This window comes from Sus scrofa, chromosome 5 (genome assembly GCF_054392235.1).
Source record: "Sus scrofa isolate SSC_HxYL_T2T_F1_AM1 chromosome 5, Sscrofa_HxYL_maternal_Yorkshire_Landrace_v2.0, whole genome shotgun sequence".
Taxonomy (NCBI): domain Eukaryota; kingdom Metazoa; phylum Chordata; class Mammalia; order Artiodactyla; family Suidae; genus Sus; species Sus scrofa.
The window spans coordinates 70,328,937-70,466,673 of NC_139387.1; the positions used below are offsets into that span (position 1 = coordinate 70,328,937).

Below are 137,737 nucleotides of genomic sequence, written 5' to 3' on the forward strand. Positions count from 1 at the left end.
TAATTTTATGGAATTGCTTCTTTTCATCATCCCCCCCACCCCCAAAAATGGTGCCTCCAAAACATACACCCCTGGGAGCACAGGGCTAGGGCCCCTCTTAGGCTTTGGAAGGAACTGGTGCAATGAGAGGCTGTGAAGATGAAGCTTCATTAACTCCATGATTAACTCACTTCTGCTCAGATTCGATATCCTCAGCTACTCCAGAGCAATTGATTTCTTGTGGGTGGGGGCTCTTAAACCACTGAAATCCAAGGTTAGTGCACCCACAGTTTGAAGCCTGATGCTCCCACAGTGGTGCATCAGTGTGCATGAGCTTTGGTGAGGCTTAGTCCTGCCTGCAGACCAGCCTAAGCTCACTGGAAACACAACGAAGTGTGTTCTTCCCTTTAACATCAAAAATTTGTGAGTAAGAGTTCCCGCTGTGGCACAGTCAGTTAAGAACCTGACTGGAGGGGCTCAAGTCTCTGCAGAGGCGTGGGTTCGATGCCAAGCCTGCTGCGGTGGGTTAAAAGATCTGGCATTGCCACAGCTGTGGCTCAGATTCCATCCCTGGCTCCAGGAACTTCTATATGCCGTGGCTGTGGCCACACACACACAAAGTCTCTGAACAGAATCTCTTTCATGCCTCCTCTTTACCTCCCAGTTACCGCAACCAGAGTGCCTGAAATTTTCAGCTCATTTCTTTTGCGGCCGTTATTCTCCTAAACTAGATTTTGAGGAGAATGGCTCTGTTTTTCCACAAGGCAAATGTCCAGCGAATGACTGAATGGCACTGTTGTAGTCATTTAAAAGAAATTATCTCAAGTAAGAAGGAATATTTTTGAGGATATTATTTCACTGCTATTTTCATTTCAAAGGCACAAAATCTCAGCGATTTAAAAGGCAAATTTGAGTTTCAAGAACAAGCAGCTTATCACCAACAAATGTTTAACAACGAACACTGCAAATCTCTTTCTCAAAAGATACAGGAGACAAACCATAACATACTAACAGGTGGAAACGGTGAGACCTCTTTTTCAGTCTTGATCATACTGACAGTGGAGACAGGATATTTATACATGACTTATCATTTGGCTGCTTTCCAAGTAAAACCACACAAGATTATAAGAGGAAGAAAAACTTGCTATTAAAAGAGTAGTGAAACCTTGTGAATATGACATGAGGCGGGAGAGAAGGTGCAGAAAGAGTTCTTCTGCTTTGGGAAAAAAAAAACCAGCTTAATTAGTCTTTGACTTTGTAGGAGTCCTCTCGAGCTGATCTGCTTTAGTTAGTTCAGCGCAATAGTTAGAATTGTGAATTGAGGCGTTTCCGTTGTGGCTCAGCAGAAATGAATCCAACTAGTATCCAAGAGGATGCAGGTTTGGTCCCTGGCTTTGCTCAGTAAGTCGCGGATCTGGCATTGCTGTGAGCTGTGGTGTAGGTCACAGGAGCAGCTAGGATCCCAAGTTACTGTGGCTAGCAAATGTAGGCCAGCAACTGCAGGCCAGCAACTGCAGATCCGATTCAACCCCTAATCTGGGAAATTCCACAGCCTCGGGTGCAGCCCTAAAAAGCAAAAAAAAAAAATAAAAAATAAAAAAAAATAAAGAACTGTGAACTGACATTTTGGATAATGGTGTTCTTTGACTTCCTTGTCTATCTTTTTTGAAATACTACGGATTTTTACTTTTTGGTTACTCCCACTCTTACGCTTTGTATTTTCAATGCCAGAATTTACCTCTTTTTTATATTCTGTATCCACTCACAATATACTGTCTCTATACTTATACGTATTTTTATATATATAATGATTTTTTTCATTACAGCTTGCTTATAGTGTTCTGTCAATTTTCTACTGTACAGTAAGTCAGAAAGAGAAAGACAAATACGATATATCACTTATATCTGGAATCTAATATATGGCACAAATGAACCTTTCCACAGAAAAGAAACTCATGGACCTGGAGAACAGACACGTGGTTGCCAAGGGGGAGGGGAAGGGAGTGGGATGGATTGGGAACTTGGGGTTAATAGATACAGACTATTGCCTTTGGAATGGATAAGCAATGAGATCCTGCTGTGTAGCACTGGGAGCTATATATGGTCACTTATGATGGAGCATGATAATGTGAGAAAAAAGAATCTATACCTGGATGCGTATCAATAGTTATTTTTCGTGCTTTTGTCTTCTCACCTCTATGCCAGGGGTAGGAGGTTAACACATTAACATATTGCAGTGTTAGAGTGTTCTGAATTGGATTAAATACTTATATTTACAAGCCTGTAGTGCATTTTCATTTTTTCAGTGTAACTCATTCGCACCTCTTCATTAAGCTTGAAGAGCTCCCATCAGTGATCTTATAGGCAAGTCTAATATTGATGAACTCCCTTAACTGTTGTTTGTTTTGGAAAGTCTTTGGGGGGTTCTTTTTTTAAGGGCATATGGAAGTTCCTGGGGTAGGGGTCAAATTGGAGCTAGAGCTGCCAACACACACCACAGCCACAGCAACTCAGGATCCGAGCCGCATCTGAGACTGTGGCCACAATTTGCAGCCACACTGGATCCTTAACCCACTGAGCAAGGCCAGGCATCAAATTTCAATCCTCAGGGAGGCTATGTTGGTTCTTAACCTGCTGAGCCACAACAGGAACTCCTGTTTGTGGAAGTCTTTTGTCTTGACTTCATTTCTGAAACACAACTTTTCAGGGTAAAGTATTCCTGGTTGGCAATTGTTTTCTTTTAGCATTTTGAATATATCATCCCATTCCCTCCTGGACTTCAAAGTATCTTCTAAGAAACCCACTGCTAGTCTTAAGGGAATCTCCTTTAATGTGAGAATTTACTTTTCTCTTGCTGCTTTTAAAATTCTCTCTTTGTCTTGGTTTTAGACAACACGTCTTGGAGAAGATCACTTTCAGTTAAACTTTGGGGGTAACCTGACCTATTAGCTCTGTGAACCCGGATGTCCAAATCTCCCATCAGATTTGGGAATTATCAGCCATAATTTCTTTAAATTCAATCTCAGCCCCTTTCTCGCTCTCTTCCCCTTCTGGGACTCCAACAGTGTATAGGTTGTTTCTGTGAATTGTCTCCCAGAGTTCACACAGGCTTCCTTGACTCTTTTTCATTCTTTTTTTCTTTTTCTGTCCTCTGACTACATAATTTCAGTGGTCCTGTCTTCTACTTCACAGATTCTTTCCATCTCAAAATCCTTAATTTAATCACAGGTTCAATCCCCAAACCAGTACAGTGGCTTAAAGCACTGCCAGAGCTGTGGTATAGGTCAGAGCTGCGGCTTGGATTCAGTCTCGGGCCCAGGAACTTGCATGTGCTATGGGTGCAGCCTTTAAAAAAAAAAAAGAAAGATAGAAAAGGAAAGGAAAATGCAATAAATTGCGTATGCAGCAGTACTCTACAAACAGAAGGCAGAATGAGTGATCTAGTAGTCAGTTCTAAGAATTTCTCCTGTAAAATACTAGTCAAATATAACTTACCTTTTGATGAAAGACAACACACAAAAACAATGAAAATAATACAGGAACAAATAGACATATTTACTGAAGAGATAGAAATCATAAAAAAAGACCAAATGGAAATTAGATTAAATTAATGAAATGACAAAATGCAATAGGGAGTTCCCACAGTGGCCCGGTGGGATAAGAGTCTGAGAGCAGCACAGGTCACCTCAGAGGCATGGGTTCAATCCTCAGACCATTGCAGTGGGTTATAGTACCTGGTGCTGCTGTATCTGTGGTGTAGGTCACAGCTGTGACTTGGATTCAGTCTCTGGCCAGGGACCTTCCATATGCCATGGGTATAGCCGTTAAAAGAAAAGAAAAATGCAATGAAGAGCATGCACAGCAGTACTCTACAAATGGAAGACAGAATGAGTGATCTAGAGGTCAAGAATTTTGAAATAAACAAGAAAAAAAAAAAGATGAAAAAGAGGATTAAAAAACCTATGTGATCTGTGGGGCACTGCCAAAAGAAAAACTGTTACAGTAATGTTATATGTCCTTTACATTTCAATAAAAATAAGAAAAATTAGTGATAAAATGATCAGGACTTGTCCTGTTGATAGCAAGGATGAGATAAGCAATTTGTGTAAAATTGATTCCTATTCCAAGCACTGTGATGACAGCCGTCTTGTTTTTTCAAAGAGGCCTGTAAAAGAATGTGAAAGTAGACCAACTGGTTTATATGAAAATAAATGGAGGAAGAGGAGACCCAGGGACACTAATGTTGAAAAAGAGAACCCAGGCACAGGAGGGCTTACACTTTCTAATCACTGAAGCCCAGAGTATCAGGTGCACACTGCCACGTCCTAAAACAGGACTAACCGGGTAATTAACTTGTAAACTTTCGTCCCGCCATGTCCCAGGGAACCATAATTTCTTCCCAGGTGAAAACATTCTGTCTGTATCGGTCATGGTGGTCTTGAGGGCAACAAGTTCTCTGCGATGAGAGGGAAGGAAAGACAGACTTCAGGCCTGTTCAGGACCATCAGGAGCCCGAGAGCTTTACGAGGCTTTCACTCACCAAGGAGAAATGGAAGGAGAGGAAAGCCACCCTACAAAGCCAAATATCTTGTCCCCTGCTGCTCACCTAACCCTTTTTTCATTTACCTGAGAATTTGTCATCTTTATAATCCCAATTCTGTACCTGCCTGAGTTTTGTTCTCTGTTAGAGACGTCTTTGTTTCTTTGCAGGCACAACCTGTTGGCTACTTGACACTGAAGACCTATGTCTCCAGTTTTTAAAAATTCATCTTTTCTTGGGCCCGTGGGGAGGTAGAACTAACCTAGAAACAGCAAGTTTGGCTGATCCCACCAGCTGAGCTGAACCAGCCATTCAGTCCAATTATTGCTGGGGTGGAAAAAAAGAAAGCCTTGTATTTTTTTTTCAATATGGCTTTTCTGTATCAGTTTTAGGGGTAGAATGAAACCTGACGTCAGAAACCCTTATATCTCATATAAGGAGATAAATTTAAGATTCAGCATCTAATTGGTGTTTGAACTTCAGAAAGTTTCCTTTTCTATAGTATCTGATGGCACGGAAGATGTTAAAGAGGGTTTCTATTGGCTCGGAAGGTGGCAATGTCAGAGGATGGGTCTATATAATCCCCTTCCTGCATAAGAGACTCCATTAAGGGCCTGGAGGATTCTTTGTGTGGTTTGAGGAAACTGAGGCTCTTGCCCAAAGACAAGAGGGTCGGCACGACCATGAACATGCAGTGCTCTCTCCAAGGACTGGTTTTTCTCCTCCTCGGTGTCTTGTCGAGTGCTCAAGGTAAGCATCCTCAAGATCAGCTGAGATACTGGATTAGCCATAAGATTCTGGAGGGAAGGATCCCTGTGTTGTAAAGACCACACCTCTCTATGGACCATAGGTTTTGACCAAATGTGATCCTTAGATACAGTGAATGTTGATTTTTCCCCTCATGGGGCTTTGTTTTTCAAGTTAAGCAGTAAGATGTTGCAGAGAGATAAATTTTATTCTCCAATTGACCGGTGTCAGTGTTTTCGCCCTTCCCGGTCAACACCTAACAGCTCAGAAAATGATCACTTCCCGGTTTTCCTATCATGGATTGTGGCTGAGGAACCTGTTCAGGCTGAGTTTCTGATTTACCCTTCCTGCACTCCATACTGTGTGCTCTCCATGGGTATTTTGGTTATTTCTGGTCCTAGCTTATGGATCGTGTGTGTGTGTGTGTGTGTATGCTTTAAGTATGTATATGTGTGTGTGTGCATGTATATGTATTATTTCAAGACTGGTGTGGGGGGGGAGAATGTATGAAGGCTAAAAGTGTAAAAAAATATATCTGTCCGGCGGACGTCAATCTTTTAGATAGGAGTCCATAGAACTGACACCCTCAGACTGGTAGATTAAGCCACACTGCTGGATTTGGTGTTGGTGGTGGTAATGAGAATGATGATATGTGTGAATGTACATTTGATGAGGGCAGATATGGAAACTTTCCTTTCTGCAAGGAAAGCACTCCCTGCATAATCTATAATCACACCCCCTGGATAACCTGGCCCCTGCAGTCTAAGCCTGGCTGCTTTGGCAGAGCTCCTCACCTCTCCATCCCTTCCTTATCCCATGTTCCCTCCCTATCTCAAGCCTCCCCAGTCAGAAATCTCTGTCTCTCTTCTTCAGGAAATTCTGTTCCTCCCAACAGGAGCAAGAAGTTCTACTCCTCACTCCCGTGTTAAATTTCTTCAAACTTCCAATTCCTTGGGTGTAGGCCATATTATAATGATGGCTATCCTTTTTCAGGCTGTGCAGGCTCTTATGGATAGAGGTGGATTCTCAAGATGAAATATAACATTGGTGCTCTGATTAAATTTGGGGCTCTCTAGCCATGAGAGAAGTGAAGAAATTTCTCCTTAGGCTGAGAATAAAGCTCACCTCCTCCCTCAAGCATAACGTTTCCTCAGAGAGAACTTTTGGCAGGATCCTGTCATTAAAGCACTAATTTACATACTAAGGCATTCAGTTCACATGAGTTTGCCTTATCAACTTGGCAATTTCAACCTTGGTATGATGGTTCCAAAGAGCATTAAATATTTCCTGAGCCTGGCACATGTTATAGAGTCTCTACAGTAGGTCAGGATCTGCCAGCTCCCTTTAGTTTTCTTCTAAAGAATTTGCTTTAAATCTCAGAGTCTGCACGCACACACTCACTCACTCTCTCTCTCAGCTGAATCATAAAGTTCCTGTACACCATTTTATATCCACTTTCAAAATTAAAAATGTATTCAAAATTTCTTTTTGCCCTGTTAAGATATCTTCTATGTCATTTGTATGGTTGCCCCTATTTCAGCCATACTGTTATTGAATCATAATTTATCTAATCCTTTTTCCTTACATTAATGTTTTCAATTACAATGCTGTGATAAAAATTTTATGAACATCAGCATTAATCTAATAGAAAAGCCACTATTATTTTTTCAAGTTAACCATTCTAAAAGGACTCTCTTTACATATATTCCCTAGTTGTCCATCAGAATAGTTTCAATAGCTTTCATTCTCAGCAACATTAACTGAATTTAAAGTGTTATTATTTTCTTTATAATCTCGTCTTAAGTGCATGATATCATGTTTTTATTCTAATAGACCATATATAAAAAATGTTACCTTATTTCTTATATTGCAATCTCAAGATAACTTTCATAACCACTTTTATTTTTTCCTCTGGAATGTTTTAAATTTTCTTATTTATTTTAGGAAGTCTCTATAAAAGAATATCATTAGTGCTTTTCTTACATGATTTTTAAAAATAATTCCCTCATTTTTTAATGTTTTTAAGGTCATGCGTCTGAAGGGGGGCTCATATGATCAAATCTACAATGTTTACTTTTATGATTTTGGCTTTTAATGCAATGTTGCAAATGCCATTATTCATCCCCAAATAACTTTTACTCCTGTTTTATTTTCTGCAAATAATTTTATAGTTCCACTAAAGACTATGTAAAACATTACTGAATCTGAATTTATTTTACCCTGTGTGATGGTGTGATACATTACCAGATAGAAATTACATTTTAGATATGTGATACCTCAGTTCCATCACAAAACGAAAATGCATTGTTTCATGATTTCATGGGTATGACACCAAAAGAACAGGCAACAAAGCAAAAATAGACACATGCAAATATATCGAACTGAAAAGCTTCTGCAGAGCAAAGGACACATCAATAGAGTGAAAAGGCAACCTGCAACAAGTCATGTAAACAGTTTATTTCCAAAATATATAAGGAGATCCTTCAACCCAAGATTAAAAAAGAAAAAAACAAAACACTTTGATAACCCAATTAAAAATTTGGCCAAGGACTTGAACAGACATTTCTCTAAAGAACACATACAAGTGGCCAACAGGTATATGCAAACTACTGCCTTTGAAATGGATTAGCAATGAGATCCTGCTGCGTAGCACTGGGAACTATGTCTAGTCGCTTATGATGGAGCATGATAATGTGAGAAAAAGGAATGTATACATGTATGTGTAACTAGGTCACCATGCAGTAGAGTAGAAAAAATAATCGTGTTGGGGAAATGACAATAAAAAAAATCTTTTTAAATAATAAAAAAAGAAAAGATGTTTGACATTGCTAATCATCAGGGAAATATGAATCAAAACCACAGTCAGCTCTTACCTCACGCCTGTCAGAATGGCTTAGATTCAAAGCCAGTATTGGCAAGGTCGTGGAGAAATTGGCACTCTTCTGACTATTTATCCCCATTAAGTGTGTAAATTGCATCTCAGTAAAATTATTACCAAAGACCTGTATGACTTATAGTGCTGTCTCTTTTCATTCTTGATATGTTAACTTCATTTTTCTCTCATTTCCGTATTGCTCAGTGTTTATCAATTTTCAATGAGCCACGTTTGAAAGATTTTCCTCTATTTTCCCTATCTTATGCTTACTTTCTTTTTCACTAATTTGTGTTTTCTTTATTAATATCAACTCTCTATGTCCTCTAGGCTTTATTCTCTCATCTCCTAGTTTCTTAAACGGAAGCTTACAATTTTTCATTTTCAGTCTTCCCTCTTTTCTAAGTCTAGGGTATAAATTTCCCTTAGGCACTACTTCAGCTTCACTAGAAGAATTTAGTTTTATACCACACCTTTATTATCATTCTTTACAATATTTTCTAATTTTTAAATTTATTCCAGATTGAGGTACTGTTTTAGAAGGATGTTTCTTAACTTTTCCAAATAGCGATGGCTGCCCTATATTTACTTATTAATTATTATTTTTATTCCACTGTGGTCAGAGTAAATACTCTGTATGAATTCATTTCTCTGAAAGTTTTTATCATATGCTCATTATTATTATTTTTTGGTCTTTTGTCTTTTTACGGCCACAACCACGGCATATGCAGGTTCGCAGGCTCGGGGTCGAATTGGAGCTATAGCTGCGAGCCTATGCCACAGCCACAGCAATGCCAGATCTGAGCTGCATTTGCGACCTACACCACAGCTCACAACAATGCTGGATCCTTAACCCACTGAGCGAGGCCAGGGATCAAACCCGCATCCTCATGGATCCTAGTCACGTTCGTTAACCACTGAGCCACGACGGGAGCTGCCTATGGTCATTTTTGCTAGGTGCTCCCAGTGCATTTACAATAATGTGAATTCTTTCGCTGTTGGGTGCACTGTTCTACATATGCTGTATTGTTTTATATCTCCTTCATTCTTCCTTCTTTTCTATATGCTTTGTCAGCATGCTATCGGATGTGTTAAAGTTCCCCATTTTAATAGTGATTTTTGTCTATTTCTTCTTTTCACTCTCCCAAGTATATTTCAAAGCTATGATTTGTTTTTCCTTATCTTCTTTTTACCGCCACACCCGCTGCATAGGGAAGGTCCCAGGCTAGGGGTTGAATTAGAGCTGCAGCTGCAGGCATACACCACAGTCATGGCAACATGGGATCCAAGGTGCATCTGTGACCTCCACCACAGCTTGCACCAATGCCAGATCCTTAACCCAGTGAGTGAGGCCAGGGACCGAACCCACATCCTCATCCTCGTGGAGACAACCTCAGGTCCTTAACCCACTGAGCCACAATGGGAACTCCTCAAAGCTATGTTCTGATGTCTTTCTTGGATTTTGATATCTATAATGTTTTTAGTAAGATTTATCCCATTATAATCATGAAAATTCTCTCGTTAACTCAATTGGGGTATCTTGCCTTAAAGTATATTTTCTGTGACATTGACACAGTTTTCTAAAGATTAGTGTTTACATAGTACATACATTGTCTTCCATCATTTTACTTTCAAACTTTCTTTATCCTCATATAGGCACTGAGTGTCTTGCAAGGAGTATTTAGGTGAATTTTGTTGCTTTATCTACATGGGCTTTTATTTGAAGTATCTAATCCACTTCCTGTAAATGCAATACTGATACTGTTGGGCTAGTATCTACACTTTACTTTTAATTGACCCATCTGCATTATGTTCTTTTTTTCTCTTCTTCTGCATATTCTCTTGTATTAAACAAGCTGTTATTATTCCAGATTTTCCCTTTTTTCTTTGATTTTCATCAGCTTTACTAGGTGTGGGACTTTTCACTCCCTTCCATCCATTTTTAAAAATGCTCAATCATTTTATCTTCAAACAGTACTTCTGCTGCTCTGTCTCTGTTTAGCCTTTTTTTTTTCCTCCACACCCATGGCATATGGAAGTTCCCAGACCAGGGATCAAATCTGAGCCACAGCTCCAACCTGTACCACAGCTGTGGCAACACTAGATACTTAACCCACTGTACCTAGCCAGGGATTGAAGCTGCACCTCCATAGCAACCAGAGCTGCTGCAGTTGGATCCTAAACCCAGTGTGCCATGGTGGGAACTCCTGTCTCTGTTTGTCTTCTCCTCTTCCTTATCTTTCTTCTCTTTCTCACCTCTCATTTGTAGGATACCGCTAAGTCATTCATGCTGTGTTGATTTATGTAAAAGAATATTCATTCAATTCTTCAATTCAATTCTTAATTCTATTCATTTGATCCTTCATTCTAGACATTTATTTTCAGTGGGCAATTGTTCCTTTCATATATTTTATGTATTTACAATTCTTTGTTAATTTTTTTCATCTTTTCACCTGTTTATTCTCTGCTTCCCTCTTTTTTCCTAAATACAAATTGATCATAGTTAAAATCTTTATCTGCCAAATCCAGCATCTCTATGATGTGTGCCTCTGCTTTCTCTTATCTACTTTTTCTCGCTTTGTTCATTTGCCATGCCATCAGCCCTTCAAATGCCATGGAATTTTTATTGAATGCTAGAAATTATGTATGAAAAAAGGAAATTCCAGATACATTTTCCCCCTCCCCTCTTTGGCCACACCAACAGCATGTGGAAGTTCCTGGGACAGGGATTGAATGTGTGCCACAGCAGCAACCTGAGCTGCCACAGTGACAATGCTGGATCCTTAACCTGTTGCACCCCAAGGGAATGCCCTCCACACATATTTTCTAACACCTGAAAGGATTCACCTTTTGTTCTGCTAGGCAGGTGGGAGAAAGGTTGCAGATCACCCAAATATCTATATACAACCTAGAACAGAGTTGTGACCAGTCTGGATTGCAGTTTCGGTAACACTCCATGTACCTTCCATTCTTCTGTTTCTACGCCATGGGCTTTCAGGGCTTTGAATTGACAGTTTGGAAGTTTTGGTAGCTCAGCACTCAAGAGAATGAGGGAATATCTACTCTACTTTCCAAAATTTTTACATCGTTCTTTGTCCTCCTGCCCTTCACAGCTTGTATACTGGGCAAATATTTGAGGAGACAACTTGTTATGTGAGAGTGGCTTTCAAGTCTCCTATTTTGTCGCTTCAGCACCAGGTAACCCTCAAAGTTACACTGGCCTATCATATGTCCTCTGCTTGCCTGAGCCCAAATTCTAAGCCATGTACCAAATTGTGAAATTCCCACAGAGAAAAAGTAGTTGTAGATCCTTGGCTAACATTGAAGCATGTTTCATGGTCTCACTCTTCCGAATTTCAGCACATTTAGTCTGTGTTCACAAATGTCTAATAAATTTACTTCTTTGAAAAACATTTTCCAGGCTTTAAGCTGTAGACAGCAAGATCATTGGGCTGCTGTGAATCCCTCCATTCTTCATGGAGGTAGAAAATGTTAGGTTTTCTTCTTTACTTCATCATTTACTTAAAGTGCAACATCATTACGCATTATTCAATCTTTCTTTACATCACTCTTTACATACAAAAGGAGAGAATAATACACTGAGTCTGTCAAAATTGTTTCTTCATGTGCTTTCGGACCAGGAATATAACCTATTTCTTCCCTGTGGTGAGGTTAGAAATACATGATGTTTTCCCTCTAAAGACCAAATCACTCCACATGTTGAACAACAGTGACTCCTGACACAAAATCCAAGTTGAGATGAGATTTATTTGGGAAAAGAAGTGCCATTCTAGGAGTTCCAGTGGAATTTGGCCAGTTCCAATCAATATTTTACCTCCTCTCTCATGCAAGTTTCCACAATCTACTTAAAGAGATTATATTTTTTGAAACTAAGACTCCAGATCTGGAGTCTGAAGCTGTGAACTGTAAATGAAGGATTCTGAGGCAAACCATGGCATATCATGGTATGTTTCTTAGTTTGAAATGACTATACCAAGAACGATTCTAAGTAGTAGAGGATTCGTGGCTGCTAGCCAAGGCTTCTGACGAGACCAGTTCCTCACTCCATTCCTTTTAATCTAATCCTTTTAACTCTCAGGTCAATGGCAGCAAAGTGTGTATGGGGTATAAAAAAAAAAAAAAAATCCATCCAGCTGCCAGCCCTTTGCTATGACTCTGAACTGATTTACCTGCTCAGGGTAGAGAGGCTAACATTTCCTGTGTATCTTTCTCAAATGCTATGAAGAACTCTACAAACCAGAGGTTAACTCATATGACCTGGGCTATACCTCGCTAGAGTATTTTCAATTTAAATTTTCCTTTTTTCCCTATTTTCAACACTATTATTCTCTTATCACTGCCATAAGAAACTAGAGCCAGGTGCTGCCTCAGTGCAATGACTCCGCGTCTGAACCAGCAGGCTCTGCAGCCTCGGAGGAGAGCACCGCCAACTGTTCAGGTAGGGGTCCCATGGGACCAGAAAACCCTTCTCCTTCCCTGTGTAAATGTCTTCTCCTGACTCTTTCCTCAGACAGCAGTCCGCTCCGCCTGGTGAATGGGGGCAGTCGATGCGCGGGCAGAGTGGAGATCCTTCACCAGGGCTCCTGGGGCACCGTCTGTGATGACAACTGGGACTTGAACGATGTGAATGTGGTGTGCAGGCAGCTGGGCTGTGGAGAAGGCCTAGAAGCCAAGGTGTTAGCTCACTTTGGGGCAGGATCAGGACGCATCTGGCTGGATGACGTGAACTGCATGGGAAAGGAGTCCCACTTATGGAAATGCACCTCCCCGGGCTGGGAGCAGCACAACTGCGATCATGAAGAGGATGCAGGAGTCATATGCTCAGGTATGGTCTGTGCGTTAATCACTGATTGAGAGATTGGAAAGATCCAAGGAAGCTGGTGTCTGATCATGGGCCAATAGGAGATGGATGGGCTAGAGAGGTCTGAGACATCTACCCATCCTCCCTGAGTGCACAGAGTAATGGGCTTCATTTGCTTTCCTCTTCTGCGTTTCTGCTATTCTTTTCTTCTCCAGTGGTCTTACCTGACAGAGTTTAATCTATTATCCCAATTAAAATTAATCTTCAGGAGTTCCTGTCGTGGCGCAGTGGTTAACGAATCCGACTAGGAACCATGAGGTTGCTGGTTCGGTCCCTGCCATTGCTCAGTGGGTTAAGGATCCGGCGTTGCCGTGAGCTGTGGTGTAGGTTTGCAGACGTGGCTCGGGTCCTGCGTTGCTATGGCTCTGGCGTAGGCCGGTGGCTACAGCTCCGATTCAACCCCTAGCCTGGGAACTTCCATATGCTGCGGGAGCGGCCCAAGAAATAGCAAAAAAAGCAAAAAAAAAAAATTAATCTTCACAATTCTTTTATAAGTTGCTTTTGTGGGTCCAGGTGTGATGTGGAGGATGCTGTGTGTACCTAGGGACACAGGATGTTTATACAAAAGGAGATAAGACAAGGATATATCCGATCACAATTTTCATTTTGTCTTAAGTGGGGTTGATTTACATAAATAAGTAATCCTCTGATGGAGCAGTTTCCCTTTCTGCAACCACCCAAGTCTCTCATAAACTTTTCAGAGGGCTTGAAACTGTCTACTCATTTTTCTCCTCCACTAGATGTAAAGCCCCACAAAGACATGAATATTGATTTATTGGGATTTAAATTCCCAGCATCTACCAAAGTCCCTGGAACAAGGCAAATTCTAAAAAGGTGTTTTTATCTTTAATAAAACCACATGAAATTGGCCAAATACCACATGCAACAGACACTTCCTATAACTCACGCAACACAGTGTTCTACGCTAATCAAAATAGTAGGAACTGGAGTGATGGATGAAGAGCCAGAGGATACAGGGGCAGGAGAGGCTGATGGTCAGAGGCCCTGAGAGTTGGTCTGGATGCAGATATGCATCATAGCTACAGGCAGGACAGAAGAGGCGGTCTTGGTCAAAGGGAGAGGAATAGGGATGTGATCTAGAGGACAAATGATGAAAACCAAACTGGTCACCCTTGCTCTCCCGCGTCCCTGGACAAAACAGAGCCCCAAAGTTATAACAGTAAGAGGGACTATTTCTTCTGGCCCAGAGAGCCCTAAGCAGAAGCTGACATATAGAAAACTGGAGGCTTCCCAGGTTCAGGCATAGGTGCAGAAAGAGTACTTTCCTGAAGAACTGGCCCCCTGAGATCCCTCCTATGACTCAATTTGATGTCTCTCTTGCAAGTGAGAGAAGAGTGAGTAGAGGTGAAGCACCAAGGAGAATGGGCCATGGTGCACACTGAACACCAAACCTGGAGGAAGATGAGCTGCTGGGCAGTAACCCCCGACCTGAGAGCACAAAGCAGACAGAAGGGCTTCCGTCTCTAACTCTGTGACCTTGAACAAATGGCTCTTGTGACAGAACCTCCCTAGACTCTATCTTCTCTGGCCTAAAGTAAGAGCATAGTGCTCAAGCATTTCCAATATCATTTACAGACTGAACACTTATTGACCTTAGCCCTGAAAGAGGCCATATTTTGCTTGGTGCCGGCCTGGGTATCTTCTTCCTTTTGACTGAAGTAATGGTGTGTCTGCATCTCTTCGTATCTACGACCCAACATGTGACCCTAGTTCTCCATGGTACAAGACACAGGGTTCAAATTTTAGGGGCTTTTGGTTACCTTCAATGTTTGTTATTTTGGTCCTTTGGAGTTTCTGTGGCATTGGGTAGACATATTAATTCTAAATTCGGTAGTCCATTTTAAAACTGCTTTTCCTCTGCCAATTCCTCTGCTTAGGCAGATATTCAGAAATGTATCCTGACACCTTTGTGGTCCGATCAAGACTGATGTCCATTAAAAGGACAAGAAACTGGTCCGGAGCTATCCTAGTCTTCACCCTAAAAAATTCACTCACTCTCTTCAGATGAACCAGTGAGGAGCTCAGTGAAGAGCTCCATGTCAGTCAGGACTTCCTTGGCCCTCATTTGCACAGAAACTTATAAATAAGTGTATAAATGTCACCCAACAAGCGGGTAACGTCCGCGGTGAGCCCAGATTCTACTTTACCTCAGATGACAACATCTGTGGAACTAGTGGATTAGTAAAACTTCACTTCTCACTAACAATACCAGTCTTGGGAAGATACTAGAAAGTCCTTCCCAAATCATAGACCAATGACAAGATTTCTGTTACATCACCGACTCAAACGATGTCAGTCAACATGAAATCCGGGGGGGTCATGTTAAATGACATGAGGAAAAAAATTACTTTCATGAGAAAGCCATAGAATGTGTCTTCTTCACAGTCAACCCTGTTTTTCAAAGAACATCTCTAATTCATCATTTTCTTTCAAAGTCTCATGCCTCAATCTGATATATATACATTTATCTACCACAAAATTTATTTTTGAGATGGATAGCAAATAAAGATTTATTTCATTATTTTCAAATCAATCCCTCCGTTCTTCAGTACTCTTTGTTGAATAATCTACCTTTTGTAGTGACTTCAAATACTACCTTCTTCAAATACTAAATTTCTATGTTTGTGTGTGTGTCTTTGAGTCCATTAGATATTTATACTCTACCGCATCCACTCTAGTCTACTGTTACACAAGAATTGTATTCAATGGCTTATCCTCTCATATCAACCTATTTCATAAATTTTCTTGTAATGTTAACACATGAATTTTTCTATGACACTTTAAAATAAAGTAGAAAATCAAAAATAATAATTTGTCTCAGGAGGCTCTTTCCCAGTGAGTCTAAGACTTTATTGATTATCAAGCATATATTTGAAAGTCTGACATGTGTCAGGCTACATAAAACAGTGTGCAAGGAATATTTCTTGTTCTTTCTAAATTGATAATATCATGAGATAATGCAGAAACTAACAGCTTGTTTAGGAAAAAAAAAAAAAGAAATGCTTTAATTAGAATGAGTAGCCTATAACCAAATTCCCAACCAGACCAGACTAGGGGTCCTAACGTGAGCCTGTCTGGGGAGATGGAAATGGATAAATAATCAAGGGCAAGCACAGCGTTTTCTCACTCACCCTTCATTCTCATAGAAAGGGTCAAGCTAATCCTTCCATTCTGCAGTTTCTGTGGTGTCTTTTCTGTTTCCTCCTGCTGTCTGTGGCAGATTTTTCTCTGTTAGAATATTTTTTCCAAATCTTCAATCGGAGACCTTTATCGGAAAGAATTCCACCATGCACATAAATAATAATCATAAGCACACCCAGAAATCAGGCAAGTGTATCTTTAAAATGGTCCTCTATGATTTGAGGTTTTAATTCTTTTCAAAGTGAATTACCTTTTCTCTATCCAGAATATGGCTCCCGGGAGTTCCCGTCATGGCTCAGTGGTTGACGAATCCTACTAGGAACCATGAGGTTGCGGGTTCGATCCCTGACCTTGCTCAGTGGGTTAAGGATCTGACATTGCCGTGAGCTGTGATGAGGGTCACAGACATGGCTTGGATACCACATTGCTGTGGCCCTGGTGTAGCCAGCGACTACAGCTCTGATTAGATCCCTAGCCTGGGAATCTCTGCATGCCAAAGGTGCAGCCCTAGAAAAAGACCAAAAAAAAAAGGCTCCCGAAAGACCAAATCATGATCACAAGTCTTTTCCTTGGTCTCCTTGCTTCAGGTTCATACTCCACCCACTCCCAGTTCAACCTACCACACACCCCATCCACACTCCACTTCTATAGAAGTGCTTCCCTCTTGGAGTTCCCTTGTGATCCATTTGTAGCGCTTAAGAGGGTTTGTTTGTTTGTTTGATTTTTCTTGTCTGTTGTGGGAGAAATGGGAAAGGGTAGAAGGATTAGGCGGCAAATGGTAGCAACACAGGGGATAAAATGCACTAAAAATTTGTTGGACAGGTTTTTTTTTTTTCCCCAATATTTCTGTCTTTCATCCATTCCAGGGCTTTTGCAATTTGGAAGACTCCAAATTGTGTCTGGCTTGTTTGCTTTCTGTTCTTTCTTCCTCACTCTCCTTTTTGGCAGCATGCTGGCTATTTCTCAAGAACCTAAATAGGAAAGAAACATGCAGTTAGCATAGAGGTAGGAAGAAAATACACGAAGTTACTGTCACTCCATAGCATTTGCTAAGATAGCCATTTCTTGGAAGCAAAACCCCCTAGAATGAAGTAAACAAGAAACTCAGCTCTCTTGCACACTGCCGCTGAGAACTCACCCTCTCCCAGGTTCATTGATAAATCCCAGGCTTTCAAGAAAGATGGCCAGGACCAGCCCCCTTCTCTCCTATGACTCTCTGAGCTTTCTTAATATCCAAACTCATCTGAGGAGAACTCCTTTCAAAATCAGCTCACCTAAGAAACTCTTGGAATTTCTTACCATCAAAAATGATGAGGAAAAAAAGTGATGTCACGAGGGTGGATTGTTATAAAATCAGTATTTCCTCCCTTGAGCCAGAAGTCTGCCTACACTTTGGCACATCCATCCCTCGTGTTGTTCCTTATTCTCAGTGACTTAAGCATTGGCTCCCCAGAGAAAGCTGCCCAGAATTCTAGCCTCAGAAATCTCAGGATGGCTGGCTAACCTTGTCTGCCTCATAGACCTCAAACCTCTTGAATCCCACGGACTTGTTTCACTCTGGGTTAGTTCAGATCGTCATACCCATGCACCCAATTTTGAATGCCCACTACAGGGCACTTTGGGGGAGGGGGGCCCTGTAGTTTCCAGACCATTGGGTGAGGAATTCACATTCCTCACCAACCTCAAAAGATACATTCTTGGGAATCAGCCGTTCCACACTGACCCTGCAAATCCTGGATTTCTCTTTAGAAACTTTCCTATGAAAATGCAAATCTGACAATGACTGACAAACTCTCTTTCCAGGCCCCAGCCCTGGAAAAGAAAACCTTTCACACCCTTGCTTGTAACACATTGTTTTCCTCTGCCAAGCCAGGATCATGAACCCTCCCTGGCTTTGCTGTTTGCCTGTTTCTCTTAGGATTTGTGCATCTGGTTGGAGGAAATGGACCCTGCTCAGGGCGAGTAGAAGTGCATTCTGGAGAAGACTGGACACCAGTGTCTGATGGGAACTTTACATTCCCCACTGCCCACGTCATCTGTGCACAGCTGGGATGTGGCAAGGCTGTGTCTGTCCTGGGTCAGAGGCCCCTCAGAGAGTCAGATGACCAGGTCTGGCCTGAAGCGTTCAGGTGTAAGGGGGACGAGCCTGAGCTCTGGTCCTGCCCCAGAGTGTCCTGTCCAGGAGGCACTTGTCACCACAGTGGAGCTGTTCAAGTTGTCTGTTCAGGTGAGATGTGTATCAGGACTTCACCTCCCTGCCTACCCAGTTCAGGTAAGAAAACTGAGATGTTGCTGAAATCCGTCTTCTCCCACCAGCATACACGGAAGTCCGGCTCATGAGAAATGGCACCTCTCAGTGTGCGGGGCGAGTGGAGATGAATATTTCTGGAGGATGGAGAACACTCTGTGCCTCCCACTGGACCATGGCCAATGCCAATGTTGTGTGTCGTCAGCTCGGCTGTGGAGTCGCCCTCTCCACCCCCAAGGGAGCAGAGGGAGGTGATCAGATGTGGAAAGCCCGATTTCACTGCTCTGGGGCTGAGTCCTTCTTGTGGCATTGCCCTGTGACTGCCCTGGGTGTTCCTGACTGTGCCCATGGGAACACAGCCTCTGTGATCTGCTCAGGTAAGAGAGGGAAGGGCTAACTGGTACTCAGGTTGCTCCTGGAGGGGAATGTCCCTAAGGGCAAAGAGTGCTGGAAAACTGGCTTCAAAATAAGATATGTCATGGTGAAATATGGTTCATCTGATTGCTCATTTATTCTTAAGTTCAGGCCAAGGTGTGTTCTGAGTTTAATGTATTTTAAAAATATTATTATTTGTGTATAATCACAGAAAACCATGTAGAAACAATAAATGTATACCTCAGTCATGTATTCCAACCCAGAGCAACAAAAAGAACATTCAGAGCACTGCAGAAGTCACTGCTGCCTTCCAGTAACTATGCCCTCCCTCCTCTCCAACGAAAACCACTTACCTGACTTGTACTAATGAGACTATTTTATCAATTCTTGAACTCTATATAAAATAAGCAGTGTGTTTCCTTTTGTGTCTAACTTCATCAACTCAGAATTATGTTTAGGATTTACTCATGATGTTGTTTGTCGCAGCACTTTATTCATTTTTTGTCACTGGAGAATATGCCTTTGAATGATCACATGACCATGCCCTGATCCAGTTGACTAATGGTAGAGAATTGAGATTGTTTCCAGTTCTTGACTATTGCAAATATGATGCTATAAATTACCGTGACAACGACTTTTTAATCTTAAGAAATATTACTTTCCCACATTTCCCTGTACATTTAGTGTTTCTTATATCCCTTTCAAAAGAACTTTGCCTACTCTGAGATCATAGAAACATTCTCCAAAAGTGTCTTATAGAAGTTTAATCTTTTTCTTGCATATAATTTTATGTTCCTTCTGAAATCGATATCTATGTTAAGATAAGGGTCGAGTTTCATGTAGATATCCAGTTGAGTTTTTTCCTGAAAAGACTCTTTTCTCCAAGGCAGTGCCAGCTCTGTCTTAAGCAGAGTGCGTTCACGTGTGTCTTTTTTTAGACCCTCTGTTCTATTCCATTGTATCATTTGTTTATCCTAGCACCAATACTAACTACATTTTCTTCATTATTGGAGCATTGTAGTAAGTCAGGGTAATTTTAATTCACAGGAGTTGCTTTACATAATCTTTTCTAACTTTGTTGCTTTTCTTGCCAGCTGTGTTGGTCCCTTATTCAACTCATTCTTAGTGCAAAAGCTGCTTTTAAAAAACATGTGACGTTGTCAGAAGCAGAACTCTCCTTGGAGAAAGTGAACTCTAAAGTTATGATAATTTCAGGGCTATGTTACTGCTTTCATCTCAGACCCCATCCCCAAGTTATTACTTAGTTTAATTCAGGGTCCTGTACTCCAACCCCACCAACCCTCTGTTCATTGCTGTTTCTGTAGGAAACCAGACCCAGGGGCTGCCTCAGTGCAATGACTCCCTGTCTGAACCAGCAGGCTCTGCAGCCTCAGAGGAGGGCACCGCCAACTGCTCAGGTAGGGGTCGCACAGGACCAGAAAACCCTCCTCCTTCCCTGTGTAAATCTCCCACCTCTTTTTCTGACTCTCTCTCCTCAGACAGCAGACAGCTGCGCCTGGTGGATGGAGGGAGTTACTGCTCAGGGAGAGTGGAGATCCTTCGCCAGGGCTCCTGGGGCACCGTCTGTGATGACAGCTGGGACCTGGACGACGCGCATGTGGTGTGCAGGCAGCTAGGCTGTGGAGAAGCCCTCAGTGCACTGGGGTCTGCTCACTTTGGGGCGGGCTCAGGACGCATCTGGCTGGATGACGTGAACTGTACAGGAAAGGAGTCCCACCTATGGCAGTGCCCTTCCCGGGGCTGGGGGCAGCACAACTGCAGACACAAAGAGGACGCAGGGGTCATCTGCTCAGGTCCGCTCAACACATTGTCCACAGGTTGGGGAGGGGTGAGGGCCCTGGAGGTGGGATCTGAGCCCTGAGGGAGAGTTGCTGAAAGGGCCAGAGAAGGACGCTTCCTCCCAGGGAGCCTGACTTTGTAGCAAATGTGAAGTAGATGTTTCGCTTGCTCCTGTAGCAGCTGAGGTTCTGGAGCTTTCCTCTCAGCAGTATCTCCTGGCAGAGCCATTTCTTACAGTTTCCACTTGAAAGCAGGGCTCCCTCTTCAGTTATGTCTGGTACAAAATCTTACACCCACTTTACTAGTTTCCATTTGCTTCTGTAACAAATTACTACTCAGTGGTTTAAAACAACAGGTTTTTATTGCCTTCCAGTTCTGTCGATTAGATTCCAACAGACTTGGTCTGGGCTAAAATCAAGATTTCAACAGAGCTGCTTCCCTTCTGAGGCTGTGGGGAAAATTCTGTTTCTTATCTTTTCAAGCCTCTAGAAACTGCCTGATATTCCTGCTTCACTGCCTCCTTCATTCATCACCAGCAATGTTGCATGTTTCTAATCATTATGCATAGTCACAGCTCCCTCTGACCACAGCTGGGAAGAGTATTCCACTTTTATGACAGTGGGTCTAAGAATGTGATTAGACTGGGCTCACGTGATCAATCCACAGTATTCCAGCTTAATCTCACATCTCAAGGTTCTATTTTAGTCACATTGTTACAATCCCTTTTGCCAAGTAAAGTCATACATTCACAGGTTCCAGGGATTATTCCAGCTATCGCACCACTATCCACAACCCTTTCACATAGATTTTGGAGGTTTTGTCAGGAAGCAGGATTCACTGCCCACTCCTGCAGGTGCCCATGTTGGTCTTCCTCTTGGTTCATATTTCACTACATCACGGTGGTAGAAATAGAAAGACAGACAGATATGGACAAAGTCAGGTAAAAGAGAGACAGAGTTCAGTCTTGTCTCCCAGTGGGCATCTCCTCAGCTGGTTGGGGATGAGTGTTCACAATTTCTGGGAGAGAAGAAAACCCAGAGCTTTGAGTGGAGGGCTCACTGTGTCGTGGTCCCCCCTTTCCATTGCAGAGTCCCTGGCCCTCAGGATGGTGAGCGAGGACCAGGAGTGTGCCGGGTGGCTGGAAGTTTTCTACAACGGGACCTGGGGCGGTGTCTGCCACAGCCCCATGGAAGACATCACCTTGTCCATCATCTGCGGGCAGCTTGGCTGTGGGGACAGTGGAACCCTCAACTCTTCGGTGGCTTTTAGGGAAGGTTCTAGACCCCGGTGGGTAGACTTAATCCAGTGTCGGAAAACTGATCGCTCTCTCTGGGAGTGTCCTTCTGACCCTTGGAATTACAATTCGTGCTATCCAAAGGAGGAAACCTATGTCTCCTGTGCAGGTGACTTACTGTCCTTTTCTGTGTGTCCGTCTGAACCCTGTAGTATGTTGTTAGTGAGATTTCATATTTTTAAATGTAAGCGATGAGTTTAAATCAAGTCTACAAAATGAAGTTTGGATGGAGCTCGTTTAATCCACAAATTCATTATAATTGATATATAATTCACATAACATTGGTTTCAGCTGTACTTCATAACACTTGTATATCTGGATGTATTGGGAAATGATATCCATCACCATAGTTACAATTTTTTTAAGATGAGACCGTTAAGATGTATTTTCTTACCCACTTTGAAACACACAATATAGTATTAGCTTAGTCTCCACGCTATACATCACATTCCCATAACTTATTTATCTTATAGCTGTAATTGTGTATCTTTTGACTGCCTTTACCCATTTATCCCACAGGACCTACCCACCTTTGGCAACCACCAAAATTTTCTCTGCATCTCTGAATTTATTTGTTTATTTTTTTGAGAATGCCCATGCAAGTGAGCTCATGTGGTATTTGTCTTTCTCTGACTGGCTTATTTCACTTAGCGTATTGCCCTTGAATTCCTTCCATGTTGTTGCAAATAAGATTTTCTTTTCTTTTTTTCTTTTTTTTTTCTTTTTGTCTTTTTAGGGCCACAGCAGCGGCTTATGGAGGTTCCCAGGCTAGGGGTCTAAACGGAGTTACGGCTGCTGGCCTACACCAGAGCCACAGCAAGGCCAGATCCAGGCCACATCTGCAACCTACACCACAGCTCACAGCAACGCCGCATCCACAACCCACTGATCGAGGCCAGGGATTGAACCCGCAACTTCATTGTTCCTAGTCGGATTTGTTTCCGCTGTGCCACGACGGGAACTCCAGATTAGGATGAATTTAAAGGAATTATATTCACTGGATTCTGTTCAACTATACATTCATTCAGTAAATATTTATCGGAGTTCCCATTGTGGCACAGTGGAAACAAATCTGACTAGTATCCATGAGGATGAGGGTTCGATCCCTGGCCTTGCTCCGTTGGTTAGGCAGCAGGCATTACCGTCAGCTGTGGTGTAGGCTAGCAGCTGTAGCTCTGATTTGACCCCTAGCCTGGGAACCTCCATATGCTGCAGGTTCAGTCCTAAAAAGCGAATAAATAAATAAATAAACAATACATAAATATTTATCAAACCCACACCACTGTATTTAAAGGAGTTCTCCATACATATTGAATGTGGGCATCCAATGTGCACAGTCTTGAAAAACAAAGTGAATAAGATTTGAAAAGTCTTTCCACTAGAGGAGCTTTCATGGGAGGTGTAAGTGTGTGTGTAGATATATTTGTAGGTGTCTATACATGCATTTGTTCTGGGATATGGAGACTGATAAACCAGTAAATAAGAAAATATTTCAGCTTATGAAGGATCAAGTGAAAGTCTGAGCCCATTAGATTATGAAGCCTGTGTTTTCACTTGTCATTTGCACTGAGCCAAAGGTCATAGATAACTTTGTTTGGGAGACAAGACAACCCCAGCTGCCCCTGACTCAGGACGTCCCTCTCCTTCGCTTCTGCAGGAAGGAGACCCAAGAGCTGTCCAGCTGCTGCCCCCTGCACAGGTATGTCAGCCCCTCCAGCCTCCCCTGTGCCTCCCAGGGGCTCCCTCCTTCCCACCAGGGGCAGTCACAGGAGGGGCTGCTGCCTTTTCAGACAAAGAGAAGCTGCGACTCAGGGGAGGAGACAGCGTGTGCTCAGGGCGAGTGGAGGTGTGGCACAGCGGCTCCTGGGGCACAGTGTGTGATGACTCCTGGAGCCTGGCAGAGGCCGAGGTGGTGTGTCAGCAGCTGGGCTGTGGCCATGCCCTGGAAGCCCTGCGGGATGCGGCATTTGGCCCTGGAAGTGGGAGCATCTGGCTGGACGAGGTGCAGTGCAGGGGCAGGGAGTCCTCCCTGTGGGACTGTGCTGCAGGGCCCTGGGGGCAGAGCGACTGCAAGCACGAGGAGGACGCTGGAGTGAGATGCTCTGGTGAGTGGAGGACCAGGTGAGGGGCTAGGACTGAAGGACATGAACGTTTGTGTCCCGAAGCCTTTTCTGGAGTAATCAGTTGTTTGGCGCTCTGGCTCCAGGAGAGGTTACTGCCTGATCTCCTGGAACCTGAAACAGTTCAATGTGCCAGGGATGGTAAGAGTAACCCTATGGCTTTCTCAGGCCAACTCAATATAATGATCTATTCTTTTTCACTTCTCTCCAGGCGAGAGGACAACAGCTCCCCCGACTCGTGGAAGTAAGTGGTTCTGTGGCTCTGAGCCATGTGTTAGAGGAGACTCCCATATTTTCAAGGAACTCCACTGTACATGTATTTTTGAGCAAATTTCCGTATCAGTCAGAAAAGCCTAAAGATCAGATGTTTATACTCCTACTAAGTAGTGGCAGCTGTAATGTCCAGAGATTCACTAGCTTTAATTGAGCAAAACCCCTTCAGAAGCAGATCCAGAAGACAGTTGGCACAGCTCAGGCAAGGACCTGGATCAGTCTCACCTTGGGGATCAGACAGACCCATTGTATCTGAGTGGTGACTTCAGTCTTGAGGATTCAGAAGATGACTGGGATAAGGAGGAATTTGGGTGTTCTTCTGGTCTTATAATCCTCCTGAAACCTCATGGCCCTCTGTCCTCAGGCACCACTGCAGGCTCAGCTCCTGTCCTTGGCCTCTTCTCCCTTCCTGGGATCCTCTGTATCATACTGGGGGCCCTTCTCTTCCTGGTCCTCGTTATCCTGGGGATTCAGCTACACAGATGGAGAGCAGAGCACCAAGGTAGGCTGTAGGGATGCTAAATGATCTGGAAAGTAGTGGGAAAGGTATTGATCCAGGTGTGACATCAAGAAAAATACACAAGTATTGGTCTCCATCCTCATTATCTGTCACAATTCCAACTTTTCTAAAATAGACAGAAAAGCTTTGAAAGGATGAATCAAGCCCTGGCCCTGAACTGAATGTCAAATCTCTCAACAATTATAACTTCCTGCGTGAACAGGAAGGAGAAATTTCAGTAGAAATTGAGTGTGGAATGTGTGGGATGAAGGTCAGGGTCGGGAAACCCAGTTCTGTTTTAGAAGGCTGATAAAAGAGCCCCGGCACCCCAGAAGAGTTTCCCCAAGTGCATTGGGTCTGTTGGTGAAAGGAACATCTCCAGGGACAGCCTCTAAACTCTTGCTGCTTCCCAGCCTTATCTGCTTTTGAAGATGCTGTCGATGAAGGCTTGTACCAGGAGATTGATGACCTCATAAAACCAGAGAAGGAGGACCTACTGGACAGCCCAGGTGTGTCCCATGCCCTCTGCTCTCTCCATGAGCTAGCTGTGTGTTACCTGTAGCAAGCACAAACCCAAACACTAGCTCAAACTCACACAAGTTGCAAGCCCTTCTCTACAAGTACAAAGCCTCAATATTTCCTCTAAACGATGACGCTGGGCTTCCTGCTATGGGAAATGTTTCTGTTTGTCTGTGTTGTTTTTCTCCCTACCAGGAAACCTGTCTGATGACTCAGTGACTCGGCTGCCATATTACACAGGGGACACTGAGGAGGATGGAGACCCTGAATATGCTCCAGGTAGTAGAGATAGGCCTTCCCTTGGATGGAGGGCATGAGGAGGGGTAATCTTATCTGAGGGAACCCTCCTGTGATTAGAATAGGAAGGATCTCTTCTCACCAGTCCATGATTGCCCACTGTGGACCTCAGTTCTCTGTAGCCACAACTTCTTCTCAGATACAGCCATCATCTAATGTATTATTAAAGATCCAAAGTCCATGTTTTTTTTTTATTTTCCCACTAAACAGCAAGGGGGTCAGGTTATCTTACATGTATACATTACAATTACAGTTTTTCCCCCACCCTTTCTTCTGTTGCAACATGAGTATCTAGACATAGTTCTCAATGCTATTCAGCAGGATCTCCTTGTAAATCTATCCAAAGCCCATGTTTTTTTTTTAAAATAACACTCCACATGGATAAGCTCAAATTTCTCTAGCTAAAGGGAACATTTGTGAGCTATGCTTGGACAGAGCAGTACTATGCCATCTGACTTATTTCATGGAGTTTGTACATATTGAGACAAAACTATTTTTTAAGCCAAACCAAATAATTCTCACTTATTTGAGACAAAACTATTAATATTGATAAGACCTGGAATATATGGAGTGATTGATGCCTGTAGTTATCCACTACTAGAACCTCTTCCTCACAAGGAACCTGAGAAAAGAGCATGTCCCCACCTGGATCTTCTCCAGAGTGTAAAGATGGGTAACTCATGGAGATTAGATTCAACCAAGGACCAGAAGGGTTTGAAACCCAGGCATCCAGAAATTGGGACTGTGGGATATCCTGTCTCTGAGTGACTGATGTCCAGGCTTCCTCTTCCTACCAGCCCTGTTGACTCCCAAAGCTTCAGAAGGCACAGGGACCCCTCATTCTCTTGGTCCAGATTCATCCTCCCCAGTCACTGATGTACACATAAAATATGTGACAACTCTGTGTCATATGCTTGAAAATAGTACCTGAAACTCATGGCACAATAGCTTTTGTTGATGCTTTACAGTGTGAGATGCCATGTTAGAAAACTGCGATTGGCCATGATATATTGAAATATTTTGAAGATTTAAATGATTTCTGAGAACATGGAGATCAAATACATGCCTTTGGCACAACCCTGGAATATGGTGGCTATATTTATCATCTATTAGAGTCTCTGCATCAGAAGGGGCTTAGGACATCCCTTACTCCAGCCCATACTTTGCTACTCCACCTAAGTCCTTCTCTGTCTTTAGAGCCTCGGGGAGAGCATGTCAATGCCACAGGAAATGGTTACGACGATGTTGAAGAGTTACCTGTTCCTGAAATTCCTTTCTCTCCTGGGAGGAGTGAGAATTATTTTTCCACAGAGGATGGAGGTGGTGACAGGTATTCCCAGACAGGTGAGTGGACAGCTCGGTAGGCTGACTTCCTTATCATGGAGGAGATTACTTTTGGCTCATCAATAGTCTGTTTTTACTTACTGTCAGGGTCTCAGTACACACCTATCCCCAGATAAGATCAGCTCTGCCTCACCCTTGTTACATTGTAGCTCATCTCATCTTCTGAGAAGTGTGTTCTCTGTGTCTGTGTCCACCATCAGTTGGATGTGGACAGGTCTGTATGGTTGCAGAGGCTTTCCTCCTATTTTCATACCCCAAACTGATGAATGTTCTGACAGCAAGTTTTGCGGTTCTTTCGTATTGTGAGAAGTACTCTGGAAAGTTCTTTTTTTGATGGTAATTTTTTTAATTGAAGTATACTTTCTCTGGAAAGTTTGTAAATAGGAGTGTCAGTAAAATTTAAGATCTGTAAAAATTTGTTTTGGAAACATTAAACCCAATGTTTAATGATGATATTTCTCACTCTTTGAGCAGAATTGGCAATGAAAGAGACATAAAATCTCAGCCCTCCAGGGAAACCAAGACACAATTTTCTCTCACTCTTTCAATTGACAAATGAAGACCCTCATCCCCCAGGACAAGGCTTTCTGCTTCTGGGTGAACATGTGGTCCTTGGGGAGCAGGGGTTTTGGAATTTGGTTGAGCTGTCCCCCTTTGGCATCTGACACAGGAAGCAAGTTGCTCTCATCAATACTTATAGGTCAGGCTTGATCTTTTATCAAGGTGCTGAGCAGGGGGCATCTGAGGCACTCTAGTGGGTCATCTCCTGCCTCCATTCCTTATGAAATCAGAGCAGACTGGTGTGGAACAGGCATGCCTGTCTCCTTTCCAACTGGCAAGGTCAAGACAAGACTTTGCATGAGTAGCTGAGAGTGTATGAAGTAGCTTCATCTAGCCTTTCAGAAAAGTGCTGTGTTTCCACAGATATTCTGTAGTCAGTTTGACTAGTCTCCTTCCACCATAGGACTACATCCAGTCTTCTTGTCACCACTCAAACTGGGATTCTCCTTATTGTTTCAGGCATCTCTCTGCAGTCTCCTAGAGAAGCTGTCAACTCTAGCATGGAAGAGAAAGAATCCTCATTGGTCCTGAGACGAGAAGATCCTGGGTATGACGATGTTGATCTTAGCATCATGTCGTGCCACTTTTTGAAGCAAGAGACACTTTGAAGAAACGTCCACAATATTGTTTCCCAAATAAATGAGAGTTTTGTTTTCGTCCTGACTCTAGAGTTTTTACATGCGGCACTGATTAAAGAAATTGTTCGTAATGAACACTCTTGAGCTTCACAGACAAAAGTTGTTCTCTTAAGAATCTTGGGGTATTCACCACCGCTCACCTTGGAAAATCATCTTCAAATATACCCCTTTCTCCAAGTGAAACCTCACTTGAGAATCAGTGTTATTCACCTCCCCCACAGACTCCAGTCTTGCCTTCCCTTAGGTACAGAGAAATTCGTGCTTTCTGAAGTAACATTAAACTCTGAAATCTGGTCCTGAACTAGGTGTTTACTCTTAGAGCAAGAAACTCAAAAAAAGCCTAACAATATTTCAAAATATCACACCTATCCTCCACTGAAACCTAGGAGTGAGGTTCAAAGTGAATTGGGTTGATCAGATAGAGGGAAATGGTCGTTGCCCTTCTAATTTTATCAAATTTTTGTATAATAATAATAACACCAAAAACCTGCTGCTACCTAACAATACCTTTTACTCTAACTGCCCTCTGTCTTTTCTAGCTTTTTGACAATATCCTAAATCTCTGCCCTTTCTATCAAATTGCACCTTCTATTCTTTGTAACTTCTGTCATTTCCCATCCTTTCCATTAGTATGTATTTTCCATTCCCTTCTCTGGCTCTATTTGTGGAGCTACTCAGCACCTCTAAACCCCCATTCGTGTAAAAATTTTAAGTGGTTGTGTTTACTTTGAACTCTTCCCACCCCAAACTATCCTCACATATTTCCTAGAGTTGTATCAAGACTGAGAGATAGCTGGGGAGCCAGGGACGAATAAGCCAAACAATGCTATTCTCCTTCCCCAAACCATTCTCAGACTCAAGTTTTCCCAAAATCAACCATTTATAACAATTATCTGAATCAAGAGACATAACTAGTCAATCACCTGGAAAGAACTCCAAGAGTTCAATGGCCACACTATAAGGTAAGTACGTTTTGTTTTGAAGGAACCGTCTCTTTTCCAGAGTGGCTCTATTCCCACCAGCAATATAGGAGAGATCTAGTTTCTCTGCATCTTCATCAGGATTTGGTATGACCACTACTGTTTAGTAAAGCAGCTCTAATGGGTGCATTGACTCAGTCTATGCCTTTTAATTAGAGGGTTTGGTCCACTTACACCTGATGTAATGATAATATAAGTGGATTGAGTTCTACCATTTTACCCTTTCCCTCCTGTTTCTTTTGGTCCTCTTGTTCTACTTTCTTTTAAGTAATTGAATACATGCAACATTCTGCTTTAATTCCTCTGTTAGCCTTCTAGATGTATTCCCTAGCATTTTTTTTAGCAGTTATTCTAGGCATTGTAACATGCACCATTATGTCCTGAGTCTCCTCTAGCTTCTACCTAAATTAAGTTCCTGTGAAGTATCTTCAAATTGTTGTGATTTACTTTTTTAATTACTCAATGAATTTTATTACATTTATAGTTGTACAATGATCATCACACCCTGATTTTATAGCATTTCCATCCCAAACCCCCAGTGCATCCCCCTACTCCCCCCAACCGGTCTCCCTTGGAAACCATAAGTTTTTCAGAGTCTGTGAGTCAGCGTCTGTTCTGCAAAGAGGTTCATTGTGTCCTTTTTGGAAGAATCCACATGTAAGTGATAGCATTTGATGGTGCTGTCTCATTGTCTGACTGACTTCACTTAGCATGATAATTTCTAGGTCCCTCCATGTTGCTGCAAATGCTGTTATTTCTCTCCTTTTACTGGCTGAGTAATATCCCATTGTGTATATGTACCATGTCTTCTTTATCCACTCCTCTGTCAATGGACATTTAGGTTGTTTCCATGTCTTGGCTGTTGTATATAGTGCTGCAATGAACATTGCAGCTCATGTACCTTTTCAAGTCATGGTTTTCTCTGGATCAAAGGGTAATTCTATTTTTAGTTTTCTGAGGAATCTTCTTACTGTTTTCCACAGTGGTTACACCAGTTTACATTCCCACCAACAGTGTAATAGCGTTTCCTTTTCTCCACACCCTCTGCAGCATTTATTGTTTGTAGACTTTTTGATGATGGCCATTCTGGCCGGTGGTACCTCATAGAGGGTTGGATTTGTATTTCTCTAATTATGGGTGATGTTGAACATCTTTTCATGTGTTTTTTGGCCATCTATATGTCTTCTTCGGAAAATTGTCTGTTTAGATCTTCTGCCCATTTTTTGATGGGGTTGCGGTTGTTTTGTTGTTGTTGTTATTGAGCTTCAGAAGGTGTTTCAAATTTTGGAGTTTAATCCCTTGTCAGTTGCTTCATTTGCAAAGATTTTCTCCCATTCTGTGAGTTGTCTTTTTGTTTTGTTTAGTGTTTCCTTTTCTGTGCAGAAACTTTTAAATTTAATTACGTCCCATTTGTTTATTTTTGTTTTTATTGTCATTACTCTAGGAGGTAGATCTGAGAAAATATTGCTGTGTTTATGTCGGAGAGCATTTTGCCTACGTTTTCCACTAAGCGTTTTATATTTAGGTCTTGAATCCATTTTGAGTTCATTTTTGTGCATGGTGTTAGGAAGGGTTCTACCTTCATTCTTTTCCATGTGGCTGTCCAGTCTTCCAAGCACCACTTATTGAAGGGACTGTCTTTTCTCCATTGTATGTTCCTGCCTCCTTTTTCATAGATTAGTTGACTGTAGGTGCGTGGGTTTAATTCTGGGCTTTCTATCCTATTCCACTGATCTACATTTCTGTCTTTGTGCCTGTACCACATGGTTTTGATGACTGTAGCTTTGTAGTATAATCTGAAGTCAGGGAGCCTGATTCCTCCAGCTCCAGTTTTCTTTCTCAGGATGGCTTTGGCTATTCTGGGTCCTTCGTGCTTCCAAACAAACTTTAAGATATGTTGTCCTAGTTCTGTGAAATATGTCCTTGGTACTTTGATAGGGATTGCATTGAATCTGTAGATGGCCTTGGGTAGTAGAGTCATTTTGATAATATTGACTCTTCCAATCCAAGAGCATGGTATAGCTTTCTATCTGTTTGTGTCATCTTTGATTGACTTCATCAGTATCTTACTAACTTCGGCGTACAGGTCTTTTGTCTCTTTAGGTAGGTTTATTCCTAAGCATTTTATTCTTGTTGATGTGATGGTAAATGGGGTTGTTTCCCTAATTTCTCATTCTGCTCTTTCGTTGTTAGTATGTAGAAATACAGCCGATTTCTCTGTATTAATTTTGTTTCCTGTGACTTTGCCAAGTTCATGGAAGAGCTCTAACAGTTTTCTGGTAGAGTCTTTAGGATTCTCTAGGTATGCTATCATGTCATCTGCAAATAGTGATAGTTTTACTTCTTCCTTTCCAATTTGGATTCCTTTTGTCTCTTTTTCTTCTCTGATTGCTGTGGCTGGGGCTGCCAAAACTATGTTGAATAGTAGCAGCAAGAGCGGACATCCTTGTCTTGTTCCCTATCTCAACAGGAATTCTTTCAGCTTTTCACCATTGAGGATGTTGTTAGCTCTGGGTTTGTCATATATGCCTTTATTATGTCGAGGTAGCTTCCATCTATGCCCACATGCTGAAGGCGTTCTATCAGAAATGGGTGTTGGATTTTGTCAAAGGCTTTTTCTGCATCTATTGAGAGGATCATATGGTTTTTATTCTTCAGTTTGTTAATGTGGGGAATCACACTGATTGATTGGCTGATATTGAAGAATCCTTACATCCCTGGGATAAACCCCACTTATCATAAGGTACAATCCTTTTAATGTATTGTTGGATTTGGTTTGCTGGTATTTTGTTGAGGATTTTTGCATCTATGTTCTCTCAGGGACATTGGCCTGTAATTTTCGTTTTTTGTGGTATCTTTGTCTGGTTTTGGTAGCAGGGTGATAGTGACCTCATGGAATGACTTTGGGAGTGTTCCTTCCTCAATAGTTCCAAACTATTGTTTGGAATGTTTCAGAAGGAGAGGTGTTAGGTCTTCTCTAAATGTTTGATAGAATTCGCCTGTGAAGCCATCTGGTCCTGGACTTTTATTTGTTGGTAGTTTTTTCATCACCGTTTCAATTTCAGTACTTGTGATTTGTCCATTCATCTTTTCTATTTCATCTTGGTTTAGTCCTGGAAGATGGTACTTTTCTAGGAATTTGTCCTTTTCTTCTATGTCGTCCATTTTATTGGCATATACTTGCATATAGTAGTCTCTTTTGATCCTTTGCATTTCTGTGGTGTCTGTTGTACCTTCTCCTTTTTCATTTCTAATTTTATTGATTTGAGTCCTCTCTCTTGTTTTCTTCTTAAGTCTGGCTAAGGTTTTTTTTTTTTTTTTATCAATTTTGTTGATCTTTTCAAAGAACCAGCTTTTGTTTCACTGATCCTTTCTACGGTTTTCTTTGTTTCTGTTTCATTGATTTCTGCTCTGATCTATATGATTTCTTTCCTTCTGCTAACTTTCAGTCTTCTCTGTTCTTCTCTCTCTAGGTGCTTTAGATGAAAGTTAGCTGGTTTATTTGAGCTTTTTCTTGTTTCCTGAGGTAGGTTTGAATTGCTGTACACTTCCCTCTTAGAACTGCTTTTGCCACATCCCATAGGTGTTGGAGTGTTTTGTCTTTCTTGTCATTTGCTTCTAGGTATTTTTTAATTTCCCCTTTGATTTCTTCAGTGATGCATTGGTTGTTTAGTAGCATGATGTTCAGTCTCCACGTGTTTGTTTTTTTTGCAGTTTTTTTCTTTTTGTTGATTTCAAGTCATATAGCATTGTGGTCAGAAAAGATGCTTGATATGATTTCAATTTTCTTAAAGTTACCGAGGTGGGATCGATGTGATCAATCCTAGAGAATGTTCCGTGTGCATTTGAGAAGACTGTGTATTCTGTTGCTTTTGGATAGACTGTCCTATAAATATCTATTAAGTCCATCTGGTCGAATGCTTCATTTAGGGCTCTTTTTCCTTGTTGATTTTCTGTCTGGATGATCTGTCTATTAATGTAAGTGGGGTGTAAAGATGCCCACTATGACTGTGTTATTGTCAATTTCTCCTTTTAAGGTTGTTTGCTGTTGCCTTATATATTAAGGTGATCCTATGTTGAGTGCATATAGATTTACAATTGTTACATATTCTTCCTGGATTGATCCTTTGATCATTATGTACTGTTCTTCTTTGTCTCTTATAATATTCTTTATTTTAAGGTCTATTTAGTCTGATATGAATATTGCTACTCCAGCTTTTTTTTAATATATATCTGTTTGCATGGAATATTTTCTTCCGGCCTCTCACGTTCCTATTTGTATGTGTCCCTAGAAGTGAAGTGGGTCACCTGAAGACAGCATATACATGGGCCTGTTTTTATATCCATTCAGCCAGTCTATGTCTTTTGGTTAGGGCATTTAGTCTATTTGCATTTAAGGTAATTATTGATATGTATGTTCTTATTGCCTGTTTATTAACTGTTTTGGATTTGTTTTGCTTGCTCTTTTTTCTTCCCTTTTTTTTCTGTTCTCTCCTCTTGTGGTTTGATAACTATCTTTACTGTTGTATTTGAGTTGATTTTTCTCATTTGTGTGTATCAGTTGTAGATTTTTGGTTTGCAGTTACCCTCAAGTTTTGATATAGGAGCTATATGTACATACGAGATTGTTTTAAGTTGTTGGTCTCTTAAGTGCAAGTGCATCCCCAGTGTCCTGCATTTGTACCCTCCTTTCCTCATGATTTCTGGTTTTGGTCGCATATTTGTGCATGGGTGACTTTCTACATTTCCTGTGCATATGCCTTTACTGGTGATCCTTGTCATTTGAGGTGTTTTTGTTTCTGGTTGTAGCCTTTTCTTTTCTGCCAAGAGAAATTCCTTTAGTATTTGTTGTAAAGCTGGTTTAGGGTTTCTGAATTCTCTTAGCTTTTGCTTGTCTGTAAAGCTTTTGACTTCTCCTTCAAATCTGAATGAAAGCCTGGCTGGGGAAAGTCATCTGGGTTGGAGGTTTTTTCCTTTCATCGCTTTAAGTATATCATGCCACTCCCTCTGGCCTACAGAGATTCTGCTGAAAAATCTGCTGACAACCTTATTGGGGTTTCCTTGTGTGCTATTGGTTTCTTTTCCCTAGCTGCTTTTGGTATTTTCTTTTGTCTGTAATCTTGGTCAGTTTGATTAAGATCTCTCTCAGGGCGTTCCTCCTTGGGTTTATTTTACATGGTACTTGTTGCTTCCTGGATTTCAGCAAGTGCTTCCTTTCCCATGTTAAGGACATTTTTGGCTATTGTCTCTTCAAATATTTTTTCTGTCCTTTTCGCTCTCTCTTCTCCTTCTGGCACCCCTATAGTACAGATATTGGTGCATTTAACATCGTCCCAGATTTCCCGTAGACTGTCTTCAGTTCTTTTCAGTCTTTTTTCTCTTTTCTGTTCTGCATCAGTAGTTTCCACTAGGCTGTCCTCCCCCTCACTTATTTGTTCTACTGCCACCTGTAGTCTGCTGTTGCTTGCTTCTAATGAATTTTTCATTTCCATTATTTTATGTTGCATCTCTGCTTGCTTAAGTTTTCAATCTTCTATTTCTCTGCTCACCATTTGCTGTAAATTATCAATCTTTGCCTCCAGTCTATTTCCAATGTCCTGCATCATCTTCACTATTATCAGTCTAAAGTCTTTTTCCTGGAGGCTGATACTCTCCAGATCACTTAGATGTCTTTCTGTTTTGTTTTGTTTTTCCTTGCTCCCTTACCTGAGTTATAGCTTTCTGCATTTTCATTTTTATAGGTTTTTGGTGTGATCTCCTTTTTGCAGACAATAGAGTTGTAGCCTCTCTTCCTTCTGATGTCTGCCCCGATTGTGGCTAAAGTTGATAAGGGTGGCTTGCTCTAGTCTTCCTGATGGGAAGGTGGATCTGATTCTTATCCCTCTGGTGGGTGGGCCTTTGTCTCCTGGTGAGATTAGAGGCAGCCTGATTACTGATGGGTGGGGCTGTGATCCCACCTGGATGATCCTTTGGCCTGGGCCTTCTCAGCACGGATGGGTCAAGCCAGATTTTCCCAAAATGTCCACCTCTAGAGGAACACACACTGATGAAATATTCCAGAAACATCTCCTCCCATCTTCTTCCCCCACAGCAAGCCACAGACACCCCCCATTTTCCCAGGAGATCCTCCAAGCACTGCAGTGAGATCCAACCCAGATTCCTATGTAGTCCCTGGGACCCAGGGCACATGAAAAACCGTGTGCCCCTTTCAAGAATGAGGTCTCTGTTTCCCCCAGTCCCATGGAGCTCCTGCGCACATGCCCCACTGGCCTTCAACGCCAGATTCTCCAGGGGCTCTTGCTCCCAATGCCAGATCCCAGGCATGGGGACCTGATATGGGGCTCAGTGCTCTCACTCCTGTAGGTGAGTCTCTGTGATACAGGTACTTTCCTGTCCGTGGACTGCCCACCCGGTGGGCATGGGGTTGCTTATGTGATTTCTATTTCTTCCTAGAGTTCATTGGTGTTATCTTTGTCAGACATGATCGAACCCAAGTTTGCCATTTCCAGAATCCCCAACCATGATTTTCAATTGCTGTTCCTTTAGATCCACTTACTCTCTCAAAGCTACAGCAGTAAACAAGTAAAGGCATTAGCATTCAATAAAGTCTGGAGTTTCCGAGCTTCTTATACCCTGAATTTACATAAATGTGGCAAGATGTGCCTCCTTTAGCTTCACAAAAACTCAATTCATCCTTCTAAATATTTAAGAAAATTCATGCAAAACGGAGATTCTCAAATATGGACACAAAAAAGAGAGCAATTAAATCAAAAACCTCTACTGAATAACCATTTATGTTGCTGCAAAGAGAACACTAAGACCCACCGAGAATCATTGAAGAGTTGGATAAAGACTATGATTAGGAGTTCCCGTCATGGTGCAGTGATTAATGAATCCGACTAGGAACCATGAGGTTGTGGGTTCAATCCCTGGCCTTGCTCAGGGGGATAAGGATCCAGCGTTGCCATGACCTGTGGTATAGGTTGCAGACTCGACTTGGGTCCCACGTTGCTGTGGCTCTGGTGTAGGCCGGTGGCTACAGCTCCGATTGGACCCCTAGCCTGGGAACCTCCATATGCCACTGGGGCGGCCCTATAAATGGCAAAAAGACAAAAAAAAACAGAAAGACTATGATTAACAGCAACACATCAGCTGTATGAATGTCTATATCAATAGCATGGCTCTTCTTCTAAGGACAAGTTTGAAATACAAGTTTATGTTTTCTGATCAAAGACCATCCTTAGTTAATTCAATAACTTCCATTCTCCATATAAGACAGGGGCCTTATGTACCAGATAGACTATCCTTAGTCCAAATTCAAACATCACTCTCACTCTTTCATTAACAACTCAGAAACTACGAGTATTACAGCTATAGATCAGGGATCAAGGATATTTGGTGAACAATCATAAACAAATCCCAGAAGGACAGCTGTGAATGATATTATAGTAGGACCTAGCCAGATTTCTTAAAGAAGATCAAATTGGTAGAACATACGTGTGAGCAGCATTTTCCTGCCTTCAACTTGCAGTGAAGAGATAGAGGAGCTGATATAATTCACTTGGAAGGCTATATAATTGGACAACAAATAACAGTGTCTCAAAGAAACAGGAAGAAGTGATGGAGAAGAAAGACTGTATATAAAGATTTGATAACCAACTAGACATGAGAGAAGAGTGACGAGGAGTCTGTATGGCCACAAGGAATAAACAGAAAAAGTAACCTGAGGACGTAGAGACGGAAAAGGAATAGGCAGGTGTGTAGAATTTGATGTTTTATTTGATGTTTTATTTTTAATTTTATTCCATTTTTTATGTATTTCTTAGGCAGGACAAGGAAAGCCGTATCCATTCTCTCCCATGCGCCAACCTCCAACCTTCAGCTTTGAAAATCACACGCTAGTTTGGTGCCTCTCAAGAAAGAGGCTCAGACTAGTTCAGATGAATCTTCAGGGTTACATCTTTCTCCATGAGCCCATCTTGTCAGGAATGAGGGTGTGAGTTTGGACCAAGTTTAGAGTCTCTTGTCTAAGTAAGAGTGACCTGGAGCATCTGTGAGCCTGGGCACAGACATGACTTGAACAGCATTTGGGGGAGATGAGAAAACAGGGCAGTTCACTCACCTTGCCCTTTCCTTTGAGAGAACATAGTAATTTGGGATCAATTCACTGAATGCATTTGACATGATACATTAAATTACCAACAAAGGGAAAAGTACTTTACTCAGAACATTTCACTTTGAGCAGTTTCATTCTAATACAATTATACGTCAGCAAAACACTGTTGAAATACAAGCCATTAGCGTATCTGAGTCTTCGTCTCATATCATTACAACATCATGGGAAAGCCACCGTGGAGGTGCCAGGGGGACTTAGTTCAACGTCATCATACTCAGGGTCCCCCTTTTCCCTCTGGAGAAGCAAGGGGTTATCTTCTCCTTTCCCAGGATCAGCCGTCTCTCTAGGGAAGTTCAGAGAAGAGCCTGAAATAGTCCAGAGAAGTTTGCTTAGAACCGACACTCAGGGACAGGACAGTGTCCTGTGGTGGAAGCAAGTTTAGCAGGTGGTGATGGCAAAGCATCTTTGGGGACCCAGTAATGCTCAGAGAGGCTCAGACTAATTCGTATGAGTTACAGGACGGATGCATCCGTCCTGTCCTATGGGGATCCAACTCATCTGGGCCTCTGGGGCCTCAGTTTACTGTGAAACTTGGCACCACAGGATGGGACATCTGTGCCCAGGAGCTCTGTGAAGACCTGTTTCCTGGCTTAGACAATCAGCAAGGAGATGGCCCATGAAGGGAAAAATCTCTAGAAGGACTTGAAAACTTTGCTCACAATTGACAGGTCTACCCTGACAAAGACAGGAAGACAGGAAACCACATCTGAAGAAATCTCAGCTCCTCACTGATGATTCAACTCTGCCCTTGGTGGTCTTGACTTGTGTTCCCAGCTGCCCACCAAAACAACCACAGGCTGCTTTCATAGCTGCCCCTTCCCCGGGAATTGTATGGACCTCAGAAGGAGAAATACCCTTCTCTAGAGAAGGACTGGATTCACTTGGTCATTACAGTGTCCAGAGCAAAATAGCCCTAACCCGCCCACAAATCTGAGTCTAATATTCACCACCATGGGCTTTATTTTTTTTGATTGTTTGTTTTTTGGTTTTTTGCTCTTTTTTGTCTTTTCTAGGGCTGCTATCGCAGCATATGAACATTCCCAGGCTAGGGGTCTAATCAGAGCCGTGGCCTCTGGCCTACACCAGAGCCACAGCAACGCAGGTTCCGAGTTGTGTCTGAAACCGACACCACAGCTCACGGGAATGTGGGATCCACATTCCACTGAGCAAGGCCAGAGATCGAACCCGCAAACTCATGGTTCCTAGTCGGCTTCGTTAACCACTGCGCCACGACAGGAACTCCCATGGGCTTTATTTTATAAGGACACAATACAGCATAGACTTTATACCTACTTGGGCTGACATGTGGTCACAGTGCATCTTAAAGTATAAAAATGCTTCACAAATTTCAATATTAAAAGATTGCATTTCATGCATGAGACAACCCAAAAAAAAAAATGTTACCTGAGCATGTGTTCCATGTTTGGATTTGGTAAACATAGTCAATTACTCTATAAGTCTTAATGCAAGAACATCGAGGATAAAGCTATGAAGACATTGATGCCCAGTATACAAAGTGATTCCTCCCTCCCAACAAGTCTGACAGCATTACACAAAGGAATGTGGTGGAGGTGATGCTATCAAGCAGAGGAGGTCATCCAAATTTTGATTCTCCAGGATGGATTGGTATTGAGGAGCTCACATTCATCCTTACGAGACAGAGACCAAAGATGACAGGAGATCAGTCAACCCCACTCACCTGTCTGAGAGGCCCGCATCCCACTCTCCTCTTCTGGAGGCACTTCCCTGGTGCCCTTCGGAGAGGCAGCAGGAGCCCCAGGCATGGGTACCTCTTCAGCATCATCATAACCCTCAATGGGGGCATCAACCCCCTGGGCTGAGGGTTCTAAGGGCAGACAGGGGGGTCAGGTAAGAGCACAGTAAGTGGGTTTGCCTGGGAAATACTGAAAGTCCATTCTGACCTAGCGTCTCTGACCTGATAAATACAAGCACCATCCACTCATTCACTTCTTCTTTTTATTTCTATTTTTCCTTTTTTTTTAGGGCCACACCTGTGGCATATGGAAGTTCCCAGGCTAGGGGTTGAATAGGAGTGGCAGCTGCTGGCCTACACCACAGCCATAGCAACACCCCTTCCTTAACCCACCAAGTGAGGCCAGGGATCAAACCTGCATCCTCTTGAACACTAGTAGGGTTCATTATCTGATGTATTCCAATGGAAACACCCACCATTCACTTCTTCTTTCAACAGGTTTCTCTTCAAGGCCATGACTTTTATTGTAATGTGCCCATGAAGCAGAAACATCTGTTGGTTTTTTTCCTTGATTAAAACCGCCTGTTTCAAAGTAGCTAGTACATGAATGAGCTTTACTAAAATGTTTTGCCCTATTATGTTCCCCTGATGTTGTTATGTAAGATAATGGCTGCCTGGGAGTTCTCCTGTAGCACAGCAGGTTAAGGATCAAGCATCGCTTCTGCAGTGGCTTGGGTCACTCCCACGGTACAAGTTTGATCCCAGGAACTTCCACGTGTCAAGAGCACAGCCAAAAGCAATGTGTGCTTGTTGTGACTGTATGAGGAGGGTTTCTGGACACAGAGAGCCCAGCCACCACGTGAGACATCACAGAACAGTGAGGGAACGGGAGTCTGGACCCCATCTGGAGTCAAGAGGTCCCACAATCCCAGTCAAAGGAGAGCCGCTCCCCTTGGGTCCCATCCATAAGGGGGAACTTCCCTGCCCCCAACACCCAGCCCAGGCACAGCCTCCTCTACCATCTGGAACAGATTTGGAGTCTCTGTTCTCTTCACCTTCCCCAGTGTAATATGGCAGTTTCGTCACTGAGTCATCTGACAGGAACCCTAAGGTGAAGAAAATCATCACAAAGGAACAGAACAGACCTTCCCACTCCCATAGGAGCCACGAGGCTGAGAGGACGTGCTGGGACAGCCTTGGCTCCTGGAGTGTAAAGGGAGTTAGGAGTTCACAGGGGCTCTGGAGAGGCCCATCATGCCACCTTTGCTGCAGGGGCTGCCTCTGTGGGCCTGGGGCAGATGTAGGGTCTGTGGATGCTGAGAAGCCTAGGCTGACCACCAGGGGTCCCAGGAGGGCAAGACAGAGACACACACCTGGGCTGCCCAGCAGATCCTCCTTCGGTGTTACAAGGTAATCGATCTCTTCATACACGGCCTCAGCGAGAGCACCTTCCAAGCCGGATAAGGCTGAGAAAACCACCAGCAGCTCAAACATTGCCACCCTAGACACCCTGAACCAGCAGGCGAGTTCTTCAACTCCCCCATCCTCATACACACAAAACCCTCAGGACTGCTGGGAACTCGTATAGTCCATGCCCCATGTGCTATGTCTGCACCTTCTGCCCTTGCCTGACCCTAAATCCACATCTCAGCCCTGACTCTCTCTTCTCGCACACAAGAGGCCATCATGGTCACACCCCAATTCTAAGAACCTCTGTCTCGTCAGCCCTTAGAGTTCAGCATGGAGCTGACGGAGTTTTACAGACTAACGGGGGTAAGAACAGAGACCTCACCCGCTTTTCCCCTCCTCACACGCAGCCCCATTTCCCACGTCCACACACTCTCCCTGTTACCCAGTGCCCCCAACAGCCCACCTCTGCGCTCTGCTCTCCATCTGAGCAGCTGTGTCACCAGGATGATGAGGACCAGGAAGAGAAGAGCCCCCAGGATGAGGCAGAGGATCTCGGGAAGGGAAAAAATGCCAGGGATAGGATTGGAGCCTGGTCTGGCCCCTACGGAGAACAAGACAAGAGGGGTTGGACAAGGTCATGGGCACAGGGAAACTCCCTGCCAGCATTTCCACAGAGCTCTGGACAATGCAGTCCCAGCCTCTGACACAACTGGACTGACTGTGACTGGGATCCACCAGGTCCTGCCCTTTGAAAATTCAACTCCAGGGCAGAGCTGGTGATCATCAAGGAGCTTCCCTGCTGAGACAGCCTCTGAGGACCAGGCTCACACTGCATCCCTTCCCCAGGGATTCTCAACACCAGGGCATCAAACAAGTCCTGAGACTGGTACCTTGCTATTGAGGATGGACATTCATGGGCAAGTAGGAAAGCCTTAGAGCCTATAGCACAGGAACTGGCCTCCCATGACCAGGTGCATGAGAAATTTCTGGCACCATGAAACAAGGCAGGGAAGTTTCCAGGGAAAATGCCCTGCTTCCTCCCCACCAGCCAGTGACTCCTGAGGACCTTTCCTCTCCTGAGTTGGCTAATTCTGCCAGAGAGTCCACAGAACAGGTCCCAAGAATCTGAATACCCTCCCCTGTCCATGGGTGTGGCTGTGTACCTACTTTAGTCAGGGCTATATAATTCTTTCACCTAGTGAAAAAAAAAATAGGAGTTTGGAGCACAGGAATTGAGTAGAATGCAGGGAAGCTCATCTCCCCATTGTGAGCCCTGAAATCACTCCTCAGTTACTACAACCTCGTGTTGAGTCTTCACCAATCCCCCTTCTCCCTTGTCCAGAGCTCCAGCACCAAGATGCTTTCTTAACAAATTCTCCATCTCACCCCTGTACATCCCATGGCTCCATCATTGCCCCAGCTCACCCAAAGCAGATTCCAAGCCCCCTCCACTCACCAGAGCACCTCACTCCAGCATCCTCCTCATGCTTGCAGTCACTCTGCCCCCAGGGCCCCGCAGCACAGTCCCACAGGGAGGACTCCCTGCCCCTGCACTGCACCTCGTCCAGCCAGATGCTCCCACTTCCAGGGCCAAATGCCGCATCCCGCAGGGCTTCCAGGGCATGGCCACAGCCCAGCTGCTGACATACCACCTCGGCCTCTGCCAGGCTCCAGGAGTCATCACACACAGTGCCCCAGGAGCCGCTGTGCCACACCTCCACTCGCCCTGAGCACACGCTGTCTCCTCCCCTGAGTCGCAGCTTCTCTTTGTCTGAAAAGGCAGCAGCCCCTCCTGTGACTGCCCCTGGTGGGAAGGAGGGAGCCCCTGGGAGCCACGGGAGAGGTTGGAAGTGCTGACATACCTGTGCAGGGGGCAGTAGTTGGGCAGCTCTTGGGTCTCCTTCCTGCAGAAGCAAACAATGGGGAGGTGCTGGGTCAGGGACAGTTGGGGTGTCTGTGTCTCCAAAACAAAGTTATCTATGGTCCTTGGCTCAGTCCAAATGACAAGCATAGACACAGGCTTCACTATCTGATGGGGTGAGACATTCATTGCATCCTATCACCAGCTGTAATAACTTTCTATTTTTACTTGTTTATCACTCTCTATACCCCACAGACATCTACAAATACACACACACACACACACACACACACACACACACACACACATACACCCCTCCTGAATTAAAACTCCAGTAGAGGAAGGACCTTACATATATTATATATTTTTCAGCTATTAGGACAGTGCCTGGCACATTGTATGCATTTATTCAGCAAGTATATATGGAGGACCTTCTCTAAATACTGTGATAGTGGTTTGATATTTATTAAATAAATGAATAGATGAATAAAATCCAATGAAATATAATTCCTTTAAATTCTTGCTAACTAGTAAGGCAATAAAGAAAATACACATGAATACTGTGGTAACAGAGAAGAGATATTTTAAAAATAAAAAATCCAGAATCACAGAGGTAATTTGTATTCAATATTACACTTATACTTTTTAAAGAAAAATTATATAACAGATTCTAAACTTTTCAATCTATTTTCAGTATGATATATGAACAAAGAGATTACATAAGAAGATGATACTTTTGGAGTTCCCTTGTGGCTCAGCAGGTTAAGGATCTGGCATAGTCATTACAGCAGCTTGGGACACTGTTGTGGCACAGATTTCTTCCCTGGCCCTGGGATTTTCCACATGTCATAGGCATGGCAAAAAAAAAAAAGCAGAAGAAGAAGAGAGGACACTTTTTTAAAAGGAATGAAACAATTGGAACTTAGAGAAAGTTAGATAAGTAGACAAATAGCTAGGTAGTAAGTGTCCATGAGGTTCAAACAAATATATTTTTAAAACTATATTAAGAGGACACAGAGATTTTTTACAAGGTACAACCAAAAAAACCATATAAAAGTATTGAAGACAAAGAAAACATATAAATTCAAAACAGATGAGGAAACAGACATATATACACTATTTGTCATAAAATATCAGAAATGACATATCCTTTCCATATTACCCTATCACAGTCCTACCCTAAGCAGTAAGACCATTTCTAAAAATGATGTAAGGACCTCTTTCGGATGGTTGCTCACATTCAGTGACAGCTACATGTAAAAGAATGAAATTAGAACACTCTAGAATACCATACACAAAAATAAACTCAAAATGGATTAAAGACCAAAATAAAAGGCCACACACATACTATAAAACTCCTAGAGAAAAATGTAGGCGGAACACTCTTTGACATGAATCACAGCAACATCTTGTTTGATCCACCTCCTAGAATAAGGTCAATGAAAACAAAAATAAACCAATGGGACCTAATTAAACTCAAAAGCTTTTTCACATCAAAGGAAACCATAATAAAAACAAAAAGACAACACACAGAAAATCTTTGCAAATGATGCAACAGACAAGGCCCTAATCTCCAAAATATATAAATAACTCATACAACTCAGCAACAAAAAAACAAACGACCCAATCGAAAAAATGGGCAGAAGACTTAAACAGACACTTCTCCAAAGAAGATATACAGTTAGCCAGTAGGAACATGAAAAAATGCTCAATATCACTATATTAGAGAAATGCCAATCAAAACTACAACGAAGTCCCACCTCATACCAGTTAGAATGGCCATCATTAACAAGTCTACAGATGACAACTGATGGAGAGAGTGTGGAGAAAAGGGAACCCTCCTACGCTCCTGGTGGAAACTTAAATTGGTACAACCACTATAGAAAACAGTATGCATGTACCACAAAAAACTAAATATAGAACTACCATATGATCCAGCCACCCCACTCCCAGGTATATACCCAGACAAGTCATTCATTCAAAAAGATATATGCACCTCTTTGTTCACCACAGCACTATGCAAAATAGCCAAGACATGGAAACAACCTAAATGTCCACGGAAACAGATAAATGGATTAAGAAGATGTGGTACATATATACAATGGAATACTACTCAGCCATAAGAAAGACAAAATAATGCCATTTGCAGCAACGTGAATGCAACTAGAGATTCTCATACTAAGTGAAGTCAGTCAAAAAGAGAAGGAAAAATACCCTATGATATAACTTATATGTGGAATCTAAAATAGCACAAATGAACCTATATACAAAGCAGAAACAGATCACAGACATGGAGAGCAGAATGTTGGTTGCTATGGGGAAGGAGGAGAGAGTGAGATGGATGGACATTTGGGGGTTAATAGATGCAAGCAGTTATTTTGAAATGGATAAGCAATGGGGTCCTACTGCACAGCACAGGGAACCATTTCAAATCTTTGGATTAGAACGTGATAGAAGATAGCATGAAAAAAAAGAATGTATATATGCACGACTGGGTTACTGTGCTATACAGCAGAAATTGTAGCAACACTGTAAAACAACCATAGTTTAGTATGAAAACACAATTGAACTACCAATAAATAGGCAAATGGTAATATGAGCTGCAGTACCAACCTCCCGTGAATAAAATATTATGCCATTGTTTTACAAATGCATTAAATCTACCTGGAGGAATATCCATGATATATTGTTCAGTGATAAAAAGTGGATTTGACAATAATGTGTAAAACATAATCCCAATCTTATAAATATGAGTTACAAGACACCATCAACATTAACTCTTTTATGGGTATATGTGTTTGGATATGTTTATGTGAAAAATGTAGGGAATTTGAAAAATAGCATATATTAGTCCATTAATCTTGTTTACATCAGGAGGATATGAACGGACAAGAGGTCATGGGATGGGATTAGTTTATCTTATTACATTTTATATGTCCTCTCTGTTTATAATAATTAAGTAAAGCCTTTGTCATTTAGATGAAGGAGAAAGGAACCGGTCTTTTTAAGCATAAAACAGGGCAGTGGAAAGGACACAATTACCCTATGCCAAGCATGGTACAAACCAGTAGGAGGAAGTCTGGCAGATTCAGGGAAAAGACAGAGAGATAGGTGGGGACTTAAAGGAAGGAGGGCTGGCCATCCTTTCATGGCTTCGGTGTTCCTTTACTTGGTAGTATTGTTCTTTCCCTGGGAGATCACCACAGGGGTAAAGTTCCCTTACACTACTGTAGTGAGGGTGAACCTGAACCTGTCTCCTTGTAACCTCCATCCATTACCAGAGTCCTGTCCCCAGAGCAGCTCTGCTGAGTCTCCTCTCTCTTCATTGGGAAAGTCCTTCAAAGTCTAAGGTCAACAATTAGGCTACATTGACTCTGGCATTTCTGCTAATTAGCCTGATTATAGACTCCCTGTGACATGGTTTCTGGTTGTTTTTGCACTGTGGACACAGGCACCCCCTCTCCCTAGTGTTTTCACATAAACTGCTCTCAGCCCATGTTTCTTTACTTTTTCATTTGAAACAATATTGCCACAAGTAGATTAAATAATCTTGATGTAAAATTCATTTTATAGACTTGACTTAAGCTCATCATTTAGATTTGAATATATAAAATCTCACTAAAAACATAGTACAGGGTTGGGACAGACACACAGAAAGACAGTAAGTCACCTGCACAGGAGACATAGGCTTCCTCCTTTGAAGAACATGAACTATATTTCCAAGGGTCAGAAGGACACTCCCAGAGAGAGCGATCAGTTTTCCGACACTGGATTCTATCCACCCACCAGGGTCTAGAGCCTTCCCTAAGAGAAACAGAAGAATTGAGGGTTCCACTGTCCCCACAGCCAAGCTGCCTGCAGATCATGGACAAGGTGATGTCTTCCATGGGGCTGCGGCAGACACCGCCCCAGGTCCCGTTGTAGAAAACTTCCAGCCACCCGGCACACTCTTGGTCCTCGCTCACCATCCTGAGGGCCAGGGACTCTGCAATGGAAAGGGGGGAACACAACACAGTGAGCCCTCCACTCAAAACTCGGGGTTTCTTCTCTCCCAGAAATTGTGGACACTCATCCCCAACAAGCTGTTACTGGGTGAATTTGTCCATATCTGTCTGCCTTTCTACTTCTACCACAGTGATGTAGTGAAATATGAACTGAGAAGGAACACCAACCTGGGCCCCTGCAGGAGGGGGAGCTAAATCCTGCTTCCTGACAAAACCTCCAAAAACTATGTGAAAGGGGTAGAGACAGTGGAGTGGCAGATAGAATGATGGACCCCCAGAGATGCCCACATTCCCAATCCCTGGAACCTGTGAATATGTTCCCTTACTTTTCAAAAGGGACTTTATAGACATCATTAGGAGTAGGACCTTGGAGTGGTGAGATTAACCTGAAATATCATGAATTAACCAAGTAAACCCAATCTACTCACATCCTTAGACCCACTAGTCTTTAAATGGGAACACTTTTCCTGACTGTGGTTAGAGGGAGATGAGACTTGGAAGAATGGTCAGAGAAGAGAATGTTCTCTGTCTGAAGAAAAAGAGAGGGAGCTCCTGCAGGAGCAAATGAAAGCATCCACTTCACATCTGCTACAAAGTCAGGCTCCCTGGGAGGAGGCATCCTCCTCTGGCCATTTCAGCAACTCTCCCTCAGGGCTCAGATCCCACCTCCAGAACCTGCCCCCCTCTCCCGCCAGTGGACAATGTGTTGAGCGGACCTGAGCAGATGACCCCTGCGTCCTCTTTGTGTCTGCAGTTGTGCTGCCCCCAGCCCCGGGAAGGGCACTGCCATAGGTGGGACTCCTTTCCTGTACAGTTCACGTCATCCAGCCAGATGCGTCCTGAGCCCGCCCCAAAGTGAGCAGACCCCAGTGCACTGAGGGCTTCTCCACAGCCTAGCTGCCTGCACACCACATGCGCGTCGTCCAGGTCCCAGCTGTCATCACAGACGGTGCCCCAGGAGCCCTGGCGAAGGATCTCCACTCTCCCTGAGCAGTAACTCCCTCCATCCACCAGGCGCAGCTGTCTGCTGTCTGAGGAGAGAGAGTCAGAAAAAGAGGTGAGGCATTTACACAGGGAAGGAGGAGGGTTTTCTGGTCCTGTGTGACCCCTACCTGAGCAGTTGGCGGTGCCCTCCTCTGAGGCTGCAGAGCCTGCTGGTTCAGACAGGGAGTCATTGCACTGAGGCAGCACCTGAGTCTGGTTTCCTATAGAAACAGCAATGAACAGAGGGTTGGTGGGGCTGAAGCACAGGACCTTGAATTAAGCTAGTGACCTACTGCTGCGGTCTGAGATGAAAACTGTAACAATGCAGTAAAGTTATCAAAACTAAGATTTCACCTTCTCCATGGAGAGTTCTGCTTCTGACAATGTCAAAATTTCTGTTTTAAGTCAAGAATTTCACTAAGAATGAATTTACGAAAGGGAGAAAATATCAATACTGTTGATAGTGTTGCAGGGATTGGGATGCGGGTGTCTCTGGGGGGTCTATCATTCTGTCTGCCACTCCTCTGTCTCTACCCCTTTCGCATATGATTTTAGAGGTTTAGTCAGGAAACAGGATTCAGCTCCCCCTCCTGCAGGTGCCCAGGTCCTTCCATCTTGGTTCAAATGGAAGAATTTTACTCTTTTCATGGCTAAGTAATATTCCTTTGAATATAAATACAACACCTTCTTTAACCATTCCACTCTCTTTTGGCCTGTAGAGTTTTGGCTAAGAAATCCACCAATAGCCTAATGTGGGTTCCTTGTAGGTGACACTTTTTTTCCTGCTACTTTTATGATTCTTTTATCTTTTTTTTTTGCAGTTTAATTATAGTGTTTCTGGGAGAAAGCCTTTTTGCAATCAGGTAATAGGTGGTCTATTAACTTCATCAATTTGAATTTTCAAGCCTCTCGTCAAGTCTGAAAAGTTCACAGCTATTATTCACTTAAATCAACTTTCTAACACCTTCTCCCTCTCTTCTTTCTAGAACCACAATTACTCTAATATTTATATGTTTGATAGAGACCCATAGGTCACATAAGGTATCTTCAGTCTTTTGGTTCTCAACAGACTGATTATTTCAAAGGTTGTACATATCTTGTAGTGGCTGATTCTATCTTGAATTTTGTCTGCTCTTCAATAGATGCTCTCTTGCATTTTTTTATTTCATTTATTAAATTATTCAACAACAGGATTTCTGTTTGGTCCTTTTTATAACTCTCATCTCTTTGCTAAATTTCTCATTTTATCCATCTATTGTTTTCCTGAGTTTGTTGAATTGTCTTTCCATGTTTTCTTGCAGCTCATTCGGTTTCATCGAAACAGCTGTGTTGGATTCTTTATAAGTTAGATCACAAAATTCCATGTCATTGACATGTGTCTTGGTCAGTTTTGGAAGATTATTATTACCCTTTTGTGATGACATCTTTCCTTGATTCTACATTTTTCTTTTAATTTTGCATTTTTGCTTTTGTCTTAGAAATAGCAGACACCCCGCCAAAACTTTACTAATTACCTTCAGTGGTATATACTCTTCTCTGACCTTGTATAAACTCTCTTGCTCCCTCTTATAGCAGAAATCTTAAGCTTTCGTGTTTTCTCCGATTCTTACAACTCAACAGGTAGGCTACTAGAAATCTCTCTTCTGTTTTGCAGAATGTTGTGCTGCACCTCAATTCTATGGTTTCCTCCTTTCCCGCAGACCCTAGTCTGGTTTTTTGAGATCATTCCATTTACTGGAGTTTGCTCTCAACGCCACTCTTGAGAATACACACAAAAATAGCTGTAAGGAGAGCAGGAGTATGTGTGGGTTTAGAACTCAGGGCACTAGAGGTGTCCACAGGCCCAGGGAGGGAGATCTTTGGGTGACATTCTCCCAGAGGCTTGTGGGTGTGTTTCCTGCTGAAGCCCTGAGAACGATCAGCAGGTACCGCATCACTTTTACGTACTTTGACTTTCTTATTGATCTTTGACATCTCCTCTGTCCCTCCAGTCATGGAGACCCAGCCCCATAATTCTGGGTGCTACTGGAGAGAAATTGGTTTCTCCAGCAGTATCCCACGCAGCTGGTTGAGTGGGGACTAACTCATAGCTCTCCTTTTCTCCATGCAAGAGACCCCACTAGCTAATTCAAACGTCTGCTGTGTCACCTTAGTGTGAGGGGCAGCTCTGGCAAAATCCTTTAATCCTTTCCAATCATTCAAATATGTTTTCTTTTTTTGTGGGTATTTGTTTTGTTTTTTGCTCCAATGGAGTACCAAAATATCCCCTCAGGAATCCTGGACTTTTACCAATTTTTATCCATGGGTGTCTGACCAGTCAGCATTCTCAAGGTTTCACCAGGTTGTCCCTGACCATGGTCCAGGGATTGGGACAAGTTCACTAGCTCTTACTAGTTCACAGCTCTTACATTACTAGATACCAATGTTTATCTGCCTATTACTGGATGCCCAGGTGGGTGACCATCCTTCTGGTCCCTTGGTAAAAGATATTGCATCCCACAACTTTCCCAGAGGCACTTTTGATCATGAATGTATGGTTAATTAGTTTTTAAAAATGGAGGCAGAAAGGAGAGACATCTTACACCACCACAATGCTGATGTCACTCCTCCTTTGTCAAGACTTAAATATTTAGACGGGCGCTCCCGAAAGGGAACTGCGGAGGAGAAAGGGATCCCGGGGAGAGAGGACAAGATGGCGGAGGAGTAGGGGGACACGCTCACCCTCTCCCACAAACACAACAAAAAAAGCACATCTACAGAATAAATGACTCGCACAGAACAGCAACCAATCGCTGGCAGAGGAACCTAAACTCCAATAACGGCAAGAAGTTCGTGACATTATTGGGCAGAACGGGAGAAAAGAGGAGAGTGAGAGAAGGTGAATCCGAGCGGGATGGGTGCTCCCGAAAGGGAACTGCGGAGGAGAAAGGGATCCCGCACCCTGGAAAGTCACCTACCAGGCGAAAGATCAAACGAACCGGAGGAATCTCCAGATGCAGAGAAGAGTGTAGCAGTAAGTTGGAGTACGGAAAAGCCGATCAAGAACCCAACGGACCATCTGAACTACAGGCACAGTCACCAAAAATTGAGACGCCTGGGTGGGGGCTGGGCACCGAGACCTCGGCTCCAGAGATTAGTCCCCAGGCTAGGGGGGCGGGGCAGAGCGGAAACTGCTTGGGAGGTCTAGAAACCATTTGACGGGGCAGAGACTGCCTGGGAGACTAGAAAACAAAGCTGTTGCAGAGGAAGGGAGCAATACTCTAGGAGCGGGGAAGTGGAAAGCCGCATCAGAGGGAACCTGGGAGAAGAGCCTGGTCTGCGCCCGTGCTGGGGAGGGGAGAGAAGAAGGGGTGGGTCCCCATAGAATACCCCCCATGCCACAGCAAGCTTACAGGCCCGCTAGCTAGCTGAAAGCTGTGCTTCCCAGTGCATTCCCTCCCCCCACCCCCACCACGCCCTACGCTCTCAGGGACCTGGAACTGCCTGCCATCCAGGAGGGCTGGCCTCAACAATTGCCTGAAGCCTACCACCGCAGGGGCTGACCCTGCACAGGCCTGCTTGCCCTTTGGAGGGGCTACACTTCCGCAGAGCAGCACCAAACACCACCAGCCCCTGAGAAAAGGCCTGCAGCCCAGAAAAGCTAGAGCAAGCTTAGCCAGGCTGTGAATAGATCGGCCTAATTCTCGGACGGTTTTTCTGAGTCGGGTTGCCCCGGGGAGGAGCCTCTTGGGTTTCCAATGGCCCTGCTACCCACCCAAGCCCCCAGGGGATGCTCTAGTGGACCAGCTGCATAGGACTGCCAGCTCCAGGCAGGACCCCCTGCAGCCCAGAAAAGCTGCAACAAGCCTGGCTGAGTCGGGAAAAGATCTCAGACGGTTTTTCTGAGTTGGGCTGCCCTGGGGAGGAGCCTCTTGGGTCTCCAAGGGCCCTGCTACCCGCCCAAGCTCCCAGGGGGTGCCCCACTCCCGTGAAATAACTGCTCAGCACCACCAGCCCCCTGGAAGAGCCCCTGCAGCCCAGAAAAGCTGCAACAAGCTCGGCCAGACTGTGAAAAGATCCGCCTACATTCTCAGGCTGTCCTTCTGAGTTGGGCTGCCCTAGGGAAGAGCCTCTTAGGTTCTCAGTGACCCAGATAGCTGCTCCAGCCCCCAGGGGGTGATGCACCCCTAAAAAGCAGCTGCCCAACACCGCCAACCCCCTGCAAGAACCCCACAGCATAAAAACACCAGAGCAAGCTCTGCATGACCAAGTGAAATCTGCTACATCGTGGTGTGGACCTCCCAGTCCTGTCTGCCCTCAGGAAGTCCTCCTTTGCTTCAAAGAAACACTGTTAGCCCCATCAACACTCCAAAAAAGCAACACTGCCTCAAAAAAGACTGACCAACAACGCCAGCCCTCAGGAAATATTCCACGGCAGTGACAAGGCAAACACTGCCCGATAATGGAGAGTACAACTCCCTCAGGAGAAAGAAAACAAGCAAGATGAAGAAGCTGAGAAACCACCCCCAGTCAAACCAACAGGAGAACTCACCTAAAACAGTCAACAATGAAACAGATCTCTGCAGTCAGACAGACCTGGAGTTCAAAAGAGAAATACTGAAAATACTGAAGGAATTAAGAGAAGATATGAACAGTAATGCAGATACCCTCAGAAAGGAACTAGAAAATATAAGGAGGAGCCAAGAAAAACTAGAACATTCATTTGCAGAGATGCAAACTGAACTAGGGGCAGTAAAAACCAGAATGAATAATGCAGAAGAACGAATCAGTGATATGGAAGATAGAATAATGGAAATCACTCAATCTGGTCAACAGACAGAAAACCGAATCAAAAAACTGGAAAGCAATATAAGAGACCTATGGGATAATATAAAGCGGGCCAATCTACGCATAATAGGAATTCCAGAAGGAGTAGAAAAAGATAAGGGAATGGAAAATATATTTGAAGAAATTATCGCTGGAAACTTCCCAAATCTAAAGGATACTGGATTCAAGATACAAGAAGCACAGAGGGCCCCAAACAAACTGAACCCAAACAGACCCACACCAAGACACATCATAATAAAAATGGCAAAAGTTAGTGATAAAGAGAGGATCCTCAAGGCAGCAAGAGAAAAACAGAATGTTACCTACAAGGGAACCCCCATAAGAATATCAGCTGATTTCTCTACAGAAACACTACAGGCCAGGAGGGAATGGCAAGAGATATTTAAAGTGCTCAAAGGAAAAAATATGCAACCTAGAATATTCTATCCAGCAAGAATATCATTTAAAATAGAAAGGGAAATAAAAATTTTTCCCAACAAACAAAAACTTAAAGAATACAGCAACACAAAACCCAGGTTAAAGGAAATATTGAAAGGGCTTCTCTAAACCAAAAAGAAAGGAAGGAAAGGGAAGAAAAAAGAAAAGAAAAAAAAAGAAGAAGAAGAAGAGGAAGAACTAGGACTGAGGAAACTGCAATCAGAGAGCAGTCACTCAAATAAGCCAGCATACAGATTTAATCATGAACATGCTTCAAACAAAATAAAATTAAAAAGAAAAAAATAAAAAAGAGTCATCAAAACCATAAAATGAGGGCAAGGGATGTTAGGAGGTAAATAACCCTTTTTGATTGTATGTATGTCTCTCTCCTTAATTTTAATATAGTAATGAAGTGTTTCAACTTACAGGACCATCAGGCTAAAACACACAATTATGGGAAGGGGTTAGCATACTTAAAAAACAGGGCAACCACAAGCCAAAACCAAATATTGCATTTGCAAAAAATGAAAAAAAAATACACTCAAGCAGATAATAACAGGAGACCATCCAACCAAAAAAAAAAAAAGAAAGAAAGAAAGAAAGGAAGAATGGAGAACCATAGAATCAACTGGAACACGAGGTTCAAATGGCAATAAATAATCATCTATCAATTATCACCTTAAATGTCAATGGACTGAATGCCCCAATCAAAAGACACAGAGTGGCTGAGTGGATAAAAAGGCAAAAACCTTCAATATGCTGCCTACAAGAAACTCACCTTAGGACAAAAGATACATATAGATTGAAAGTGAAAGGGTGGGGAAAAATATTTCACGCCAATAGACATGACAGAAAAGCAGGAGTCGCAAGGCTCATATCAGACAAAATAGACTTTAAAACAAAAGACATAAAGAAAGACAAAGAAGGACACTATTTAATGATTAAGGGATCCATCCAAGGAGAGGATGTTACTATCATCAACACATATGCCCCAAATATAGGAGCACCCAGATACATACAACAAATATTAACAGACATAAAGGGAGATATTGATGAGAATACAATCATAGTAGGAGACCTAAATACCCCCCTCACATCAATGGACAGATCCTCTAGACAGAAAACCAATAAAGCAACAGAGATCCTAAAGGAAACAATAGAAAAGTTAGACTTCATTGATATCTTCAGGACACTACATCCAAAAAAAGCAGAATACACATTCTTCTCAAATGCTCATGGAACATTCTCAAGAATCGACCACATATTGGGACACAAAGGGAATCTCAATAAAATTAGGAGCATAGAAATTATCTCAAGTATCTTCTCTGACCACAATGCCATGAAATTAGAAATCAACCATGGGAAAAGCAGAGAGAAAAAACCTACTACATGGAGACTAAACAACATGCTACTAAAAAACCAATGGGTCAATGAGGAAATCAAGAAGGAAATTAAAAACTACCTTGAAACAAATGATAATGAAGACACAACCTCTCAAAACCTATGGGATGCTGCGAAAGCAGTGCCCCGAGGGAAATTTATAGCAATCCAGGCCTTTCTCAAAAAAGAAGAAAGATCCCAAATGGACAACTTAACCCTCCACCTAAACGAATTAGAAAAAGAAGAACAAAGAAGTCCTAAAGTCAGCAGAAGGAAGGAAATTATAAAGATCAAAGAAGAAATCAATAAAATAGAGACTCAAAAAACAATAGAGAAAATTAATAAAACCAAGAGCTGGTTCTTTGAAAAGGTGAACAAAATTGACAAACCCCTGGCCAGACTCACTAAAAAGAAGAGAGAAAGAACCCAAATAACCAAAATTATAAATGAAAAAAGGAGAAATCACAACGGATACAGCAGAAATACAAAAAAAACCATAAGAGAATACTATGAACAACTATATGGCAACAAGTTTGACAATCTGGAAGAAATGGACAATTTTCTAGAATCTCACAGCCTGCCAAAACTGAATCAAGCAGAAACAGACCAACTGAACAGACCGATCACTAGAAATGAAATTGAAGAGGTCATAAAATCACTCCCTACAAATAAAAGTCCAGGACCAGATGGCTTCACAGGTGAATTTTATCAAACATATAAAGAGGAATTGGTGCCCATCCTCCTTAAACTCTTTCAAAAGGTTGAAGAAGAAGGAATACTCCCAAAGACATTCTATGAGGCCACCATCACCCTCATTCCAAAACCAGACAGAGATACCACCAAAAAAGAAAACTATCGCCCAATATCATTGATGAATATAGATGCAAAAATTCTCAACAAAATCTTAGCCAACCGAATCCAACAACATACCAAAAAAATTATACACCATGACCAGGTTGGGTTCATCCCAGGTTCACAAGGATGGTTCAACATACACAAATCAATCGGCATCATACACCACATTAACAAAAAAAAAGTCAAAAATCATATGAACATCTCAATAGACGCAGAAAAAGCATTTGACAAAGTTCAACATCCATTCATGATCAAGACCGTCGCCAAAGTGGGTATGGAGGGAACATTCCTGAATATAATCAAAGCCATTTATGATAAACCCACAGCAAATATAATACTCAATGGGGAAAAACTGAAAGCCTTCTCACTCAAATCTGGAACAAGACAGGGATGCCCACTCTCACCACTGCTCTTCAACATAGTTTTGGAAGTCCTAGCCACAGCAATTCGACAAACAAAAGAAATAAAAGGCATCCATATAGGAAGAGAAGAGATCAAACTGTCACTGTATGCAGATGACATGATACTATACATAGAAAACCCTAAGGACTCAACCCCAAAACTCCTTGAACTGATTAATAACTTCAGCAAAGTGGCAGGATATAAGATTAACATTCAGAAGTCAGTTGCATTTCTGTATACCAGCAATGAAACATTAGAAAAGGAATACAAAAATACGATACCTTTTAAAATTGCACCTCACAAAATCAAATACCTCGGAATACACCTGACCAAAGAGGTAAAGGACCTATATGCCGAGAACTATAAAACTTTAATCAAAGAAATCAAAGAAGATGTAAAGAAATGGAAAGATATTCCATGTTCCTGGATTGGGAAAATCAATATTGTAAAAATGGCCATACTACCCAAAGCAATCTACAGATTCAATGCAATCCCTATCAGATTACCCATGACATTTTTCACAGAACTAGAACAAACAATCCAAACATTTATATGGAACAACAAAAGACCCAGAATCGCCAAAGCAGTCCTGAGAAACAAAAACCAAGCAGGAGGCATAACTCTCCCAGACTTCAAGAAATACTACAAAGCCACAGTCATCAAAACAGTGTGGTATTGGTACCAAAACAGACAATGGAACAGAATCGAGAATCCGGAAATAAACCCTGACACCTATGGTCAATTAATCTTTGACAAGGGAGGCAAGAACATAAAATGGGAAAAAGAAAGTCTATTCAGCAAGCATTGCTGGGAAACCTGGACAGCTGCATGCAAAGCAATGAAACTAGAACACACCCTCATACCATGCACAAAAATAAACTCCAAATGGCTGAAAGACTTAAATAGACGACAGGACACCATCAAACTCCTAGAAGAAAACATAGGCAAAACACTCTCTGACATCAACATTATGAATATTTTCTCAGGTCTGTCTCCCAAAGCAATAGAAATTAGAGCAAAAATAAACCCATGGGACCTCATCAAACTGAAAAGCTTTTGCACAGCAAAGGAAACCAAAAAGAAAACAAAGAGACAACTTACAGAATGGGAGAAAATAGTTTCAAATGATGCAACTGACAAGGGCTTAATCTCTAGAATATATAAGCAACTTATACAACTCAACAGCAAAAAAACCAATCAATCAATGGAAAAATGGGCAAAAGACCTGAATAGACATTTCTCCAAAGAAGATACACAGATGGCCAGCAAACACATGAAAAAATGCTCAACATCGCTGATTATAAGAGAAATGCAAAGCAAAACTACCATGAGATACCACCTCACACCAGTCAGAATGGCCATCATTAATAAGTCCACAAATAGCAAGTGCTGGAGGGGCTGTGGAGAAAAGGGAGCCCTCCTGCACTGCTGGTGGGAATGTCAACTGGTACAGCCACTATGGAGAACAGTTTGGAGATACCTTAGAAATCTATACATAGAACTTCCATATGACCCCGCAATCCCACTCTTGGGCATCTATCCGGACAAAGCTCTACTTAAAAGAGACACATGCACCCGCATGTTCATTGCAGCACTATTCACAATAGCCAGGACATGGAAACAATCCAAATGTCCATCGACAGATGATTTCATTCGGAAGAAGTGGTATATATACACAATGGAATACTACTCAGCCATAAAAAAAGAATGACATAATGCCATTTGCAGCAACATGGATGGAACTAGAGAATCTCATCCTGAGTGAAATGAGCCAGAAAGACAAAGACAAATACCATATGATATCACTTATAACTGGAATCTAATATCCAGCACAAATGAACATCTCCTCAGAAAAGAAAATCATGGACTTGGAGAAAAGACTTATGGCTGCCTGATGGGAGGGGGAGGGAGTGGAAGGGACCAGGACCTTGGGCTTATCAGACACAACTTAGAATAGATTTACAAGGAGATCCTGCTGAATAGCATTGAGAACTATGTCTAGATACTCATGTTGCAACAGAAGAAAGGGTGGGGGAAAAACTGTAATTGTAATGTATACATGTAAGGATAACCTGACCCCCTTGCTGTACAGTGGGAAAATTTTTAAAAAATTTAAAAATTTAAAAAATGACTTAAATATTTAGCTAAATTAGAGAAATTCCTTGAAAAGCACCACTTGAAATGACACAAGGAGCAATAGAATATGCAAATAATGCTGATTTATTAAAAATATTGAATTTGTAATTAAATCTTTCTGCCAGAACAACAAAACAAGACATAAAGCTAACAACTTCATGTTCAGATGTATTTTTTAAAGTTAATAACATGTGAAATTAAAATTTCCTGAATTTTAATGAATAACTTTGTGCTTAAGAAATACATGCTGAGAAAACTACTAATGTAATCTGATGTATATAATAATTTTAAATAGTACAGAAAGGTAAAAAAAAAATAAACCCTGACATGTATGTTTATTGCTTCTACATTGTTCTCTATTTAGGTTTACTTAAAAAAAATTTCCCCTTGATGCCTGCTGCCCTGATCTGAGAAATGACTAAGCAATGAGAAAAACCAATTTATCATAAAATATATTTCTTTTGAAGCTAGTTTTCCCTCACTCTTTACCTTTAGGGACATTCCCCTCCAGGAGCATCCTGAGTACCAGTTAGCCCTTCCCTCTCTTACCTGAGCAGATCACAGAGGCTGTGTTTCCATGGGCACAGTCAGGAACACCCAGGGCAGTCACAGGGCAATGCCACAAGAAGGACTCAGCCCCAGAGCAGCGAAATCGGGCTTTCCACATCTGATCACCTCCCTCTGCTCCGTTTGGGGTGGAGAGGGCGACTCCACAGCCGAGCTGATGACACACAACATTGGCATTGGCCATGGTCCAGTAGGAGGCACAGAGTGTTCTCCATCCTCCAGAAACATTCATCTCCACTCGCCCCGCACACTGAGAGGTGCCATTTCTCATGAGCCGGACTTCTGAGTACACTGGTGGGAGAAGACGGGATTTCAGCAACATCTCAGTTTTCTTACCTGAACTGGATAGACAGGGAGGTTGGGTCCTGATCTGCCTCTCACCTGAACAGACAACTTGAACAGCTCCACTGTGGTGACAAGTGCCTCCTGGACAGGGCACTCTGGGGCAGGACCTGAGCACGGACTCCTCCCCCTTACACCTGAACTCTTCAGGCCAGACCTGGTCATCTGACCCTCTGAGGGGCCTCTGACCCAGGACAGACACAGCCTTGCCGCATCCCAGCTCTGCACAGATGACCTGGGCAGTGGGGAATGTAAAGTTCCCATCAGACACTGGCGTCCAGTCTTCTCCAGAATGCACTTCTACTCGCCCTGAACAGGGTCCATTCCCTTGAGCTAGACGCACGAATCCTAAGAGAAACAAACAAACAAAAAACCCAAGTAGTGTTCATGATCCTGGCTTGACAGCTGGAAAAAACATGTCACAGGCAATGGTGTGAAAGCTTCTCTCTTCCAGGTGTGGGGCATGGAGAGAGAATTTGACAGTGTCAGAGTTGCATTTTCATGAACAAGTTTCTGAAGAGAAATGCAGGAAGATTTGCGGGGTCAGGTTGGAATGGCTGAATCCCAAGAATATATACTTTGAAGTTGGTTAGAAATGAGAATTCCTTATCAAGGGGCCTGGAAATTACAGAGCTCAAGACTGGTCATTTGGAATGATCGACTATTAGGAACACGTACTTTAGCATTGGTTGGAAAAGTGACTTTCAAATTTAGCGCATGGGACCTAAAGAGCCCAAGGAAATAATGCACAATGTGTGGGCACTTCAGCTTGAGTATAGAGATGTGAAGAACAGAACCAACCCAGAGTGACGTGATTATGAGAGGGCAGAGACCTGGCACATAGACAAAAGTTAGAAAGCCATCCTGAGCATTGTGGGGCTAAGCATCTGATAAATTTTCTCCACCAGGACCCAATCCTCAAGGGACTTGGAGTAGAGAAAATCATGAGGGCTGGATCCATGAGGGTATGCTGCCCTGTATACAGATGAGGGCTCAAGAAAAGTAATATAGACATAATAAATAATCTACTTTTATGGTACCAAATTTTGTTTTTCTAATAATTTTTGATTGCAAAATTTCCAAGAATTTCTCAGGCGGCCTAATGTGTGAAAAGTTGAGTCTAAGTTATGTTAGGAAAGCTCAGAGAGTCTTAGGAGAGAGATCAGTTGGTCCCAGCCATTTCTCTTGAAAACCTAGGATTTGCCAATGAACCTGGGAAAGAGTGAGCTCCAAGCAGAAATTCATTAGACGGTGAATTTGCCAAATGATTCTTACCATAGGTTTCTCTCCTGAGATAGAAATATAGAAAATGCTAAAGGGTGATGTTAATTGACTTTCATTTTATCATTGCGCTAATTCTGTATTCATATCCAACATCAACAAGATGACAGAAAGGGAGGTCCTCAACCATCATTCTCTGCAGAAACAATATATACCCAGCAGCATACCTGCCAACTTCAGACACACCTGTATACCCAGAAGCAGCTCCATGATGCGGTTCCAAACCTGCACCACCATGGTTCTAGAGGCAGTCCTGTCTGCCCAGGGATCCAAATGGAGCCACACCATTTAGCATCAACAGTAACAGGATTGCCAAGTGTGAACACGAGTGCAGAATTATAATACAGCCCTGTGATCTGCTTCCAGCCTCACTCTACCACAGCAGGGAGACAATCCTACGCACCCAGGCACCCAGAGGAAGCCAAACCCACCCACGCTCCTGCCACAGGCTCGCTGATTGAAGACATAATAGTAGCCCCAGCAGCAGCCCATAACCTGTTTCCAGCTTTGCTCAACATGATCCCAGTTCTGTCAGTTCAAGGACCTGGCAGAATAAGATCTTTATTTGTCGAAGCAGTCTGTAAATTCTGGAAGAGAGTCTGCCCCTTCAAATGCACAGTCACCAATGAAGGCTATACAAATCGTGAAGAATCTGGCAAATATGATGCCATTTAAAGAAACTAATAAATCTCCATTAGCCTACCCTAAAGAAATGAAGATCTATAACATCCCTGACAAAAAATTTAAAAGCTCAGTGAGGAGATCCCATCATGGCTCAGTGTTAACAAACCTGACTAGGATCCACGAGTATGTGGGTTCAATCCCTAGCCTCATTCAGTGGGTTAAGGATCTGGTATTTCTGTGAGCTGTGTAGGTTGCAGGTGCGGCTCAGATCCTGCATTGCTGTGGCTGTGGTGTAGGCTAGCAGCTACAGCTCCAATTCAACCCCTAGCCTGAGAACCTCCATATGCACTGAGTTTGGCCCTAAAAAGACAAAAAAAAGTTTAATTTAAAAATAGAAAACATAAAAAAGACAAGTTCTGGAATACAAGAAAACAACTGAATTGAAAAATTGAATAGAGCACTTCAAGCAAAGTGTATCATGCAAAACAGATTATCGGCAAACTTGGGAACTATTTCAAATCATCTGATTAAAGGAACAAAAAGGAAAAAAATGAGTAAATTATACATATGTGATATAAGGGAAACTTTGCAGCAAAATTATGCATGCAATATGAGTCCCAATAAGAAAACTGAAAGATAAAGAGGCAAAAAATTGAATTTAAAAAAATAACAACTGAGGAGTTAGCTGTCGTGGCTCAGGGGCAACGAACCTGACTAGTGTTCATGAGGATGTAGGTTCAATCCCTGGCCTTGCTCAGGGGGTTAAGGATCTGGCATGTAGGTTGCAGGTGCAGATTGGATCCCTAGTGTAGGCCAGCATCTATAGCTCTGGTTAGACCACTATCCTGGGAACTTCCATGTGCCATGGCTGTGGCCCTAAAAAGTAAAAAAAAATGTGAACCTCTGAAATCTAGGGAGAGAAAAGACATCTTGATTCATGAAGTCCAAAAGTTTTAAATAGGTAGAACCCAAAGAGGTCTATACCAAGACACATTATAATTTAATTATCAAAATTCAAAAACAAAGATAATTTTTTTGTCTTTCCAGGGCTGCACCCATGGCACATGGAAGTTCCCAGGCTAGGGGTATAATTGGAGCTGCAGCCACTGGCTTGCTCCCAGCCATATTGGAACCACATCTTTGACCTACACCACAGCTCAGAGCAACGCCAGATCCTTAACCCACTGAGCCAGGTCAGGGATAAAACCTGTGTCCTTATGAATATTAGTCAGATTTGTTTTTGCTGAGCCACAACCAGAACTCTAAGACAAAGCTAATTTTGAAAGAATCAAGAGAAAAGTGATTTGTTCCATACAACGGAGCCCCTATTAAGACTAATAGTAGATTTCTCAGCAGAAAACTTGCAGGCCAGAAGAAAGCAGGATAATTAATATATCCAAAGTATTTAGAGGAAAAAAACTTGCCAACCACCAAAACTTTACATAGCAAACTGCCTTTTAAAAATGAAGGAGAGAGGGTTTTTTTTAGTTAAAAAAAAGATAAGCAAGCACTGAGGATGTTTATCACCACTAGACCCACCTCTCATGGGTAAAGTTAAATATGAAGAGAAATACAGAATATTGAAATACTGTTATCATGGCACATAACTTGCTTTTAATCTTAGTTTATGAATCAAAAGACAAAAATAGTAAGAATAATTATAACCACAGGAATGTGTTGATGAGAACACATTTATTATAAAGAAATGAAATCTGACATCAATTACATAAAGTGTAGGGAAGAAGTAAAATGTAGAGTTTCTGATTGCTGTTGAAATTGTTACCTTAACTGTATGCAACTTCTTTTACAGACTGCTATAAGGATAAAATGTTTGATGCAAGTTCACAGGTAACCATAATTAAAAGTTTAGCTTATACCCAAATTAAAGAGAAAGCAGCAAAGTATACCATAAAAAACATCCTTCGCAAAGACAGCAACAGAAGAAGAGAGGAATAAGAGAAGTACACAACAGACAGAAAACAGTGAACAAAATGGCAGCAGTTAAGTCCTATACCTTTCAATGATTATTTCAAATGTAAATATACTAAACTTCCCAACCAAAAGAAGTAGAGTGTGTGAACAGATTTTAAAAATTAAGACCCAACTACATATTCTCTACAAGAGACTCACTTTAGTTATCATAAAACACATAGGCTAAAAGTGAAGAGGTGGATAAAAAAATTCCATGCAAATAGCAACAAAAAGAGAACAAAATCAGGCAAGAGTCTAATTCCAAAACTGTCACAAGAGACATAATGATAAAATAATTAGTTTGACGGGAAGTTATGACCAATTACATACATACATGCACCAAACATTAAAGCACCTAAATATACAAAGAAAACACTGACAAATCTTAAGGTAGAAATAGAAACAGTACAATAATAGAAGACTTCAATATCATGCTATCTATAATGGATGGATCATTCAGACAGAAAATCAATAGGAAACAGCAGAACTGAACATTATAGATCAAATTAAACTAAGAAACATATAGGGAACACTCATCCAACAATAGAAGAATATAAATCCTTCTCAAGAAAACAGAGAATATTCTCCAGAACTGATGGAATGCTAAGTTACAAATAAGTCTTAACAAATTTAAGAATTTTGGAGATTCCATCGTGACTCAGTGGAAACAAATCTGACTAGCATCCATGAGGATGCAGTTGCAAACCCTGGCCTAGCTCAGTGGGTTAAGGATCCAGTGTTGCTATGAGCTGTGGTGTAGGTCACAGACTCAGCTCGGATCTGGCATTGTTGTGGCTGTGGCATAGGCCAGTGGCTATTGCTCCTACTCGACCCCTAGCCTGGGAATTTTTTAATTTAAGAATATCGGGGAGTTCCCGCCGTGGCGCAGTGGTTAACGAGTCCGACTAGGAACCATGAGGTTGCAGGTTCGGTCCCTGCCCTTGCTCAGTGGGTTAACGATCCGGCGTTGCCGTGAGCTGTGGTGTAGGTTGCAGACGCGGCTCGGATCCCGCGTTGCTGTGGCTGTGGCATAGGCCGGAGGCTACAGCTCCGATTGGACCCCTAGCCTGGGAACCTCCATATGCCGCGGGAGCGGCCCAAGAAATAGCAACAACAACAACAAAAAGACAAAAGACAAAAAAAAAAAAAAGAATATCGGAATAATTCCAAACATCTTTTCTGACCACAATGGAATGAAACTAGAATCAAGAATGGAAAAAAAGGAAAAATTCATAAATCTAAAGATAGACTAATATTTTAAGATTTTTTTTCTATTTATATAAAGAATGTCATTGGGATTTTGATAGAGATTGCATCAAATCAGTAGATTGCTTTGACTGACATAGACATTTTTAGCAATATTAATTATTCTAATCTGTGAACACACAATGCCTTTCCATTTATCTGTATATCTCTAATTTCCTTCATGAAAGTTTTCTATATCAAACATTTTATAATTTTAAAGGAATCTTACATGCTTTAAAAAAAAAAAAAGAGCGAGAAGAAATCAGCAATCGAGCCATAATCTGGAGAATTCCAAGTTGCATAAGCCTCCATATTAATAATATGCACAAATATTTGGGGAAAACATTAGTCAAAAAGTTTTTAGGATATTTCATCACCCTTTGCTCCTCCTATCTACTTCTTAACCCTGGATTTTCCCATTTCTCCCACTTCAGACGAGTAAATCCAATCTTAAAAGATACAAATGGATGGAAAATAAAAGTAAAAAGGGAAGCAACTGCTATAGAAGTGGAATGAGGGTGGGGTATGTGGCAGGGAAAGATAGCATACTATGAATTTTTGAAGCTAAAGGAGGGAAACCAAAAGAAAAATGCAACATTGGTAGTGTAAGAATTATATTTTAAAGAGAATGAAAAGTAATCAATTAAAGAAGATTTTAAATTCATCAAGTACAATCCCCCAGTTTCTGAGAGTATTCTGATTATATATTGCTAGACTTCTTTCTGGTAAAAGACTGCATAGAAATGCCCAGCATCCATTCAAAAAATTACTAGACTTCCAAAAAAAGAAAGAAAAGGAAAAATATAGCCCATAACAAATTTTTTTCTTTTTTGGCGGGGTAATTATTTATATAATGATTTTTATTTTTTTCTATTATAGCTGGAACAGTGTTCTGACAATTTTCTACTGTACAGCATGGTGACCCAGCAAAAAGCCATAACAAATTTTTAATGAATAATCATTAAAAACAAACTTGGAAATTACAGAGATCATTGACTTGGCTGAAAAGGGCCTTAAGCCACTAATATAAATATGCCTAATTAAGCATAAAAACAGAGGAAAAAAACTAGAAAAAATAAGCCAGTGGAACTTCCAGAACTTAAAATCACTATATATCTGGAATGAAAAATTACCTGGAACTAGAGATTGCAGAGTAAAAGCAGTGGAAAGTTTAAAACCTAGCAATTGATTATCCAAATTAAAGGACAGAGAGGAAAAAAAGGACAGAAAATATGAATATAAACTCAGTGGCTTGCAGGATAATATCAAACCATGTAAAAATATGTTTACTTGGAAATTCCGAGTAAAAGATGAGTAGAAAAAAAAATCTTTTAAAATGACAGATGGAATTTTTCCAAATTTAATAAATACTATAAACCCACTGATGCAAGAGACTAACAAACCCCAAACAAGATAAACATAAACAAAACCACCTAGGACATTTGACTATATAATTGCTGAAATTGATTAATAAACAAAAAATAGGAAATATTGACACACTACCTGCAGGGTAACAATGATAAGTATTATTGGCTTCCTGTTTGAGGCAATGCAAGCCAGATGATAATACAAAAATATCTTTGAAATACTGGAGGAAAGTTATTAACCTAGAATTCAATCATTTGGGAAAATAACTTTCAACTCTGAGAGAAAATTAAAATGTTTTCAAATGAATAAAAGATGATAGAATTTGAGAACACCAAACGTACACTACACATAAATGTTACCAAAGGTTCCAAAAGCTAAAGGAAAATGATAACAGATGAAACATGGATCTATTCAAAGCTATAGGGACTGCACTAAATGATACTTCTGCAGATAAATTTTTTTTTTGTCTTTTTGCTATTTCTTTGGGCCGCTCCCGCGGCATATGGAGGTTCCCAGGCTAGGGGTCCAATCAGAGCTGTAGCCACCGGCCTACGCCAGAGCCACAGCAACGCGGGATCCAAGCCGCGTCTGCAACCTACACCACAGCTCACGGCAACGCCGGATCGTTAACCCACTGAGCAAGGGCAGGGACCGAACCCGCCACCTCATGGTTCCTAGTCGGACTCGTTAACCACTGCGCCACGACGGGAACTCCCAGATAAATATTTTTAAAAACACTTTTCTTCATTGTTAAAATACTAGAATATTTAAGGCAAAGAAACAGCATTGTGTTACCTAATTTACAATATATTTATAAGTATAATGTGTGGCAACAATAGCACAAATGACAAGAAAGGGAAGAATGTATAGTTAGATGTTACATTATACAGTCAATGACTTAATATCACTTGAAGGTAAAATGTCACTAAAGAGTAATAATTTTAACATTATGGTAAGCTCTTTAAAAGGGAAGATATAGCTCATAAACCAATGAGCACAAAATATAGACCCTTGAAAATATTCAATTAAAGACTAAAATGGAACAAAGAAAACAAAATAAATAGCAAGCTAGAAAACTTAAGCCTAACCATAATGATAATTACACTAAATTTAAATAATTTAAACACCCCAAATGAAATCAAGATGATCACACTGGATAAAAGTAAGACAAAACCATATTCTGTATACAAAATCTTTGACAAAGAAGGCAAGAATATAAAATGGGAAAAAGACAGTCTTTTCAGTAAGTATTGCTGAGAAACCTGGACAGCTACATGCAAATCAATGAAGCTGGAACACACCCTCACACCATGCACAAAAATAAACTCAAAATGGCTTAAAGACTTAAATATAAGACAAGACAACATCAAACTCCCAGAAGAGAACATAGGCAAAACATTCTCTGACATCAACCTTACAAATGTTTTCTCAGATCAGTCTCCCAAAGCGACAGAAATAAAAGCAAAAATAAACCAATGGGACTTAATCAAACTGACAAGCTTTTGCACAGCAAAAGAAACCAAAAAGAAAACAAAAAGACAAGTTACAGAATGGGAGAAAATAGTTTCAAATGATGCAACTGACAAGGGTCTAATCTCTAAAATATACATACAACTTAACAACTCAACAGCAAAAAAGCCAACAGCCCAATTGGGAAATGGGCAAAAGACCTGAATAGACATTTCTCCAAAAACATGCATAATTAAATGTAAATACAGATAGGGATCAAAAAGATATACCATGCAAACACTAATCAGAGAAAGCTGTGTGTACTATCTATGTTAATATCATACAATGTAAGACAACAGGACAAAGAATGTATTTAGAAAGAAAAAAAACATTTCACAGTAACACACACAAAAAAGTGTGCAGTTTCAAAATCAGTGTGATACAACTAAAACAGTGCTTAGAAGAAAAATTTAGAGCATTGTTGCTTCCTGGATGCTTACACTAGGATAGAAAATAAAGCTAAGTGTAAAAGATCCAAAATTCCATCTCAAGAATCTACAAAAATAACAGCAAATAATAACCAAACAAGATGAAAAAATAACAGAAGTCAATGAATTAAGAAACAAATGCACAATAAAGAAAATCAATACAGTCAATTGGTAATTATTTTCCTTATTTTATTTATTTATTTATTTTTGGCTGTGCCCACAACATGTGGAAGTTCCCAAGCCAGGGAGCAAACCCCAGCCATAGCAGTGACCTAGCCACAGCAGTGACAACAAATCTTTAATCCACTAGGCCATCAGGGAACTCCAGGTAATTCTTTTTAAAGGGGTAATAAAACTGATAACCCTCTACCAAAAATAATCGAGAAAAAAATAAAATGGAAGTTCCCTTTGTGGATATGTATCATACCAGGAACCACGAGGTTGCGGGTTCGATCCCTGGCCTTGCTCAGTGGGTTAAGGATGGGGCGTTCCCGCGATCTGTGGTGTAGGTCACAGACACGGCTTGGATCTGGCATTGCTGTGGCTGTGGTGTAGGCTGGCAGCTGTAGCTCCAATTAAACCCCTAGCCTGGGAACTTCCATATGCTGAGGGTGCAGCCCTAAAAAGGACAAAAGACAAAAAAAAGAAAAAAGAAAGAAAGAAAAAATAAGAGAATACACAAATTTAATCATACCAGGAATGAAGGGGGGTTATTGCTATAGATCCTACCAATATTTAGGTGCAATATAAGAACAAATTTTATCCTAGTTTGAAAAATGGGCTGAATCCATAAAAACTACTTGAACAATACAACTCATCAAAATCTGATACTACAAAAAATGGAAGATCTGAGTAGTGCCAAATTTGTTAAAGTAATAGAATCCATATTGTAAAAACTTCCCACTAAAAAAAAAAAAAAAAAAAAAAAAACGGCAACCTTCAAAGACTAGCTCTTCCACAGAGCTCAGAAACTACTGTTACATCAAGATAAAGGAGAAGGGAGGGAAGAAATGAGAGCAGGAAGGAAATAAAAAACAGAAGCTTTGGTCAATAAACCAGTTAACAAGAATCTTAATCCCCAATCACCCTTCCTGCAATCAGTTTCATCTTCCCACAACCATTTTTTATTTCTGTACCCAGCCCTTCTCAAGTTGAAAAGCTATTCCCAAAACTTTCGCCCAAACCCCCTGAAGTCCCCTCTTATTTCATACAAGCTCCTCTACATTCTTCTCAGGTCGTTGTTTCTACCTCTGGATTTCTCCTAAACACAGCTCATTACATCCAACAATCAACTAAATAGACCGAAATTTTTCTTCCACATCCCATTCCTAAAATTAAGATGAAGAAACTCCAAGAGTTCAATATTAATTAAAAAATTTGAAAGGCATGCTCTTCTACTCCCATCTCTTCTCTATCATCATCACTTTGACTTACCTTTACATCACTAAACATGTTTTGAAAATATAAATTAGTAGAAGAAATGGTAACTGTCGATAAAAAATATGGGCGCCTACATTAGAGCAATGGTAGTCATGGAGTACAATGTTTAAATGCCATCGCACCTTCAAACTCTTCTTATTTTTAAGGGTATCTTAAGTGGATTTAATATCAAGACATTGATTTTCTCAAAATGATAACATTAAAAGCTCCGATACCACACAAATTTCCAGCTCACGCACTCTATTTTTATCAAAATAAGTCAGGGTCTCCTGTAGGGTTTCCACAAGCTTATCTTGAAACCATAATTAGGATATTGTGACAATTGAGAATGTTGCTCCAAATGCCAGAAAACAGGTTTTTCTTAAAATAAAAATTCCTAACTGAAATTCAAAAATTCCTAACTGAAAATAATGATATAATAATAATAATGGAATAACTTTTACAGTGATGAACAGGTTTGTAGCATATATTGTATACTTGCCTCCCAAAGCAGTCAGGTTGTATGCATTACATATGTACAGTTTTTTGTATGTCATACCTCAATAAAGTAGCATAAAATAATTATTTTCTGGGAGTTCCCATTGCGGCTCAGTGATAGTGAACCCAACTAGTCTATAAGGATTTGAGTTTGATCCCTGGCCCCACTCGGTGGGTTAAGGATCCCACACTGCCATGAACTGCAGTGTAGGTTACAGATGTGACCCAGATCTGGCGTTGTTGTGGCTGTGCATTAGCTGGCAGCTACAACTCTGATTAGACCCCTAGCCTGGAAACTTGCATATGCTGTGGGTGTGGCCCTAAAAAAAATAAAAATAGTAATTATTACTTTCTTAGGGACCTCAACTAGTATCATCAAAGATCTGCTGAAGGTGAGATTGGAAAAATCTCTTCCCCAAAATAACACCAAAGGTATGATTGGCTATGGCTGCTAAGGACCTGCTACAAATGGTCTCAGGTCTCCCCCATCCCACCTATGAGATAGTTAACCCTTTCCTAAGACCCAACCACCTATATTAGGAATTCACTGTGATATCTCATAATATCTAACTCCAATGCAGCTGTTCTGATGGGATTAATATCTTCGACATTTCATCCACTATTGTGATAACAATTGGAAATATCTCTGGCAGATACTGCAACTACCCTCTCACACTCTAGTTTCACTGCAACCACCTTGACACAGGTCAACTACACTTAGTACTGAGCACAGCGTATAAGTCTCTCAGCCTCATTGTTCTTTGTACTTACTTTGCTCCAGCTACTGTATTGTTAATTTTAAAACTTCACATTTTCCTGCTGCCACAACATCCCCACAAACAGGATGTAAGCACCACCCCCAGGTGACCAGGTGTACCAATGTGATAAGACTAGCCCCTGCCACAAATATCTCTTCTTGCCTTGACTGCAACCTAGTAACATTCAAATGCACTAATGCTGTGAATATTGGTGTACAAATATCTGTTTGAATCCCTGTTTTCATTCTTTTGCACACATAACCAAAAGTGGAATTGCTGGATCATATGCTAATTCTATGTTTATCTTTTTTTTTTTTTTTTTTTTGGCCATGCCCAAAGTATGCAGGAATTCCTGGCCCAGGGATCAAACCCAAGCCACAGCAGGGACAATGCCAAATTCTCACTACTAGGCCACAAGAGAACTCCTCAATAAAATCCTCTTGTGCCTTTTCCTTATATAAGTCCACCCTGACCCCAGTATTGTCCACTCACTCTTTTGACTCCTCATGCTTCATTGAGCTAGTCCTCTTAGAGACTGCCCCCCTCCCATATAGACCCCTTATGTTTGTGGTGACTCTATCTCCCTTGGACCAGTAAGTATAATAAACTATGTTTGACTGACCCTCTTCTATGTCTTCTTTTGTAGCCTAACCTGACTGACCATTCCATGAAAGGATAGAAATCAGCTAAGGTAATGAAACTAATTCATAAAAGTACAGCCCAGCAGTGGTACCTGTCGGAAATATTTGACCTCACCTCCCTTCTTCTTAGGACACACCACAGAGATCTGAAGAGTCCAGTGGTCCACAGGTCTGGAGCATTTACTATCCAGGGACAGGCAAGCCCTTATGCTCCCTTGAGCACCTAATGCTCTAGGATCACTGTGTGACCAGAGTCTTCACGTAAGTATGTTCTAAAGGCTGTGATCTCGTTTACCTAGACTTATTCTGGGAATGAGACTGTGGCTTTTCCTGCTGGGGATCCCCTCCCAGACCAGACAGGCCTTACCTGAGCAGACTGCTCCAATACTCTGGTCATGAGAGTAGGTATGATTATAGTTTTTGAAATCAGAATGAACACAATTATGGATAGTGAAAGGTGATTCTGGCTCTGTATTGCTGCAGTTAACAAATAAAACCCAAATAGGACCAAGCCTTGGTCCAAAATAAGACCCTCTGGGAGCATCAATAGCAGGTCCACATCCCAGTTCTTCGCACACCACCTCTGCATCCTCGATGAACCAGTACTGCATATATGCTGAGGCCCATATTCCTTGGTGCTTCACTTCCACTCTCCCCTCACAGCGGTGGCGTCCATCCTTCAGCCTCAGCTCCAGAGCTGTAAGAGAGACACAGACACAGAACACGGGACACAGAAGAGATTTTAAAAGACCATGCAGTGGTGTGCTGGTAAGTGTTAAGAAAATGTGTGCTCTGAGGGGAAAAACTCCCCGTACTGCATTTGTTAATTTCTGTCATATAAATATTCCCACGGTGGCCAATTCTATGCTACCAGTGTGGCATCACTAAATGGGGAGCAGGGAAGGGATATTCCCAATTATCTCTCACAAGCCTGTAGAACCAGCTCCAGGGTCACCCTTGAGGGCAGGTCTTCAGAGACTCTGGAGGCTGCCTTCCCACCAGATGTGCCCAAGGCCAGTAGGGCTCCAGCTTCCCTGTCTCAGTTACAGTCATGACCATGATCGCAGGGAGAAATTTTTCCCTTCCTTCTCTGACCCATAGGGGGCATTCTCATCTAGCTTGGGAACAGAGGACTATGGTGAGCAGCCTCTCCAATGTCTTAACGATTCCTGCCACCTGGTACTAATGTCCTTACGTAAACCCCATACTTTACTGTACTTAACAACATGCATCTAACAAATGGGATTTGGCAAAAGTGATGTCCCTTGAGAGATAAGGTTTCAAGCCAACTCTGATTGCTCCCTTGTTGGCCTCTCTTGCTCTCTCTTGCTATGCTGAAGCCACTGCCATGTCTGAACTGCAAATGGAGAGACCCCCATGACAATGGAGGCCTCCAGCCAACAGCCAACAAGGAACTGGGACTCTTATTTAACAGTCCACCAAGGCCTGAAGGCTGCCACAACCAGGTGAGTCGTGTGAGTGGTGCCCACTCCTAGCTGAACATTCACATGACTGCAGCCTTGTGAGAGATCCTGAGTCAGAGGACCCAGGTAAGCCATTCAGGTTCCTGACCCACAGAAATTATGAGATGCTAGGTGTTTATTGATTTAAGTTGCCAATTGTGGTAGTAATTTTTTTCATAGCAATATATAACTAATGTAGGTGTTCCCTCCAGAGTCAGAAAACAGCAGGTTGAACCAGCTAGAGATTTCTATGAACACCTAAATTGATACATCCATATAAGACTCCTTCCTGTGTGAGCTGTTCTGCTGCCTGGTCTTACCTGGGATCTGGGACCCAAATCACCTCTCTCTGTCATGTCAGTTTCCTATCCAGTTCCTAGGCTCCTTCTGGCATGTCAGGAACTGAGAAGTTAGTTTCTGAGACCTTGAATCATCTCCATTAACTTTGAATTCAGGCCAACAAGATGAAAATTTTTTCCCTATAACCTAACAAGTGGTCCCTGGAGTATTATTCACACAGCTCAGTCAAATCCCAAACCCTCACCAAGATGACACATCCAACAGATGACATTTTCCACAATAAATAGTCATGCTCTTGCATAGAAACAGATTCAGAGCTTGAATCTCTAGGTTATCCAGATAATATCAATATTTGCACTTGTGTTAAGATGGTCTGCTATTAACATAATAATGTGACATCATGAAAAAGTAATAAAACCCTCTATAAAGGAAGTTATCTTCATCCTCCAACTCAAATTATTTCTATGAATAACTTTTATAAACAAAGTGGTGTGTTGTCAAAAAAATCAGGCACACAAAGAAACAAACATCCATTAACCAGAACCAAGAGAAACTACAAAAGCAGACACAGAGACTTCTCATACTAGATACATTAGATACTAGATTCTATTAGTACACATACTGTATTTAAAGAAATAAAATACACTGTTAAAGAATCTTCAAGGAAGTAAAAAATGCATAGAAAATTTATTAAGCCTAAAATTACTACTATGAATAAAAAATACACTTGCTGAAATTTAAAATTTTGCATGAGATTAAATTCAAGCAAGAGAGAGTTAGTGAAATAAATAAGGCAGAATAAATTATTTGAAATGCCCTCACAGACTAACAAAAGAAGGAAAAATACAGAAGAGAAAATTTTAAATTTAAACAAGATTTAAAATAAGTTAAATTGAAATATGGGAAGGAAGAGAGGGAGTCAGAGCCAGACAGACACAAAAAGGGAGAGAATTAGAGCAGAGGAAATATTTGAAAGATATTGACTGAGAATTTTCTAGAATTGATGAATGATACTAATCTTTAGAGTGAGTAAGCTCAACAAAAATTCAGACATATAAAAAGGAATTCATTTGGAGGAACATCATAGATGGAAACATTACTGGTGTTCAGCTATGTTTAAAATCCTTTTTCTGAGCACATAGAAGTATTAATACTTCCTTGCCTGCTTGAAGCTAAGCATAAACATGTATTCTGACTTACCCAATGAAGTGTGAGAACAAATGATGTGTGTCACTTCCACACAAAAACATTTAAGAGCCAATATATGCTTTTACATAGGAAATACCACAGCCTCATGTTGCCACTACTCATAATAGCCAAGACATGGAAACAACCGAAATGCCCATCGAAACAGATGAATGGATTAAGATGTGGTACAATGGAATACAATGGAATACTACTCAGCCATAGAAAAGAACAAACTAATGCCATTTGAAACAACATGGATACAACTAGAGATTCTCATACTGAGTGAAGTAAGTCAGAAAGAGAAAGACAAATATGACATCACTTATGTGTGGAATCTAAAACATGGCACAGATGAACCCATTGCAAAACAGAAACATACTCAAAGACACAGAGAACAGACTTGTGGTTGCCAATGGGGGAGGGGGGAGGAAGTGGGATGGACTGGAAGTTTGAGGTTAGCAGATGCAAACTATTACATTTAGAATGGATAAGCCATGAGGTCCTACCGTACAGCACAGGGAACTATTTCTAATCTCTTGGGATAGACCATGATGGAAGATAATATAAGAAAAAGAATGAAAGAATGTATGTGTATATATATATGTATGTATGTATGTGTGTGTGACTGGGTCTCTATGCTATACAAAAGAAATTGGCACAACACTATAAATCAACTATTCTTTAGTAAAAGTAATATTAAATTAAAAAGTAAATAGGGAAGTTCAGGGCAACTTTTTTCATAATAGCATAAACATTAAAAACTACTAAATGTCTGGTGAAATACAATTTATATTTTAAGGTAGACGAGAAACATTAAACATAAAATTCTCTCTGTGTGTTTATTTGGTCCTCCCCCCTCCCTAATGTGCAGTGTGCACCTGCATTACATATTAATCAGAACTTTTCAAAAATGGGAATGCCTGCTCAGCTGGGAAGTTCATTTTTTCCCTTTCCTCTGATGTCAGAAATATAACTTGCTAAAAGAACAGCATTCTTTCCTAGCTCTCTAGGGGGTCATGGTGACTTGCTGCTAAACTGGACAATGTACACTTATTGAACTTCATATACAATACCAGTATATCTTTTGTCTCAAAAACGTATATGACTGTGCCTTCAGTTTCTAACGGGCAGAACAGTTCCCAAAGCTCTCAGAGAATCAGCTCCTGGGTTATAATTCTCAGTTTGGCTAAAATGAAATTCCCTTTTTTTTTTTCATCTTCCCTTCACCGTAATTAAAATTTCATTGACATGCCCAAGCGATTAGGTGAGTATATTGTGTTTCAATTAAATAATGAAATAATTGGAGGCAATTAAAATTTTCCATATTAACCCTGTAATAGCCTATATTTTTATAACTCTACAATGAGATATTTTTAGGGTGTAAAAGAACAGTTAATGGTGAAGATATCCAAAATATATTGTCTTTTAAAAACAAGTTACAAAATAATATATATTGTATTATCTAAACTTGAGGATCTATGCTTTTGAGTATAATGAGTATAACTGTATGTGAAGGGACAACTTTTTTTCCAATGCCCATAGTGGAGACTCCTGTAATGTGTGCCCAGCTCAGAAATCATCAAATACTCAGAAAGTAAAGGAATGTAGGTTTAAAAGGAGCAAGTCCATTGTATAAAGTACAAGAAAAAAATTTTAGTAGGATAACACTGAATGGCTTTGTTTCAGGGAAAATGAAAGGAGTACTTGCTTTGGTGAATGTTCTTTCTTCTTAAGTAACTACTGAGGAAACGTCCTACAGTTTTCCTCATAAGGGAGTGGGCCTCGTGTCAGAACATCTATTATTTGCTCCCCTTCATGGGACCAAAACCAACCTCTGCACTTCAGAACCATCAGAAGGAGAATCTTCACTAGCATGTTGTCAGCAATCCAGGAGTAGAGACTTGTGGGGAGGGGGTTTCCCAAGGAAAGTTATGGGACTAGAGACTGAGGTCTAAGGGGATGACAGTGAGATCTGAGAGAGGACAGGACTGTACTGAGGACCAGGACCCAGATCTGAAAGAGCCACCAGCTCCAGACTTAAGACTACGTTCAGGAATTCCTGTCATGGCTCAGTGGTTAACGAATCCGACTAGGAACCATGAGGTTGCAGGTTCGGTCCCTGGCCTTGCTCAGTGGATTAAGGATCTGGCATTGCTGTGAGCTACGGTGTGAGTTGTAGACGTGGCTCGGATCCTGTGTTGCTGTGGCTCTGGCATAGGCCGGAGGCTGCAGCTCCGATTAGACCCCTAGCCTGGGAACCTCCATATGCTGCGGGAGCGGCCCAAGAAATGGCAAAAAGACAATAAATAAATAAATAAATAAATAAATAAATAAATAAATAAAAGACTAGGTTCAGCAGCACTAGCTCTGATGCCTGCAGTCCTCTCACTCAGTGAAAATCTAATCCAAGAAGAGGGCATGAGAGAGAAAATGCACCTATGAAGTTCACAACAGATCCTAGGGAACTAAAAGGACCATTGTAGGAGTTGCCACTGTGGCACAGTGGGTTATGAATACAACTGTAGTGGATTAGGGCAATACGGACACTTGGGTTAGATCCCCAGCCCAGTGCAATGGGTTAAAGGATCTGGCACTGCTGCAGCTGTGGTATAGGTCACAGCTGCGGCTTGGACGCAGTCCCTGGCCAGGGAACTTCCATATGCCATGGGTGCATCAGGAAAAGAAAAGAAAAGAAAAGAAAAGAAAAGAAAAGAAAAGAAAAGAAAAGAAAAGAAAAGAAAAGAAAAGAAAAGAGAAGAGAAGAGAAGAAAAGAAAAGAAAAGAAAAGAAAAGAAAAGAAAAAAAGGACCATTCCAGGACATCAGAAGACAACTCATGGAGACTGGGGCGGGGATTCAGGAAATGTTCTATATCTATTGCTGTACATCAATTAATCTCTATAAACAAAGGACCCCTCTCCTGGCTGCAATTCCACTGCTCTACAATGGACACCTGGAAGGAACAGGTGAGGCCAGGAGGCAGAGCCTCTCACAGAGCCCAAAACTTCACAACAGACAGAAAGGAGGCTGGGGGATTGAAGGAAAGGTGCCAAGGAGAAGCAGGCAGGTGCAAGATTATCTATGATCTGGTTACATGCAACTGACATGACCCCCCAACCATGTGGGCACCCACTGTGTTTCACAAACCAACTGACTCAATCCCTTCTCGGCAGCCCTGTTCCTCTCACACAGACAGGCTTACAAACTCCTCACATATACTTTACACTTTACACACACACAAGCACAGAGCCAAAAGGAGCTTAAATGCGTAAAACATGGGAATCCAGTGGAGAGTCCTCTACAAAGCAGGCAAATGGCGTGTGTGGGGAACAGCCCGGACACCCAGCTGAGGTCAGTCTCTGGACCTGCCACACCCTGGGAGCCACTGGGACTCCACAGAAGCTCCCTGAGAGCAAGGGAGACAGTGGACAAGACTGAAACACACTCACCTCAGTCCACACCAAATAGCATTCCTCTGTAAAACCTGCTGCTACAACCAGTCCACCCTCAGCAGGAGAGGACAGAATACACATGGGTCACTGAGGTTTCTTTTTGGTCAAAAATATACGGTCTAAATTAAGACTTACTCTTCATAAATCCAGGGACATTTCCCTTTAACACGGTGTCCAACCCCTGGCTGTTGATCCCAGGAAAGAGACGAAACTCTTACCTTGAGCCCCCACCATGATGAGCAGGAGGAAGCAGAGTCCCTGAAGAGAGAGGTGTCTGTCCAGAGACATCCTGACTCCCAAGTCATCAATGTCAAAGTCCCAGCTGCAAAATAACCTGGGAGGAAGCATCAGGGGACCAACAAAGGTCTATATAGACCCTCCCCTGACACCCTCCCTACCGACAGCCAATAGAGACGTCTTTTACCATTTCAGATGCTATCAGAGGCTTCATCTCCATTTTTTGAAGCTCAGACACCAATTAGCTTCTGAGTCTTCAACATCTCCTTATATGAGCAACACCGTCCTTTGACCTCATGCTTCCGTGGGTCCCTGAGAACAAGGCCCCCATAACCCGGCTGGCATAGAACAGTTGCATCAAAATGCATGAGTGCTTTCTCTCTCCCTGACCATCTCTTGGGCTTCCTCTCCCCACCAGCATCCTGGCTGATCACCACAGGCTGGGAGATCTCACAGGGTCGGGATGCTGGGACCAGGTGGCCCCTGGAAAATAGCTTTGATGTAATCAAGCATTGATCTTCCCTGTGACCGAGCCCAGAGCTGAGCGGAGTACCACAGAAGACTCCAAATACAAGAATCATCAGCAGGCCAGCAGAAAGTGAGGACCAGGAGCACAGGACTTCACAGGTGAACGTGGAGGGGGTGAGGTGAGAGCCATCAGCTGGGAGGCGTGATTGCTGGTCTTTCCCCCCTGCTCAGGGTGATCTAGTTACCGGGTCCTGGAGCACAGAGGGGCTCATAGTAACACAGGGCTTTGACAGAACCTAACGTTTCCCCTCGCGCACTTTTCTTAGCCCCTAAGACCAGTCTGTCCTGCACAGACATGTCACCTGGAGCTAAAGTCTCCTTCTCCAAGATGGGAAAGGCTCCAGTCTACAGGGGATTTATAGACCCGATGTCCTCCTCTCTGTGCAGCTGCCCAGGGCCAGCAGTCCTGCCCTGAGGGTCAGGATGGGGTCAGGGGTCAGAGCCACTGGTGCACTTGAACCACATTGTTTCCTACGAAACACAGGCTGACCTCGATGACACGAGTGTGTCCAGGCAGAATCCCCTTGGACCTAGTCCAGAGAGGGCCCTGCCCTGGATCCTCCACATCAGAGGACAATTCCCCACTGTCCAGGCCCCCAGCAAAGAGAGGGGTCCGTGAGCACAGGGGACACACACACCCAGATAGTGTCCATGCCTTCCCCCTTCTAGACCACCTGTGTGTTCTCCTGCCCCAGTGGAGGAATCTCCTTACCCAGCGGAGCCCAGCTGACTTCAAGGCCTGCAGTGGCCCCTTCCCAACACATCCAGAGTGGACAACGAGTGAGCAGCCCTGGTTCTGACAGTGACCGAGAGCCTGCTGTTTTCTGTGGAGGTTTAGACCAGGGCTTCTCAAAGTACAGACCATCTGCAGGCAGCATCAGCTGCGATGCTGATTACCTGAGAGGCTGTTAGAAGTGAAGGTTCTCAGGCCACACCCCAGGCCTAGAAAGTCAGAATCTGTGTGTCACAAACTTTCTAGGTTATCCTTACGCACATTAAGGTTTGAGAGGTGCTGGTTTATGGGAAACAAAGACACACAGGCTGGGTTGCAGCACCTGCTCACAGGCCAGGCCCCAGGCTGCTGGGAGGTGAGGGACCTTGAAGAGGAGATGACAGGCCTCAGCCTGGCTCTCCCCTCAAGGCCACATTCTAACCTCTTCTCCAGCCTCAGGGTCCTCTGAGGGACAGGGCATTGCAGCACATTTTGGGCAGGGGATGCCCACCTTGCACAGGGAGCATGAGGAAAAATCTCTGGCTTCAGCACACACACACACAAAGTGTACCCTAATCCTCCTTCACAAAAATCCTCCTTGCTAGACAGTAGATCCCCTTAATATTCAGACTCTGCTTAAAAGGGCCAAGCGCCACAGGACCAAGTCTAATGTATTTCCTTTGCAAATTCTGCATTCAGTAGTCAGGCTTCAGATTTTCATATCTATTACATTCTGATGTCTTGGTGGAAACTCAGCTTTAACACTTCACTCCAGAAGCATAAAAGAGCTATCAAAGGCAGACCGTGGAATTGCCCATGCAGGGATTGGTAAACCAGAGAATGTCCTGACTGGCCAAGCTGAGGGATGGCCTCCAAGAAAGGCATATGATATTGTCTCATTGGGATGCAAGGTACATGCGTCTTTATTGGAAAGATGGGTTTGCCAGTTTGCAGAGCTTAAAGCCATTAAACCTTCCAACTAAATATCCACCTTCCCCTGTTCATGAAGTAGGTCTTCAATCATTTCATACCATCCCCTCCTCGACTCTTGTGGGTAAGAGGTAGACGATGCTTTGGTCACATTGATGTGATTTTCAGCCCATCGCAATGTTTCAGTTCTCAGTGTAAATTAGTTTTTAAAAAGTTATTCTGAATTAAAATGTGTACTGTTTAATGAAAAGTTGCTGTTGGTAGACATCTCAATTTCTTTTGAAAATAAGAACATATAGGAGTTCCCAGGATGTCTCAGTGGATTATGGATTGGACATGCTCTCCATGAAGATGTGTGTTCAATCCCTGATCTCTCTAAGTGGATGAAGGATCCAGCATTGCCACAAGCACTGACATAAGTCCAGTTGCAGCTAAGATCCAGTGTTGCCATACCGTGCCTCCAGTTCTGATTAAACCCCAGCTTGGGAATTTCCATATACCACAGGTATGGCCATAAAGAAAAAGAAAAAAGACAAAACAAAACCTATTAACAATTAGCTTCCTTCATGCTAATAATTTATTGATGATTATCCGAGAGAAAAAGAGAAAAAAGAATGAAACTATGAAGGAAGATGGAAAGAAAAATTCCATATCTTTGTTTTTATATAATTAACGTTACCATAGAAATCCTTTCCCATAAATTGTGTCCAGATTTTGGATTATTTACATGTACTAGATACCCAGAACAGGAATTATTCTTATTATTAGGTTTACAGAAACGACATTTATTATTATTCAAATGGCAAAAATATTAAAAAGTTTACCACATCGCCATGTAGAATCTGGACATCTATCTATTCTCCCCTGAATCACTCAACCGCCTTTAAAAAAAAAAAAAAAAAAAAAAGGAAAAAGAAAAAAATAAATCTGTCTTTCCTTCCAGCCCGGGTCTAGGTCACTGTCTCTTCCAGGAGCGGCTGGGTGGGCAGAGTTACAGGCAATGGACACTCTCGTGCTGATGACTCCGCTCACCTCCACCCCTGCCCTTTGCCTGGGCTCACTGCCAGGCCTCAGCTCAAGCAGACAAGGAACCGTTAAATAGTACTTGATATATTCCAAATACTTAAATGATTAAATTTTATGGTGGTAAGTCAAGGTTAAATTGCAATCCACTCACTGGATCGGTGGACTTGTCGGTTAGGAGAAAGCATCTGCTTCCTCATGGATGCTGCTTGTCTAATAAAGTATCAGAGGCTCCACTTCGTAAATACCCAGTTTACAGGATCGCCACAAGGTGGCAAGCTGGGAATGACAAAAATTCCTGGTAGGCGTCAAAACTGAATTGCCTTTTTTTAAAAAAAAGGTCATGATTCATATCTATTTCATATTGTGACATCTTAGAATAGTCTGTTTAGGAGTTCCCATTATGGCGCAGTGGTTAACAAATCCGACTAGGAACCATGAGGTTGCGGGTTCGGGCCCTGGCCTTGCTCAGTGGGTTAACGATCCGGCGTTGCCATGAGCTGTGGTGTATGTTGGTTGCAGACGCGGCACGGATCCCGCGTTGCTGTGGCTGTGGCGTAGGCCGGAGGCTACAGCTCCGATTGGACCCCTAGCCTGGGTACCTCCATATGCCACGGGAGCGGCCCAAGAAATAGCAAAAAGACAAAAAATTAAAAAAATAAAAAATAAAGAATAGTCTGTTTATAAAGATATCATAGTTTCACTGTTTGAACTATCAAGGAAATGAATGAAAATAAAAATATAGGTAGACACTAAAGAAAGAGATTCAACAGATGAGATGATGGATTGGTGATGAAAGGGATGGTGATAGAAAAATAGAGAGATAATAGATAAATTGATTCCTAGATACAGAGACACACTAGCTTTATGTAAGGAGCTTTTTAAACATGCTAAATCCCTTTCCCTTTTTTGCATTTCACGTGAAGTGAAATAGCCCTTTCAGCTCGTCACCAAACGATGCTTCAGGAGAGAAAGATGTTGTTATTCCAGGAAATAAAGGGAAAGAAGGAGTCATCATTCAAGCCTAGCCCTGCAAAATAGGATTGGGGGTCACAAGAAGAAAATAAATACTTTGGAAGACTAAAGTTTCTAAACTTCAGACTGTTCCCCTCACACTCCCCAGAGCCCCCACCAGAGCTCAGAGCCAGCTTCACACCCTCCCCATCCCACACCTGAAGTTCTCTGTGGGACAAACACTGAGGGCAACTGCAAGTCAATCCACAGCCCCCTCACATTCCCCATGAGGAGGACTCACCACATCCGGGTCAGCAGACACAGCTTCTCCTTTCTCCTTTCTCCTTGAGGCTCAGGTAAATGAAAGGGAGAAAGGCAGCTGAGCACATGTACGTCTCCCGCTAAATATGCTAACATTTACGCATTAATTTTCCAAGGATCTCTTACTTGTCATCTGTTCCCCTCACTCCCACGCCCCATGGCTATACATGAGCCCTATCTCCTTCTCTGCCTGTATCCTTATCACATGGATGACAGGACTGATTACACATATCAGAACTGGAATTTAAATTCAGGTGTTGGAGGAGGACCGGGATCCACTCAGCCACTTAGAGTTGATGCTTTATTACCTCTGGGACCTGAATTTATCATTGCTGACCCAGTTTTGTATACCACAGCATCACCAGAAACCATTCAGCCAGACACCTAGAGCATAGGATGTGCTTGCTGGAGTCCATCCTGATTTCCCGCAGGATGACATGGGGAGGCATTTACTGTAACCAGCTAAACGTGACCGTGAACCCAGGTTTCTTAAAGTCTGTATCACTGCTTCATCTATATTTTGGTCACACCCATGGCATGTTGAATTTCCCAGGCCAGGGATCGAGCTGCACCACTGCAGAGACAACGCTGGATTCTTAACCCACTGCCTCACAAGAGAACTACAAGCATTGCTTCATCTATTAAATGAGGGGTATGATCTTGCCTGGAAGAGAGGGGTATGATCTTGCCTAGAAGAGAATTAATAATAAGTTGGCTCAAGCTGCTTCATGCCATGGCCAAATAAAATAAAATACAAAGAGCCATTTTTATTTGGAAAATAATAAGTTGGCATTAGCACATGGTATTAAAACTGCTAGCTAGCAGTAGTACATAGCAGTAGTAGTATATAACTAGTATTAGGGCATCTTTCTCCCTCCTACCCCAGGAATCACAGGACTCTAGATTGTGAGGTTAAATTCTGTTACCTCAAGACTTGACTGGAACCATCAAAAATCTGCCGGGGAACCAAAGTGTTGCGATGACAATCGGTGCCGCTCGGAGCTGTCCCTTCCACAAATGACCCCTCTCTCTTTTGTGTCTCCATTCTACGGCTCATGAAACTCTCCCTTACAGTGTGTAGCTTTTCATGAACTCAGGGAACAGCAATACTTTATAAGCTCTAAAGATTTGGTAGACTTTCTGTATATAATTCACCTCTACGTCCCCAAAGCCTGGTTAATTAAAAATCCCAAACTGTGTCTTAAACGAATGAAAGAATGGCACTCTGCTAGATGTTTTACACAAATCATATCAAAATAATGTTTGGAGAATGTTATTCAACTTGTGAGGAGTATCACAATGCAAGAGACACAATGCAAGTTGATTGTGATGTTATTACGATTCCACTGAAAAAAAAAAGATACGAGCTATGTATGGTTCAATACCACACATTCCTACAATAAAAGCAGAAACTTTCAATTTTCAGAAACAAATGCAGTCACATTCCCAGAGCAGTCCTTAGACAGCAAGTTCTAAAAATTTATAGATGCTGCAGGTTTCTTTCTGTATCTGAAGATACAGAAGACAAACCACAACATACTGACAGGTGAAGACCGTGTAGCCGTGTACTCTGTCTTAACCAGATACAGCCAGGTGGGCAGGATGTTTATATATTTATCACTTGGAACACTTTTAATTAAAACTGCACAACTCTCATACTAAGTGAAGTAAGTCAGAAAGAGAAAGACAAATACCATATCACTTACATGTGGAATTTAAAATATGGCACAAATGGTGATAATATGGCACTATCTACGGAACAGAAACAAACTCATGGACATAGAGAAGAGACATATGGTTGCCAAGAGGGAGGGAAAGGGATGGACTGGGAGTTTGGGGTTAGTAGATGCAGACTATTGCATTTGGAGTGGATAAGCAAGGAGATCCCGCTGTAGAGCACAGGGAACTCTAACCGATCATTTGTGATGGAACAAGAGGGAAGATACTATGAGAAAAAGAAAGAATTTATATGTATGACTGGGTCGCTTTGCTATACAGTAGAAATTGACAGAACATTGTCAATCAATAATAATAAGGAAATGTTTTGTCTAAAAACATTTAAAAATTACTGTTACAGGAAGAGAATTTTGTTACAAAACATTTATTTCAGCAGCTTCTATATTGAATAAGATAGTGCAGAAGTAAAGAACAGCAAGAATTCTAATTTTTGACTTAGGATAAAGGCTCACTTAGCCTTATGGATTGCTAAACAATACAATAAGTTCCCGGAATATTGTAATGTAGCATTATAATTCCCAATTTACTTATGAGAAAGTGAAAGCTTAAGAGGTTAAGTAATCTCTTTTCTGGGAATATTAATAAGTAAAGGTTTTGCTTAAGGAATATTTCCTTAGGAGCTATCAGAAACATAGGGATTAGGATTTTAAAATATTCCTTATGAATAAAAAAGATCTATACAACATGAAAACAAAGTGTTAATTAAGTTGTTTATCAAAGCATCCACCTTATCCATCTGTGTTCCTTGCATGGGCTGTAAAAGGGTTAGTAAAGTCTACTTTACCAAAGACCACTTCATCACAAGGGCAGGAAAGAAAGAGCAAGGTCAAGTGCTGCCTGAGGTCCAGCCCACCATCCTCATTCAGCCCTTTGCTGTCTATGACTAGCAACATCTAGCACAGAGCTAAGCACTGAATTGGCCTCATATATTGGCTCCACAATTCCAGCACGTAATGCCCAGAGACCATGCCAGGTCAAACCTACTAAATTAAAGCCAAGCAGATAGTAAGTGGAGAGCATGCAGACCAAGGACCCTTCCCCACTGCCATTAGTGTGGTAAGAAGCTCCCTCGTCCCATTTATGGAGTGAAGGAAAAAGAAGATGCTTCCTGATAAGACGAAAGCTAATCTCACAGAGAGTTTGAACCAAGAATTGGCCAAGTAATTATTACAGTGAGCCTGAGCTCGCCGAAGGACACATTTTATTTTATTTTTTCTGTTTACTGTCCCACCTGAAGCATATGGAAATTTCCAGGCTGGGGGCCAAGGTGGAGCTGCAGCTGTAGGCCTCTGCCACAGCCACAGCAATATCGGATCTGAACCACATCTGCCACCTACGCCACAGCTTGCAGTATTGCCGGATCCTTAACCCACTGAGCAAGGCCAGGGATTGAACCCTCATTCTCGTGGAGACTAGTCAGGTTCTTAACCTGCTGAGCCACAGTGGGAACTCCAGAGGACACGTTTTAAATGGGAGAGTCTGTGTTAGCTTAATGGGAAAATTTAATCCACCCAATACAGTAACCTAGTGAGCAAGATTAAGTCAGTTATAAAAATACAGAACATTGCATTTATGCATATTTGAATTCTAGAGGACACATTTTCAAGCCCACTACAGACAGGTAATTCATAAACTTTCTCATGTTTGTACATGCACAAATCTGTCACCTTCACAAAACCCTTTCTGATCTTTCAGGTCAAAATTACCATGTTTATTTAATCTGCACAAACTTCCTTACTTTCTCCAAAGGGGGTGCTTCTTGAGAGCAAGTATTATGTCTTATTCCTCATTGTCTCTTTAGGGTCAAGTGAAAACACATAGTAAGAGCTTTAAAATATTGGATAAATAAAGAAAAGAATGCAGCAACAAAGGGTGAAGATGGCAAGGGAGATGGGGAACAGGGGAAACACAAGTCTGGCTAATACACTAGGTACAGACTGAAGTGGATGTGAGGAGTTAGAGCCACGCCAGGCAAAAGAATCAAATAGAAAATGCCTCCGAATCCGAGTCTGGGGAGAGTCTTATCACATGCCATATCTTCACAATACTTTTACATCCGAAACCTATCCAAGGCAAGACAACACTGAAAGCATCACTATCAACCATTCTATTGAGGGAAGCGGCATAGACAGTAATACTCATCCAATGTGTTTTTTTCTAGTCCCCAGTGACTAGTTCTGCCAAAGAAATGTGAGTGGGTGTCACCTGCATCACTTCCAAGTTGGGGCAGTGCAAAGGCCAAGTATGATTCTCTAGTCTCTCTCTTTCTGCCCCCCAAAATGCATGTTACATGGTACATGTCCCATCCAGTGGAGCCTCAGTCAGCCTGGGTCCTGAATTACTATGTGGAGCAGAGCTCTCTGCAGACCGCAGTACATTTGTAGCTTGGTGATCAATAATTTTGTGTGTGAGTCACTGAGATTTGAGAGTTAACTTATTCCAGGGGAAGAAGAGAGTCTATTCTGACTGATATAAAGGAGAAAGAAGACTTGAAAAGACAAAATCTGTCACAGGAAGAGATGCTTCTCAGCAGTTTCCTGGATCTTGACTTCCTTCTGTGACTTCATCCCAAGCTGCTCTCAGGTCTCACCTTGCTTCCTCCTTGGACTTGGCATGTTACCAGTCACCATTTCTGATTTACCAGCAACTTTATCTAAAGCCCTGTTTAAGAGCACCTGCTCCTGGGTGCATCACTTTCACTTTTTCCATCAGTCTGTGCCAACAGTCACGCCCCATTTCTCCACCTTCTTTTCTTAGCATCTTGACCTTCATCCTTAAACAGTCCTCCTTTCCTCTGGTTAGCTCTCCTTTCCTACGATCCTCGTTGAGCTGATTTTTATCCTTCTACCCTTCTTCTACTAATGAAAAGGCAGCATGTGCTTTTAAACCCCTTCAATTCCTCCTTGATTTCCTGAACAAATCGGATTCCTGGACTTGGTGCTCCACGCACTTAATTAACTTCTTGGCCTTTGGGTAAGAAAGAGTTTTACTGAATTGCTTCCTTTCCTCAACCCAAGCAAATGGCACATTCAAATGTACATTTCCCTTCCTAGCACATTAGTTGTGTGATTAACCCACTTTCCTTCAGAGTTCATGTCATCAACAACTCCAGAGCAACAGTGTCCTCATGGATGGTGATTCTTAAACAACTGAAATACAAGGTTAGTGGCCCCAAGGCGGCCCTCGGAGTTCAAAGCCTGATGCTCCCGCACTGGTGCTCTGTTGTACATGAGGTTTAGTGCAGCTTGGTCTTGCCTGCAGACCAGCCTAAGAACACCAGAAATATAGCAAAACCTGTTCTTCCCTTTAACATCAAAAGTGTGTGAACAGAATCTCTTTTTCTTAGCATTGAATCCTTCCCCATCCAGGCAGGTTACTTAAGGCCACGGTAAGCATCTGCTGAGACCCTGCCAGAGCCCAAGTCTGGGGTAAAGTCTACACAGAGGCAGCTCCTTTATGCCCCTGTTTTACCTCCCAGGTACTGCTGCCAGAGTGCCTGAAATTTTCAGTTCCTTTGTTGATGTGGCCCTTAATCTCTTCAACTAGACTGTGAGGAGACTGGCTGCGCATTTCCACTGTCTATGACTTAATAGTTGTTCGGTTAATGTCTATTGAATGATTGGATGGCGCTGTGCTAGACATTTAAGAGAAATTATCTTAGAATGAAGGAATATTTTTTGAGGACATTCTTTAGGCAATTGACACTTTGACACTTAGACTTTTATTTTCAAGAAAAGCAGCTTATGGGTTCCCTGGTGGCCTAGCAGTTAAGGATCCGGCATGGTCACTGCTGTGACTCTGGTCACTGCTGTGGCGCAGGTTCAGTCCCTGGCCAGGGAACTTCCCTTGCCATGAGCGCAGCCAAAAACTCAAGCAGCTTCTCATCAAGACCTGTATAACAAAAAATGTTGCAAATCTCTGTATCAAAAGATACACAGAACAAACCACAATATACTAACAGGTGCAGACCATGTGGCTTCTTATTAAGTCTTAATCTGACCCTGCAGATGAGACAGGATACTTCTATATAATTTATCATTTGGCTGCTTTTCAAGTAAAACCACACAGGAATATAACAGGAAGAAAGATTACTATTACAAACATACTGCTGCACCATGTATATGACATAAGGAGGGAGACGAGGGGTAGAGTTCTTTTTCTTAAAAAAAAAAAAAAAAAACAGCTTAATTAGCCTTTCACTTTGGGAATGGAGGGTCTTCTGGAGCTGATCTTGAAGGATGCTTTAGAACCAGGACAACCCAACTGTCTACACAACAGTAGAAGGGAAGCGGGAGGGTCAGGATGCAGAGGCAGGCTATGTTTGTGCCTAACAAATTAAAAACAAATTAAAACGAGGATTTTTGCAGGAGACCAAGGACCCAAGAAGTCTGGTCCTCCCTGATCTATGACTTACACCTGCTGTCCCAAAGTAGATAGTAATTAGTCAAACAAATATGAAATTAAACATGCATCCAAAAACCTCTCACTATGTCTTTCTACCTAAGCTCAGGCAGTAAAGCACGATGTAGCCTTAAAAGTGAGAAGAAAAGAAAAGAAATAACGAGAAAGTATAAAAGAGGCCCAAGATACAGGAGCATTTAGGCACCCATCCTTTATCAGGGAGGTTAGCTTATTGTTATCTCTTCTTGTCATTTCCCGATTTGACTTTGGTATATTGGGGTAAAGCTGGCCTCATAAAATGAGTTTGAGAATATTTCCTCTGTTTCAATTATTTGAAAAAAAAAAAAAAAGAGTTCCTGTTGTGGCTCAGTAGTTAACAAACCCAACTAGCAACCATGAGGACATGGGTTTGATCCCTGGCCTTGCTGTGTGTTAAGGCTCTGGCGTTGCCGTGAGCTGTGGTGTAGGTTGCAGATGCAACTCAGATCTGACGTTGTTGTGGCTGTGGTGTAGGCCAGTAACTGCAGCTCCGATTTGACCCCTAGCCTGGGAACCTCCATGTGCCACAGATGTGGCCCTAAAAAGACAAAAAAAAACAACAATTTTTGGGAAGAGTTTAAGAATTATGGCTTCAAACACAATGTTGTAACTCAACTATATGTCAATAAAAATAAATTTCATAAAAGAATTATGAAGGAAGTGAGAAGGACTGTGAATTCAGAGTTAGTAGCTACAGAAGATTACATTTAGAATGGCTAGGCAAAGAGGTCTTGCTGTATAGCACAGGGAACTATATCCAGTCTCTTGTGAAAGATCATGATGGCAGACAATATAAGAAAGAACATGTACATGTGTGTGTGACTGGGTTACTCTATGCTATACAGCAGAAATTGGCACACCAGTGTCTATCAACTATAATTTATAAAATTCAACAGAAAATAAACATTAAAAAACTATAAAAAGAATTATGGCTTTAACCCTTCTTTCACTATTGGGTAAAATTATGAATGGAACCATTTGGACCTGGTCTTTTCTGTGCTAGGCAGTTTTTGATCACTGATTCAAGCTCTTTACTTCTTAATAGTCTGCTCAGATTTTCTATGTTGAGCTCAGATTGGTGAGCACGAAAAAAAAAAAAAAAAAAGATTTTCTATGTTGCCATGATTTTCTATGTTGCCATAATTCAGTTTAGAAGGTTCTAGGTTTCAAGGAATGGATCCATTTTTTCTAGGTTTTCCAGTTTCTTGGTATGTAAACAGTCACAGTATAGTCTTATAATCCATTGTATTCTATGTATATCAGTTGTAGAGTCTCCTCTTTCATTTGATTTCATTTCATTCATTCCTCTCTTTTCTTCTTCACTGGTCTAGCTTAAGGTGTGGGTTTTTTTGTTTAACTTTAAAAAAAAAAAAAAAACATGTCTTGGAGTTCCCGCGGTGGTTCAGTGGTTAACAAATCTGACTAGGAACGATGAGGTTGCGTGTTCGATCCCTGGCCTTGCTCAGTGGGTTAAGGATCCAGCGTTGCCATGAGCTGCGGTGGAGGTTGCAGACGCAGCTTAGATCCTGTGTTGCTGTGGCGCTGTAGTAGGCGGGCAGCTAGAGCTCCAATTCGACCCTTAGCCCGGGAACCTCCACATGCCGCAGGAAGTGGCCCTAGGAAATGCAAAAAGACAAAATAATAAAATTTTAAAAATTTTTTTTAAAAAAACATTTCTTAGTTTCCAAGATCTCTTTTATTGTCTTTCTGTTCTCTATTTCATTGATTTCAGCTCTGATCATTGTTATTTCCTTCTATCTAAAAATATGGGGCTTATTTTCCTTCTCTTTTTCTAGTTTTGGAGATGTGCCTTTAGGTTGCTATTTGAGATCTTTCTCCTTCCTTAATGTGGGCATTTAAATTTCCATTTTAAAAACTGCTTTTGGGAGTTCCCGTTGTGGCGCAGTGGTTAACGAATCTGACTAGGAACCATGAGGTTGCAGGTTCGGTTCAATCCCTGGCCTTGCTCAGTGGGTTAAGGATCCAGCGTTGCCATGAGCTGCGGTGGAGGTTGCAGACGCGGCTCGGATCCCATGTTGCTGTGGCTCTGGCATAGGCTGGCAGCTGTAGCTCCGATTAGACCCCTAGCCTGGGAACCTCCATATGCCGCGTGAGCGGCCCAAGAAATGGAAAAAAGACCAAAAAAAAAAAATTTCTTAGTTTCCATGATCTCTTTTATTGTCTTTCTGTTCTCTATTTCATTGATTTCAGCTCTGATCATTGTTATTTCCTTCTATCTAAAAATATGGGGCTTATTTTCCTTCTCTTTTTCTAGTTTTGGAGATGTGCCTTTAGGTTGCTATTTGAGATCTTTCTCCTTCCTTAATGTGGGCATTTAAATTTCCATTTTAAAAACTGCTTTTGGGAGTTCCCGTTGTGGCGCAGTGGTTAACGAATCTGACTAGGAACCATGAGGTTGCAGGTTCGGTTCAATCCCTGGCCTTGCTCAGTGGGTTAAGGGTCCGGCCCTGCCGTGAGCTGTGGTGCAGGTTGCAGACGCGGCTCGGATCCCACTTTGCTGTGGCTCTGGCATAGGCCGGAGGCTGCAGCTCCAATTCGACCCCTGGCCTGGGAACCTCCATATGCCGCAGGAGTGGCCCTAGAAAAGGCAAGAAAAAACAAAACAAAAAACTGCTTTTGGTCTTCCCCAGAACTGTTGGTATGTTTTATTTCCATCGGTGTTTTTTTCAAGATACTTCTCTATTTTCCACTCACTTTCTTCTTTAAGTCAGTGGTTAAAAAAAGTGTTATTTCATTTTCATACATGTCTCAATTTTCCAGCTTTCCTCCTGTTACTGAGTTCCAGTTTCATATCCTCGTGGTCAGAAAAGATACTTGGTATGATTTCAGTCTTTTTAAATTTGCTAAGAATTGCTTTGTGACCTCTCATATGATCTTTCCAGGAGAATGTTTTGTGCGTGCTTGAAAAGAAGGTGTTTCATGCTGGGTTAAGATAGAATATTCTGTATATGTCTCTTAGAGCCATTTGTTCTAAATTATGGTCACTGTCCAATGTCACTGCATTGATTTCCTGTCTAATGATCTATTCCTTCTTGAAGATAGGGCATTGAAGCCCTATACCGTGTTGTATTGTATTATACTCTGCGTATCTGTTCATATCTGCTTTTATATGTGGCTACTCCAATATTGGGCACATATGTATTTACAAATGTTAAAGCTTCTTGATAAATTTAACCCTTTATCATTACATAACAATCCGCTTTATCTCGTCTTATAAATTTTGGCTTAAAGTTTATTTTCTCTAAATGTAGCCACACTGTTCTCTTTTTAATTTCCATTTTTGCTGGATATTATTTTCCATCCCTTTACTTTGAGCCTACATGTATTCTTAAAGCTAAGCGAGTCTCTGGTAGGCAGCACACAAGTGGGTTATGGCTTTTTACCATTCAGCCATTCCGTATGTTTTGACTGGAGGATTGAGTCCATTTAGGTCTAAAGTAATTAGGAATAGGTAAGAACTTGCTAATGGCATTGTATTGTCTTCTTGCTTCTTTATCATTCCTCTGTTTCTTTCTTCCTCTCTTTTGATTGTCTTTTGTGAATTGACTTTCTCATTATGGTGTGTTTTGATTCCTTTTTCCTTATCTTTGACCATCTACTCTAGGTTTTTTACTTTTTAGTTATCATAAAGCTTGCATACAACATCTTACAGATATGACAATCTATAACACACTGACAACATCTTAATTTCAATCACATACTAAAACTCTAAACATTTACTCTCCCCACTCGTATTTTATGGTTTTGATGTCAGAATTTACCTCTTTTTATATCAGTATCCACTAACAAAACATTGTCTCTATAGTTATTTTTAATACTTTGCCCTTTAACCTATATACTAGAGTTAACTTGTTAACACACTAACATATTGTGGTATTAGAGTATTAGATAATTACATTTACAAGTCCATAGGGTATTTTTTTTTTCTTTTTGTTCCTTTGTTGTTGTCGTCCCTGTCACTAACTACAATCCTTTCAGTAAGCTTGAAGAACTCCCACCAATAATCTTGTAGGCAAGTCCAGTCTTGATGAACCCCACCAACTGCTGTTTATGTGGGAAAACATTTAGCTCACCTCCATTTCTGAAAAACAACTTTTCAGGGTATACTTTGTAGGCATTTTTTTTTCCAGCACTTTGAACATATATTCCCTTCTCTAATGGCCTGAAAGCTTGCTCCTAAGAAATCCACTAATAGACTTGAGGCAATTTCTTTTTATGTGAGGATTTACTTTTCTCTTGCTCCTTTTAAAATTCTCTCTTTGTCTTGATTTTAGAAAACATATCTTGAGGAAGCTCATTGTGAGTAGGACTTTGGACATGACCTATTAATTACATGAACTTGGATGTCCAAGTCTCTCATCAGATTTGGGAGATATCATTGTTTCTTTTTCTTTCTTTCTTTCTTTCTTTCTTTCTTTCTTTTTTTTTTTTTTTTTTTTTTTGTCTTTTGTCTTCTAGGGCCACACCTTCGGCATATGGAGGTTCCCAGACTAGGGGTCTAATCAGAGCTGTAGCCTCCAGCCCATGCCAGAGCCACAGCAATGTGGGATCCAAGCCACATCTGCAACCTACACCAGAGCTCACAGCAACATCAGATCCTTAACCCACTGAGCAAGGTCAGGGATCAAACCCACAGCCTCATCGTTCCTAGTCAGATTCATTAACCACTGCGCCACAACGGGAACTCCCCATTATTTCTTTAAATACAAACTTGGTGTCTTTCTCCCTCTCTTCTCCTTCTGGGACTCCAATAATGCGTAGGTTGTTTCTGTGAAAGGTATGCCATCATTCACATGGATTTCTTTCATTCTTTCTCATTCTTTTTTTCTTTCTAGTCCTCTGGGTATTTCAATGGTCCTGTCTTCTACTTCACAGACTCTTCTGCTCAATCCACACTGTTGCTGATGCTCTCCGTTGCAATTTTTATTTCCTTCCTTGTAGTCTTAAGCTGCAGAATTTCCATTTGGTTCCTTTTTTATGATTTCTATTTCTCTGTGAAATATCTCATTTCATTATGTATTCTCTTCCTGAATTGGTTGAATTATCTACCTGTGTTTTCTTAGAGCTCACTGAGCTACGTTACTACTTCAGTTTTGATCTTTTTTTTTTTCTTTTTACAGCTGCGCCTGCAGCATGTGAAAGTGTCCTGGCTAGGGGTCGAATCAGAGCTGCAGCTGCAGGCCAACACTACAGCCACATCAACACTGGATCTGAGTTGGCTCTGTGACCTATGCACAGTTTGCAGCAATGCCAGATCCTCAACCCACCAAACGAGGCCAGGAAGTGAACCCACATCATCACAGACACTATGTCAAGTTAATAACCCACTGAGCCGCAACAGGAATTCCCCGTTTTGAATTCTTTATTGAGCAACCCACATGTCTCCATTTTCTTTAAGGTCAGCTACTGGAAATGTTGTTCTTTTGATATTGCCATATTTCCTTGCTTTCATGCTCCTCGAAATTTTGCATTTGTGTCCTCACATTTGAAGAAATAGTTATTTCCTCCAGTCTCTACTGTTGGTTTTTGGAAAGAAATACATTCTTCTATCAACCCTGAGGATAGATAGAGGGTATGGAGAAAAGGGTACCAAATTCTGAGGCTTTCCTAGACGTTTTCTAGTGCTCCAAGCTCCTTGTTATGTCTTATGGCTGAATTCTTAAGCTTGTCTACCTTCTCTCAATCCTGCAAAGTTAAGCTGAGTGCTCACAGCTTCCCTTTTGCTTTTGCTAGGGAAGCGCCAAATGCTTAAGTTTGTGGTATCTCCCAGGCCCGTGAGGTCGTGCAGGTTTTCTGCACATGCTTACTAGCTATCTGCCAATACTCCTTCACATTACTGTCAGAAACATGCACAGGTATGGAGTTCCCGTCGTGGCGCAGTGGTTAACGAATCCAACTAGGAACCATGAGGTTGCGGGTTCGGTCCCTGCCCTTGCTCAGTGGGTTAATGATCCAGCGTTGCCGTGAGCTGTGGTGTAGGTTGTAGACGCGGCTTGGATCCTGCGTTGCTGTGGCTCTAGCGTAGGCTGGTGGCTACGGCACCGATTCAACCCCTAGCCTGGGAACCTCCATATGCTGCGGGAGCGGCCCTAGAAATGGCAAAAAAAGACAGAAAAAAAAAAGAAAAAAAGAAACATGCACAGGTAGCCAACCAGGAGTGGGCAGGTGTGTGGATGAGTCATGCGAAGTGCTCAGGAGGCTGTGGGTCAGTGGAGGGGATCTGCAGGTGAGGAATTCCCCACTCTTTGTAAATAGGTTTTCCAATGCACAGCAGTTAAAGAATCCACATGACATTGATGCCCTCTGGAGCATTATCTGCACTCCCATTTCATAATTTTATCATTGCATCAGGCCAGATATTTCTGAGGGCTGAAATGATACATGATAAAACAAGTCGATGCATTATATGGGCATGAGAACATTACTTGACCTTTTTTTCTGTATAGTGAGCTCCTAGTACACAAGAAATATTAGGTAAGACACCCTTTAGAGTGAATAAAGTATTCAGCAAGTCCAAGAATGATAGCACAAGCAGAAGTATTGTGCACAGGGAAGACAAACATATCCAGAATAAGTCTCTATTCCAGGGAGGAAAACAAACACATCCTTATCCATGATGGAAGAGATGTAATGTAATCAGCTTTGAGAACAGGTGGCTAGTTCATCTCCAATGACGTGGCAGTATATTGGAAGAGTCTTTGGATTCTGCAATTATCAGGTTTGAGACTCACCAGAATTGCACCCAGATCAGACTTGATGAGGGAAAGACCAACTGCTGAGCCCATTTATAACCTCCATTCTTCACACCATTGCCCCTGTGTTCACAAGTCGATGAGCAAGCGTGAAATTGATTGCCATGCCCAGAGCCTGTTATCTTGTCAAGATGATTTTTGAGCACCACCTCTACGAAAAAGGACTTTTGGTGAGCATTCACCTGGGACACAAATATCTCCAGTCTTTGTGCCCTTACAAACTGTCTGCATAGCGCTTCTCCAATACCTGGCTGTGAATCGTCCCATCTTGTTCTTTCTAACTCTCCGAATATCCTGCCAAATGATTAGTCAAAACCCATGGATCAATATAGATCCATAACTTACGACCTTCCCTCCTTCCAGGGAAGCAGACAACGAAATGCACCAAAGTTCTGGACACTAAAAAGTTATTTCTTATTCACTTCCTTTCAGGACCTGCCTTGAAGGATTCTGTAATAGCAAGGTTATCAATTTTGAGGTGCTGCCAGCATATATATCAGAACCATCTATAGATGTCTTGAAGTTTGTTCTGTCAATTAGTCATAGAAGCTTCCCATGAAGCCCTGTGCGGGTGAAAAACAAGGGGTCAGTGCAATGGGATTAGGTGCCATTGGAGGTGCTCCAACGGGGTTGGGGGAATGTGTTTCAGCAAGTGACACTTTGAAAATTTATTATGTACAAGAAAATAATTGCCTGTAATTATGTGTAACAATTCATGTCATTATCACAACAATCCTCTGAGATAGAGTTTTTACTAACATCTCTATTCTACAAAGAGGAAAATCAAATTAAAAACTCATCTGTGAGTTCCCGTCGTGGCTCAGCAGTAACAAACCTGACCAGTATCCATGAGGACGGGGGTTTGATCCCCGGCCTTACTCAGTGCGTTAAGGACCTAGTGTTGCTGTGAGCTGAAGTGTAGGTCACAGACACAGTTCAGAACTGGTGTTGCTGTGGCAGTGACATAGTCCTGTGGCCACAGCTCCGATTCAACCCCTAGCCTGGGAACTTCCATATGCTGCAGATGAGGCCCTGAAAGAAACAAATAAACAAAAACCTCATCCAATATCACACAGCTGGCAAATGCTATATTGTGAAGCCAGGCAGTCTAGGCCTGGATGAAGGGAGTGGAAAACAAGATAATCCCGGAGATGGGAGCAGAGCTGTTGGCTGCTACTGAGGTCCTTCGGCGCCATCTGCTGCTGATCCAAGGTTAGCTGTAGCAAATGGCGTGGAGTGAATCCCTAAGGCTGTTCTTCTTCCTCTTACTGGATCCTCTGCATGGGACCTTTTTTCCTTCTATTGAATCATCTATTCAAATGAAGGTATTTATATTACTTGGGTCTCATTTAAATTAAAAAATGGGTCCTTGAACGGCTCGAGTATCTGAGGAGGGCCCGGAAATGGGAGCATCTGTCTGGAAGAGGTACAGAGCAGGGACAGGGAGTCCTCCCTACAGGTTCCTGCTAGGAAGCCCTGGGGGGCAGAGCAACTGCAAGCACGGGGAGGATGCTGCAGTGAGGTGCTCTGGTCAGTGGGAGAACCAGGTTTGAGACTAGGACTGAAGAACATGTGAGTTTGTATGCAGAGGCCCTTCATAAACTAATCTCCTGTTTTGAGCTCTGGTTCCAGGAGAGGCTATTGCCTCATCTCGTGGAATCTGGGAGAGGTTCATATGCCAGGGATGATAGGTGTGATTCTATGGTTTTTTCAGGCCACCTGAGTACAGTGACCCATTTACTCCCATCCTCAACTTTGAAACTCACCCAAGTCTGAGGCCCAAGAATTGATCTAAAACAGATGATGCAACACCTCAGGAAAAGCATACACCAATGATCAGGATTGTGCTTTTTCCCAAGTTCCTCTTGCTGGGAATGAGGGTGTGAGTGTGGACCACGTTTAGCATCTCTTCTCTACATAGGGGTGACCCTGAGCATCTCCAAGCCTGGGCAAAGTCATGCCTTGAACAGGGGAGCTATGAAAACAGGACAGTTCACTAACCTACATTTCTTTTGAGGACCAATCCTCTAAGAGCACTGGGATGAAACTTGCTAAATTATCAACAAAGAAAAAAGTTACTTTATTCAGACTATTTCATTTTGAACAATTTCCATACAATGCAATTATACATCAGCATTACCATATCAGAATACAAGCAATTAGAGTTTCGAAGCCTTCATCTCATATTTAATGGAATATCATGGGAAAGCTACGGTGAATGTTCCAGGAGCACTTATTTCAACGTCGTCGTACCCAGGGTCAAATATTTCCCCCTGGTGCAGCCAGCGGATAGCTTCTCCTTTTTCAGGCTCAGCCTCCCCTCGAGGGAAGTTCAGAGAAGAGCCTGAAATAGTAACGTTTGATTAGAACAGTGTCCTGTGGTGGAAGCAAGTCGAGCAAGTGGTGATGACAAAGCATCCTTGGACCCAGTAATGCTCAGAGAGGCTCAGACTAACTCATATGAGTTCTAGCATGGCTGCATCAGGGCTGTCCTATGGGGATCCAGCCCATCTGGGTCTCTGAGGCTTCAGTTTACTGGAAACTTTTTTCAGGCCAACTAAGTACACTGATCCATTTGCTCGCCACACATCTCTGCTCAACACAGGAGCCCTGCAAAGACCTGCATCCAGGCTTAGACAATCAGTAAGGAGATGGCCCAAGACACATAAGAAGCATAAAAAGGAATTTGAAATTTCCTCTTTTCACAGCTCACAGGTCTGAATTTACACTGAGAAGGAGACTGGAATCTGGAAAAAATCTCAGTTCCTTGCTGACAGTCAAACTCTGCGCTTAGTTGCATTAACTTCTGCTCCCAAATGCCCACAAATACAATCACGCACTGCTGCATCCACAATTGAGGAACCACAGGGATCCTCAGGTGGAAATACTCTTTGCTGGAGAAGGAGTGTCTTCTCCTGACCATTGAAATGTCTGAAGCAGATTAGCTTTTAGTTGCCCACAAATTCTGAGTCTATGATCCACCACCAAGGCTTAATTTTAAGGCCACTATACATCACAAACTTTGTACATGTTAGTGCTAACACAGGAACACAGAGCATCTTAAATTATCAAAATGCTTCACAAACTCTAATACTGCAATATCTTTTTAAAATCTCTGACTACCTTTCAGGTACAAGACAGCACAAAGATGGCAGCAGAACCATTCTTAGATTTGGTAAAGATGCTCAATTAATCTACAGGTTTTAATGGAAGAACATCAAAGATAAAGTGATAAACATATGGACACATAATGGAGACATCCACACCAAGAATACAGAATGATTCCACCCTCCCAAGGCGGCTGAGAGCACGAAATAACATAAGTTTCAGGTGATGCTGTCAAACACAGGAAGTCATGGAAATTTTGATTCTCAAAGACAGATGAGCATTGAGGAGCTCACATTCACCCTTTCCAGGACAAAGACCACAGATGACAGGAGATCAGTCAACCCCACTCACCTGTCTGAGAGACCCGCATCCCACTCTCCTCTTCTGGGGGCACTTCCCTCTTGCTCATCAGAGAGGCAGCAGGAGCCCCGGGCACTGGTACCTCTTCAGCATCATCATAACCCTCACTGGGGGCATCAATCCCCTGGGTTGGGGGTTCTAAGGACAGACAAGGGAGAGAGATGAAACCAGAAAAATGGGTTTTCCTGGGAAATATCTAAAGTCCCTTCTGACCCAGAGTCTCTGAGCCGCTAACTACTGGCCATATTCGCTCTTTGATTTCATAGGTTTTTTTCTTAGGCCATACTTGATGTCGATGTACAGCAACAATAAGCAAAAAAAGATTTTTAAAGCTATGACTATTTCTGGATTAAAATTGTATGTCTCGAGATAACTGTTACACCAATGAACATTACCAATGAATTATATTTATAAGAAGTAATTTTTAAAACAATATGTGCCTGTTGTGACTGAATGAGGAGGGCTTCTGGACACAGAGAGCCCAGCCACCACGTGAGACATCACAGAACAGTGAGGGAATGGGAGTCTGGACCCCATCTGGAGTCAAGAGGTCCCACAATCCCAGTCAAAGGAGAGCCGCTCCCCTTGGGTCCCATCCATAAGGGGGAACTTCCCTGCCCCCAACACCCAGCCCAGGCACAGCCTCCTCTACCATCTGAAGCAGATTTGGAGTCTCTGTTCTCTTCACCTTCCCCGGTGTAATACGGCAGTTTCGTCACTGAGTCATCTGACAGGAACCCTAAGGTGAAGAAAATCATCACAAAGGAACAGAACAGACCTTCCCACTCCCATAGGAGCCACGAGGCTGAGAGGACGTGCTGGGACAGCCTTGGCTCCTGGAGTGTAAAGGGAGTTAGGAGTTCACAGGGGCTCTGGAGAGGCCCACCATGCCACCTTTGCTGCAGGGGCTGCCTCTGTGAGCCTGGGGCAGATGTAGGGTCTGTGGATGCTGAGAAGCCTAGGCTGACCACCAGGGGTCCCAGGAGGGCAAGACAGAGACACACACCTGGGCTGCCCAGCAGATCCTCCTTCGGTGTTACAAGGTAATCGATCTCTTCATACACGGCCTCAGCGAGAGCCCCTTCCAAGCCGGATAAGGCTGAGAAAACCACCAGCAGCTCAAACATTGCCACCCTAGACACCCTGAACCAGCAGGCGAGTTCTTCAACTCCCCCATCCTCATATACACAAAACCCTCAAGACTGCTGGGAACTCGTATAGTCCATGCCCCGTGTGCTATGTCTGCACCTTCTGCCCTTGCCTGACCCTAAATCCATATCTCAGCCCTGACTCTCTCTTCTCGCACACAAGAGGCCATCATGGTCACACCCCAATTCTAAGAACCTCTGTCTCGTCAGCCCTTAGAGTTCAGCATGGAGCTGACGGAGTTTTACAGACTAACGGGGGTAAGAACAGAGACCTCACCCACTTTTCCCCTCCTCACACTCAGCCCCATTTCCCACGTCCACACACTCTCCCTGTTACCCAGTGCCCCCAACAGCCCACCTCTGCGCTCTGCTCTCCATCTGAGCAGCTGTGTCACCAGGATGATGAGGACCAGGAAGAGAAGAGCCCCCAGGATGAGGCAGAGGATCTCGGGAAGGGAAAAAATGCCAGGGATAGGATTGGAGCCTGGTCTGGCCCCTACGGAGAACAAGACAAGAGGGGTTGGACAAGGTCATGGGCACAGGGAAACTCCCTGCCAGCATTTCCACAGAGCTCTGGACAATGCAGTCCCAGCCTCTGACACAACTGGACTGACGGTGACTGGGATCCACCAGGTCCTGCCCTTTGAAAATTCAACTCCAGGGCAGAGCTGGTGATCATCAAGGAGCTTCCCTGCTGAGACAGCCTCTGAGGACCAGGCTCACACTGCATCCCTTCCCCAGGGATTCTCAACACCAGGGCATCAAACAAGTCCTGAGACTGGTACCTTGCTATTGAGGACGAACATTCATGGGCAAGTAGGAAAGCCTTAGAGCCTACAGCACAGGAACCGGCCTCCTGTGACCAGGTGCATGAGAAATTTCTGGCACCATCAAACAAGGCAGGGGAGTTTCCAAAGAAAATGTCCTTCTTCCTCCCCACCAGCCAGTGACTCCTGAGGACCTTTCCTCTCCTGAGTTGGCTAATTCTGCCAGAGAGTCCACAGAACAGGTCCCAAGAATCTGAATACCCTCCCCTGTCCATGGATTTGGCACAGTACCTGCTATAGTAGGGGGAGATGTGGTTCTTTGACCTAAACAAAAAAGCAGCAACACAGGAATTGACCAGAATGCAGGGCAGCCCACCTTCCCCTGCCTGAGCCCTGAAATAACCCCGCAGTTACCAAAACCTGCCGAGACCTCCCAGCTCCTCCTCTCTAGGTCCAGAGCTACAGCACCAAGATGTTTTCTGAACAAACTCCCCATCTTACCTCAGCCCAGCCCATGGACCCTTCACTGCCCCAGCTCACCCAGAGCAGATTCCAAGCCCCCCACTCACCAGAGCACCTCACTCCAGCATCCTCCTCATGCTTGCAGTCGCTCTGCCCCCAGGGCCCCGCAGCACAGTCCCACAGGGAGGACTCCCTGCCCCTGCACTGCACCTCGTCAAGCCAGATGCTTCCATTCCCAGGGCCAAAAGCCGCATCCCGCAGGGCTTCCAGGGCATGGCCACAGCCCAGCTGCTGACACACCACCTCGGCCTCTGCCAGGCTCCAGGAGTCATCACACACAGTGCCCCAGGAGCCGCTGTGCCACACCTCCACTCGCCCTGAGCACACGCTGTCTCCTCCCCTGAGTCGCAGCTTCTCTTTGTCTGAAAAGGCAGCAGCCCCTCCTGTCACTGCCCCTGGTGGGAAGGAGGGAGCCCCTGGGAGCCACAGGGGAGGCTGGAGGGCCTGACATACCTGTGCAGGGGGCAGCAGTTGGGCAGCTCTTGGGTCTCCTACCTGCAGAAGCAAACGATGGGAAAGCTCTGGATCAGGGACAGCTGGGGTTATCTTGTCCCCAAAACAAAGTTATCTATGGTCCTTGGATCAGTGCAAATGACAAATGTAAGCACAGGCTTCACTCTCTGATGGGCCGTGACAGTCACTGCATCTTTTGTCAGCTGAAATGACTTTAGCTGCTTACTTATATACACTCTCCATATTCCACAACTAATACAAAACACACATGTTATACACTCAATCTAAACTCATCACTTAGGTTGCAAAATGCAAAATCTCCCTAACAACATAATACAGGCTTGGGACATATACATGCAAACAAACAGTAAGACACCTGCACAGGAGACATAGGCTTCCTCCGTTAGAGAGCATGAACTGTTTTTCCAAGGGTCAGAAGGACACTGCCAGAAAGAGGTGTCAGTTTTTCCGCACTGGATTCCATCGACCCACCGGGGTCTAGAACCTTCCCTAAGAGAAACGGAAGAGTTGAGGGTTCCACTGTCCCCACAGCCAAGCTGCCTGCAGATCATGGACAAGGTGATGTCTTCCATGGGGCTGCGGCAGACACCGCCCCAGGTCCCGTTGTAGAAAACTTCCAGCCACCCGGCACACTCCTGGTCCTCGCTCACCACCCTGAGGGCCAGGGACTCTGCAATGGAAAGGGGGGAACACGACACAGTGAGCCCTCCACTCAAACTCGGGGTTTCTTCTCTCCCAGAAATTGTGAACACTCATCCCCAACCACCTGAGCAGATGCCCACTGGGAGACAAGACTGAACTCTGTCTCTCTTTTACCTGACTTTGTCCATATCTGTCTGTCCTTCGACTTCTACCACAGTGATGCAGTGAAATATGAACCAAGAGGAAGACCATCCTGGGCACCTGCAGTAGGGGGAGCTGAATCTTGCTCCCTGACAAACTCTAAAATCTATGTGAAAGGGATGTGGATAGTAGTGTGGTAGCTGGAATAATCCCTGGAACCCGTGAAGCTGTGACTTTACTTGGCAAAAGGGACTTTATAGATGTGATTGAGGCAAGGACTTGTGATGTGAGATTAAGTTGGAATATTGTGGATGGACCACGTGAGCCCAGTCTAATCATATCCGTAGACCCACTGTCATAAATGTGGAATACTCTTCCTAGCTCTGGCCAGAGGGAGCTGTGACTTTGGATAATGGTTAAGAGACATGCAAGATTGCTGGTCTGGGATGAATGAAGGAGGCAGTGAGCAAGGAATGCATGCAGTGTCTAGAAGCTTGAGAAGACAATAAATGGACTCTTCCCCCAGAGCCTCAGAAGGGACACAGCCCTGTTAAAACCCTGATTTTAGCCCAGTGAGAGTGAGATCCCTGTTGGGGATCTCACCTACAGAACTGGAAGGCAATAAACATCTGTTGTTCTGAACCCCCAAGTGGTAATTTGTTTCAGAAAAAAATGGAAACTAGTACAGTGGATGTAAGATTTTTGTACCCAGACATAACTGAAGAGGGAGCCCTGCTTTCAAGTGGAAACTGTAACAAATGGCCCTGCCAGGGGATATTGCTAAGAAAGCACCAGAACCTCAGCTGCTGCAGGAGCTAGAGAAAGCATCTGCTGCACATCTGCGAGAAAGACCGGGTTCCTGAGAGGAAGCTTCCTAGTCTCTGGCCCTTTCAGCAATCTCCCTCAGGGCTCAGACCCTGACCTCCAGGGGCCCCGCCCTTCCCGCCAGCCTGTGGACAGGTGTGCCACGGACCTGAGCAGATGACCCCTGCATCCTCCTTGTGTCTGCAGTCGTGCCGCCCCCAGCCCCTGAAAGGGCACTGCCACACGTAGGACTCCTTTCCTGTGCAGTTCACCTCATCCAGCCAGATGTGGCCTGAGCCCGCCCCAAAGTGAGCAGACCCCAATGCACTGATGGCATCTCCACAGCCCAGCTGCCTGCACACCACGTGCGCATCGTCCAGGTCCCAGCTGTCATCACAGATGGTGCCCCAGGAGCCCTGGTGAAGGATCTCCACTCTCCCTGAGCAATAACTCTCTCCATCCACCAGGCGCAGCTGTCTGCTCTCTGAGGAGAGAGAGTCAGCAAGGTCAGGCATTTACACAGGGAAGGAGGAGGGTTTTCTGGTCCTGTGCGACCCCTACCTGAGCAGTTGGTGGTGCTCTCCTCTGAGGCTGCAGAGCCTCCTGGTTCAGACAGGGAGTCATTGCACTGAGGCAGCCCCTGGGTCTGGTTTCCTACAGAAACAGCAGAGATCAGAGGGCTGGCAGGGTCCAAGAACAGGACATGGAATTACACTAAATAGTGACCTACTGCTGGGGTCTGAGATGAAAACTGTGACATAGCAACAAAGTTATCGTAACTTTACAGTTCACCTTCTTCGTGGAGAATTCTGCCTCTGTTGTATTTACTTAAGGCCAGACTTTCTGCTTTAAGCTAAGTGTTAAACTAAAAATGATTTTAGAAAAGTGAGAAAATGTCAACAATTTTCATATTACTGAAAAGTTGTTCTAGAGCTACCAAGGCAGTGAGACTTCGGGATCCAAGATCTCAGAGAGAAATAATGGGCAGAAGTGAGCCACTACCCTGAGATCTTTGTCAATTTAAAGACAATATCTGACTCCCTGAAAAGCTCAGCAGAGGTTTTGCCAGACCTACAGGGCTCAGGGAACACAGAGCATAATTCAGGGTTGGCCAAGGAGGAGGAGCCCTGTTGATCAGACACCTATAATATCTGGCAATCAAACATACCGAGGTGTATGGAACTCTCTTGTGGTATAGCAAGTTAAGGATCTGGGGTTGTCACTGCGGCAGCCTGAGTTCCTGCTATGGTGTGGATTCGATCCCTGCCCAGGGACTTCCATTTGCCACTGCTGAGCCCAAAAAAAAATATGTATATATATATATGTGTGTGTGTATAGCATATGTGTGTGTATGTGTGCATGCGTGCAAAAAAGAGAAGAAATTTGACAAAAATCAATGAAGAGAAACAGAGGCATTAGAGAGAAATTTATAGGACATTCAGCTCCCGGAGTTACCTGACAGGGAGTTTGAATCACTATGACTGAAATGTGCAAAGAATGAAATGACAACATAGTATTTGGTGGAGAAATGATAACAAAGGAGCAAATAAAAATTCTAGAACCAAAATAGTCAATATTTGAAATATATACTCTCAGAGGATGAGAATAACAGCCCATCAGATCAGCTCAAGATAGAAACAGTAAAATGGAAGATCAGGAGAAAACGCACAGAACGAAGCACTCAAAGATACGATTGGAAAATATAAAAACATACTTAAAAATTCTGAAAATGTCCAACACGCATGTTCACTCAGTACTAGATACATAAAGCCATAATTGACAAAGCTGAAAGTAGAAATGCAAAATCCACAATCACCCATTTTATACATCTTAGTGATTTTTAAACTCTTTGATGTTACATCCATTGGGAAGTGAGGTCCTTCCCTTGAATCTCTGCTGACCCTCCTGGGTTGCTTGTGAACAATACAAAGATGTGAAGGTAACACTGCTTGACTTTCAGCACAAGGTCTGAAAAGTCACTCAGCCTCCCCTTGAGTCACATAAGAAAATATTTGCTTTAGGAAAATATTCCCTGTGGAGACTCTGGTCCTGGAAAGAATGTCATCTGCGGGTCTCTGGTCACATCCCAGCTGAACTTCCAGCTCCCAGACATGTTCATGAACCACCCTGCATCCCCAGCTCAGCTGGGGATCAGTTCGATGACTTCAGTCCCAGATATCTGACCGCAACCTCATGAGAGACCCCAAAACAGAACTGCCAACCTGAGCACTTCCCAAATTTCAACAAATCATGAGCAAAAGAGAAAAGAAAAGCAACTACCATTCCCAACACACGCTCTGGGTACACATAAGCCGCCACCACCAGTGAGAACTCCAGAACTGGGCACCAGCCATCACATCTACATACCTGCTGTCAACAGGACCACAAACATAGAAAGTTAGAAAACTTGAGGTGACAGAGAAACATGTTTCAGACAAAGGAACAAGATAAAGACACACAAAAGCAAATCAATGAGGATGACAGTAAAGGTGACCCAGGATCTTGGAAAATGAATGGAGAAACAGACTGAGAATTGCAAGAAATGTTTAACAAAGAGCTACGAGATTTAAGGAACCAGCAAACAAAAATGAATAACACAATACCTGACATGGCAAATGCACTGGAAGGAATCAATAGCAGGATAACGGAGGCAGAAGAATGAATAAGTGAGGTGGAAGACTGAGTGGTGGAAATCAACACCACAGAAAAGAATAAAGGGAAAAAATGAAAAGAATGGAGAACAGTCTAAGAGACCTCTGGCTCAACATTAAACATACCAACATTCATGTTACGGGGGTCCCAGAAGGAGAAGAGAGGAGAAAGGGCCAGAGAAAATATTTGGAGAGTTTGAAGAGATTATAACCAAAAACTTCCCTAACATGGGAAAGGAAACACTCACTCAAGTTCAGGAAGAACAGACAATCCCATATAGGATAAATCCGAGGAAGAACGTGACAAGGCAAATACTAACCAAAGAGACAGATAGAAAACACAAAGGAAAATATTACAAGCAAAAATGGAAGAGCAACAAATAGCATACAAGGGAACCCCTGCAAGGATATCAGCTGATTTTTCAGCAGAAACACTGCACACCGGAAGGGTTGTCATATCAGACAAAATAGACCTTAACATAAAGAATGTTACAAGAGACAAAGAAGGACACTACCTAATGATCAAGAGATCAATTGAAGGAGAAGACGTAACAATGGTAAATATTGGCATTCCTGCTTTGGCACAACAAACAGAAGTCCAGGACCAGAAGGTTTCACATGTAAATTCTATCCTCAAGTTAACAGCTCTCCTTCTGAAACTCTTCCAAAACATTACAGAGAAGGAACACTCCCAAGCCCTGATACCAAAACCAGAAAAAGAAACCACAAAAAAAGAGAAAATTACCTGGCATTCCCAGTGTGGCTTAGCAGGTTCAGGACCCCACATCTCAGCGAAGATGCAAGTTCAATCCCTGGCCTCACTCAGAAGATTAAGGAGCTCGTATTGCCACAAGCTGCGGCATAGCTTGCAGATGCAGCTCAGATCCAGTGCTGCCATGGCTGTAGTGTAGGCCTCAGCTGCAGCTCTTACTTGACCCCTGGCCTGGGAATTTTCATGTGCTACAGGTGGAGCCAAAAAGGAAAAAAGGAAAAAAATGGCAGGCCAATATCATTGATAAATATAGATGTAAAAGTCCTCAACAAAACATTAGCAACACATTACATGGATCATACACCATGATCAGGGGGGCTTTATCCCAGGGATGCAAGGATTCTTCAATATATGTAAACCAAGCAATGTGATACACCACGTCAACAAACTGAAGAATAAAAAGCCTATGGTCATCTCAATAAATGCTGAAAAAGCTTTTGACAAAATCCAACACCCATTTATGACTAAAAACCCTCCAGAAAGTGGGCATAGAAGGAACCCATTTCAACATAGTAAGGCCCATACATGACAAAACCACAGTTAATATCATTCTCAACACTGAAAAGCTGAAAGAATCTCTGCTAACAAGTATGTCCACTCTGACCTCTTTTATTCAACATAGTTTTGTGAGTCCTAGCTGTGGCAATCAAAGAAGAAAATGAAAGAAAAGGGATCCAAATTGAAAAGACGTAAAACAGTCGCTCTTTGCAGATGACATAATACTATGCCTAGAAAACCCTAAAAGATGCTACTGGAAAACTTCCAGACCTCATCGATGAATTCCGTAAATTCGGAGGATAAGCACTGAACACAGAAATCTCTTGTACTCCTATACACTAACAATGGAAGATCAGAAAAAGAAATGAAGGAAATAACCCCACTTCCCACCCCATCGAAGAGAATAAAATACCTAGGAATAAGTCTACCTAGAGAGGCAAAAGAACGGTACTCTGAAAACTATCACACGCTGATGAAGAAAATCAAATATAACACAAACAAATGGAAAGAGATACCATGCGCCTGGATTGGAAGAATCCATGTCATCAAAACGGCTACACTATCTTCCATGATGGTGTCCATCAACAGAGGGCTAGATAAAGAAGAGGTGGTAATATATGCAATGGAACATGACTCAACCAAAAAAAGAAAGAAAGAATGCAATATGCAGCAACATGGATGGACATAGAAATTATCATACTAAGTGAAGTCAGTCACACAGAGAAAGACAAATATCACATGACATCATTAATATGTGGACGATAAGTGATGATACAAAGAACTTACAAAACAGAAGGAGACTCAGTGATTTAGAAAAACCTTATGGTTACCAAAGGCGAAACATCAGGGGAGGGATAAAGTAGGAGCTGGGATATGTACACACTGCTCTATAGAGAATAGGTAGGTAACAAGGACCCACTGTGCAGCACAGGGAAATCTACTCAATACTGTGTAAGAAGCCATATTGGAAAGGATCTGGAAAGGATTGAAAAGATGTATGTGGATAACTGATTCACTTTGCTGAAGACCTGAAACTAACACAGCATTGTAAGTCAACTATACTCCAATAAGGTTTAAATATACATATATAGAACTTGTACTACAACAACAAAATGAAACGAAAAGCTAAAACCTTCAGGCTCAGATATATTTCAGAGTAAACAGTTAACTGTTAATAATAATTGCATGAAATTTAAATTTCCTGATTTCAATGAAGGTCTTTTCCTTAAGATATACATGCTAAGAAAAGGAACCTGATGTCTATATAAGTAATTCTCAAATGGTTCCGAGGGTAAAAAAAAACCTGAGATATACACTTGTTGCTTTTACATTGTTCTCTATGATTATATGTGGTAAAATAATAATGTCTGCTTTGAAAAGTATTATTCCTTTTAATACTTCTTGCTCTGACCTGAGAAAATAATGAACAATGAGTAAAAAAACAAAAAAATTCACCATGAAATATCTTACTTTTCAAGTCAATCTCCCTCATTCTTTTTGCCCTGAGGGACATTTCACTCCAGGAGCATCCTGAGTACCAGTTAGCCCTTCCCTCTCTTACCTGAGCAGATCACAGAGGCTGTGTTCCCATGGGCACAGTCAGGAACACCCAGGGCAGTCACAGGGCAATGCCACAAGAAGGACTCAGACCCAGAGCAGCGAAATCGGGCTTTCCACATCGGATCACCTCCCTCTGCTCCCTTCGGGGTGGAGAGGGCGACTCCACAGCCGAGCTGACGACAGACAACATTGGCATTGGCCATGGTCCAGTGGGAGGCACAGAGTGTTCTCCATCCTCCAGAAACATTCATCTCCACTCGCCCCGCACACTGAGAGGTGCCATTTCTCATGAGCCGGACTTCTGAGTATGCTGGTGGGAGAGGACGGGATTTCAGCAACATCTCAGTTTTCTTACCTGAACTGGGTAGGCAGGGAGGTGAAGTCCTGATACACATCTCACCTGAACAGACAACTTGAACAGCTCCACTGTGGTGACAAGTGCCTCCTGGACAGGGCACTCTGGGGCAGGACGAGAGCTCATGCTCGTCCCCTTTACACCTGAACTCTTCAGCCCAGACCTGGTTACCTGGCTCTCTGAGGGGCCTCTGACCCAGGACAGACACAGCCTTGCCACATCCCAGCTCTGCACAGATGACGTGGGCAGTGGGGAATGTAAAGTTCCCATCAGACACTGGCGTCCAGTCTTCTCCAGAATGCACTTCTACTCGCCCTGAGCAAGGTCTGTCCCCTACAACCAGGCGCACAAATCCTAGGAAAACAACAACAGCAACAACAAAACCAGTGAGCACTGGTGCTCCTGGCTTGGCAGTTAGAAACAACATGTCACAGGCAATGGTGTGAAAGAAAGCTTTTCTTTTGCAAGAGTGGGGCAGGAGAGAGAATTCGACACTTTGTGTCATAATTGTGTTCTCTTTAGCCAGTTTCTGAAGAGACATCCAGAAGGGTTTTTTTGCAGGGTCCTTCTGGATGGCTGAATCTCAAAAATGTATACCTTGAGGTTGAGTGGGAATGTGGATTCCTTATCTAGGGGCCTGGAAACTACAGAGCTCAAGACAGATCATCTGGGATAGCTGAATGCCAGGAACATGCATTGGTTGGAGAAGTGACTTTCTCATTTATGAACTTGGGACCTACAGAGCCCAGGAAAACTGTGTATGTAGGCACTTTAACTAGAATGAAAAGATGGGAAGTATAGAACCAATCTATAGAACCAGAGGGACATAGCCTATGGGAGTAGAGACCTGTCAACCAGACAAAGATAGAAAACCATCCTGATCCGTTTTCTCTTCCAAGACAAAGAAATCCTCAGGTGACTTAAGGTAGGGAAAATCATGAGGGCTGTACACATAAATGAATGCCAGGCTGTAGACACATGTTCACTCAAGAGAAGAAATATATACATGATAACTAGATATTTTTATGGAGTTCCCTTCGTGGCTCAGTGGTTAACGAATCCAACCAGGAACCATGAGGTTGCAAGTTCGATCCCTGGCCTTGCTCAGTGGGTTAAGGATCTGGCATTGCTGTGAGCTGTGGTATAGGTTGCAGACGCGGCTCAGATCCCGCATTGCTGTGGCTCTGGTGTAGGCCAGCAGTTAAAGCTCTGATTCACTCCCTAGCCTGAGAATGTCCATATGCCATGGGAGCAGCCCAAGAAATGGCAAAAAGACTAAATAGATATATGTATATTTTTATGGCATCACGTTTTGTTTTTCTGAAAAAAATGGTTTTTTGCTTCTTTTTTTTTTTTTTTTTTTCTGCATCTTAGGGCCACACCAGTGGCATATGAAGGTTCCCAGGCTCGGGTCGAATCAGAGCTGCAGCTGCTGGTCTACACAACAGCCACAGCAGTGCAGGATCCAAGCCAGGTCTACAACCTACACCACAGCTCACAGCAATACCGGATCCTTAACCCACCGAGTGAGGCCTTAGTCAGATCATTTTCCACTGCGCCACAACGGGAACTCCTGAAAATGTTTGATGACAAAAAATTCTAAGAATTTCTCAGGTAACCTAAATGGGAAAGAAGATGAGTTAAGAATACTGGTGGGGTGGAGGGGAAGGGAGAGCATCTCTACTGAACCTTCAGAATTTGTCAATGAACCTGGGAAGGAGTAAGTTCTCAGTGGGTCTTTATTGGACAGCCGAGTTTGCAGATCACTTCCTATTATGCAGATAACTCAATGAAACAAATTTTTTTAATTCATCAAGTACAACTTCCTGGTTTCTGAGTATATTCCGATTATTTACTGCTACAGGATGTCCTGGTAAAGGAATGCCTAGCAATGGCCAGCATCCAATCAAAAAATTAAACTCGAATTTCCAAAAAGAAAAATGTAACCTGTAACTAATTTTTAAATAAAAATTATTTTAAAAAGATATATAAATTACAGAGATGATTGAATTTGCTGGCAAGGTCTTTAAACCACAACTATAAATATGCTTAATGAAGCATAAAAATACGCAGAGAGGAAAAACCGAAAACAGAAAAAAATAGAACTTTTTCTATAATGACTTTTATTTTTTTCCATTAAAATACAAAACTGGAATGAGAAATTATTTGGATTAATTTAACAAGCAGTAGATACTGCAAAACAACAGAACTGGGAAACTAAACACATAGCAGTAGAGACTCTAAACTGAAGACGAAAGAGGAAAAAGGCAGAAAATAGAAATGGAGCCTCAATGGCATGTGGGATAATATCAAACCGTATCAAAATAAGTGTATTTGGAGATTCAGAATAGAGAATGTGTAGGAAAAAAATATTTAAAAGGATAGATGGAATTTTTCCAGATTTAATGAAAACTGCAAATCCACTGGTCCAAGAAGTGAAACAAACCCCAAACAAGATAAACATAAGGAAAAGGTTCTCAGATAACTTGATAGTATAATTGCTAAAATCCAGTGGAAAAAAAAAAAAGTCTAAAAAGCAGCCAAGAAAAATTGACACATTATAAACAGGGAAACAAGGATAAGCAGCACTGACTTTTTGTTTGCATTGTGGAGGCAATGCAAGCCACATGAGGTAAAAACCTATTTCAAGTCCTGGGGTTGGGTTTGGGAGGATTCGTAACCTAGAATTCAGTCACCTATGAAAATACCTTTCAAAACTGAATGAAAACTTAAATGATTTCATGTTTTGAAAAGATACAGAATCTGAGGCCACAGATCCACACTACAAAAAATGGTATAGAAAGGTCTTCAAGCTCAGGAAAATGATAACAGATGAAAACTTGAATCTAAATAAAGCTATACTGAGTGTGCTAAATGGTAAATCTGTGTGCAAAATATGTTTTAAAAAAAACTTTCATTTTGAAAATAAGAGAATATTTAAGGCAAAATCATGGCAACATATTATAAGCGTCACAATGCAGTTAAAAGTAAAATGTATGAACAACAATAGCACAAAGACAATGACAGGGAAATGGAAATACACGCCAGAAAGAGCTTTCGTTGTAGGTGAAGTGACAAAATATCATTTCAAGGTAAAATGTTACTAATAAACCAATAGAGTGAATAAACAGAATACTGGGGGGAAAGAAAGCCTCAGAGATTAAAGTAGGAACAAAGAAAACACAAAACAAATACAAGGCTAGTAAACATAAGCCAAATTATATCAATAAGTACATTAAACTTAAGTTAAATATTCTAAATAAAAGCAAGATGCTCAGATCAGACAAAAGATACAACCATGTGTGTCTATGAATATATGCGTGTTTAACTATAAATATGGAAACACATTAAAGAGGTAAAAAATTAGGTACCAGGCAAACACAAATTAATATTATACAAAATAAGACTATAGGACAAAGAATATATTCAAAGGAAAGGAAAAAAAACATTTATAATGATAAAATACAAACAAAATTATGTAGTATCAAAATTCATGGGTTAAAACTAAAGTGATGCCTAGAAGAAAATTTAGAACCTTGATATTTCCTTCATGCTACATTAGAATAGATAATAATAACTGAATGAAATGACTTAAGAGTCCATGCAAGAATCTAGAAAAATAACAAAAATCATAACCAAAAGAGAAGAGTTAAAACTGAGAGCAGGAGTTCCCGTCGTGGCGCAGTGGTTAATGAATCCAACTAGGAACCATGAGGTTGCGGGTTCGGTCCCTGCCCTTGCTCAGTGGGTTAACGATCCGGCATTGCCGTGAGCTGTGGTGTAGGTTGCAGACGCGGCTCGGATCCCGCGTTGCTGTGGCTCTGGCGTAGGCCGGTGGCTACAGCTCCGATTCAACCCCTAGCCTGGGAACCTCCATATGCTGCGGGAGCGGCCCAAGAAATAGCAACAACAACAACAACAACAAAAGACAAAAGAAAAAAAAAAAACTGAGAGCAGAAATCAATTAAACAGAAAGCAAATACACAATAAAAAAAAAAAAGTTTTTTTAGGAGTGGCTTAGTGCGTTACAAATCCACCTAGTATCCATGAGCAAGTGAGTCTGATCCCTGACCTCGCTCAGTGGCTTAAAGGATCCAGCATTGTTGCAAGCTGCAGTGTAAGTTGCAGATGCAGCTCAGTTCTGGCTTTGCGGTGGCTGTCCTGGAGGTGGCCAGCTGCAGCTCTGATTCAACCCCTAGTCTGGAAACTTCCATATGCCTCAGGTACAGCCCTAAAAAGAAAAAAAAAAAAAAAAAACAGAAAAAGGAAAAATCAACTGAGTCAACTGGAGATTGTCTTAAAAAGAAGAGGAAAACTGATTATCCTTTAGCAAAACCAATTAAGAAAAATGAGAGAATACACAAATTAACAACACCAGGAATGAAAAGGAGAGTACCCTTACAGGTCTGACCAACAGTTAAAGATATGAGGTAGGAACAAATTGTATCCTAGTTTGAAAAACTTATGTGAAATGGACTCAGTCCTTGAAAACTAATTTCTTGAAAAATTCAACTCACCAAGAACTGATACCACAAAAAAAGGGAAACTCAGAGTAGTCCTAAATTTGTCAGAGAAACAGAATCCATTGTATAAAACCTTCCCACAAAGAAAATGGCAGCCTTCAAAGGCTGCCTCTTCCTCAGAGCTCAGAAATGACTGCTACATCAAGGTAAAGGAAGAAACAGAAGAAATGAGAGCAGGAAGGAAAGCAAACCGGAAGCTGTGGTCCACACACAAGTTAGCAAGGATCTTGAGTCCCCACCCCCACCCCCACCCCCCGTAATCAGTGGCATCTTCATGCCCTCACCATTCTGCACTTTAGTACCAGTCTTTCTCAAGTTCTGAAGATCCTCCCAAAACTTTATCCTGAACCCCCTGAAGTCTCTTCCTTATTGCATACAACATCCTCTACTTTCTTCTCAGGCCATGGTTTCTACCTCTGGATTTCTCCTAAACTCAGTCCTTCACGTGCAAAACTCTACTCAAGAGGCTGAAATTTCACTGCCATATCCCATCCCTAAAATTAAGATGAAGAACACCCAAGAGCTCAATTCCAATTAAAACATCGAAAGGACATGCTCTTCTATTCTCATCTCTGCTACATCATCCCCACTTTGACTTACCTTCACATCGCTAAACATGTTCTGAAAATACAGAACAGACAGACCAGAGGGAGGAAACTGGTGAAAAATAGAAGAAAACTGCAACAGTTTATAAAAACGAGAACCTTTAGCAATTAGAGCAATAGTAGTCAGGGAGTACAAACCATGATCCATGTTAAAATGTCAGCGCACTCTCAAACTTTTTACTTTTATCTTACCTGGAATTAAAATCAAGACATCGATGTTCTTAACATCGAACTTAGGAACATTAGAAGCACCAATATCACACAGAGGTCCAATATCACACACTCCGTTTTCACTCGGACGCTCATTTCTCAAAAATAAGGCAGGGCACACCGGAGGGCTTCCACAAGCTTGTTTGCATTTGAAACCACAAGTAGGATATTGTGACAACAAGCCAAGTTACTCGAAATGTCAGGAAACAGATTTCTTCAAACAAAAATTTCCAACTGAAGCTCATACGCCCCTTGAAAATAATGATTTTCAAGGAGTAATAATGAAAAGAGTGGAAGAACCCTTTTGAGGACATGAATAGGTTTATGTCATATGTGTGGTAATGGCTTCATAGATGGATGCTGATCCCCAGACTCATCAGGGGGTAAATACAAACTATGTTCAGTTTGCGTATGACAATCAGACCTTTAAAAAGTCGTTTTTTAAAAGGAAAAGAATTATTTTCTTAGGGGCCTACTAGTATCCTCAAAGATCTGCTGGATGTGAAATTAGAAAAATCACTTTCCCGGAGTTCCCATTGTGGCGCATCGTAAATGAATCTGACTAGGAACCAGGAGGCTGCGCATTTGATCCCTGGCCTCCCTCGGTGGGTTGAAGATCCAGCGTTGCCGCCATGAGCCATGGTGTAGGTCGCAGACGCGGCTCGGATCTGGCATTGCTATGGCTCTGGCACAGGCCAGCAGCTGAGGCTCTGATTTGACCCATAACCTGGGAACCTCCACATGCCGCGGGTGCGGCCCTAAAAAGACAAAAGACCAAAAAAAGAAAAAGAAAGAAAGAAGGAAAGAAAGAAAGAAAGAAAGGAAGAAAGAAAGAAAGGAAGGAAGGAAGGAAGGAAGGAAGGAAGGAAGGAAGGAAGGAAGGAAGGAAGGAAGGAAGAAAGAAAGAAAGAAAGAAAGAAAGAAAGAAAGAAAGAAAGAAAGAAAGAAAGAAAGAAAGAAAGAAAGAAAGAAGAAAAATCACTTTCCAATGATATTCCCAGACGTGAAGGCAAAGAACTGATTAGCTATGGCTACTCGTAACATACTGCAAATGGTCTCAGGTCTCTGCCTGCCCCAGCCATTAGAGCTCTGACCATTTCCTGAGACCCAACTGCCCACATGAGGAATTCACTGGGATATCTGATGATATCTTCCTCCAGTTGAGCTGTTCTGATTGGATTAACATCTGACATTTCATCCACCATTGTGATAACAACTGGAAACATCTCTGGAAGATACTGCAGATACCACCCACTCACACTCTAGCTGATGTCTTATTGCATCTGTCTTGGCACAGGGCAAATACACTAAGGCAGCACAGAGCACAGCTTGTGAGTCACTTCAGGTTCTCTCAGCCTCGCTGTCCTTTGTACTTGCTTTTCTCCAGCTACCGTGTTGTAAAATTCTAAAACTTCACACTTTCCTGCTACTTCAACATCCCCTTAAACAGGATGTGACCATCCCATCCAGGTGAACAGGGGCACCAATGTCAAAAGTCTAGCCCCTGCCACAAATCGCCCTTCTTGCCTTCCCCTGCCTGTGACCTAGTATCATCCAAAGGCACCAGTGAAATCCCCTCGTGTTTTTTCCTTGTGTAACTCCAACCTGACCCCCAATATTGTCACTTCTCCATGAGTCTTCACTCCCTCTTTTGGGTCGCCACTGCTTGGTCGAGCCTGTTCTACTGGTGCTTCCCCCATGTAGCCCCTTTAGGGTACTCTGTCTTTCTAGAACCTGTGAGCATAATACACTTTGTTACCTGCACCTTCCCTATGTCCCCTCTTGTAGCCACACCTGCTGACCATCTCCATAAAAGAATACAAAACCGCTACCATGATGAAACGAAGTCATAGATATCCACCCCAACAGTCGTATCTGTATGAAACATTTGAACTCACCTTCCTGCCTCTTAAGACACACCACAGAGACCTGATTGTCCAGTGACCAATAGATCTGGAGCCTTGACTGTGCAGAACCCAATAAGCCCGTATGTTTTCTTGAGCACCTGATGCTCTAGGAATCACTGTGTGATGGGAGTCTTCACAAAATTATGCTCAAAAGGCTGTGATCTGGTTTTCTTATAGGTACTCTGGGAATAGACTGAGGCTTTTCCTGCTGGAGACCCCTCCCAGACCAGACAGGCCTTACCTGAGCAGACTGCTCCAGCATCCCAATCATGGGAAACGCCTTCAGTCCTGTAGTCTGTAATATTAGGATGCCTACAGTCAGTGAGAGTTGACTCTGTCCCTTCACATAAAGCATACAACCAGATGGGACCATCCCCTTGTCCAAAATAAGACGCCTTGGGAGCATCAACAGCAGTTCCACATTCCAGCTGTCTGCACACCACGGTTGCTCCCGGCAAACCCCAGTAAGCATAATTCACAGTGCCCCATTTTCCTTGGTGCTTCAATTCCACTCTCCCCTCACAGCGGTGCCTTCCATCCTTCAGCCTCAGCTCCAGAGCTGCAAGAGAGACACAGACACCGAACATGGGACACAGGAGAAATTTTAAGAGGCCATTCAAATGGTGTGCTGGTAAGTGTTAAAATATACATACATGCACTCTGAAGGGGAAAAAAATTCCCTGGGTGTAGCATTTGTTAATTTCTGTCACCTAAATATTGCCATGATGGCCAGTTCTAAGCTACCAGTGTGGCTTCACTGAATGGGGAGCAGAGAAGGGATGCTCCCAATTATCTCTCATGAGCCTGTAGAACCAGCTGCAGGGACATCCTGAGGACGGACCTTCAGAGACTCTGGAGGCTGCCTTCCCACCAGATGTGCCCAAGGCCAGTAGGGGCCCAACTTCCCTTGTCTCAGTTACAGTCATGACCATGATCCCAGGGAGAAATCTTCCTCCTCCTTCTCCGTCCCATAGGGCGCACTCTCATCTAGCTTGGGAACAGAGGACTATGACCAGCAGCCTCTACAATGTCCCAATCATCCTGCTGCCTGGTACTCATGTCCTTGTGTAAACCCCACACTTGACTCTACCTAACAATATGCATCTAACAAGTGGGATCTGGCAAAAGTGATGTCCCTTGAGAGATAAGGTTTCAAGCCAGCTCTGGTTGCTCCCTTGTTGGCCTGTCTTGCTCTCTCTTGCTGTGCTGAAGCCACTGCCACATCTGAGTTGCCTACGGAGAGACCCCCATGACAAGGGCCTGAGGGAGGCCTCCAGCCAACAGCCAACAAGGGCCTGGAGCTCTTGATTTAACAGACCACCAAGGGCTGAAGGCTGCCACAACCAGGTGAGTCGTGTGAGTGGTACCCACTCCTAGCTAAACCTTCATGTGACTGCAGCCTTGTAAGAGATCTTGAGTCAGAGGAGCCAGGTAAGCCATGCCGATTCCTGACCCACAGAAATTATGAGATGCTAGATGCTCCACAGGGAAAGAGGAGCTCTCAGTTATACGGAGCAGGACATCAGAAGGGCTCCTTGGTTGCCAGGGGTACTGCTGGAATGCATCCCCCTACAGCTCTGAGTTAGCAACCTTCGCAAGAGTTGCTGTTTCCTGTTACTGACCAAACATCTTGGAGTTGTTCTGGTCTGAGGGATAGAACAATTGTTAGCTGGGGCTTGAGTTGTTCACACAAGTAGTTACTGAATAAGCTTGCAGCTTAGGTGAGAGTACAAACATACACATAAGGAAAGGGTGAGGCAGGGCCAGATTGTGCAGGGGATATACAGGGAGCAAGAGAGTAGCCATCTTATGGGCCTGACCATACATATAAAAAGGACGGTAAATGCAGAACAAAAGCCTACAATCAATTCATGAAGGCTAAAGGAAGGGAATCAGTTGTTCCCTGAGGGCTCAGCAGGTTAAGAATCTGGCATTGTCACTGCAGTGGCTCTGGTTGGTGCAGTAGCATGGGTTCCATCACTGGCCCCAGAACTTCCACATGCCACAACACAACCAAAAATTTAAAAAAAAAAAAATCAGTAAATAAAGAGCTCCTGTAAGCCCACAAAATAAAAGACAACCTATAGAATGAAAGGAAAAAAAAATACTTTCAAGTCATAATCTGATAAGAGGGTAATATCCAAAATACCTAAGTAACTCATATGACTCCATAGCAAAAAAAAAAAAAAAAAAAAAAAAAATCTGATCTATAAATGGATAAAGGACATGAATAGACATTCTTCCAGAGATATACAGATGGGAGTTCCCTTCATGGCTCAATGGTTAACGAACCCAACGAGGAACCATGAAGATGGGGGTTCAATCCCTGGCCTCACTCAGTGGGTTAAGGATCCTGCATTGTTGTGAGCTGTGTTGTAGGTCACAGACGCGGCTCAGATCCCGCGTTGCTGTGGCTGTGGCAGAGGCCAGCGGCTACAGCTCTGATTGGACCCCTAGCCTGAGGATTTCCACATGCTGTGGGTGCAGCCCTGAAAAAAAAAGAAAAAAAGCATATACAAATGGCCAACAGTACAACCAAATGGGCTCAACATCAATAGCCATCAGGAAAAGGCAAGTCACATCCACAACGAGCTGTCACCTCACACGTTTTAGAATGGCTACGATCAAAAAGACAAGAGATAGGAATTCCCACTGTGGTGCAGTAGGTTAAGAATCCAAAATATACAGACAACTCATTCAACACAACAGCAAAATAATAAGCAACCCAATCCAAAAATGGGCAGAAAACCTAAATGACATTTCTAAAAAGAACATGTATGGATGACCAACAGGCACACGAAAAAATGCACTAATTATGAAAGAAATAGCTTCAAAACTACAATGAGGTACCACCTCAGAACACTCAGAATGGCCATCATTAATGAGTCTACAAAGAACAAATGCTGGAGAGGGTGTGGAGAAAAGGGTACCCTCCTACACTGTCGATGGGAATGAAAGTTAGTGCTACCATTGTGGAAAACAATAAGGACATGCCTCAGAAAACTAAAGATAGAACTAATACAGCATCCAGCAATCCCACTCCTGGGCATATATCCAAAGAAAACGTTCATTCAAAACATACATGCACCCCCTATGTTCATTGCAGCACCACGCACAATTGCCAAGACATGGAAACAACCTAAATGTCCATCAAAACAGGTCAATGGATTAAGAAGATGTGTTTGTACATATAATGGAATACTACTCGGTCATAAAGAAGAACAAACAAATGCCATTTGCAGCAACATGGATACAACTAGAGATTCGCATACTAAGTGAAGTAAATCAGAAAGACAGAGACAAATACCATATGATATCACTTGTATGGGGAATCTAAAATATGGCACAAATGAACCTATCTGCAAAATAGAAACAGACTCGTAGATATAGAGAACAGACTTCTGGTTACCAAGGGGGAGGGGGAAGGAAGTGGGATGGATGGGAATTTGGGATTGGTAGATGTAAACTATTGCATTTACCATGGTTAAGCACTGAAGTGCTACTGTACAGCAGAGGGAACGATTTCCAGTCTCTTGGGATAGACCATGATGGAAACAGTATGACAAAAAGAATGTGTGTGGGTGTGTGTGTAGGTGTTTATGAATGAGTCTCTATGCTATACAGCAGAAATTGACACAACACTATAAATCAAGTGTCCTTTAATAAAAAACAAAATTTAATTAAATTTTAACATAAATAAATAGGGAAGGCCAGGACAACGTTTTTCACAACAGCAAAAATGTTAAAAACTACTGAATGCTTAATGAAATGCAATTTATATTTTAAGGTAGACAAGAAAAATTAACCATAACATTCTCTGTGTGTTTTTTTGGTCCTCTGTCCTCCATAAGGTGCAGTGTGCGCCTGCGTTACACATTAATCAGAACTTTTCAAAAATGTTGTACCTGTTGGCCTGCTCATCTGGGAATTTCACTTTTCTCCTTTCCTCTGATGCTAGCAATGTAACTTCTTAAAAGAATGGCATGCTTCCCTAGCTCTCTAGGGGGTCATGGTGACTTATTCCTCAGCTGGACTACGTATCCTTGTTGAACTTTATATAAAATATCAGTATATCATTTTGAGGTACAATCTTTTGTCTCAAAAATACACATGACTGTGCCTTTGATTTCTACCAGGCAGAACAGTTCCCAGAGCTCTCTGAAAATCAGCTCCTGGGTCATAATTATCAGGTTGGCTCAAATAAAACTCCCTTGGTTTCTTCTTCTCTTCACTGTTAACTGAAATTTCATCAACATGCCCGGGTGATTAGGTGTGTATATTGCATTTCAATTGTATAATGAAATAATTGGAGGCAACTAACATTTTCCATATTACCCCTGTAATAGCTGATATTTCTGTAATACAACAATAAAAAGTGTTTTGTGTGTAAAAAAAAAAAAAAAAAAAAAAACAGTTAATAGTGTATATGTCCAAAGTAGATTGTCTTTTTTTTTTTTTTGGTCTTTCTGCCATCTCCTGGGCAGCTCCTGAGACACATGGACGTTCCCAGGCCAGGGGTCGAATCGGAGCTGCAGCCGCCAGCCTGCGCCAGAGCCACAGCAACATGGGATCCGAGCCACATCTGCAACCCACACCACAGCTCACGGCAACGCCAGATCCTCAACCCACTGAGTGAGGCCAGGGATCGAACCCGCAACCTCATGGTTCCCAGTCGGACTCGTTAACCACTGAGCCACAACGGGAACTCCTAGATGGTCTTTTTTAAAAAGGTTACGAAACTAATATATACTGCATTATCTGTCTTGAGGATCTATGTTTTGGGGTATAATGACATCCACTGTCTTTGAAGGGACAACTTCTTTTCAATGTCCATCATGGATTTCATGGTGGAGATTCCTGTAATGTGTGCCCAGCTCAGAAATCATCAAATGCTCAGAAAGGAAAGGGATATCGTTGCAAAAGGAGCAAGTCCAATGTTGTGTGAAGTAGAAGAATAAACTTCTAGTAGGATAGCACTGATGGATGTTGTTTCAGGAAAAATGAAAAGAACGCGTGCTTTGCTGAAATGTTCCCGCTTCTCAAGAAACTACTGAAGGAATTTCCTACAGTTTTCCTAGTTGGGGTGGGGGGTGGTCCTTAGGTCAGAACACCCATTGTCTCTCCCCCTTCCTGGGACCAAAACCCACCTCTGCCCTTCAGAGCCCTCAGAAGGAGATTCTTCACTGCATCAGGTCGGCACTCCAGGAGCAGAGACTGGAGGGAGGGGTTTTCCAAGGAGAGTTCTGGCACTAGAGACTGAGGTCTAAGGGGACACCAATGAGCACTGAGATGAGACAGGACCACGCTGAGGCTCCGCTGTGCCAGTACCCAGATCTGCAAGAGCCACCTCCTCCAGGCTGAAGACTGGGTTTTCAGCAGCACTAACTCTGATGCCTGACAAGCTCTCACTAAGTGGAAACCTGATCCCAAGAAAGGAAAGAAGAAGGCAATGCACCCTGCAGAATTCCCACCAGATCTGAGGGAGTTGAAAGGAACATTGCAGGCGTGCCCACTGTGGTGCAATGGGTTAAGGGTCTGACTACAGCGGCTTGGGTTGCTGTGGGTCCTTGAGATTGATCCCAAGCCTGTTGCAGTGGATTAGAGGATCCAGCATTGCCACAGCGGTGGTGCAGGTCCAGGTGCAGCTCAGATTCAGTCCCTGACCCAGGAGATTCTTCATACCACTGGTGTGGCCATAAATACAAATAGATGAGAGATTTTTTTAAAGACCCATTGCAGGACCCCAGCACATCAGGAAACAGCTCATGGAGACTGGGGCAGGGATTCAGGAAACCTTCTATAGCTGGTGCTGAGCATCACTTAATCTCTAGAAAGAAGAGTCCCATCTCCTGGCTGCAGGTTCCCCTGCTCTACAATGGACACCTGGAAGGAACAGGTGAGGCCAGGAGGCAGGGCATTTCACAGAGCCTAGTGCTGGACAAACCCTGCAACACGCAGAGAGGAGGCTCAGGGGGGGTGAAGGAGGGAGCCAGAGAGGAGCAGGCAGGTGCAAGGTTATCTATGATCTGCTTGCATGCAACTGACATGACCCCCCAACCCTGTGGGCACCCACTGTGTTTCACAAACCAACTGACTCAATCCCTTCTCGGCAGCCCTGTTCCTCTCACACAGACAGGCTTCACACACCCTCGCACACCCTACACACCTCACACATACACACACAAGCACAGAGCCTAAAGGAGCCTAAATGCATAAAACATGAGAATCCCATGGAGAGTCCTCTACAAAGCAGGCAAATGGCGTGTGTGGGGAACAGCCCGGACACCCAGCTGAGGTCAGTCCCTGGACCTGCCAAACACTGGGAGCCACAGGGACTCCAAAGAAGCTCCCTGAGAGCAAGGGAGACGGTGGACAGGACGGAAACACACTCACCTCAGTCCACACCAAATATCATCCCTCTGTAAAATCTGCTGCTACGACCAGTCCACCCTCAGCAGGAGAGGAACCAGTATTCACCATCAGCAGTGGTCCTTTTTGGTCAAAAACATAGGGTCTCCACAGAGGCTTGGGCTCCCTAACTCCAGGCATCCTTCCCTGCAATGAAGCCTTCACACCCTGGCTCTTGATCCCAGGAAAGAGACGAAACTCTTACCTTGACCCCCCACCACGATGAGCAGGAGGAAGCAGAGTCCCTGAAGAGAGAGGTGTCTGTCCAGAGACATCCTGACTCCCAGGTCACCAAGGTCAAAGTCCCAGCTGCAAAATAACCTGGGAGGAGGCATCAGGGGACCAACAAAGGTCTATATAGACCCTCCCCTGACACCCTCCCTACCGACAGCCAATAGAGACGTCTTTTACCATTTCAGATGCTATCAGAGGCTTCATCTCCATTTTCTGAAGCTCAGACACCAATTAGCTTCTGAGCCTTCAACATCTCCTTATATGAGCAACACCGTCCTTTGACCTCATGCTTCCGTGGGTCCCTGAGAACAAGGCCCCCATAACCCGGCTGGCATAGAACAGTTGCATCAAAATGCATGAGTGCTTTCTCTCTCCCTGACCATCTCTTGGGCTTCCTCTCCCCACCAGCATCCTGGCTGATCACCACAGGCTGGGAGATCTCACAGGGTCGGGATGCTGGGACCAGGTGGCCCCTGGAAAATAGCTTTGATGTAATCAAGCATTGATCTTCCTTGTGACCGAGCCCAGGGCTGAGCGGAGTACCACAGAAGACTCCAAATACAAGAATCATCAGCAGGCCAGCAGAAAGTGAGGACCAGGAGCACAGGACTTCACAGGTGAACGTGGAGGGGGTGAGGTGAGAGCCATCAGCTGGGAGGCGTGATTGCTGGTCTTTCCCCCCTGCTCAGGGTGATCTAGTTACCGGGTCCTGGAGCACAGAGGGGCTCATAGTAACACAGGGCTTTGACAGAACCTAACGTTTCCCCTCGCGCACTTTTCTTAGCCCCTAAGACCAGTCTGTCCTGCACAGACATGTCCCCTGGAGCCAAAGTCTCCTTCTCCGGGATGGGAAAGCCTCCAGTCTACAGGGGATTTATAGACCCGATGTCCTCCTCTCTGTGCAGCTGCCCAGGGCCAGCAGTCCTGCCCTGAGGGTCAGGATGGGGTCAGGGGTCAGAGCCACTGGTGCACTTGAACCACATTGTTTCCTACGAAACACAGGCTGACCTCGATGACACGAGTGTGTCCAGGCAGAATCCCCTTGGACCTAGTCCAGAGAGGGCCCTGCCCTGGATCCTCCACATCAGAGGACAATTCCCCACTGTCCAGGCCCCCAGCAAAGAGAGGGGTCCGTGAGCACAGGGGACACACACACCCAGATAGTGTCCATGCCTTCCCCCTTCTAGACCATCTGTGTGTTCTCCTGCCCCAGTGGAGGAATCTCCTTACCCAGCGGAGCCCAGCTGACTTCAAGGCCTGCAGTGGCCCCTTCCCAACACATCCAGAGTGGACAACGAGTGAGCAGCCCTGGTTCTGACAGTGACCGAGAGCCTGCTGTTTGCTGTGGAGGTTTAGACCAGGGCTTCTCAAAGTACAGACCATCTGCAGGCAGCATCAGCTGCGATGCTGATTACCTGAGAGGCTGTTAGAAGTGAAGGTTCTCAGGCCACACCCCAGGCCTAGAAAGTCAGAATCTGTGTGTCACAAACTTTCTAGGTTATCCTTACGCACATTAAGGTTTGAGAGGTGCTGGTTTATGGGGAACAAAGACACACAGGCTGGGTTGCAGCACCTGCTCACAGGCCAGGCCCCAGGCTGCTGGGAGGTGAGGGACCTGGAAGAGCAGATGACAGGCCTCAGCCTGGCTCTCCCCTCAAGGCCACATTCTAACCTCTTCTCCAGCCTCAGGGTCCTCTGAGGGACAGGGCATTGCAGCACATTTTGGGCAGGGGATGCCCACCTTGCACAGGGAGCATGAGGAAAAATCTCTGGCTTCAGCACACACACACACAAAGTGTACCCTAATCCTCCTTCACAAAAATCCTCCTTGCTAGACAGTAGATCCCCTTAATATTCAGACTCTGCTTAAAAGGGCCAAGCGCCACAGGACCAAGTCTAATGTATTTCCTTTGCAAATTCTGCATTCAGTAGTCAGGCTTCAGATTTTCATATCTATTACATTCTGATGTCTTGGTGGAAACTCAGCTTTAACACTTCACTCCAGAAGCATAAAAGAGCTATCAAAGGCAGACCGTGGAATTGCCCATGCAGGGATTGGTAAACCAGAGAATGTCCTGACTGGCCAAGCTGAGGGATGGCCTCCAAGAAAGGCATATGATATTGTCTCATTGGGATGCAAGGTACATGCGTCTTTATTGGAAAGATGGGTTTGCCAGTTTGCAGAGCTTAAAGCCATTAAACCTTCCAACTAAATATCCACCTTCCCCTGTTCATGAAGTAGGTCTTCAATCATTTCATACCATCCCCTCCTCGACTCTTGTGGGTAAGAGGTAGACGATGCTTTGGTCACATTGATGTGATTTTCAGCCCATCGCAATGTTTCAGTTCTCAGTGTAAATTAGTTTTTAAAAAGTTATTCTGAATTAAAATGTATACTGTTTAATGAAAAGTTGCTGTTGGTAGACATCTCAATTTCTTTTGAAAATAAGAACATATAGGAGTTCCCAGGATGTCTCAGTGGATTATGGATTGGACATGCTCTCCATGAAGATGTGTGTTCAATCCCTGATCTCTCTAAGTGGATGAAGGATCCAGCATTGCCACAAGCACTGACATAAGTCCAGTTGCAGCTAAGATCCAGTGTTGCCATACCGTGCCTCCAGTTCTGATTAAACCCCAGCTTGGGAATTTCCATATACCACAGGTATGGCCATAAAGAAAAAGAAAAAAGACAAAACAAAACCTATTAACAATTAGCTTCCTTCATGCTAATAATTTATTGATGATTATCCGAGAGAAAAAGAGAAAAAAGAATGAAACTATGAAGGAAGATGGAAAGAAAAATTCCATATCTTTGTTTTTATATAATTAACGTTACCATAGAAATCCTTTCCCATAAATTGTGTCCAGATTTTGGATTATTTACATGTACTAGATACCCAGAACAGGAATTATTCTTATTATTAGGTTTACAGAAACGACATTTATTATTATTCAAATGGCAAAAATATTAAAAAGTTTACCACATCGCCATGTAGAATCTGGACATCTATCTATTCTCCCCTGAATCACTCAACCGCCTTTAAAAAAAAAAAAAAAAAAAAAAGGAAAAAGAAAAAAATAAATCTGTCTTTCCTTCCAGCCCGGGTCTAGGTCACTGTCTCTTCCAGGAGCGGCTGGGTGGGCAGAGTTACAGGCAATGGACACTCTCGTGCTGATGACTCCGCTCACCTCCACCCCTGCCCTTTGCCTGGGCTCACTGCCAGGCCTCAGCTCAAGCAGACAAGGAACCGTTAAATAGTACTTGATATATTCCAAATACTTAAATGATTAAATTTTATGGTGGTAAGTCAAGGTTAAATTGCAATCCACTCACTGGATCGGTGGACTTGTCGGTTAGGAGAAAGCATCTGCTTCCTCATGGATGCTGCTTGTCTAATAAAGTATCAGAGGCTCCACTTCATAAATACCCAGTTTACAGGATCGCCACAAGGTGGCAAGCTGGGAATGACAAAAATTCCTGGTAGGCGTCAAAACTGAATTGCCTTTTTTTAAAAAAAAGGTCATGATTCATATCTATTTCATATTGTGACATCTTAGAATAGTCTGTTTAGGAGTTCCCATTATGGCGCAGTGGTTAACAAATCCGACTAGGAACCATGAGGTTGCGGGTTCGGGCCCTGGCCTTGCTCAGTGGGTTAACGATCCGGCGTTGCCATGAGCTGTGGTGTATGTAGGTTGCAGACGCGGCACGGATCCCGCGTTGCTGTGGCTGTGGCGTAGGCCGGAGGCTACAGCTCCGATTGGACCCCTAGCCTGGGTACCTCCATATGCCACGGGAGCGGCCCAAGAAATAGCAAAAAGACAAAAAATTAAAAAAATAAAAAATAAAGAATAGTCTGTTTATAAAGATATCATAGTTTCACTGTTTGAACTATCAAGGAAATGAATGAAAATAAAAATATAGGTAGACACTAAAGAAAGAGATTCAACAGATGAGATGATGGATTGGTGATGAAAGGGATGGTGATAGAAAAATAGAGAGATAATAGATAAATTGATTCCTAGATACAGAGACACACTAGCTTTATGTAAGGAGCTTTTTAAACATGCTAAATCCCTTTCCCTTTTTTGCATTTCACGTGAAGTGAAATAGCCCTTTCAGCTCGTCACCAAACGATGCTTCAGGAGAGAAAGATGTTGTTATTCCAGGAAATAAAGGGAAAGAAGGAGTCATCATTCAAGCCTAGCCCTGCAAAATAGGATTGGGGGTCACAAGAAGAAAATAAATACTTTGGAAGACTAAAGTTTCTAAACTTCAGACTGTTCCCCTCACACTCCCCAGAGCCCCCACCAGAGCTCAGAGCCAGCTTCACACCCTCCCCATCCCACACCTGAAGTTCTCTGTGGGACAAACACTGAGGGCAACTGCAAGTCAATCCACAGCCCCCTCACATTCCCCATGAGGAGGACTCACCACATCCGGGTCAGCAGACACAGCTTCTCCTTTCTCCTTTCTCCTTGAGGCTCAGGTAAATGAAAGGGAGAAAGGCAGCTGAGCACATGTACGTCTCCCGCTAAATATGCTAACATTTACCCATTAATTTTCCAAGGATCTCTTACTTGTCATCTGTTCCCCTCACTCCCACGCCCCATGGCTATACATGAGCCCTATCTCCTTCTCTGCCTGTATCCTTATCACATGGATGACAGGACTGATTACACACATCAGAACTGGAATTTAAATTCAGGTGTTGGAGGAGGACCGGGATCCACTCAGCCACTTAGAGTTGATGCTTTATTACCTCTGGGACCTGAATTTATCATTGCTGACCCAGTTTTGTATACCACAGCATCACCAGAAACCATTCAGCCAGACACCTAGAGCATAGGATGTGCTTGCTGGAGTCCATCCTGATTTCCCGCAGGATGACATGGGGAGGCATTTACTGTAACCAGCTAAACGTGACCGTGAACCCAGGTTTCTTAAAGTCTGTATCACTGCTTCATCTATATTTTGGTCACACCCATGGCATGTTGAATTTCCCAGGCCAGGGATCGAGCTGCACCACTGCAGAGACAACGCTGGATTCTTAACCCACTGCCTCACAAGAGAACTACAAGCATTGCTTCATCTATTAAATGAGGGGTATGATCTTGCCTGGAAGAGAGGGGTATGATCTTGCCTAGAAGAGAATTAATAATAAGTTGGCTCAAGCTGCTTCATGCCATGGCCAAATAAAATAAAATACAAAGAGCCATTTTTATTTGGAAAATAATAAGTTGGCATTAGCACATGGTATTAAAACTGCTAGCTAGCAGTAGTACATAGCAGTAGTAGTATATAACTAGTATTAGGGCATCTTTCTCCCTCCTACCCCAGGAATCACAGGACTCTAGATTGTGAGGTTAAATTCTGTTACCTCAAGACTTGACTGGAACCATCAAAAATCTGCCGGGGAACCAAAGTGTTGCGATGACAATCGGTGCCGCTCGGAGCTGTCCCTTCCACAAATGACCCCTCTCTCTTTTGTGTCTCCATTCTACGGCTCATGAAACTCTCCCTTACAGTGTGTAGCTTTTCATGAACTCAGGGAACAGCAATACTTTATAAGCTCTAAAGATTTGGTAGACTTTCTGTATATAATTCACCTCTACGTCCCCAAAGCCTGGTTAATTAAAAATCCCAAACTGTGTCTTAAACGAATGAAAGAATGGCACTCTGCTAGATGTTTTACACAAATCATATCAAAATAATGTTTGGAGAATGTTATTCAACTTGTGAGGAGTATCACAATGCAAGAGACACAATGCAAGTTGATTGTGATGTTATTACGATTCCACTGAAAAAAAAAAGATACGAGCTATGTATGGTTCAATACCACACATTCCTACAATAAAAGCAGAAACTTTCAATTTTCAGAAACAAATGCAGTCACATTCCCAGAGCAGTCCTTAGACAGCAAGTTCTAAAAATTTATAGATGCTGCAAGTTTCTTTCTGTATCTGAAGATACAGAAGACAAACCACAACATACTGACAGGTGAAGACCGTGTAGCCGTGTACTCTGTCTTAACCAGATACAGCCAGGTGGGCAGGATGTTTATATATTTATCACTTGGAACACTTTTAATTAAAACTGCACAACTCTCATACTAAGTGAAGTAAGTCAGAAAGAGAAAGACAAATACCATATCACTTACATGTGGAATTTAAAATATGGCACAAATGGTGATAATATGGCACTATCTACGGAACAGAAACAAACTCATGGACATAGAGAAGAGACATATGGTTGCCAAGAGGGAGGGAAAGGGATGGACTGGGAGTTTGGGGTTAGTAGATGCAGACTATTGCATTTGGAGTGGATAAGCAAGGAGATCCCGCTGTAGAGCACAGGGAACTCTAACCGATCATTTGTGATGGAACAAGAGGGAAGATACTATGAGAAAAAGAAAGAATTTATATGTATGACTGGGTCGCTTTGCTATACAGTAGAAATTGACAGAACATTGTCAATCAATAATAATAAGGAAATGTTTTGTCTAAAAACATTTAAAAATTACTGTTACAGGAAGAGAATTTTGTTACAAAACATTTATTTCAGCAGCTTCTATATTGAATAAGATAGTGCAGAAGTAAAGAACAGCAAGAATTCTAATTTTTGACTTAGGATAAAGGCTCACTTAGCCTTATGGATTGCTAAACAATACAATAAGTTCCCGGAATATTGTAATGTAGCATTATAATTCCCAATTTACTTATGAGAAAGTGAAAGCTTAAGAGGTTAAGTAATCTCTTTTCTGGGAATATTAATAAGTAAAGGTTTTGCTTAAGGAATATTTCCTTAGGAGCTATCAGAAACATAGGGATTAGGATTTTAAAATATTCCTTATGAATAAAAAAGATCTATACAACATGAAAACAAAGTGTTAATTAAGTTGTTTATCAAAGCATCCACCTTATCCATCTGTGTTCCTTGCATGGGCTGTAAAAGGGTTAGTAAAGTCTACTTTACCAAAGACCACTTCATCACAAGGGCAGGAAAGAAAGAGCAAGGTCAAGTGCTGCCTGAGGTCCAGCCCACCATCCTCATTCAGCCCTTTGCTGTCTATGACTAGCAACATCTAGCACAGAGCTAAGCACTGAATTGGCCTCATATATTGGCTCCACAATTCCAGCACGTAATGCCCAGAGACCATGCCAGGTCAAACCTACTAAATTAAAGCCAAGCAGATAGTAAGTGGAGAGCATGCAGACCAAGGACCCTTCCCCACTGCCATTAGTGTGGTAAGAAGCTCCCTCGTCCCATTTATGGAGTGAAGGAAAAAGAAGATGCTTCCTGATAAGACGAAAGCTAATCTCACAGAGAGTTTGAACCAAGAATTGGCCAAGTAATTATTACAGTGAGCCTGAGCTCGCCGAAGGACACATTTTATTTTATTTTTTCTGTTTACTGTCCCACCTGAAGCATATGGAAATTTCCAGGCTGGGGGCCAAGGTGGAGCTGCAGCTGTAGGCCTCTGCCACAGCCACAGCAATATCGGATCTGAACCACATCTGCCACCTACGCCACAGCTTGCAGTATTGCCGGATCCTTAACCCACTGAGCAAGGCCAGGGATTGAACCCTCATTCTCGTGGAGACTAGTCAGGTTCTTAACCTGCTGAGCCACAGTGGGAACTCCAGAGGACACGTTTTAAATGGGAGAGTCTGTGTTAGCTTAATGGGAAAATTTAATCCACCCAATACAGTAACCTAGTGAGCAAGATTAAGTCAGTTATAAAAATACAGAACATTGCATTTATGCATATTTGAATTCTAGAGGACACATTTTCAAGCCCACTACAGACAGGTAATTCATAAACTTTCTCATGTTTGTACATGCACAAATCTGTCACCTTCACAAAACCCTTTCTGATCTTTCAGGTCAAAATTACCATGTTTATTTAATCTGCACAAACTTCCTTACTTTCTCCAAAGGGGGTGCTTCTTGAGAGCAAGTATTATGTCTTATTCCTCATTGTCTCTTTAGGGTCAAGTGAAAACACATAGTAAGAGCTTTAAAATATTGGATAAATAAAGAAAAGAATGCAGCAACAAAGGGTGAAGATGGCAAGGGAGATGGGGAACAGGGGAAACACAAGTCTGGCTAATACACTAGGTACAGACTGAAGTGGATGTGAGGAGTTAGAGCCACGCCAGGCAAAAGAATCAAATAGAAAATGCCTCCGAATCCGAGTCTGGGGAGAGTCTTATCACATGCCATATCTTCACAATACTTTTACATCCGAAACCTATCCAAGGCAAGACAACACTGAAAGCATCACTATCAACCATTCTATTGAGGGAAGCGGCATAGACAGTAATACTCATCCAATGTGTTTTTTTCTAGTCCCCAGTGACTAGTTCTGCCAAAGAAATGTGAGTGGGTGTCACCTGCATCACTTCCAAGTTGGGGCAGTGCAAAGGCCAAGTATGATTCTCTAGTCTCTCTCTTTCTGCCCCCCAAAATGCATGTTACATGGTACATGTCCCATCCAGTGGAGCCTCAGTCAGCCTGGGTCCTGAATTACTATGTGGAGCAGAGCTCTCTGCAGACCGCAGTACATTTGTAGCTTGGTGATCAATAATTTTGTGTGTGAGTCACTGAGATTTGAGAGTTAACTTATTCCAGGGGAAGAAGAGAGTCTATTCTGACTGATATAAAGGAGAAAGAAGACTTGAAAAGACAAAATCTGTCACAGGAAGAGATGCTTCTCAGCAGTTTCCTGGATCTTGACTTCCTTCTGTGACTTCATCCCAAGCTGCTCTCAGGTCTCACCTTGCTTCCTCCTTGGACTTGGCATGTTACCAGTCACCATTTCTGATTTACCAGCAACTTTATCTAAAGCCCTGTTTAAGAGCACCTGCTCCTGGGTGCATCACTTTCACTTTTTCCATCAGTCTGTGCCAACAGTCACGCCCCATTTCTCCACCTTCTTTTCTTAGCATCTTGACCTTCATCCTTAAACAGTCCTCCTTTCCTCTGGTTAGCTCTCCTTTCCTACGATCCTCGTTGAGCTGATTTTTATCCTTCTACCCTTCTTCTACTAATGAAAAGGCAGCATGTGCTTTTAAACCCCTTCAATTCCTCCTTGATTTCCTGAACAAATCGGATTCCTGGACTTGGTGCTCCACGCACTTAATTAACTTCTTGGCCTTTGGGTAAGAAAGAGTTTTACTGAATTGCTTCCTTTCCTCAACCCAAGCAAATGGCACATTCAAATGTACATTTCCCTTCCTAGCACATTAGTTGTGTGATTAACCCACTTTCCTTCAGAGTTCATGTCATCAACAACTCCAGAGCAACAGTGTCCTCATGGATGGTGATTCTTAAACAACTGAAATACAAGGTTAGTGGCCCCAAGGCGGCCCTCGGAGTTCAAAGCCTGATGCTCCCGCACTGGTGCTCTGTTGTACATGAGGTTTAGTGCAGCTTGGTCTTGCCTGCAGACCAGCCTAAGAACACCAGAAATATAGCAAAACCTGTTCTTCCCTTTAACATCAAAAGTGTGTGAACAGAATCTCTTTTTCTTAGCATTGAATCCTTCCCCATCCAGGCAGGTTACTTAAGGCCACGGTAAGCATCTGCTGAGACCCTGCCAGAGCCCAAGTCTGGGGTAAAGTCTACACAGAGGCAGCTCCTTTATGCCCCTGTTTTACCTCCCAGGTACTGCTGCCAGAGTGCCTGAAATTTTCAGTTCCTTTGTTGATGTGGCCCTTAATCTCTTCAACTAGACTGTGAGGAGACTGGCTGCGCATTTCCACTGTCTATGACTTAATAGTTGTTCGGTTAATGTCTATTGAATGATTGGATGGCGCTGTGCTAGACATTTAAGAGAAATTATCTTAGAATGAAGGAATATTTTTTGAGGACATTCTTTAGGCAATTGACACTTTGACACTTAGACTTTTATTTTCAAGAAAAGCAGCTTATGGGTTCCCTGGTGGCCTAGCAGTTAAGGATCCTGCATGGTCACTGCTGTGACTCTGGTCACTGCTGTGGCGCAGGTTCAGTCCCTGGCCAGGGAACTTCCCTTGCCATGAGCGCAGCCAAAAACTCAAGCAGCTTCTCATCAAGACCTGTATAACAAAAAATGTTGCAAATCTCTGTATCAAAAGATACACAGAACAAACCACAATATACTAACAGGTGCAGACCATGTGGCTTCTTATTAAGTCTTAATCTGACCCTGCAGATGAGACAGGATACTTCTATATAATTTATCATTTGGCTGCTTTTCAAGTAAAACCACACAGGAATATAACAGGAAGAAAGATTACTATTACAAACATACTGCTGCACCATGTATATGACATAAGGAGGGAGACGAGGGGTAGAGTTCTTTTTCTTAAAAAAAAAAAAAAAAAAAACAGCTTAATTAGCCTTTCACTTTGGGAATGGAGGGTCTTCTGGAGCTGATCTTGAAGGATGCTTTAGAACCAGGACAACCCAACTGTCTACACAACAGTAGAAGGGAAGCGGGAGGGTCAGGATGCAGAGGCAGGCTATGTTTGTGCCTAACAAATTAAAAACAAATTAAAACGAGGATTTTTGCAGGAGACCAAGGACCCAAGAAGTCTGGTCCTCCCTGATCTATGACTTACACCTGCTGTCCCAAAGTAGATAGTAATTAGTCAAACAAATATGAAATTAAACATGCATCCAAAAACCTCTCACTATGTCTTTCTACCTAAGCTCAGGCAGTAAAGCACGATGTAGCCTTAAAAGTGAGAAGAAAAGAAAAGAAATAACGAGAAAGTATAAAAGAGGCCCAAGATACAGGAGCATTTAGGCACCCATCCTTTATCAGGGAGGTTAGCTTATTGTTATCTCTTCTTGTCATTTCCCGATTTGACTTTGGTATATTGGGGTAAAGCTGGCCTCATAAAATGAGTTTGAGAATATTTCCTCTGTTTCAATTATTTGAAAAAAAAAAAAGAGTTCCTGTTGTGGCTCAGTAGTTAACAAACCCAACTAGCAACCATGAGGACATGGGTTTGATCCCTGGCCTTGCTGTGTGTTAAGGCTCTGGCGTTGCCGTGAGCTGTGGTGTAGGTTGCAGATGCAACTCAGATCTGACGTTGTTGTGGCTGTGGTGTAGGCCAGTAACTGCAGCTCCGATTTGACCCCTAGCCTGGGAACCTCCATGTGCCACAGATGTGGCCCTAAAAAGACAAAAAAAAACAACAATTTTTGGGAAGAGTTTAAGAATTATGGCTTCAAACACAATGTTGTAACTCAACTATATGTCAATAAAAATAAATTTCATAAAAGAATTATGAAGGAAGTGAGAAGGACTGTGAATTCAGAGTTAGTAGCTACAGAAGATTACATTTAGAATGGCTAGGCAAAGAGGTCTTGCTGTATAGCACAGGGAACTATATCCAGTCTCTTGTGAAAGATCATGATGGCAGACAATATAAGAAAGAACATGTACATGTGTGTGTGACTGGGTTACTCTATGCTATACAGCAGAAATTGGCACACCAGTGTCTATCAACTATAATTTATAAAATTCAACAGAAAATAAACATTAAAAAACTATAAAAAGAATTATGGCTTTAACCCTTCTTTCACTATTGGGTAAAATTATGAATGGAACCATTTGGACCTGGTCTTTTCTGTGCTAGGCAGTTTTTGATCACTGATTCAAGCTCTTTACTTCTTAATAGTCTGCTCAGATTTTCTATGTTGAGCTCAGATTGGTGAGCACGAAAAAAAAAAAAAAAAAGATTTTCTATGTTGCCATGATTTTCTATGTTGCCATGATTCAGTTTAGAAGGTTCTAGGTTTCAAGGAATGGATCCATTTTTTCTAGGTTTTCCAGTTTCTTGGTATGTAAACAGTCACAGTATAGTCTTATAATCCATTGTATTCTATGTATATCAGTTGTAGAGTCTCCTCTTTCATTTGATTTCATTTCATTCATTCCTCTCTTTTCTTCTTCACTGGTCTAGCTTAAGGTGTGGGTTTTTTTGTTTAACTTTAAAAAAAAAAAAAAAAACATGTCTTGGAGTTCCCGCGGTGGTTCAGTGGTTAACAAATCTGACTAGGAACGATGAGGTTGCGTGTTCGATCCCTGGCCTTGCTCAGTGGGTTAAGGATCCAGCGTTGCCATGAGCTGCGGTGGAGGTTGCAGACGCAGCTTAGATCCTGTGTTGCTGTGGCGCTGTAGTAGGCGGGCAGCTAGAGCTCCAATTCGACCCTTAGCCCGGGAACCTCCACATGCCGCAGGAAGTGGCCCTAGGAAATGCAAAAAGACAAAATAATAAAATTTTAAAAATTTTTTTTAAAAAAACATTTCTTAGTTTCCAAGATCTCTTTTATTGTCTTTCTGTTCTCTATTTCATTGATTTCAGCTCTGATCATTGTTATTTCCTTCTATCTAAAAATATGGGGCTTATTTTCCTTCTCTTTTTCTAGTTTTGGAGATGTGCCTTTAGGTTGCTATTTGAGATCTTTCTCCTTCCTTAATGTGGGCATTTAAATTTCCATTTTAAAAACTGCTTTTGGGAGTTCCCGTTGTGGCGCAGTGGTTAACGAATCTGACTAGGAACAATGAGGTTGTGGGTTCGGTCCCTGGCCTTGCTCAGTGGGTTAAGGATCCAGCGTTGCCATGAGCTGCGGTGGAGGTTGCAGACGCGGCTCGGATCCCATGTTGCTGTGGCTCTGGCATAGGCTGGCAGCTGTAGCTCCGATTAGACCCCTAGCCTGGGAACCTCCATATGCCGCGTGAGCGGCCCAAGAAATGGAAAAAAGACCAAAAAAAAAAAAATTCTTAGTTTCCATGATCTCTTTTATTGTCTTTCTGTTCTCTATTTCATTGATTTCAGCTCTGATCATTGTTATTTCCTTCTATCTAAAAATATGGGGCTTATTTTCCTTCTCTTTTTCTAGTTTTGGAGATGTGCCTTTAGGTTGCTATTTGAGATCTTTCTCCTTCCTTAATGTGGGCATTTAAATTTCCATTTTAAAAACTGCTTTTGGGAGTTCCCGTTGTGGCGCAGTGGTTAACGAATCTGACTAGGAACCATGAGGTTGCAGGTTCGGTTCAATCCCTGGCCTTGCTCAGTGGGTTAAGGGTCCGGCCCTGCCGTGAGCTGTGGTGCAGGTTGCAGACGCGGCTCGGATCCCACTTTGCTGTGGCTCTGGCATAGGCCGGAGGCTGCAGCTCCAATTCGACCCCTGGCCTGGGAACCTCCATATGCCGCAGGAGTGGCCCTAGAAAAGGCAAGAAAAAACAAAACAAAAAACTGCTTTTGGTCTTCCCCAGAACTGTTGGTATGTTTTATTTCCATCGGTGTTTTTTTCAAGATACTTCTCTATTTTCCACTCACTTTCTTCTTTAAGTCAGTGGTTAAAAAAAGTGTTATTTCATTTTCATACATGTCTCAATTTTCCAGCTTTCCTCCTGTTACTGAGTTCCAGTTTCATATCCTCGTGGTCAGAAAAGATACTTGGTATGATTTCAGTCTTTTTAAATTTGCTAAGAATTGCTTTGTGACCTCTCATATGATCTTTCCAGGAGAATGTTTTGTGCGTGCTTGAAAAGAAGGTGTTTCATGCTGGGTTAAGATAGAATATTCTGTATATGTCTCTTAGAGCCATTTGTTCTAAATTATGGTCACTGTCCAATGTCACTGCATTGATTTCCTGTCTAATGATCTATTCCTTCTTGAAGATAGGGCATTGAAGCCCTATACCGTGTTGTATTGTATTATACTCTGCGTATCTGTTCATATCTGCTTTTATATGTGGCTACTCCAATATTGGGCACATATGTATTTACAAATGTTAAAGCTTCTTGATAAATTTAACCCTTTATCATTACATAACAATCCGCTTTATCTCGTCTTATAAATTTTGGCTTAAAGTTTATTTTCTCTAAATGTAGCCACACTGTTCTCTTTTTAATTTCCATTTTTGCTGGATATTATTTTCCATCCCTTTACTTTGAGCCTACATGTATTCTTAAAGCTAAGCGAGTCTCTGGTAGGCAGCACACAAGTGGGTTATGGCTTTTTACCATTCAGCCATTCCGTATGTTTTGACTGGAGGATTGAGTCCATTTAGGTCTAAAGTAATTAGGAATAGGTAAGAACTTGCTAATGGCATTGTATTGTCTTCTTGCTTCTTTATCATTCCTCTGTTTCTTTCTTCCTCTCTTTTGATTGTCTTTTGTGAATTGACTTTCTCATTATGGTGTGTTTTGATTCCTTTTTCCTTATCTTTGACCATCTACTCTAGGTTTTTTACTTTTTAGTTATCATAAAGCTTGCATACAACATCTTACAGATATGACAATCTATAACACACTGACAACATCTTAATTTCAATCACATACTAAAACTCTAAACATTTACTCTCCCCACTCGTATTTTATGGTTTTGATGTCAGAATTTACCTCTTTTTATATCAGTATCCACTAACAAAACATTGTCTCTATAGTTATTTTTAATACTTTGCCCTTTAACCTATATACTAGAGTTAACTTGTTAACACACTAACATATTGTGGTATTAGAGTATTAGATAATTACATTTACAAGTCCATAGGGTATTTTTTTTTTCTTTTTGTTCCTTTGTTGTTGTCGTCCCTGTCACTAACTACAATCCTTTCAGTAAGCTTGAAGAACTCCCACCAATAATCTTGTAGGCAAGTCCAGTCTTGATGAACCCCACCAACTGCTGTTTATGTGGGAAAACATTTAGCTCACCTCCATTTCTGAAAAACAACTTTTCAGGGTATACTTTGTAGGCATTTTTTTTTTCCAGCACTTTGAACATATATTCCCTTCTCTAATGGCCTGAAAGCTTGCTCCTAAGAAATCCACTAATAGACTTGAGGCAATTTCTTTTTATGTGAGGATTTACTTTTCTCTTGCTCCTTTTAAAATTCTCTCTTTGTCTTGATTTTAGAAAACATATCTTGAGGAAGCTCATTGTGAGTAGGACTTTGGACATGACCTATTAATTACATGAACTTGGATGTCCAAGTCTCTCATCAGATTTGGGAGATATCATTGTTTCTTTTTCTTTCTTTCTTTCTTTCTTTCTTTTTTTTTTTTTTTTTTGTCTTTTGTCTTCTAGGGCCACACCTTCGGCATATGGAGGTTCCCAGACTAGGGGTCTAATCAGAGCTGTAGCCTCCAGCCCATGCCAGAGCCACAGCAATGTGGGATCCAAGCCACATCTGCAACCTACACCAGAGCTCACAGCAACATCAGATCCTTAACCCACTGAGCAAGGTCAGGGATCAAACCCACAGCCTCATCGTTCCTAGTCAGATTCATTAACCACTGCGCCACAACGGGAACTCCCCATTATTTCTTTAAATACAAACTTGGTGTCTTTCTCCCTCTCTTCTCCTTCTGGGACTCCAATAATGCGTAGGTTGTTTCTGTGAAAGGTATGCCATCATTCACATGGATTTCTTTCATTCTTTCTCATTCTTTTTTTCTTTCTAGTCCTCTGGGTATTTCAATGGTCCTGTCTTCTACTTCACAGACTCTTCTGCTCAATCCACACTGTTGCTGATGCTCTCCGTTGCAATTTTTATTTCCTTCCTTGTAGTCTTAAGCTGCAGAATTTCCATTTGGTTCCTTTTTTATGATTTCTATTTCTCTGTGAAATATCTCATTTCATTATGTATTCTCTTCCTGAATTGGTTGAATTATCTACCTGTGTTTTCTTAGAGCTCACTGAGCTACGTTACTACTTCAGTTTTGATCTTTTTTTTTTTCTTTTTACAGCTGCGCCTGCAGCATGTGGAAGTGTCCTGGCTAGGGGTCGAATCAGAGCTGCAGCTGCAGGCCAACACTACAGCCACATCAACACTGGATCTGAGTTGGCTCTGTGACCTATGCACAGTTTGCAGCAATGCCAGATCCTCAACCCACCAAATGAGGCCAGGAAGTGAACCCACATCATCACAGACACTATGTCAAGTTAATAACCCACTGAGCCGCAACAGGAATTCCCCGTTTTGAATTCTTTATTGAGCAACCCACATGTCTCCATTTTCTTTAAGGTCAGCTA

The 137,737-nt window shown here is 42.6% G+C and overlaps 3 protein-coding genes across 4 annotated transcripts; 1 reads left to right on the forward strand and 2 right to left on the reverse strand.

The window, feature by feature from the left end:
• The first annotated feature begins 5,124 nt into the window (after positions 1-5,124).
• LOC110255322 (antigen WC1.1) lies at positions 5,125-28,175 on the forward strand. Of its 2 annotated transcripts, XM_084956808.1 has the most exons (15): positions 5,125-5,269; positions 12,670-12,984; positions 18,101-18,409; positions 18,499-18,807; positions 20,131-20,223; positions 20,305-20,619; positions 21,694-22,008; positions 23,557-23,598; positions 23,690-24,004; positions 24,231-24,263; positions 24,657-24,794; positions 25,205-25,300; positions 25,506-25,589; positions 26,805-26,951; positions 27,972-28,175. In XM_084956808.1, exons 1-15 carry the CDS (start codon positions 5,203-5,205, stop codon positions 28,118-28,120), a joined length of 2,727 nt encoding a protein of 908 aa, XP_084812934.1. In that variant the 5' UTR covers positions 5,125-5,202; the 3' UTR covers positions 28,121-28,175. The 2 variants fall into 2 exon arrangements, with proteins under 2 accessions (XP_084812934.1, XP_084812935.1); XM_084956809.1 differs by lacking the exon at positions 23,690-24,004.
• An 8,716-nt stretch (positions 28,176-36,891) lies between these two features.
• On the reverse strand, positions 36,892-76,689 carry LOC110255226 (antigen WC1.1-like). The gene is made up of 14 exons (XM_084956811.1): positions 76,568-76,689; positions 70,315-70,644; positions 58,245-58,553; positions 57,846-58,154; positions 47,408-47,500; positions 47,012-47,326; positions 45,962-46,276; positions 42,293-42,334; positions 41,887-42,201; positions 40,894-41,031; positions 40,394-40,486; positions 40,040-40,126; positions 39,006-39,152; positions 36,892-37,611 (listed from the first exon to the last, which is right to left on the reverse strand). Exons 1-14 carry the CDS (start codon positions 76,635-76,637, stop codon positions 37,466-37,468), a joined length of 2,709 nt encoding a protein of 902 aa, XP_084812937.1. The 5' UTR covers positions 76,638-76,689; the 3' UTR covers positions 36,892-37,465.
• A 19,371-nt stretch (positions 76,690-96,060) lies between these two features.
• On the reverse strand, positions 96,061-121,783 carry LOC146403430 (antigen WC1.1-like). Its single transcript, XM_084956803.1, has 15 exons — positions 121,665-121,783; positions 115,293-115,610; positions 107,852-108,160; positions 107,453-107,761; positions 102,532-102,624; positions 102,140-102,454; positions 100,739-101,053; positions 100,363-100,404; positions 99,957-100,271; positions 99,679-99,711; positions 98,979-99,116; positions 98,479-98,571; positions 98,125-98,211; positions 97,464-97,610; positions 96,061-96,348 (listed from the first exon to the last, which is right to left on the reverse strand). The coding sequence occupies exons 1-15, from the start codon at positions 121,732-121,734 to the stop codon at positions 96,203-96,205; spliced, it is 2,730 nt and encodes a 909-aa protein (XP_084812929.1). The 5' UTR covers positions 121,735-121,783; the 3' UTR covers positions 96,061-96,202.
• Between the last annotated feature and the right edge of the window lie 15,954 nt (positions 121,784-137,737).

Excerpts from the sequence above, each read along its gene's own strand:
- LOC110255322 (XM_084956808.1), top strand. The coding sequence starts at position 5,203 with ATGAACATGCAGTGCTCTCTCCAAGGACTGGTTTTTCTCCTCCTCGGT. Across the intron at positions 23,599-23,689 it reads AGCTGCTGCCCCCTGCACAG|ACAAAGAGAAGCTGCGACTC; the intron begins GTATGTCAGCCC and ends CTGCCTTTTCAG. Across the intron at positions 26,952-27,971 it reads TGACAGGTATTCCCAGACAG|GCATCTCTCTGCAGTCTCCT; the intron begins GTGAGTGGACAG and ends TTATTGTTTCAG.
- LOC146403430 (XM_084956803.1), bottom strand. The coding sequence starts at position 121,734 with ATGTCTCTGGACAGACACCTCTCTCTTCAGGGACTCTGCTTCCTCCTG. Across the intron at positions 107,762-107,851 it reads TGTTCAAGTTGTCTGTTCAG|CATACTCAGAAGTCCGGCTC; the intron begins GTGAGATGTGTA and ends CTCTCCCACCAG. Across the intron at positions 98,572-98,978 it reads ATGGAGAGCAGAGCGCAGAG|CCTTATCCGGCTTGGAAGGG; the intron begins GTGGGCTGTTGG and ends TGGTTTTCTCAG.
- LOC110255226 (XM_084956811.1), bottom strand. The coding sequence starts at position 76,637 with ATGTCTCTGGACAGACACCTCTCTCTTCAGGGACTCTGCTTCCTCCTG. Across the intron at positions 70,645-76,567 it reads CATCATGGTGGGGGCTCAAG|CTCTGGAGCTGAGGCTGAAG; the intron begins GTAAGAGTTTCG and ends TCTCTCTTACAG. Across the intron at positions 58,155-58,244 it reads TGTTCAAGTTGTCTGTTCAG|TGTACTCAGAAGTCCGGCTC; the intron begins GTGAGAGGCAGA and ends TTCTCCCACCAG.